Below are 124,365 nucleotides of genomic sequence, written 5' to 3' on the forward strand. Positions count from 1 at the left end.
CTCCAAGCCCACTTGGACAAGCTGCTACCTGCTGCCACTTAAAACCAAATGGTAGTGATGAAGATGGAGAAGGCGCTGGTGGTACAAAAGGCATAAGTAAACACCTGCTCTCCATCAGACTGAGCAACAGAAGACAGGCTCTCCTAAAACCCCTACCACGCAATCTCCCCCACTGATCTTGTAGCACCAGAACACCGTCACTAGTCTCCAGTTATACCTTTCAGAGTTCCTGTGGTTAAATTAGAGAACAGTACAGGAGTGAGAGCTCCAGCCACCAGCAGCCTGAGGTGATGCAAAGCACCAGATTAAAAGTAGCAGCACCATTCCTCTCCTTGTAGGCCAGGCACCCGGTCCCTGGGGTACCCCTCTTTTGTCTTTTCCCAGCTAAATCAGTGTCCCGGTTCTGGCTGGGAGTTAATTTTCTTCTTAGTAGCCAGTACAGTGCTGTGTTTTGGATTTAATATAAGAATAATGTTGATGGGACAGACACAGACATAGGAAAGTAATTGAACTTACTCTTAAATAAACTCTTGGTCTACAAACCTTGTACACTTTGACCTTTAGCTGACAAGTAAACAATTCTTTTCTGGTGGAAAAATGGCTTGACTCAAGACAGGGGGGATGCTGATATCAATCCCACAAAATTAATTCTCTGAGTGGCGTGGTTGGCAGTAGGAACCTTGAGATTTTTCTGTGGCTTGATAGTGCTGCAGGCTATGCTGTAGTAATTGCATAAACCCCAGAAACAGAAGTCAATGACAGAAATGCAACATCAGTTTTACTTATAGGTAGGCGCTGAGGGCCCTATGTGCCGCTCAGGTCAATACCAGGATGAAGGAATGCTCTGATAGTCTGGCATAGAACACAACAATTTGTTTTTCCTTTCTAATACTGCCGGTATCAACAATTAACCATGACCTGTATCTGATGCAACATCACAGCAACACCTGTCTCCAAACCAAGCTTAGAAAGAAAATTGAGCCCTGCAAAGCTGCAATTTAGCTCTCTATGTCTTGGAACTGTCAGCAGCAGTAAATGCAATCCAGGGTCCCTGAAACACACTTGAGAAAGCGCGGCCAATGTTTGGTTTGATTTTGTCACTGAACTAACTGTAAGGTCCAGAGCACTGAGGTCGATGCAGCAACCATGAATTGTGGATACGTGGTTCTCAGAGTAAGCTCAAGGCCTGAGGCAGGCGATAACATGCTGCATAAAATAGGATTGCACATGGTCATCCCTTGCAACCTGTGTACATTCTTTTTCAGTGGGACTTCTTTTTGCTTCATTTCAGACCAACAACTTTGTTCAGCTGCTGCCATTTCCTCCCTTCCTTTCCTCTTCCCTTCTTACTGGGGACTCCAACAAGAAGTAATAAAAGGAAACAATTTGCAGTGTTATATGTGGGGTCACTGTAGATCATTAAAAAGGGAAGAATGTAAGAAAAATAGGAGACTCCACTGTTCATTCCCTTCTCCCCTTGCTCTCACCAGCAGTATAGACAGGTCTGTTTCATTTCTCTTTTGTTTTTTCCCCCTGTCCAAGGAGCTAGTGCAGCTGTTTGTTGGGAGGGTTTTATTTATTTATTAATTTAAACAAGTGTTAAGACTTTGCTCATTCTGTACGTTGGACCTGAGGACAGAATTCCTTGAGCACCTTAAGCAATTGGACAGCAATGTCATTCACACACACAACTGTGTTGTTTTGGCCCAACCCTTGCAAAGGTGCACATTGTCGAGAATTGCTCAGGGCAGAACCAAGCCATATGATTTTCCAGACTCCAAACCAGATTATAGCCTAATGGTAACTTTCACTGCACATTTAAGACACAAACACAAGTTGTTCTGAAAGGCTGCCTCAGCAGTTAGCTGTTCAAGACAATCTGAGTACACATTGACAATTAGAGGAAGAAAAGGAAGAGGTTTAATTTTTTTTTTAAAATAAACTTTTAATGTGCTATATAGGCATGATCACTATGAGATCTTCTACCTATATGCAATACTACACACTGCAACACACTGCATTTTCACTATACATTAAAAAGTCTGGGAAGAATATTCCTTCACTGGAAAAATATCATACAATCACTTAAATAAACAAGGACAACATTACAGTGCAAACAAAATCCTGGTTTTATTTATTCTGTAATTACTGAATACTTTCTAGAAGTCTTTTTAAAAAATAATCCCACAGAAAAAACCTTCCCACAGACAACCAAAATTTTCTGAGATTATTTCCTTTTGCTGAACCAAGAACCGTGATCTGACCCTTGAAGCTGTAATAATCTATATACACATTTGTATGATGCATATTGCCTGATTTGTAGGAAGCAAGTATTTTCCCAACGCACAATCTGCACACAGCAATAAAGTGGCACCTGTTGGCTTCAGTTGACTTTCAGTCAGGCTCATGACAAGAAAGATTCAGTAAAACAGTGATCCCCATAAACTAAAGACAATGTGCTTAAGAAAGCCTGGCAAGGCCTTGGTTAACGATGCTGTTGGTTTCTACTGGCAATTGCTGCTAGAGAAAGTAGAGGCTTACTTTTCCATTAAAGAAGAAGAAAAACAGGCCATAGAACAGCAACAACAACGCCAGATTCTAAAAAATGTACTTCAACATGCAAAAGAAGAAATATACTATATTTCTGTCCCAAGGGCATGATGGAATTGCTGGAGCTCACATAGGCAGAGAATCAGACAACAGCAGATGCAATCTGATTCCTAATTTCTCTTGAGCTCTGCCACCTTCATGAACTCCTACTCTGGTGAGAGAAGAATATGCTAACTTAAAAATGCCTGTATGCTCTTGCCAAGTGGGTGATGTTCCCAAAAGGGAAGTTTGGCTTCACTTGGAGAGGAATGTTGTCTCTTCATACTCCATTGTGCCACCCTTCTCTCAGAAAACCAGTATAAACCTATTCCAATGCAGCTTCAAATTCTGGGTGAGATAGTTTGACCTTCTATTGTTGCTGCACAGAATAACACTGAGCTCCTCATGTATGTGTGATCCACTTCTGTTTAAATTGTGTTAGATGGCATACAAAGAACAAGACAGGCTTAAAAGGAAGCAAAATGTTCATCACCAATGACATTCTACGGAACATCCTTGAGGTTCTTATCAGATTAGACAATACAATGCAGCACTAGTTTTACAGGCAGTAAGTGGTTATTCCATTACAATTTTCAGATTTGCACTTCTTTCTAAGCATACATGAAATGGAATAGTAGTAGGTAAGAAAGCTGAATTAAATAACACACAATTTCACAGTCCTATTGCAGTCTGTAAAATACATAAACTGCATATAACCAGTTTGCTACTACAACAGCTGATGGGTTAATGCACAGCATTCTAGACATAGGTGAGAGATGGCAAAAAGTGAGGACTAGCAGGCTATTGATTCCCCAGTTCCAGTTTCTGCACAATTATATTTTTTTCACTTAACCCTTCCAATGAGCACAAAGAGCATGTAGAAAATCTCTCTCAAGTGGATGGGCACTGAGTTAGCAGGACTAAGGTACAGAGCAGCTTCTGCAGTGCTTCTGGCTGACAATGACTGAAATACAGCAGAAGGCTTCTGTTTTTGATGAAAATGAACACTGGGCAGAAGGTATATGTCAAATGACCATGTTTTAAGAATGTCTTCATATACCAGAAAAACAAATTCTGCTCTGCTACATGTGGCAGTCTCATTTATACAGCTGGAAAAGCCATCTTATGGAAAGGCAGTGTGACACACACTTGTTAGTTTGCTGCCTCAGTAGGACAATTGTTTGATCCAGATGAATGAGCAAGTGAAGAGTTTGCCTCCTAAAGCTTTATAAAAGCCTTTGACCACCCTCACGCATAAATACTAACCCACATATCAAAATAACTCATTCCAACTACTTAAAACATTATGGTGTAACTGCCCCAAACAGAATTAGCTGCCTGCATCCATGAATGAAACTTGCAAATGAAGACAGTAACCCTTAAGAGATTATTGTACCAAAAAAGGATAAAAATATACATCAAACTACTTTTTAATTATATCCCCTATTCATAAATAATTGACCATGATTTGCTCTCATAAAATTATTTTAAGACTGTGTGCCTAATAGGAGTTCAACATTTGACTACCCCAAGAAACTGCATTAAAAAAACCAAAACACACCAAGCTGAGTGACAGAGCCACAGGGACTTGCCACTAAGCAGCTCCTTCTCAGGTCCGCCAAGAACACCCTAGGGTCCCTCAGAGTCAGGTTACCCTTTCACATGGAAACGTTTCTCAGGGTAGCAAGAGAATTAAAGTTGCTGGTGTTTTACTGCTGAGAAGAACTTGTTGATTCTTCTCAAAACTTGGAGGAGGAACTTTTGTTGAGAAGTACTTTTAATTCACAGAGAAGCTCTGGGAATTAAATCTGTTCTCCTTGCACTAAAGTAAGATTTCTTTCTCTTATGTAGAAGTTCTAGAGGCAAGCTGCAGCATAAGAGTACCATGCACAGTCCCATCCCCAACTCTGCAGAGTGCACACATTCTTAAGACTAAAGGCTGACACTTCCCATCACAGACTCAAGCACTGAATTCCAGCAATGAATTCTGTGCAACCCAGCTTACCTCTCACCTCCCATCCACAGGAAGGGGTGAGACTAGGTTATTAGAGGGTCCGCACAGCCACAGGGTAGAGCAGTGACAGGTGTTCTGCTCCTTTGATAGGCAGCTTTTTTGTGGTGTAGTAGTGGATGACTTCAGGAACACTGTCGAAGGGAGGGCTGTTCTGACCCAGGATGTATTTATCTTTGGTTTTCATCAGTTTCATGTGCATAAAACCTTGACTGCTCCTGTAAGAAAATCAAAGCGTTAGTTAATGCTTGTGCATAGGGAAGACAGAAGCAGCACAGCTTCTCCTTCATAACAGAGAAACGTAGAACAAAATGCAAGCAGATCCTGCGTGGCCAAGATAGTGGCCAGACTGATAGACAGCAACTGCTAACTGCAAACCCTCCTGGACAGTCCAACACAAAGGCAGCCTAAGCTAGTATTTTGTTTTCATCACCTGTGCTGTCTGGACCCAGATGCAAGGCTATCTTACCCTGGAATTGATCCAGAGGTGTGTCAGAGGACAACCCCTTTCCTGTTCCTGCCCTTTCCCCCATGTTTTCCTGTGAACATTTAATTTTCACTGCAAGCAATCATTACTTCTAGACCAAAAGGTATCATTGGGTTTGTCCTGTCAGAGGCCTGAGGCTCTCTTCACAGACACATAGGCAGGCCATAAGCCTCATTCAGGTGAGGCAAGACCTGCCCTGTTCGGTCTCATGGAGACCTCAGAACAGACCACAACCATCCCATCCCAGCAGCAACTTCCCAGAACACGGCTATATGGAGAACCCGGTGGCTTCAGCTGGGAAAACTTCCTCAGATGAGCCAATTCCTAAAATTAATGGCATAAAGACTTCCACCTGCCCCACATGGAGAAAAGGCTGCCATCCTACAGCCTTTCTGCAGGCAGAAACCAGTACATGACGCCCACACCAGAAGCATTCAGTGCCTAGATGACCTTCCAGCCTGCATGTATGCTGCCTTTTTGAAGGAAGGCTCATGATTACACAGGGAGGAGTGGCACGGTAACTGCCCTCTCTGCCCCTGACCAAAAGCAACCCATCCAACATAGTGGCACTCCGACAGGTAGCACCCACGCTGCCATGCAGTGCAGTAGGTGGCAGAGGTGACCTTACCTCTTCCCAGCAGTGACCCTTCAGTGTCTGCTGTCTTTAGCATACCATACAGGTCATTTTAAGAGTGTAAAGTTTAGCCAGGACAAAACAAGAGCACAGGACAGCTCCTACACTCCAAGATGTTAAATAAGGCCTAGAGGATTTTTATCGCTTGCTTGATGTCCCACTCCCAACTATTCTAGCTTCAAACCATTGTTTCTTCCAAGTGTGTCCAGGGGACAAAGACAACAGTGTTAAAATGGGTTGGCCTATGCCAGCAAGGAAACCCAGTTTAAGATGACACAGAAAGCTATAGCAGGAAAACACACCATGCCATGTTAAAAGCAACTTCTCTAAAATCTGCAATTTTCTAGTCAGCAGGTGCAGCATTCCCTCCAGAAGTGCTTGTGGCACAGTCAAGCTCATATCTTTCAGATGTATTCAACAACTGTCTGATGAAGTGATCCTTTCTGGTGAGCAGAAACCACTCCAGACGCTGCAATTATAGCTGTACACGCTTAAAAGCTTGCTTTAAATATCAATTTCTTAGCAGAAAAAAATATCTCTTGAATCATAATTGCTCTCTAAATAATTTCCTTTAAACAAAAGTGGCATCTTTAAATACTTCATTATGAGGACAGATGTACTGCTCCCTTTCTTCAGTTTACTATGTATCTACTTTGCTATAAAATGCCTTGAAAGTGTGCAAATAAATTAATGCAATCACAGATGCATGCTAATTTCAGGGGTACAGTAAGAACTATAGAACAACCTGCCAAATGCACTTTAATGCAGAATGGGCAAGGACACATGCCCTTTTTAAAACAGAAGGAAAATGCTTTTAATGTAAACAAACTGCTACAATCCATGTATTCATGACAGACAGCTTTGCTTCCCTAAGAAGGACCTATGTAGACACTTAGGTTTGGGTAGTACATAGTCATTAATCTTACAGTATATTATGTCTACGGCTATCAGAATTCCACAAACAAACAAAAAACATCATCTCTATATTATGACAGGTCAGTGTTTTGGGAGGCCACACAGTTTGTGAAGGTGAGTAAAAAAGAACGTGACCTAGAAGTTGTGGATAGCAGCCTGATAGAATTTAACCAAGCCAAACAAAAAGCTTCTGCCCTTTGGGTCGGAATAAACGAAAGCAGCAGCGCAAGCTGGGGCATAACTGTCCAGAAAAGGAACTATGGTGGACAGGATACAGAACATGACTCAACAGTCTGCCCATAAAGGCTTACTGCAGTCTGGTTTGCGTAGCAGAAGTGTACCAGCTGCTGGAAGAAAGTGACTACTTCCCCTACAGAGCACCAGTGAGGTTGAAACTGTAACTGGCACCCCATAAAAAAGAGAAGCCAACACTGGAGCAAGTCCAGAGCAGGGGCACTAAACATGGTCTGGGTGTGTGGGAGCACATGATGTTCAAAGACAAGCTGAGGGAACTGTGTCTGGAGAAGAAAAGGTGAAATGGAGGGCGTCAGGTTGCAGTCATTCATTGCCTACATGGGAGAGTAACAGAGAAGTCAGAAGTTTCTCAGAGCCAAAAAGCACAAGCTACAACAAAGCGAGTTCCCACTGGACATAGGTAAAACCTTCTTCATGAGAGCAGTGCAGCCCTGGGACCAGGAGATCTCCATCCTCACAAGTTTTCCAAATTTGCCTGTACAAATCTCTCAGCAACCTGATGAGTGTGTCCTGCTTGGAGCAGGGGGTTGGACTAGATACCTCCAGAGGTCTCTTCCCAGCTAAATCTCACTAGAAGGCTATGTATAACCTTTACCCTTTGTATATTTTCAGAAACCACTAAGTAGAGCTTCTAGTTCAACAACAATTTTGATTTGAAAATTTTGTAAAAATCTACTATTAAGGAAAAAAGACCAAAAAGAATCAAAGAAATCTGCGAAATTTCAAGACTCCTAAGTAAAACTTTCCTGACATTGAAAATGTGAGTTCTATGCAATTATTTCACAAGAAAGCACAATAAAATCCACATCCATTTCTAGCTAGGTAAAAAACACTATTAAGGGGAAGATCTGCAAAGGGTACAAGTTTTGACACCTGAGAGGTTCAAGAAAGTGAGAAGACAATCCAATGTGATGGCAGACAATACAAGATGGAGGCTGCATGGCAGATTTCTCACCTCCCTCTGTTTGGATTTAGCCTTTGCCAACCAGCTAGCAGGGATGACATCACCTTGCAACCATCTATAGAAAAATCTTGCAGTTAATGGGGACAGGATTGTAGAGAAGCTATTGTCCTGCAGGGAGATCCGTCCTAGTCTGGCACAAACACTGAGAATCCAGCTGTCCTAACTGGGCAGGTGAGCAACTACAGACTCCTGGAAACAGGGAACATGGTACTTTTCTGTGCATTTATGAATTTTAGAATCATAAAGTCTTCCTTTTTAATTTTCTTTTTATTTATTTTATTGCTGCCATCTCCAAGTTGCCAGCTCAGAGCTAGGAAAGCAAAATCTGATTGCATGGAGAAAGGACGAAAACACTAGCATAATGGGCTTGCCAGATAAATATGGTGGAGACCATCCCCATCAATAAGCTAAGGCCATGGCCAACTGAGAGGCAGCTCCTTTGGGGTAAGTATCCTGTTCTATTCTATACTATTCACCGCTTTAGCTCCTTTTGGACCAGTGTTCTGGCTTGGCAGTCAGAGCTTCAGACCATTTACTTACAAACAATGGATTATTTCTGCTGCTGGCTTTTTCCTGCATTGCAAAACAGCTGAAGTATGGCATGAACTAATAGTTCTGTGGTCATGTTGTTTCATGAAAGCACTGTCTCTGGCTCATAGCAATGCTGCGCAAGGCAGCTCCAGCAGACCTTCTTATCAGAAGAATCTTGTCAATTTCTCTTCCTTTGATGACAGGTGTTTGAAAAGCAAGTTGCAACCACAGAGAGCTGCCCAGCAGGTAGTACAACTCATTAATGTATGCAAACTTTAATGCAGTTCACACCAATACTGGATATCACTCTTTACCATAACAAAAATAATTTTTTGATCAAGAAGACTATGAAATACTACTAAGAAAATTGACCCTATAACAAAATCACCCACTCCTAAAACGTAAGATATTTAACAATATATCACATAATTTTGCAGCTGCTGGTGCATACTGCTGGCAGCTAGCATGCACCTCTTAACACCTCTCATTTTTCCTGGCAATCGCTCAGTGAATTTTTCATTAAGAATATAGGGTAACACTTATACTAAATCAATTCCTTTCATGATAGCTGACTCAAAGACACTTGCACACAAAACTGATATGATTGGAGGCAGAAGGGTCACTTTCATCTTTCATAAACAGTAGCATGCAATCCAAATAGTTTGCATTTTGAGGACCAAACTTCCATTTCTGTTTCCTGACATTTCTTTCTTATTTCACAGCAATGGGGTGTCACCTCACATCCCTTCTCTTTTGGCAATTTGCATTACAATTTTAAAGGGCCATGGTCCTGCAATGTTATATTATTAACAAAGCAAACTGACTTGTGGGGTAGAAGGATTAAGCTCAATGTATGAAGGACTTCTCCTTGCATTCACTGCATCATCATTTTATCATCACAGCCCTCTGTGCCATTTGGCTTATTTAGCCATTGAAAGCTGACTGTCTACGATTAACAAACTTGGAGATTTTATTTGCACATAGCTTTTCTATTAAAAACAACTACTAACCAGGATCTTTGTGGAACATCCCAAGTGATTCAACTGTCAACATGAAAACCTGTGAGGGTTATCTTAATTGAGTTACCAATAATCTTCAGTCACCTTCATTCTCAGTTATTTCCTCTGATTATTCAGTGACTTCTCTAACAGCCCCCAGTTAAGCACTAGCTCCCATTTTCTCTTCAAGGCAGTATATTGGAAAACTGGAAGGAAATAAATGGCCATCTAACGTAGCATTTTGACTATTGAAAAGCAGTTATTTCCCACATCCTACTCTTTCATGTCCCGCCTCCTCTGTACCTTCTCCCCTTCAGCAAATGTGGTGTTTCTTCAGCTTTTAGAGATACAGCAGGTCACAACCTAGAGCTCCTTTTTGCAGGTCTTCCCTTCAGTAGTGTTTTGTGGCTGGTTTGAAATGGAGGTAGATTTTATTGTGGTTTCTTGTGAAATAATTCCACAAAATTCACATTCCAGTCTATTTCTTCCTGTGCATTTCTATGGAGTTTTTTGGTTGTCCTAAAAAAAACCCTGAATTACTTTCATTAAGTAAAACCCAGTCTGAAAGGAAAGTCCCCAGAAATGGATTTCAGAGGTCATTTTGTGTAAATTCTGGGAAAGAGTGGAGGTGGCAACTGGAAGCTGTGTGAAATCACCCTTGAAGCTTTGCAATGTCAAGCATGCAAATTTTCTATTCATAAAGAACTGAGAGGAGAGAATGTTCAGTTAATGAACTGATTTTACTGATTGCCAGTTTTTGCAGCCCATAGTTGTCACCATGTTGTTAATGATGGTCTGAGTTCTAATTTCTATCCCAACTACTTTTCTGGATGTCCAGAACTCTACGAATTGTGGATGAAAGCAAAGGTTACGTTTTCAAATACTTTCCTCCTTCCCTCCCTTCCTGCCTCCTTTTAGTTTCAAAAAAATATATTGTGAATCTGTTATCTGCCTTCCTTGTTCCAAGTAAACCAACAGAGCTGACACTAGTTGCAGCTAGAAATATCACACCAGACATTTCTCAACTGCTAGAATGAAGAACAAATTAAGTTGCAAGAAATCACCTCAGCACCTTGAAACCATACTTCCAGGTATATAGGATTTGAAACTGTTCACATCTACACTAAGGATCCTTCTGTGCTGCCTTTCCTTCCCCATTTGTTCTTGAAGTCTGTCTTAGTTTCCCCTCTTCTGGTATGCCTGAACTCATAGAGAATCAGTGCCTACCGGTTGTGGGCAAAGGCAGAATGCATTTACACTTATTTAACAGCAGTATTGCTGCTAGACCAATGTCTAGGATTACAGGGACACTGTTCAGAAAGGAACCTGGAAGTCGTACTCCTCCCTCTTCCTCCCTTCCTCTCCTCCAAACCCTTTTGATCTAATGTGCAGAGATTACTGCAGTTTCAGGTAGCAATGAGGAAAAAGCCTCGTGGTTGAACCGGCTGTAAATCAGTTTCTGCTTAGTTAAGCACTGTTTGAGTCTACCTGAACAAGTACAAGCAGAACACATGCCTCATTGAAAGAGCTGAGAAATCGGTATTCCAACAGCAATAACTGTGAGAACCTGCCAGGCCCAAGGTTTTCAAAGAGCAGAACCTAAATGGCAATCCCAAATTCATATATGTGAGCACTAATGAAAGCCATTGAAGAGATGAGACAAACACATTTTGCAAAAGAACAGGCTAGGACCTGACCTAAGTCATATGATATAGTTACTATGTGAATCTGAATGTCACTGTGGTTTCTCAAATACAGCTATAATTATTTCCCAAATTTTTGTTCAACTGAGGGAGAATAGTCAAAAAACGGTGCCACTACAGACAACATTCACTCCTTCCTTTCCTACTGCAACCATTCCCATGAGTTTCAGAGTATTCCTAGTTGCTAAATCCTGCATGAAATTACTTTGGAACTCTCAAGGACAGCTGTTTACACAGGATCAATACTTATATCTACTTGATAGTCACACCTTCTTTAAAATGTTTTGCAACACAAGCGTAAAACCAAGTGACTTTGAATTACAGCTTTCCCACACATTTTCCTTCAGTTTTCAAAACCCAATGAGGATGGGAAAGCAATTGTGTGGACAGCTCACCAGACTGTGCTTATTTTGATCTTATGCCTGGAGTGTGATACAGAAATGTTCAAGAAATATTAATTAGATATTAAATTTAATATTTTTTTTCAGAAGATGTTAATAGCTTTGTAACGTAACTCATGTTCCCAATTAGAAAAATTGGCCAAGCCTTTTGAACAGTTTTTTCTGAACGAAGTGCTGTTTTATCAGAACACATTTTCTGCATTCATTCCAATAAAATGTCACTTGGACAAGGAAAAAAAGTAATAACTTTGCAGCAACATCAGAGAAAAAATGTTCTAGCAATGCAGTAAACACTGTTGTGTTGTTTTGTTTTTCCATTCTGAATTGCCTTTCCATTTCCAAGTTTTATTTTATATTATATGCTGTCACTCTGAGCAAAACCTATAATGTTTCATGCCAACATACAGCAACAAAGAAATAAATTAAAATATCTTTTGAAGAAGAAAAATTATCTCCCCTGCCAGATGAGCGATTACTTTGAAAAATCCTTTACTGGAGATATTCAGGGGCTGAGCTGTCCACTGCTTCTCCTGTCTCAGCTCTGTGTTTTCAAGCACAGGATACAGAACACTGTCGTTCTACACCTAACAGCCACTATATCCATGGTACAGTACACAGTGTCTCTTCCCCTGCTAGTAAGGGCTAGCAGTGTCCATCTGCCACAGTGTCCAACACACGAATCCATCGAGCCCAGGCTCTATTCTCTATAACCCGTTCCCATGTGCTGATTTGAACACAGTAGGGGTATTTAGCTTGTTGGAATTCTGTAGAAGTGACAGAATCTTTGCTGTCTGCTAACAGCCAGGCCCTTATCATTACTGTTTAGGCCAGCAGCAGACTAGTAATACATCCGTAAATACTTTTATTCAACTGCTGATTTAGAGACCTATCAAAAATCCTGCTACCTCTTTATAACTACATTGGAAGCAAGGGGTTTTTTTTTATATATATAACAAGTTACTTTTGAAAAACATACTGCATGTTTTAAATCAGCTAAAAAGTACAAAGTTCAGCATGACCCAAAGCCCCAAACTACCCAAAGTCTATGTTCTCAACTCTGGAAAACAGGACCACTTCTACAGATCAATCCTGCGTTTTCACCATGAGAAAAAACTTTGCTTGCAGGCCCCTTTGCTATTCCGGGAAAACCTCATGCCAGTTTATGAGTCCACAGGATCAGGTTGTCAGTGGACATCAGCCTCTCTGAATGTGGTTCTGTTCTCCCTTCATGGCAATGATTGTGCAGAAATTATCTGACAGAGCAGAAAGCAAAGCCCATTACTGTGCTTACTCACAGTTTGCCCATTTAGCTGACTTGTGAAATAGTCCTGATCTAAAATTAAGAATAGCCACATTTCTCAAAACTAGAATGTGAGTCAGGAAATGAAATGGTGCAGGCATGGTGCACACTGCTGCAAGAAGCCTTGGGAAGGGGAAATCCTGACTGAAATAATTAGCTATTAGAGCCCAACCAGTGGCTGGTCCTCACTGAGCATGACTGAAATGTAATACCCTATACTGAGATGTTGTTCTGTCGTTCATTAGGAAGGCACCTCTACGAGCTTCATTGATACACAGTGTTGGAGTCTACCTGGCTCCAGTCGTTGCGTAATACCTAAACCACACTTATAAGTGAGAGATGGCTCTCTTCTTCACTTTGCACGTCTACTTCCACCGCTTTCACTGGCCTGCTTGCTAGTAAGTAACAGACCTAATATAAGGAGCTTGCAACTAGGTAGTTGCAAGTATGCAAAACCTAGTTGCAACAATGGCAGCCAGAGACTAAGTGCCCTGGTCACAACACAGTTGCCAGGAGTATGGTTGTCTGTTTTTTACCCAGTCTTATGCAATTAAAACTAGATTTAAGGAAAGAGTGGGAGGGTATGAGTAAGTCAAATACCTGCAGCCCTGAAGGAATACAATGTAGGTCTGCTGAAGGAAGTATGAAAGAATGCAGTGCTGTCCCTCAGGCCTTTGGGATCATTTTGTTCTGGGAAGGTAGACCACATTCCTTCCCTCTTCTGCTATGAAGAATTTAACCAATGCCAACAAAGAAGCCCAGCTCTCTGGATCAAAATCCATAGAAAAATGCTTTTTGCCTCAAACATTTGTCATCAACAATAACAATTCCTTTTTTCTAACTGACATGAGCAACACACGAATCTGTACACCATAAAGACCTTTGATGCCCCCAGAGGTAGTCAATTCACATGCAATTAATTTTCCATGGGTAAGCTATGGTATCTCAAAATAACAGACACTGACATGAGCAACTTAAACTACCCTGATGAATATTTTATCTACAGATGCATTTTTATTTGGTAATGAAGCAATTTTGATGCTTATTTCATACATTTGGAACAGTCATCTTTGGAATTTAAATCAGACAACTCATGGAAATTTCCCACGTGAGTTAAGCCTGTCTGGCCCTTTATAAAGTCCACAGAACACAGAAAGCTTTCTGCTACTGGAAAAGATGATCTTCAGAGATGTCTCCACTGTGCAATATTCAGTTATATTAAATTAAATTGAGTAAGTGCTACTATCCTTTAACTTTTCAAATACAGGTAATATTGGTGTAGATTCTCATTGCCAGACATTTCTGTGTTTTGGAAATCTAAAGTTAGCTTTTTGTTACTAGAGGAAAAAAAACATAAACCCAAAAACCAGAGTAAGAGCTTTTTTTAAAAAAAAAAACCAAGCAACCAAACAAACAAAAAACCCCCAAGTTTGCTACAGGAAGCTAAAGAACAGACTTTCAATCACTGTCAACCTCAATACAGAATCAGGATGTCATTCTTCCTTTTCCTTGGACTCAGAAACTTGTGATATTTAACTGAAGAAAATGCTGGTGAAGGTTCCTGAAAAGCACAAACACACCTGAAAGACAATGCTGCATATGAATGCCTGGAGGATGCACGCAACATTTTGACAGGAATAGATGCTGCAATTTTTGTCCAAATGATATCAAATGATTAATAAAATTGAATGTATTGTTAGTAGTTTGACTTTAAAACAATTAGAACAAATGAGGAGTTAAAGGTTAACTCAAGTTACAAGCAATTTTTAATGCCCTGCTAGATGCTTCATTAAACACCAGCAAGTTCTTTGCTTAAAAAAGGAAAGTACCACCACAAGATGAATGAGCTGAGTGGAAGTTTACCACAAGAAGCACTAACTAGGGGAAAGGTAGTTCTGGCAGTTGACTCATTGACCACTGACTCAAGAAATACCCTAGACCCAAAAAGAAGTTGAGACTGAGCATGCAAACTAATTAACATGAGAAGTGAGCGAATTATTTGACAAATAGGAAACTGAGCACTAAGTAATGAAGGAATTATATAACGTGTAAGCAATGAAGACTGATGTCTTTGCTTGCTGAACTGTATAAATAGTGTAAAGTTTCGACAATTGGAGAGCTAGGCATTTGTGGGTGATCACCTAGCTCCCTGCTTTGTGCAAACTAGAATAAAGGAATAGAAATACCTCAGCTCGATGTGTGAATTGGCGCTGCACACCAGGTAACGAACCCGCCTATGGGATGACACAAGAATGATCTTAGAGACACAGAGCTACACAATGACCAGAGCTTACCTCACCCCACAAAGGAATTCCACATCCCACTGACCTGCAAATCAGCTCTTTCTCTTTTCTATGACTAAGTAGAATCTTTTTGGCTAAACAACAACAATAATAAAGAAAACACAGGGTCATCTATCAAACAATGCAAACACAGATGACAAGTAACTCCTTAGATTTCAGTATTGACCAGTTAGATATCAGAACCCTAGCTTTAATGAACAAAAATGGAAAAAGGTGGTGCTTCTACACATTAAAAGAAGTGTCTTTTGCTCTTGTAGCACTTGGGTAGGCTTGAAACTGCGTTTTAGAAAAGTCCGTTTCAGCTGTTTAATTTTGTCCAGTTGTAGCCAGCATTCTGTCAGTCCCTTGATAACCTATTTCTACAAGGCAACTTCTTTTTAAAACTAAATTAAATATCTCTCTTTTTACTCCTTTATGTGATTGATTCATGCAGTTACACAGCAAACACCGTTTTATTATTTATCCCAACGTGCCAACGATTTTTGCACATTTTACAGCAGGAGAGCTAGTTGTACAATGCCAGAAACTCAGTACTGGAGTTCACTGCCTTTTTCCAGTCTACCCTCATATATATAAACATACAAATAATTCACTCTCATGGCAGTTTGCTCTCAATACAGATTAAAGAATTTGCCAGCAGATGACAAATTACTGTCATGTGCTCCACAAAACAAGAGGGCATAGCGAATTCATTCCTGTGTATGTGTGTGGATTTGTGCAAATTTAACTGTTCCACAGTATTTTCCCCTAGATGTTCCTTCTCCCTCACAGATATGGCAACATGTGTGCCCCTTTATTTCGTGTAGTCACTGATGCGAGTATATAGACATTCTGTTTGCCTCTTACCTATCCCTATCACAGGCTGAGATATATCTGCTGACTATCCCATTTGCTATAAAAGCCAGCTGAAGACCATCTTTTCAAATTTTGTAGATCATGGATTTAAAAGATCATATTGGTTCTATCCCTGTTGCTCATCCACTGCCTGATCCCAGGGAGTTCATCACATCTCTGCCCTCATCCTCCTGCTCATACAACATATCTGTGCCACGTCTGGCTTCTGGAGCTTTCTTGTGCCTGCCTACATACTAGATAGTAAACTTGCAAAAGTATCAGTCCAAGGATACAACAGAAACAGCATGCTTCATGAGTTATTGGGGGAGGGTGAAAGAGCAGATCCAACCCCTGAAAAAACCCACCAGACTAGGGGTTTGCACTCACAAATTTTCCCACCAGTGAGTTTAGCATGTCCCCTGCTCACAGATTGCTGTGAAAAGCCCATATACTGCACAAAACACTGCAAAAGCAACACAGCTGCTGTTATTAAACACAGCTTCTCAGGCCTGCCACATCTGTACCAGCTAAACCCATGTAAAAAAGGAAAAAACCTACAGCCAGGATGCTTAGTCTAGTGGGAGGATACAGGCTACAGCCACCTGAGTGCTTTTCAAAAAAAATAATCTGTTTAATGCAGAACACATTAACAAATGAAAGGTGACTGCAGCATTTCAATAAGGCTTCTGCAGCCAGTCATGATTTTCAATCGATGCATCTAAATAGTGAAACAATCTCTGCTCAAATTTATTACTCTTAACAGCAAGACATCATGGTTGATTAGATAACCAAGAACAAATTCTATAATCACTTTAGGACTGTAGTTCAGTAGACTGTCAGAGCACCAGACTGGATGGCTTGTCACAGTAACCTCATAGCTTCATCTTCATCAGCACTCTCCCACGTTAGAAGTACAATCACAGCAGAGATTGACACCCATTGTTTCAGGTTACTGCCTGAATTACCATTTCAACATAGCTGAATTGAGAAACAGGCCTTAGGGGGGCACCCAGAAGCATCTCTAAAGTTCCTGAAGAAAATAGCTAATGAAGCTGGACTCTGGGAGATGCAAATCCAATGTATATCCTAGTTGTCCTGTTGTAACCAGTTTGGCTGGTGAACATTTGCCTTACACCAACAGATTTCACTTGGTTTACTGTGCTCAGCTCTCTTCTCTCATACATCTGAGTGCTTCCAGCCTCTCATGTGGAGGGTCCTAGTTTAAGACAATCCACCTGCTTTTACAAGTTTGACAACATTCTTTTTTGGTGGAGCTGGTTTACACATAACCAATTTATTAAATAAGGCCTTAAGGTCTCGTTCAGTCTGCCATGAGACCACATAGCTGATAAAGGACTTCATTCTCTACCCGGGCAATTCCCCTATCTAATGAGCAGGGGTAACGTTATTAGGAACAACATAGGAAGAAAAGCAGAAAATCATAAGGAGATTTCAGAGGTGGGGAAGCTGAGAGATGTTATGGTTGAAATCCAGTAAATACTTCTGTTTCAGTTGTTCTTAGGAAGCCTCTGTTCTCTCTCTTGCTTCTGGCAAGGAATGCAGCCAAGGATGTGCTCTTGTGAATCACAGATGACTTAGCGTTTGAACAGACACATCAACTCCACAACACACAACAGTAGCAGTGGCACCAAACCCCAGCCCCCTCCATTTTGTTCCAACAAGCCCAAAGAAAGAGCTATGTGCTTTAATGGAAATCAAACAGAAGACAAGTTTGACCCACGCAAAGGGTTTTAGAACAACCTTGCTACATAAGTCTTTCACAGCCCATGGGGAACCGATTGCCTCTGTTTTCCATTGCACTAGCAGATCTCCTGGTACTGACTGAAAACACCAAGCATGCAGATGCAAGGGAAAGACAGGCTTCAAGTAGAGAGGGACCTAGAAATACCTAAGGATAGTAGCCCTTCAGTTCTGTGAGACAATAAAAGCCCCTGCTGCTCTGGTGCCTCTCCAGACTACTTAAGATCTGCGGTGTGGCACATAGTTGTTTCTAGCTGGGTAGTGTGGAGAGCCAAGGATAGGCATGCGTGGGTCTGATATCATTTAAAATGGATTAGGCTGCACAGCACTATCTAGAGACCTTTAGTATTCCATGGGATAACAGGCAGCCTTGAGGCATTAATGAGATCATTCTAGCATGTCAATTCACAAGGTCAGAGCTCAGTCACAGCCTGCTTGTGTTAAGTCATGCTATATGGTTGTTGAATCAATGCACTGAAGAGGTGGGATTAAATGATGAGATGAAGGCATAAAGGAAGTGTCCGAATATACAAAGCCTGCTGGGGTGACTGAGAGGGTAGCCATGGCTACCTTTACTGGCTAAGTACCTGTTATGCCTGTGGACTTAGCAGCAAGGCAAACTCAGATTCACTGATCCATTTGGGGTGACAGAGCTATAGCTAGCAATATAGGTCCCAGTCCTTCCTGCAAAACATACCAACATGGGGCCGGCAATCAGGACACCCCTTAATTTCCAACATAAGGAAAATGCACTGACAAGAAGAGAGAATAAACAGTAAGGTGTGGAAAGTAACATGTTAACCAGCAAGCAGCTTATGCAGGGGAAAAAAACCCTCAAGTTACTATAATTGTACTGGAAGTATGGACAGTCACACAGTTTTTGGGAAACGAGCAGCATACGTCTAGTCAAAAGGCTTCTGAGAAGCAGATATCAAACACCTGGCAGCCACTCAAACAGGACACAAGGACTAGAACAGAACCATGACATGTGGGGCTTGAGACTGTTGTCTATTATCACCAGCTTCAATCTGCATAGCAATGGATTTGGTGAAATCACGACAAGAAACAGTTAAAACTATAGTCAGCTTCAAAGCCAGTAGTTGCCTATTAGCATGTGTCCGCACTCCCTAACAAGAGGGTCACAGAGTGCTTCCTGAGATGTCATTACATGGAAACACAGGCCATAGAGTGTGTGCTAAGCAGAGACGCTGTACAGATAATATCAGAGCAGGACATATGACAAGGACCTAGGGCAAGTTTCAGAAGAAGCAAGAAGCAGAGTCCAACCAGCATGGATATTCAGGAATTAGTTGCAGAGAAGGGCTGCTCATTTTTTCCACTGTAGCATCTATCAACTCCAGAGCTAAGATTCAAGAACTGTATCCTAATGCAGTTATTGTAGGTTAATGAAACAACTGACTAGGTTGCAAGTTTGTAACAATTACATGTGGCTGGTCAGACTTAATTTTGTGCTACAACTTTACTAACAAGCATCCCCGATAAGTACCATGTGTCTTAGTAGTGTGCGACCAGATACTCCACTGCCAGTGCTTTTTATTTTACACATCATAAATGCACCAGTAAAATAAAACAGAAATTTGATGGTGAAAGGTTCTGTTCTGAACATTATTTGACTATGCACATTCAACAACCTTCAAAAACCTTAATCTTTTGTAGGTATCTGACACCTTACAGAAGGCCTCACGTACCCCCAAACCTGCCTGTTAAAGGAAAAGTGGGCAAAGCCTGTTTTTATACCATCCTACAATGTCAGTCCTGATGGATTGGTACAGTAACATGTCAGGCTCTGTGCAGCAGATGTAGGACAAGCGCACTATTACAAAGAGTCTCTTCCTCAGTGTCATCAAAAACACTGCAATGAGGCACCTATATACAAGTCCAACCATGCTCTTACTAGCAGCCCAATGCCTGCAGCTCTTTGATGATTTTTTTAGAAGTGAAGTCTAGTTGCATACCCTTCTCACATCCTAGGTATCATAATGAAAATTAACTGCCTGCCAGTGACACCAGTAAGTCTACAACTGAATGTTTCAGGGACATTTTTCTGTAAACAGAAGTAATTTTACTTTCGCAGTGGGATCACCACCATGATCTATGCTGTATACATCCTCACTAAGATACGAGGAGAGGATGGCTGGTTGCTGTTGTGTCAATGGTTAATGCTGCCAACTACCCCAAGCACACCTTGTTTGAGCACTTCTATACAAACTATAAATCTTTTCTGGTGAAAATGGGAGGTGAAACAGTGTGTCTTATATAAATGTCACTCAAAGATGAAGCACTGGGTAGAGTACAAAGCTGCCTGTAGACTTAGCTTATTCACTGAAGTCAAACTATGAAAGAACACAGAGGCTTGAAATCTCTCAGGGGAAAACATAGGACTGCTTAAATTAGAACACATTGAGACACAAAGTACTTCGGGAACAGAATAAAAAATTATAGAATAGTTTGGGTTGGAAGGGATCTTTAAAGATCATCTAGTGAAACCCCTCTGCAATGAGCAGATATCGACGAGATCAGGTTTCTCAGAGTCCCATCCACTTTGTTATTGAACATTTCTAGGGATGGAGCATCTACCATAACTCTGGGTAACCTGTTCCCATGCTTCACCACCCTCATAAAAAAATGTCTTCCTTATATCTAATCTGAATCTCCCCCCTTCTAGTTTAAAACCATTACCCCTTGTCCTATTGGCAACAAGCCCCATTAAAAAGTCTGCCCCCACCGTACTTATAAACGCCCTTATTTAAAGTACTGAAAGGCCATAATAAGGTCCCCCTGGAGCCCTCTCTTCTCCAGGCTGAACAACTCCAACTCTCTCAGCCTCTCCTCACAGTAAAGGTGTTCCACCCCTCTGCTCATTTTTGTGGCCCTTCGTCTGGATCCACACCAAGTCCATGTCTTTCCTGTACTGAGAATTTCAGAGCTGGACGCAATACTCCAGGTGAATTCTCATGAGAGCAGAGCAGAGGGGCAGAATCACCTCCCTTGACCTGCTTGCCACGCTTCTTACGCAGCTCAGGATATGGTTGGCTTTCTGGGCTACGAGTGCACATTGCTGGCTCCTGTCCAGCTTTTCATCCGCCATTTCTTCTCCACAGAGCTGCTCCCTATCCTTTTATCCCCCAGCCTGTATTGATACTGGGAGTTGCCTTGACGCAGGTGCAGGACCTTGCACTTGGCCTTGTTGAACCTCAGGAGGTTCATATGGGTCCACTTCCTGAACTTGTCCACATCCCTCAAAGGCATTCCAACCCTCAGGCATGTCAACTGCACTACTCAGCTTGGTGTCATCTGCAAACCTTGCCGAGCGTGCACTCGATCCCATGGTCTACAGCACTGATGAAGATGTGAAATAGTACTGGTCCCAAAATAAACCCCTAAGAGACACCACTCATCACAGATCTTGATCTGGACAATGAGCTGTTGACCACTGCTCTCTGAAGGCAACCAGCCAGCCAATTCCTTATCCACCAAACAGTCCATCTATCAAATTCATGTCTCACCAGTTTAGAAGGAAGGCTGTTATGGGGGACCACATCAAAGACCTTACAGAAGTCCAGATAGATTACATCAGTATCTCCTCTTATCCACTTACGTCATTCCGTTGAAGAAGGCCACCAGATTGGTCAGGTAAGACTTGCTCTTGGTGAAGCCATGCTGGCTGTCTTGAATTACCTCCCTGTCCTAAGTGTGCCGAGCATAGTTTCTAGGAAGATCTGTTCCATGGCCTTCCCAAGCACAGAGGTAAGGCTGATAGGTTGGTAGTTCTCAGGGTCCTCTTATCTATTCTTTTTAAAAATGGGTGCAATGTTTCCCTTTTTCCAGTTACAGAGACTTTGCCTGACTGCCATGACTTTTCAAATACTATGGGCAGTGGCTCTGCAACTACATCAGCCAATTCCCTCAGGACTCTAAGATGCACCTCATCAGTCCCATAGATGTACGTAAGTTCAGGTTCCTCAGGTGGTCATGAACCTGACCTTCTCTTACAGTGGGAGCAATTTTGCTCCCCTAGCCACTGCCTTGAGGTCCATTCACTCCAGAGGTATAGAAAGAAAGTTGCCAGCGAAGACGGAGCCAAAAAATATTACTGAGAGTATCTCAGCTTTCTTTTTGTCCATTGTTAACAGTTTGCCAATTGTATTCATTGAAGAGTATGCTTTTTTTTGACCTTCCTTTTCTGGTTGGCATACCTATACAAGCTATTATTATTATTATTTGCATCCTTTGCCAAGTTCAGCTCCAGTGGCACCTTGGCCTTCCTGACTCCATCCCTACACAACCAGGCAGTTTCTCTATACTGTTCCCAGGATACTTGCCCCTGCTTCCACTGCCTTTGTATTTCCTTCTTGCCCTTTAGTTTGACCAGTAGGTCTTGACTCAGCCATGCCAGCCTCTTGCCTTCTTTTCCTAATTTCTTACACCTGGGGATTGAGAGCTCTTGTGTGCTATGTGGAAAGTATCCGTAAATATCTGTCAGCACCATTGCGCTCCCTTGTCCCTAAGGGCAGTTTCACAGGGGGTTATACTGACTAAGTCATTGAACAGCTGGAATTTTGCTTTCCTGGTTCAGGGTCCTGACTTTACTCTTTGCCTGACCCATATCCCCCAGGACTGCAGGCTCCACCAATGCACAACCTTTGTAGCCCAGGCTGCCTCCAAACTTGATGTCTGATTAGCTCACTTGCATTGGTGACCATCAGGTCCAGTGTCACATCCCCTCTAGTAGAGCTGTCTATTACCTGGCTTAAGAAGTTATCCTCAATGCACTCCAGGAGTCTCCTAGACTGCCTACAGCTCACCGTGCTACTTTTCCACATGATGTTGGGGTGGTTAAAGTCCCCCAGCAGGATGAGAGCCTGCATGCATGATGTCTCCTGCAGCTGGAGTATGAAGGCTTTGTCAATAGGCTCCCTTTGACTGGGTGGCCTATTGTAAATACCAACCACAAGGTTCCTTTTGTTGCCTCCATTTCTAATTCCTACCCATAAGCTTTCAGACTGCTCATGGCTGTTCTTCAAACAGGTCTTCACAATCTATCTATTTCTTGATCCAGAGGGCAACCCTTTTATCCCTCCTTCCTTCCTGTCCCTTCTGAACAGCCTGTAGCTATTGATAGCCACATGCCAGTCATGGGATTCATCCCACCGAGTTTCAGTAATGGCAACTAGGTCATAGCTTTTCAGTAGCACAGTGGCTTCCAATTCCTCCTGTTAGTTGCCCATGTTGCATGCATTGGTGCAGAGACACTTCAGCTGAGCTGGCAGCCATGTCACCTTCCTAAAGGGAATACACTTTAATTCCTTTGAGGTATTTCACCAGTGTTCCCCTACCGGCTCCTGTTACCTCAGGAAACCCTGGTTCATCTCCATAAGACTTCAAGTGTGCTCCAGGGTACCCAGCATGTCTCGGAGCAACAGGGTGAGGGCCCTCACTAGCACCCCATCCCTCTAACCTTCGCATGTCATCTTACAGACTGTCACAGGCAAGCTTTATATTATCCCCCTCCCCCTTCAAGTCTAGTTTAAAGCTCCATCAATAAGTGCCACTAGCTCATGAGCAAAAACCCTCTTCCCCCTTTGAGAAATGTGAATCCCACACAATGCCAGTAGGTCGAGTGCTGGTAGACCATCCCATCGTCAAAAACACCGATATCGTGGTGGTGATGTATTAATACTCTGGCTCTGTCTGTTTCTTCCAATGTCGCTGCCCGCAACTGGAAGGATAGAGGAAAAATACCTGTGCTACAGATTCACTTAACCATCCATTCCAAGGCCTTGAAGTCTCTTTTGATTGCCCTTGGACTACACATTGCAGGTTCATTGTCACCCACATGGAAAAGCAATCATGGGTAATAGTCCAAGGGTCATACCAGGCTAGGAAGCTTCCTAGTGATGTCCTTAAGCTGGCCCCACAGAGGCAGAAGACTTCACTAAGAGGCAGGTCTGCCTGGCACATTGGACTCTCTGTTCCCCTCAGAAGCAAGTCACCTACAACTATAACCCATCTTCTCTTCCTCATTGAGGTGGTCATGACATGGGTGGACGTAGGCCTTTCTGACCTGGACAACATTTCTTGTGTAGATGGACCATCATTTATATCACCCATTGACTGACCTTCCACATACAGAGCTTCATACCTGTTGTACAGAGGCACTTGGGAAGGCAAGGTAGGCAAGGAGGGGGCTGGCCTGCCACCCTGGGTGTGGGCTTGCCTCCATCCAGTCCTTTCCTTTTAGCTACTGCCTTTCGCCTGGCAAGGGGAGATACAAGATCCCCTCCCTTGATCTTGTTTTTTTTTCCGGTGGTTGTTTCTGCATCAGGAAGGGCAGACTGTGGTTCCACCAGCCTATCTCTTTCTCAGACTCCCAATGCTCTTTAACCTTTCTACTTCCTCACATCATTCTGCCACCAGGCTGAACAGATTGTCTACTTGGTGATATCTCACACTGCTGTTCTCACTGCTACCATCCATTACTAGTGAAAGGCTCTGGCATGCCTTGCACTCACATTTCAACAAAAGATGAAGGAAGCAGGAAAATTCTGCAAGTCAAATAGTAACAGGGATGTAAGATTGCATGGTAATGAAATGAATGGATTTCTGGCTGACCTTAAGGTAAACTGGTACAAAATAACCTCATCACAGGCTGATGTGACGCCTCTAGGCAAGGGAATCAGCACACAAAATAGTATCCCATGTTTGGTACTTTGAAGGGCTAGCTTCTCACAGCTAAAAGTAGTCATAAACCAGGTTGTGAGGAAATCTTCTGTCCAAAGATTATGAGTGAAACCTGAGAACTGTCCAAGAACTTAACTTCTTGAGCTTAAGGAACAAGATCTCCACAATTACCAAAACTCTTCAAAATCTTTGATTGGAAAACCATCTTACTTAAGGAAAGGATTAGAAAACAACAGTGAATTATAAATTCAATGTCCTAAATAGGGGGAGAAGGGGAAAGAGAGCCTTATGGCAGTGAGCAAAAATCAGATGTGAACAGCAACATCAAACATAACTTTGTCAGTAGTTTGCAGATGGTAATGGTCAGTGAGATGGCACATAAACAGAAGCAGGTTTATAGCAAAGGAAGTGTGGTTAAATGACATGACTCTTTACTCAGCTAAATATTTTTGAGAGAAAACAGTGATTGCATTTGCAGGATGTCAGGAGACCTGCTGGAAAAAGAGGAAACTGATCACCAGCTAATAGACAGGACATGAATTCTAACTACAGTACCATGGGCTTAAGAGGATTACGTGAGCTTTGAAGGGGCCATAGGAGAACTGTCATCACCACAGGGAGGTGGTATACAGAATTAGACTGCGTCAAGAGGCTAGAGTCAGCACTAATTTTGATAAATGTATGGCAGAAGAACTGAAGAGTAGTGGAAGAATGTTAGGCTCCAAAACCCAGAGATTGATGGAGGTCAGTCATTTAGTTATCTTAACATAGAAGATGTCATGGGGAGACTTAAAATAAGTACCACCAAGAAATCTGGTTTAGAAAACTTTGGAATACAACATACAAAGACACTACAGCATTCAAAAGGACATTAAGGGCCTGCATCCAGACGTCCAAAATTGCAAAATAAACATTTAATTGTTACCTTCTCCTCTTGAAATTGTGCTCTGGTTGAATAACAAAAATCACTGTGCTGATGCAAGAACTAAGTGAAATATTTAAAAAAAAAAAAGTCTTATTCCAAAACTTGCAAGAATTTTACAGAAAATTTAAGCCTACACATCTCTGAAGTATGTGCTATTAATGCTTCAGTGTTTGAAAATAGAGGATTACTGTATCAGAGAATACACAGATCAAATGGCAGAAGGGACAACAGGAGCTGAACAGCATTTCTAAAGTGGGTGTGTTCCAGCTCACGGCGGACAGAACTCTGTATTATACAGAGATCCCAACGATGGCAGCAAAGGAATCAAGATCTAAAAAACAGGCCTGCAAAATATTTTTCTTAAGCCCAAGAAGAGAATCTTAAAACTAGGTTAACAGATGCACTTCTTGTCAGCCCAAGGTGGGGATATAAAACCAGTCTGAAATTTACTCTTTAGACCATCAGGCTAAACCAGGGTAGAGTAGATGTGGTCCTTCATTTCTAATGAACTAACAGATGTAAAAAGGGTCAGGTTTGGTGCTGTCTGTGAAAGCGTTACCTTGTCATAATCAAATATCACCATCATCCCAGAAGTAAAAGTGTCTCCAGAACAGGCTTATGAAGAAACCATGTAAAAGCCAGACTGGCAGGGGTACCGCTAGTAAAAAAGGCAGGTGGGCCTGGGTCCCAGACCTACTTGGAAGGGTAGGTTCCACATCAGACCCTATCTTGTAGGGAGGAGAAAAAGAAACAATTCTTTCTGCACTTGTACAGCCTATACCAAGGTCAAGAGGCTTCTTCTTTTTCTGCACGGAAAACCTGGAAACTCCTCCTGGAAATACAAGTGAGCTTATGTCCCTAGCTGTGGGGACTGAGGGTTAGACTAAGTGATCTTTAAAGGTCCCTTCCAACCCAAACCGTTCTATGATGCTGTTCTATGGTATGTTGAAGTCAACATCTGTAACATAACCTGATCAGCCTAAGGTAGGTGAGGCAAGTGCAAAGCAGCACTAAGACTGGAACAATGCCCATTTCTTAATTCTGTAGATATTTTATTCTTGACTCTAGGCTTTTTACTTTCAAGAATTGGGGCAATACTGTTGTAGGTTAAACGTGGAAGAATGGCGAGGAGATAGGCAATGGACATCAGTACAGCTATAACCCAGATTCCTTGTAACGAAGCCTTCTGTGCTTTGTTAAGGCAATAGGGGTCATTATTCTACATCACAATAGATTGTTACTTATGTCATCCTTGGTTAAGTCTTCCCAAACGTGTTATGTATCAAGCAGTCTCCCACAGCCAGCCATGCTCTTTTCATGTAATCACTTGCAAGGATGATTAGGTAATTATAACGTTTAATGTTCATGTGCAAACTCATGTAAATGCTTCAAAAACTCCCACCCATTATTCTGTTCTAACTGTTTGTCTGTGGTGCCAAGGACCTCCCTGCTTGCTGCTTACCTCACTCAGGAAACTACTGGGGAATCCCCACTGGGACAATGAGGTAATAAACACTTCTGGCCATCTTCATGCATATTTTATTTGTGTATCTCACCCTGCATGAGTCTGGACTGACGTCACTGGCAGAGGCCAGCCTGGTGGTGCCACTGCCTGGACCAAACATCTGTGTGGCTCTACTACAGTAAACACATGTTATGAAGCAAAAGGAGTAAGATCCACAATACAGTTACTTACTCAACCTGAGGCAGAAGCATTTCAAATCAGAACCAGAAAAAAAATAAAACCAAGTTTGTTTAGTTAAATAGGCACCAAATGAAGACAAAAAATCTCTCAACATCCCCCAACTGCAAGGTCCTAATTCAGTGACTGTCACTATACACCATGCAGACCGACAGTCTCAAACTCTCTGGGTGCCCTCCTGAGCTGAACCAGTGCAGCAATAGACTGGAACATTTTCTCTTCTTGCACCAGAGAAGTTATGGCTTATAAGTTACATTATTGTGTTTTACTGACAAATACTTACTTCAGTGAAAGAGAATAGTCATGCTTGCTTGTTTGACTATTTCTTACAAGGTAGCTACACTCTTTACATAAACGTAACAGGTTTTCTGCATCTGTCCGACTGATTGCTCCATGATACCATCTAGGAAAAAGCAGAAAGATTAATACACACATATATGGCAACTCATACTCCTTTCACTACTTCACTTCTTTAAGGTATGAATAATGATTAATATCACATAGATATCTTGAAGATTGAACATATTACAGATAAAAAGCACAGTGCTTGCATTATCTGAAGTTAACTTTACAGTTTGTGGAGGCCTGTAGTTTCTGTCAGCTGAAGGAAAAAACTTAGATCAAGAGAGCATGCAACATGATTAGTGTACATATTTATGAAAGAAATTCCCACTCAGAACAACACTTTATAATCTCTACCTTTCAAGCAGTAGATATACAATATACACATTTACTGTTTCATTCCTGTGATATATCAGTATTTCGACTGATACACAAAAGAACAAAAAAAAAAATAACATATGAAGAATATGAACAGTTAATAGTGGAAATTATTTCCTAAAATAAATATTTGGAAAAAGAGAAAAGTGATAAAGTGTGAAATCTCTAACAAAGACACTTGTTCTAAACACAGCTGTGACAACTCAGAACACTTTTAAGTAAATCTCTGGTGATCTCTGAAGTGGGTGTGACCAGCGAAGAAAGGAAATGGAGAGAGGAGAGGTAGGTCCTTCACTAAACTGAGGACTGAAAACAAAGAACCTTCTCAGCGCATGCTGCTCTATATCTGCACTTTCCCCAAGTTTCCTGAGCAATGTAATATGCTTGGCCCTGCACTGGATCAACTGCATCTCTGAGGAAGATTTCTCCCTTCCTGAAATTGCCAGATGCACTCTGAAGCATGATGAGACAAAACCCACTCCTGCCTAAGCAGGATCACACATACATCAGAAGTGCTCTCTGTATGGACCACAACTGTCTGACCAGGAATGGTCACTGGCCTTGTGCAAAAAAGTTTTGTTCTATTTGTTCTGATTTTATTTCTCTACTGAACTTACTCTAAGGGAGATGTTCCAACTAAAAGGTAAGCGAATAAAGACCAGACAGATCTCTTTGACAGATGTCATGCTCTTAACTACCTCGTGCTGATGTCAACTCCACCGTCAAATCAGATGAATGTGCTAAACAAAAGCTGGTGTTCAATTTAAAAGTTCATTATATGCCTGGTTATAATCAAAGTCTGCATTAGAGAAAGCTAAAAAGAGGGTTATACTATTATAGATTATAGACAGATAGAAAGGGAGGCACTGACAGCTCCATCATTTCACAAATAAAATTGAGGCACAGATGTGAATGTTTTCAGGCAGTGTTCTACCTATCTCCCATTAGAAATTTACAGCTAAAGGATATTTCTCAACATGGAATTAAAGACTAGCTTGTCTTCTAAGTGTAAAGGAAGAATATTAACACTAGGTATAAATCAGAAAACTGATTTGGAAGAGTCTAGAAATTACTCAGCTTGATTTTTTTTCTTTTCTCCCCAAAGAGTCAAATAAAACAAACAAAAAAAGAGCAACCTATGTAAACCCAAGGAGATCCCTCTAAATATCAGAATCTAGGGTAATTTTTTCATATGTTACTCAGATCTGGTGTTCCCCAGTTGGCAGAGAGGTTCACGGGAAAAGAACGTTGGGCTGGTTTCAGGAAGAAAAACCTGCTTTTAAGAGTTGGAAGAAAACCAGCAAAGCATGAAGACAACCACTGATGGGAGAACATCTGATTCAGAAGTGATGCCTGAGAGCTGTTTTGGCTACAGTTGCGAGTTAACATCAGTATCCAGAAGTGTAATTGCTAGAGAATCATATACTCATGTAAATGGGACACTCAGATTGCTCCTGTTCCAGCTAATTAGAGAGATAAGCTTAGTGCTATAATCAGCGTAAAGTTCCCAACTAATTTGTTGTTTCAACTACATTGGGTCTGTGTGCCCTGGCTGTGTCTATTTTTTAAATGTCAGCATATAGGTATTTGTGCAGAAAGGTTGAATATTCAAATGTCAATGATATGATCACAAAATAGCAAAATGACAACTTGTGAAAGACACCAATGAAAAAATATGGGACTTGAAATCCTGAAGACATGCATACCTTCTAAGATACCCTGGAAAACACAGGCACACCATGAAAATCTCAAGGCAAAATTTAAATATAGCCATACATGTTGACCTTTATCAGGATTGAAAGCACCCTGATTGAGGTTTATGGAAAATTCTTCCTGATTTCCCTTACTTTCTCAAAGGTCAGGTTTCAGCCACTAAGTGACCACAGCTCTGCTGAAGACACGACAGTTGCATCAATTATACAGCACGTATAACCAGTTATTACAGCTCATATATAATGCATAACACTACTCTGTTCTTGAATTGGTCAGAGGGAAACAAGAAGTCACCAGATCTTGTATACAAAGCTCGCAGGAATTCACATTCATTAAGACAACAGAAAAAGAACATGCTTTCTTCTTTTTGCTGTTACTGAGGAAATGGAACAAATTAATTCAATTCCCCGTGGTCCACAAGTTATTGAGTTCAGACTCTTTAATCACAAACAACTTACAGTATTTTCTTGATGTATTACCACACCTTGGTATTTCTGTCTGTTTGGGAAACTTCCTAACTTACCTATCCATTCGTCAACTTGCATACTTCCTTTCCTCTAGATCTTGTACTCCTTTTTACAAAAACAGATTCCATTTTAGTAGAGAAAGTTGGAATGGTTTGCCATGTGCTGTGGAGAGGTCCTATGCTACTAAAACTTGAAGAGTTTGCACGATTATAAATAATCTAAGATACAAGAAATCTAAACTCTTCTGTTTTCTGACACATTATTGTTAACTGTGCATTCATTTCAGGTTTGATCCTGCATAATAAAGAACTAAAAAAAAATTAATGTGATTAACACCTGAATAATTAAAAGAAGCAAAACTAGCTCTGCAGTTTTCAGTTATTTCAAGTTCAGTTATACATAACTGCAGTTATACTAAGAAAGCTACACAACATATTTTAATCAATATTTATATTAGAAATGTTTATATTAGAAATGTTTATATTAGAAATGTTTATATTAGAAATGTTTATATTAGAAATGTTTATATTAGAAATGTTTATATTAGAAATGTTTATATTAGAAATGTTTATATTAGAAATGTTTATATTAGAAATGTTTATATTAGAAATGTTTATATTAGAAATGTTTATATTAGAAATGTTTATATTAGAAATGTTTATAAGTATTTAATATATTTAATCAGAAGTTAATTAACAGATGCTTAGCTTTCTGTAGTACTTTAAATGTATTTTTGGATGGAATGGTGGGCAGGAACTACCCAAATCTAAGGACCAAATTTTATAGTCAAATTTATAGCCTTTTAGTCATGTAGCTAACAGTATCAATGAGTGATTTCACAATAGTAGTTGCTACTTCATCTGTTGAATATAAGTATACAACCCATCAATGAGCAGAGCTTTAAAAGTTAAGGCTTATTAGATGAAATGTGACACCACACATGATATTTTTCTCTGTTTCAAGATTAAGTTTCCAAATACTGCACATAAAAATAGAATGTCAAAGGAGAAGGAATTTCTGGAAACACCTTCTCTCAGACACAGTTGAAAGAGGGGATTCTCTCCTATTGAGTATCTGAAGTGCAAAAGAATTACTAATCCTCTTGGTACTGCTACCATTCAGGAAGAAAGTATTCTTACAAAGAGCACACTCTCATCTGTGCTAAATTATGCTGTCCCTCCCCTGTGAAAATAAATTCTGCATCTAACTTTGAATGACAGTGTCTGGAATGGGACTGCCTTCAGGGATTCAAGACAAAGCCTCTCATTTTACTGTGTGAATCAAATCCATTGGCTTCTCAGTACTCTCAAGTATCAGTATAACCTGTGTAAATTGCTCCACAACAAGATTTTTCGTTGTGTAACAAGTGATTCTGGCCCCTTCTCTGAGGGAAGATTGGAAGGGACCTTAAAAATCATCTGTTTCCAACCCCCTGCCATGGGCAGGAACAGCTTCCACTAGACCAGGTTGCTCAAAGCCACACGCAGCCTGGCCTCCAACACTCCCAGGGATGGGGCACCCACAACTTCACCAGGCAACCTGTGTCTCAACACCCTCACAGTAAATAATTTCTCCCTAATATCTAATCTAAATCTACCCTCTTTCAGTGTAAAGCCATTACCCTTTGTCCTATTGTTATATGCCCTTGTAAAAGTCCCTCTCCAGCTTTCTTGTGGACCCCCTTTAGGTACTGGGGGTACTGCTACAAGGTCTCCCTGGAGCCTTCCCTTCTCCAGGCTGAACAACTCCTGTCTTCACAGGAGAGGTGCTGCAGCCCTCTGATCACCTCTGTGGCCCTCCTCTGGACTTGCTCCAATGGGTCCGTGTCCTTCTCATGTTGGGGCCTCCAGAGCTGAACGCAGTACTCCAGGTGGGGTCTTAGGAGAGCCGAGTAGAGGGGACAGAACCACCTCCTTCAACCTGCTGGTCATACTTGGTTTTATATAGCCCAGGATATGGCTGGCTTCTGGGCTGCAAGCATTTGCTGTCGCACTATGCTGAGCTTTTCTCCACCAGCGCCCCCGAGCCTTTCTTCTCAGAGCTGCTTTCAATCCATTCTCCACCCCGCCTGTACTGATACCGGGGGTTACCCTGATACAGGTGCAGGACCTTGCACTTGGCCTTGTTGAAGAACTTTGTGGGGTTTGCATGGGCTCGCCTCTCAAGCCTATCAACATCCCTTTGGATGGCAACCCTTCCCAATAGCATGCTGATAACACCACTCAGCTTGGTGTTGTCAGCAAACTTGCTGAAGGTGCATTCAGTCCCAGTGACCATGTCACCAACAAAGGTTTTACACACAAGCACAAGTCCCAATACTGACCCCTGCAGTACAGCACTCATCACTCATGTTCACTTGAACATCAAGCTATTGACTGCAACTCTTTGAGTGCAACTATTCAGCCCATTCCTCATCCATCAAGTAGTCCATCTATCAAAACCATGTCTCCCCAATTTAGAGAAAAGGATGTTGTGCCAGCCAGTGTTGTTCAGCACAGTGTCAAACACTTTCCACAAGTCCAGGTAGGTGACAACTGTTCCTCTTCCCTTATCCACCAACACTAACCCTGCTGTAGAAGGCTAGCACATCTGTTAGGCACTATTTACCCACTGTGAAGCCATGTTGGCTGTCACCAATCACCTCCTTATTTTCCATGTGCCTTAGCATAGTTTCCAGGAGAATCTGCTCCCTGACCTTGCTGAGCACAGAGGTGAGATGGACTGGCCTGTAATTTCCCAGGTCTTCCTGTCTTCTCTTTTTAAACATGAGAGTTATGTTTCCACTTTTTCACTGGACTGTCATGACTTCTCAAATATGATGGATAGTGGCTTAGCCACTTCATCAGCTAATTCCCTCAGAACCCACAGATGCATTCCATCAGGTCCCATGGACTTGTGCACCCTTCAGGTTCCTTAGATGGTCTCAAATCCAATCTTCTCCTGCACTAGGCAGTTCTTAATTCTCCTAGTCTCAGTCCTTGCTTTCTGTGGCTTGGGCGGTGTGGCTGAAGCAATTGCCAGTGAAAACTGAGACAAAAATGCTGTTGAGTACCTCAGCCTTCTTCATGTCCCAGGTAGCCAGGTCTCCTGTTTCCTTCCAGAGAGGGCCCAGCATTCTCCCTAGTCTTCCGTTTATCACCAATGTACCTACAGAAGCTTTTCTTGTTGCCATTGACATCCCTGGCCATATTTTATTCTATCAGGATTTTATCCTTCCTAACCTTATCCCTGGCTACTCAGATAATTTCTTTGTATTCCTCCCAGGCTGCCTGTGCTTTCTTCTGCCCCCATAGGCTTCCTTTTTGTGTTTCATTTTGTCACGGAGCTCCTCGTACTTCCATGCAGGCCTGCTGGTGTTTTTGCTTGACTTCCTCTATGCTGGGATGCATCACTCCTGAGCTTGGAGGAGGTGACCCTTGAATATTAACCAGTTTTCTTGGGCCCCTCTTCCCTCCAGGACTTCATCCCATAGTACTCTACCAAGCATATCCCTGAAGAAGCCAAAGTCTACTCTCCTGAAATCCAGGATATGAGCTTGGTATGCACCCTCCTCGCTGCCTTAAGGATCCTGAACTCCATTATTTCATGGTCACTGCAGCCAAGACTGCCCTTGAGCTTCATGTTTCCCAGCAGCACCTCCTTCTTGGTGAGAACAAGGTCCAGCATGGCACCTCTCCTCATTGGCTCCTCTAATCACTTGGAGAAGGAAGTTATAAACAACACATTCCAAGATCTTCCTGGATTGCTTATGTCCTGCTGTGTTGTCCCTCCAATAGATAGCCAGGTGGTTGAAGTCCCCCATAAGTGCCAGGGCTTGTGAATGTGAGGCTGCACTTATCTCTCTGTAAAAAGCCTCATCTGCTTGGCCTTCCTGGTCAGGTGGCCTGTAGCAAACCCCCACTATAATGTCACTTGTCCCTGCCCTGCTTTTAATCTTGACCCATAAGCTCTCCTCATCCAACCCCAGGTGGAGCTCCATGCACTCCAGATGGGCATGGACACAGAGGGTGACACCTGTCCTTGTCTCCCCTACCTCAGCTTCCTAAACGGCTTGTATGCTCCCATTCCAGTCATAAGAGTCATCCCACCATGTCTCCATGCTGCCAATAAGATTGTAGCCCTACAGGCATGCACATCTCTCAACTCTTCTTGTTTAACCCCCACTACATGCATCTTACATACAGGCATTTAAGTTTATGCACGCACACCCACACCCACACCCACCTCCGAAGCTGACTTACTGGCTGGGGCAGCTGGAATTCCTTTGTGTTGCTCTTCAGGTACCTTCAATCCTTCTCAAAGCTCTCAGAATTTCCTGCTGGCACCAGCCTCAAGCTGGTAGGAGAGGGATGGACTGAGACTCCCCTCTACTGGCAACTTCAGTTTAAAGGCCTCTTCACCAGCTTGGCAAGCCTATGACTGAAGATGCTCTTCCCCTTCTCCAGCAGACAGGCCTCATCACCCTCCAGCAGATCAGCTTTCTCAAAGCGAGTCCCACTGTCTAAGTAGCCAAACCCTTGGCTGTAGCACCAGTCCTGTAACCATTTGTTCATTCACCAGACCTGACTGGATCTTTTAAACCCCTTTCCTTTGACCAAGAAGACTGATGAAATTACTCCCTGTGCTCCTGAGTCCTCATCACTGCTCCCAGGGCTCTGTCAGCCTCATACAAGTCTGGTACCCCTCAGCTGCTCCTGGTGGGATCACTGATGCCCACGTGAAACAGCAGCAGTGGGTAATAGTGGACTGGATGAGGCTTGGCAGCCTCTGTGACACCCCTGACGCGCCCCTGCTCAGCAGCACAGCTCTGGAGAGTGCGTTGGGTCAGCAGGTGGGCGTCTCCGCACCTCAGAGGAGAGTTGCCCATTGCTGTCACCCATCACCTGCCCATGGCTGTGCTGGCTGTCACACGTGGAGCAGCCCGGGCCACCCGGCTCGGCTCCAGCGACTGCTGATGCAGCAGGTCTTTCCTCTTCAGCCTGCGGAGCGGTGAAGCGGTTCTGCCAGTGCACCTCGGGTTGCGGGGAAGCCCCTTCCTCCCGCCGGCATGCCGCGGCATTGCTGGCCCCCTCCCTCCCGCGCCTGCCGGTGGGCAAGTTTTCGGCGGTCTGGCCGCGGGCGGGGGGCCCGCTGCAAGCTGTGCTTGGCACCGGCCATCGCACTCCTCCTCGGCTCCCGGAGTTACGAGTCCTCTCCCCTTCCCACAGGCGATCCCCGCCCGGGCACGCCGCTCGCAGGCCGGCCCGGCCCTGCCCTGCGCCGGGGAAAGGCCCGGGCACGTCCCGCTGGCCGAGGCTGCGCCGCCACCTCCCCCGCGCCGCTCCCTCTGGGCGGAGGCAGCGGCCGCCGCCGGGCTGCGCGGCGCAGACCCCCAGCCGCCGCCTCCGCTCCCGGCCGGCGCCCCCCGCCGGGCCCGGTTGCCCCCGAGGGCCGTCGCCGGCCCCGCCCGCCGCCCCCAGCCGCCGCCGTGCGAGCTGCCGGCCGCGCTCCCCGGCTCAAGGAACCGCCGTGCGCTGCGCTCCCCGCTCCGCTGCGGAACGCGCCTGCGCTGCAGCTGAAGGCCGGGGCGACGGGTAAGCACCCAGACGGGAATGCTGAGGAGGGGGAGTTGGACTGCAGGGTCTGGGGCACTTGCTCCTGTAAGTGGGAAGGGAAAGAACTAGAGAGCCATTACTGTGCTTACTTACATCTGCTTTTCCAGTTGAACAGTTGGATCTATTCTCTCTCCCAGGATCCCGCAAAACTCTGGGCTGCCATGTTTGCTGGGTTTAAAGCCTCCTCCAGGTGCTCTTAACTGCCTGCGCTGGTCATTTGAGGGAGGAGATGCTTGGCGTTTCTCACTTCCATTAAACTGGGCTGCAAGATACACAGTAATTACCTCTCCAAGCAAGCTTAAAAAGAAACGAATTAGCTTTAGCACTTAAGAGAGGTTTCATGCTTCCCAGGGGCACCCGCTAGCATCAAGTAGTAGTAATTTATTTATTAAGATGTAGTGATTTATCTGCAAAGTTATATGTATCACATAAAGGTGTTTCTAACTACGCAAAATATGGTCCCTAAAACTTTTGCTTTTGCAGTAATAGATTACACAGTCTTCTAAACCTTAGCAAAATAAGCACTAGTTATTGTAACATTTGATACTTTCCTCCCCAAGAGATGATACTGAAACAAGTAACAGTAACAGAGATGGGCTTTCAGTCACATGCCGTAATTTCAGTAACAAACAAGTGAGGAACATCAAGAATCCAGCTTGCCTCAGTTTATGTGTAATCATCCTAACAGTAATCTGGGTGCAAATCCAGACAGCTAACACACATCTATCCACATCAGAAACAGAGGCAAGCAGCAGTGAATTCAAAGTGTATCCACTTACACAATGCTGGCATAGAGCTTTTGTCTTGAAACATTAGGGGTAGAAAACGAGGAAAAGGGAAAATGGCATTTGTTACTTTCTCACATTAACTACGTTATTCTAAGACAAGCAATACAACTTATTTTGCAAAGCTGTAATTTCTTAAAGCACTGCAACATCTGTAGCAAAGCATCCTCATTCTACACCTACTACACTTACAGATTCTACATATCTATAATCTGAAAAAATTAAAGGACACAATATTGCCAGAAACAGTGAAAGGAGCTACCCACACAATATTTCTGACTCTCACTGCCTTCTTTGATGGTTTGCTTCTTCATCAAAAACTAACGCTCACAGCTGCAGATGGATTACTGTTTTAAAATCATCTAGGGGGATACCGGGCAGAAAAAACTTCACTATGTCAGGAGGTAAACATCACAATGCGCACAAACACAGAGCACAATCAGCTCCTCTGTGAGTTTCAACAGCAGTATCAGAGAAAAATGCCACAAGGACAGTCAAAGGGACTCCCTACAACAGCACGTTGTAGATCTCATGCATTTAAACCCCCACTTCTAACACACAGACACTTAGGCACGTTGCTGTTAATATTGTTTTGAGGCAATGCTAAACAACAGAGAGACCTGTAATGTTTAAAAAGGTAATGCATACAGAACAGAGATGTGTTGGGTGTGGAAAATGTTTTGCAGTGTTGTTGGGTTGTTTTTTTTTTGGAGGGGAGGGTTATTTTTATATGCTTTCTTCATGGGGCTTAGGACACTTCCAAATTCCCCCTCTACTCAAGGAAAGGAGAAACAAATTATTGTAAAACTGGGCAAACGTATTCAATCATATTCTGAAATATGTATGGCAGAAATATGCTGGTTATTTCTTAAAATGGAAACTTAGATTTAACCTCATTAATATTCAGGATATTATATATAATTATATTGTATTTCAGGATAATAAAAGCTGATTAGCATAACAAGGAGAAACATTGCATGTGTGTACTTGCCAGTGACATATATGAACAGCACTTATTTCAACTGTAAGAAAAACACCTGGATGTAATTTTGATAAACAAATTTTTACTTTAAAAGAGAAAAAAATGTAAGTATCTATAATGAAAAACAAGAAAGAATTTGAAAAACAGAGGATGTTAGTTAAACATTACAAATATTTAACAGGACATGGCCTTGGGAGAAGGAATAGACACCATAAATAAATCAAGCTAGGAAGTAACAAGATAAGCTCAAGGAGAACCAAACGGTTAATGAGACCAAACAGCAAATTACTTGAACTATATGTGAACTCTCATAACTAGCATACTAAAAGTTCCACCCTCAAGCAAAGAAAGCCCCCTACTAACAAAGCCTCCTCCCCACAGAACATGTGAGGTGAAAAAAAAAAAAAGAATGCTTTACCTTTAAATGGAGACAGGGCTTGATAGAACCAATGACAATTGAGTGTGACTGAACATAAGTGTAAACAATTGTACACACTGTATAAAATGTTCTACCATGTGTTAAGAGGCGTGCTTGGTTTGTGGATTTGCCACCCAGCATCCATATCTGCGCAGATGTGCAATAAATAAATATTTTGACTCTGTGTGTGGATCAGCTTTTGCACACTGGGTCAAGAATGCAGATTTGAGATAAGAATTTGGGAACTCTGAAAACTGGCAACCTTAACATCTGTTTCTGACCAAGTAACATCTGTCAGACACCAAAAATTCAGTTCACAAAACATATGAAACTCTGTTGTGATTGTAAACAGCAGTAGCTTCACAATACGATGGTTAGAAGTAGGATCTGTTGTCCAAAAATAGCACAAAATTAAATTTCAGATGCTTTTGAATGTTGCCTTGGCCTGAAAAGCTCTGAATTGTCTCTGGACTCCTGCCTTCTTTTTTGTTTGTTTGTTTGGGTTTTTTTTGTTTTTTGTTAAATTGGCAGGCAGAAGCAGCCTGAAAGGGATATCCAGATAGATTGAACTGGTAAGTGTGATATCCAGTCAGGCACCAACCCACACATGCAATGTTGTTCCCAGGACTGAGTTTTGATTGCTGTAAGTCATATCTTAACTAAAGCTGTAGTATATATAGTGAAGGTTCAGAAGCAATATTTCATGCAGCTGGGAGCATAAAGTTTTTTATTACTATGTGTTTGCATAGCCATTACAGTTATGGATGCGATGATGCATACCTGACCCTTCCTCACTCTGTGTAACCTCTCTTCCTCTGCCCTGTAGCTGGTGCTATACCCAGCTTTAATTCCCCCAGGGTCCTATGCACCAGCTTTCTGTGCAACACCAGCTGCAGTCACAGACGTGACCAGGTTTGGCATCCTCCTTCAAGTACACATCCTCCTTCAAGAAGTCTATGACCTGTGCTGAGAACCACTTCCTCTTCAGAACAGAGGCCCCCTTATTTTGTAAAGCAATACTAAGATCTCTACATGCATTTGCTTTACCCAAAGGTTTGCTATCCACACATGACAGCCTGGAAAGGCTTGATTTCTCACACACTCACATGGGAGCTAGTGTCAGCCTGACATTCCCGAATGGGCTCTCCAGTGTTGCTATCTCCTTTTCCAGCCAGACTTAGGTATCAGAAACCTACTTTGTTCCCGTTACTTTGCCAATCTCAGCCCTTCTGGACAAGCCAGTTTGCCCAGCTCCAGCAGCAGGCCTAACAAGACCTGCTTGGTTCCCATAAAAGCCATCAAAAATACATTTCAGCCTCCAATGAAACAAAACCAATTTTGTTTGTGAAAGAACTCAAGATGCAGACAGTCAAAATGGTGCACTCCAGCTCTGCTAGACAAGTCCCTGAGGAAGGCTAGGCACAGCTTGCTCCACAATGTCAGCATGACAGCAACCCCAGCCCTATGCTTAGGAGCCACAGTGCAGACACATTCCCCTCAACCTGAGTAGACTTCATAGCTTGTGCACAATTTCAGTCTGGCACATCACAGTTTCCAGGTTGGAGATAAACAGGGTTTATCCATGCTTTAGCAATGAATCTTAAAATCATGGCAGAGGAAAAAAACGTTTTCTCAAAAGATTTGCACAAGTAATTAACTTCATTATAATTCTAGTGTTGCTTGCCATTTTGGTTTGTTTACTAGGTCTAGCACCTGACAAATAAAAAATATTTGCTGCATAAGTCTCTTTGTGTCTGCAGATCACAAATGTTTGTTGTTCCCTTCAGATGAACTTCTCAAAATAGGAACATTTTAGCAGAGGGTCTTTTCAGGTTCACCACAACTCCAAGTAGTTGGGGGATGGTAGTTGTGGGTCTGTAAAGTGGGACTTGCCCATTGCTAGAATTTCTAATACCACTTAGACCAACATTGTGCTCTTAAGAGAAATCCACTTCAGCTAAGAACTAAAAATAAAGCTCACCTGGTCTAGCTACATTAGCTAGATACATTATGGAACCACAGTATACACTAAGTCAGAAAAACGCACACCTCAGCAGAAGGTTAATACTTCTCCACTGCAAACTTCCCACTGTTTCAAACTTAGAAGTTGGACCTCCTTCCTTATTTTAAACACTTAAAATTCCTGGGAGTTAGGTTAAGTATAGACACATCAGATGAGACAGCAGCTTGAATCTATGCTTGCAGCCAAACCTTACATACTAGTTTGTAACAAATAACCAGGTACCTCAGACGTACTAAGTTACAATGAATGACAGATGCAATCACAAAATCTAATTTACCTCAAGAAAATATTTGCTCTCTTAGCATTTAAAAGAGAACTCTGCATGCTGAACCCATAAGGAATTCAAACATATCATAATACTTCTTATTTACACTTGGTTTTAGTCTATTACTTTTGTAAAGCAATATTTTAATTTAGTGTGCTGTCATAAGTATTAACTGTATAATGCTTAGAATAATATTTACACATAGGCAAATCATAAAATGTCATATTGGATGGATTGTGCTTTATTAATTTACAGTTACATATAGACAAACAAAACTACAGATGAAGAAAAAAATTAGATAAAACTAAGATTACGGTTTTTTAAATAATCACTCAAAAAACCCTATAGCTATTTCAGAGTTTACCTGACAAAGAGCAAAAAAGTGGGAATGAAGATGATTACAGAGCTCCAAGTCTTGAGCTCAATAATGAGTTGTGCAAAAAAAGGTATGCAGTAGAAATGCAGCAAGGTAGCTTGCATATGCAGCTTTCTTCTCTGGATTCAATGAATTACAAATCAGCCATTTCATATCATATGCACGATACATGAAGAATAAGATCTAAGTTTTCCATATGCACTCATATGACTCCTAAGACAATAACTTCTAAGACTAATAATCCCATTTCTGTGGCTGCTGTATTATTAGTTCAGAAATCTGTAAAGTGTTACCTCACTGAACACAGACTGGTACTGGTCCCACAGCTTGTATCTCAGTGTTGCTGAACAATGAAGTTTCTGGTTTAGGTATTTTGCATACTTTGAAAGAAAAACTACTTCCAGGTAGCACATAATCACTAACCTTGTGTGGGAAGCTCACAATAACTCTGATATTACTCTTAGCTTTTGGAAAATTATCAAAACTACTATGTAAGGAAATACTCAACTCAGATTCCCTATGTTGCACTAAGCCACAGAAATAAGCTGCAGAGAGATTAAAAGCCCTAAAGTATTCCACCTTTGAAGATCTAAGTGTCACCTGCTCAAGTATTTGTTTCTGCCTGCTCTTTTACGCAGTCCAAGGGCTTTACTTACCCTCTCACCTTCAAACAAAATATTCTTTGCTCAAAAGTAGCTCTAATCCCAAGCTGCCCAAGAACACAAGCAAAGAATGGCTAAACACACCTCTGGCCAAGCAAACACTGGGCAGGTTAGCAAAAAAATAACTGGAAGTCTTTCAGCTAACACAGTCAGCAAGAATTAACTGTTTAGCTTCCTTGCAGGAGCTCTTCAACAGCAACCTGTAATCATTGTAGCCCAGACATTCCCATGGCATGTGGCCTAGCCCAGAGGGCTATAAGGATGGGGATGAGTGAGGAAGCACATCAACCTCCCTTGAGGGCAAAAATGCACCCACAGCTAATAGGAGAGAGTCTTGGGTGATAGAGAGCAGGTGTTTGAAGGTGAGAGAAGTCCCAAAGAGATATAAGAAGGTAACAGAGTGGCAGCTGGCGTCAGGTAGAAGGATGAATGAGAAAATCTAGACATAGAAGCAGTTCTGTAGGACAAAAGGAGGGGAAAAAGTAGACTACATAAGAAGGACAGATGGGCAAGAAACAGACATGGTGGCAGGGGTGAAACAGTGGAAACCCCTCCAGAATGGAGAATAGAGAAACTCCCTGGAAAGAACGCAGAAGGCAGCCTAAGACCCGCTGCGTTCTGCTCTGCGGAGCCCCTGCATGTGCTGCGGGTAGCTTGTGGATCCTTTCGGGTAGCCAATACCCTACTACAACAGATTTGCTGTGGACCACACTGCTGTGTAGTAAGCCTCACCGGTCACAAGATGGAGGCTGCACATAGGCTGTAGGGAAAGGTAACACTACTGCCACCACAGGGACACATTAAAAGATATGAAATACGTACTGAATTGGGGCAGACATCAATGCCATAGCACAAAGCCAAAGCAGAATGTTTTACACATGTGCCAGACTGATATTCAGCACCTGCAAAACAGCCATTGTGGCACTGGAAAACTAGTGATGTCTCCATTAATTAGCCTATCTTGACATGCAATAGATATCCCAAACCATAGCCAGGATCTCACAGCCAGGCAATCTCCCAGCGCAAGCCTTCCAAACATTTTAATTGGTCCAGCAAAAGGGATGAGTCAGCTTAGGCAAGCCTGAATCAAAGCCTGTTTCCATGAGGCAGAGCTCAGCAACAGAACTGTTTATCCTGCTAGAAACCACACAAGCAGGTTAGACTTTTGTGTTGGAGTTCATGCTCTTTAGGGAAATAAACTATTTTACCTGCACAACATCCAGCAGAACTGGATCCTGGTTTAGATCCAGCCTCAAAAGAACTATCAGCATATGCTTAATGGAAAAGTGACTAAGCCTGGAAGTCTGCAAGATTGTTAACAGCTCACATGCCAGAGCAAATCATAATCATAGGAAGTAGAAATCAGTTTTCTCTAACCTCCTCTTCTGTTCCATAAGAGCCCAACAAGAGGAAAGGGGATGCTGAGCAAGAAGGGTTTTTTTAAGCAGCTATTTCAGGTTTATCCTTGTGTCTTTTGCTTCCACTCACATTTCACAGGATGGATACTGCAGACATCAGCTTGACTTGGAAACAAACTCAAATCAACTACAACCTGAAGATATAAGAATGAGTGAAGCACAGAGGTGATATCACTCTCACAACACATTGCCACTGCTCTCACTGTGCTAGAAAATAAACACATTTAGTTTGCCCATGTCCACCACCTACCTATTAGGTGATCAGGTCAGAAACACCCAAGAAGGGTATTGTCACAACAAACTCTGTTTACAGAACAGTAGCCCTGCATAGCTGTGGAGAGAAGTCACTTCTTATTTCTGTAATGTGGCAATATCATGGCACACAGAATTGCAAAATCAGAATAATTCAGGTGGAAATGGTCGGTGGGAGGTGTCTAGTCCAACTGGCTCAAGGCAGGGACTGCTATGTGATCAGATCAGATTGCTCAGAACTTTATCCAGTCATCCCTTTACACAGGATGAAAAAAAAATAATCTAAAGATGGATGTCATAGCACCATCAAAAGTAGCTGGCTGCAACAAGGCTTTTACCATCCCATGCCAGGTTAACTTCAATACGTAGTTCCCACACCTTGCCCCAGCACAGCCACCAATCCCCCACAAGTTTTCAAAAGTTCATCTACTGTCCATGCTGTTTCTTCAGCCTCTTCAGGCCAGTCCACCCTGCTTCTTGCCTCTGCTGCGTCCCTTCCATGTCTCTCCTACATCTCGGGCACTCTCTTTCCTCCCTCTGCTTCTTCCAGGTCTCTCTTCATTTCAAGCTCCTCTTCATACGGTCCTTAAAGCTATTTAACTATTCATCAGGAACCAGATACAGCTGTACACTATCCATGTCAGCCAACACACCGCCCCTAAAGCAAGCCTACAGCTGTATATTATCAATGTTAATTAACCCACCTTCATTCCTCTACAATTCTTCTACAGATGGACACTGCAAGAGCCCCCGGACAGTTGGTTCCAATGCATAACTATCCTTGCAGAGGAAAAAGGTTTTCCCCAGACTAAGACAGAACCACTCCTGATATAACTTATATCTCATCTTCCCATCACATACCTGCTCATTTGTGAAGAACCTGGCTCTACCATCTTGAAGATCTCATAGGCAACGGAAACTTGCTATTACATTACTCTAAAGCTTTCTAGCTTTCTCTTCTCCAGGCTAAGCAAGCCAAGTTCTCTCAGTTGTCTCCTCATCAGTCATTCCTGCAGTTTCCTGTCATTTTGATGACACTCTGCTGACTTCAGTGTTTATCAACATCCTTCTTGCATCAGAATACTGGACACAGCATTACACATGTTGTCCAACATATGTAAAGTAAAGAGGAACAGTCACACTGCTTGATCTACTGGCTATGCTCCTATTCACACAGGCAAGGATGTTGCTAGCCTTCATCAGTGCTGGGCAACGCTGCTAGCCACATTTAGTCCATTTTCCCCTTAAGCCCCTTCCATCAAAGCTGTAACCCAGTAAGCCAACCAGTCCTTGGTCCATATCATTGCATGGGGTTTGATCTTGTCCTGGTTGGATTCTGTCAGCTTCTTGTGAGCCCATTTCTCCAGCCTGTTCAGGTGTCTCTGAATGGCAGCTCTGCACTGCCCACCAGCTCCCTCACCCATCTGCCCCCTGCCACTTGATATCATTCCAGACTTCACAAGGTGCATTTCCTCTCCTCCTTCTCTGCTTTACTGATAAGGATGCTGAACAGCAAGGGTTCAAGAACAAATCCCCTGAGAAATCACACACAGTTCCCCCTTCAGAATCACAGCCTGACTGAATGAAGCCCTGCTCAGCCATTTCCACAAAGCAACAGAAAGGAATAAAAAGAGTGGTATAACCAACACCAAGCACAGACATTCAGAGACAGAAAAAAGTTTGTGTCGAATCTCCCTGACTGACAGGTTCTGATGTGGGAGAACTTCAGCAGTTCAAAAGGATTAATCCAAGAACAAGTTCTACATATCCATAGAAATGTGTTCAATTATAATGCAAATACTCCACTCATTACCGAGTAGAAGCAGGTTACTTTATGCATGTTACATAGATACTTTTTTTCCTTCACCTGTAAGAATTGCCCCACAATTTAAGGACCTTGCAATGCAACACCCTTATCATAAAGCCACTCAACACAGCCTACATCTCATACATTAAAACGGGGGTAGAGGCAAGGAGTGGGAAGAAGATAAGTTTTGCTAACATGAACTCAGTGCTGAGATGGGTGACAACAGGTCAGCTGAAGCACCAAAAAAATTCCCCATTTCTGCAGGAGGTAAAGTTTTGAGACTACCCACATTTGCTTTTCAGAGATTTATCAACCCCACACATACCCCAAAGAGCTGAAATACTTGAGTTCTCCTAAAGGCAAGTACATATACTATGCTGTGAGAGAGACTTTCCTGATTGGGATCTAGGAATCGTACCTGCTAGAGCTGGGATGGTGACTTTGTTCCACTCCCATGGCTGATCATACTCATCTGCAGGCCTGTCATCATCCTGTGGCAATTTGCTTTCTCGTAAATGGTGACTCACCACGCTTTCAGAATCAGATTCCACAGCACTGCCTTCTGGTTCGTAGGGTATGTCATAGAGCTGCATGTTTTTCTGATGGGACTTCACGCCTTCCTGCTTCGCAAACTCTGTTGGCAAGAAAGAAAATTGCTTCAGTATCACTACTAACCATGCCTTATCCTTATAGTCAATAGTTTTAGAGCAGTCAGCTTCCAACCATTCCTTAATAGACACATAATTATGCGGATGGCAAGCTTGTACAAGACTTCTAAATTCTACCTCTACATTTGGTAATTGACTAGAAGCAAAAGTTTGCTCCAGCTGACAACCACAGTGCAACCTCATGTCTCCACCAACATTCCCCATCTTGTGCTGAGCCAGACTACAGGAAACACACAATCCCTGTCAGCCTGTATAAAGCACACTTACAAGTAACCGCACATAAATCCCCAAGAATGCTGAAACTTTTGCATGCAGTTAACTCTTAAAGAGGAGCTCATTCAGAAGTGCAATCTGAAGATACAAAGATCACAAAAAATATATATCCTACAGTATAATTACATATGCTGATAAAAAAATTATCTGGAGTTACCTCTACAGAATATCAGTAGAAAATGAGCTACAACTACAGAAAGAACACCAAATAAAAGCATTGGCAACTAAAGTTTAGCTCACATTCTACTGAGGAAAATTTTCTTTAACTTAACACTGAACTTACCAAACAGTAACTATGTTGAAGCTTCACAGAAAGAAACAGTGTACTGCTCTCCTGAATACAGCAAACCAAAACCTAGGCTTTGTTAGAAGAAAGACAGCTAGCAAATCAAGAGCAAGCTGCCTTCACCCTTGGCGCCAGTGAGGCACCCTCCCAGTAGGTGGGTCCTACTGTGTCCAGTCTGCATGCTCTCTGCCAAGGAATGTGCAAGGAGTGAGCTAGTTCGTAAAATCAGAAAGGAGACAGTGCAGAGCTACCAAGATAGCAGGCTCCTTGGGCCTATGGTTTTAGTTAGTCTGATGAGGGAAAGACCAAGGGGGGTGTAATAGCAGCTCCCAGCTGCCTGAAGAGGGGTCAGAGTGAAACGCTTCTTGGGCAGTGTCAGAAGGTGCAATAAAGAGAAAGACATAAGAGGTAGCTTGAGACATCCAAGTGCGACACTGGGGGAAAATTCTTTCCATGATGTGTAGTGCAGCCCTACAACAGGTCACCAGATAGGTTGTGGGAGGTGGCTCCGTTCTTCAGAGTTTGAAGAGCCTTGGCTGATAAAGCCAGGGTCGCTCCATTTACTGATACCAAAGTGGATGGAGTGGGTGATAGATCAGATAGCTGCCATTCAGGAGAACCTGGAGATGCTGGAAAATTGCAAACTAACTGGCTGGAAAGCAACTCAGCAGAGAAGGACTCTGGGGTCCTGATCAACAGCAAGTTGAACACGAGTCAGCATTGCACCCTCATGGTAAAGAGGGCCAATACTAACCTGGACTGCATTAGGAGGAGTATTGAAAGCAGGTCAAGGGAGGTGGTTCTTCCCCTGTGCTCAGCACTGGTGAGGCCACATCTGGACTGCTAGGTCCATGTCTTACCTCCCCAGCACAAGACACACATAGACGTACTGGAGCAAGTCCAGCAAAGGGGCATGAAGCTGATAACGGGACTGGAGCATTTTTCAGATGAGAAGAAGCTGAGAGAGCTGGGACTGGTCAACCTGGAGAAGATAAGTATCAGGGGGAACCTTATTCCAGCATATAAATACCTGATGGAAGAGACTGAAGATGGAGCCAGACTTTTCTTGGTAGTGCCCAGTGACAGGACAAGAGGCAATAGGCACAAATCAAAACACATGAAATTCTATCTGAACACAAGAAAACACATTTTTACTGTGATAATGGTCAAACATTGAAACAGCTTGCCCAGAAAGGCTGTGAAGTCTCCATCTGCAGAGATACTCAAGACCTGACTGGACACAGTCATGGACAAACTGTTCTAGTTCACCCTGCTTGCTTGAACAGGGTTTTTTATTACATGATATCAAGAGGTCTTTGCTAACCTCAGCCATTCAGTGATTATCTTGACCATCACAAGGACAAAATTTCATTAACTGTAGCAAACTGAGAAGTTACTTAAAATAAACAAAAAACCCCAACCAAAAAATCTCGGGGATAAGGGAGAGAACTTCTTAACCTACAAATGAAGTAAAGATTTAGAGCAGTTCCCTCCATCATTAGATGAATTGATTAATCACTTTTCTTATATCAGCAAGAACATTATACTGAAGTAATTGCTCAAAACTATTTCAAAAGTACTATGAAATGTCTACAGTGTGACTGTGTCCTTATTGTTTGGAAAAAAAATTGTGTTTATATACTACAAATACCATAAACTTGAAGAAACATACACCAAAACCAACGATGTAAATACAAACAAGGTAGGTCACAATAATTCTTAGTTATGAATGATAATCACTTTACTACTTTTCTATACAAGCAAAACCTAGAAAAGGATATCTTAAAGGGCAGCTTATTTGAAAAAAGTGTTTAAACCTTTCCAATCAAAACACAGACTCCGTCAGCTACCTTTTGAAAAGGATTTTGCTTAAGGAAAGATGCTGTATTGAGAAAAACTTGTATTAGAAAGACTACACAGCTGGTAGTCTTTCTCCTGGATCAAAAAGATAAACAGCTTATTCCTCCTAAAGTCAGAAATATGGTCTGTCTTTCAGTACTGTAAAGCCAGCCATTACTATACCAGGAAGCGTGCATTTCTGATGAACAGAAGCCATGATTTTACCAAATCAAAGACTTAAAAAAACCCTACAAAAACCCAACCAAAAAACTAACAAAAAAAAAAGCCCAACCAAAACAACCCACCACCCAGAAAAAAAGCACAAAACCACAAGCCCAAAATACACATACCAAATCAAACAATTCCTTTTAAGTGCCAAACACGGCTACACCGCTGGCTTCTGGTGTGCCATTATATTTCTATACAGGTATCCATGATAATTTTTCTTTTTTTTTTTTTTTACTTACTGTACCAGAGCATCAGACCACACTGAAAAGATTACCTGTAAATAGAAGGTGGCATGCTACAGATATATGGTTCATGCTCACGGATGACAACTAGAAAAATTACAAATATTTGATCCTAAAGCAGAACAGTTTCTCTAGGAAAAACTAAAACCAAGGGAGAGTGCAGAAATGAAAGAAGGAGAATATATATACGTGCATACATAAAAATATATGCATGTATACACATACACGCATGCTTATGTGCAGCCTCTTTTATAAAGATTCCTACAAATTTGCTTGGGAGTCCATCTTTTAATTAATATATTGGAAGAGTATTCATAAAGAAAAGTAATTTTAGTAAAAGTTAAATGAGAAGCAGTTCCTTTCAGTAACAGACAGCAAAGCTGAATCTGTAACACAATAAGTATTAGCATTATACACACTGATAGCTCAGTGCAGACTTGATATTTAAGAATTAAGTAGTTGAAGACAATAGAACATTTGTGATTAAGCATTTGTCATGGCTCTCACGCAATCTCTAATAATGACAGCTTTAAGTGCCAAAATAGTTACTGGAATGACCAGGAAGTCCAAAACTGTGCTAATTTCACTTTTTTTGTCTGTTTTTTTTCAGGAACACTAATTTTGTCCTTTGAACTTTTAGTGCTGATAAAGAAAATTACATTTTTATAGAATTACGCTCTTTGAGATAATTGGCTACTAGAAGAAGAAACAACTGAAGTTTTGAAAGAACTTATTTCACTAGCAGGCTGGAAGACCCCCACAAATGATTCTTATCCTTGCAAGTTAGCAGTTATCACAGAATTAGGCTCCAGGAGTCTGGACTCCTGTGTAAATTAATCTGATCAGCAAAGTACAGAAACTGAAACATCTGGGAACACAAGATGATGAGATTATAAGACTGAACTTGATTGTTCAGTGAACAATTCTGACAAACAGTCACATATGGAACAAAGCTCCACTGCACAAGTAGATAAGCTCATGGTAACCTTTCCAGCAGCCACACTAGACCTCTTCATAGTCTTAAATTCAAGAGTATTACTCATAGATGCACCATTTTCCTGAGGTGAGTTTGGAAAGAATTAGGGGAAATATCAAACAAACAGAACAGCTACAAAGCCAACAAAAGGAAACTTTGAGGACAGTACTACTTGTTTACAGAACGCAATAGGTAGGCTTGTACATTTTTCTTTCCTAGAGGATGCAACAGACAACAAAACAACCAGTTTCTTCTACAATGTACAGATGCCAATAGATATTTTCTTCACTTCATACTAAAGCATACAGTAACAAGAGGTCAAACAACGTAGTTGCACTCTTTAAATAGAAGTTATGATAACATAAAAAACACTCTGTTCTCCCAAATCAAGCACAATTGTAAGTATCACCAGGCAGTAATAAACTCAACATGATTTTACAGCCCCTTTGCAACATTTCTTTGGATGAAATGTGATAAAAACAAAATGTAGGAGTCCTGCAACAGTTGCGTAAAGAATGTGAGATGCAGAAAGACTCCATGAAGTAAAGCATTTGTAAGAAAGCTTTTGTTTTCCTGTGTGGTGAAAAACAGTGAGCTTGAACTAAAGACTCTGTTGGGCTGGCTGGGAAGTAAAGCCAGCTTCCTGTATCATAGTAGCAACATATCTTGCTTGCCTACATCTAATACGCAGAAAGATTCTTAGCCTGCAAGAGACAAAGCATGAAGTTATATAAATCCCCCAATTTTTTTTCCAGCCTCTACTGTTCTACTGGCAAAGCTTCTAAATATTTTACATGCAAAGACTTCACAGCATCAGTGGCAACACAGGCATATAAGCTTCCTTACTGTCATACTGACAGTAAACAGTAATTTATGCATGCCCCACTGAAAAACAGAGATATTTACAAAGTAATTAGGTACAGACACATTAACTTACAGACTAATCAACTGCAGTACAATAAAGCTGGTTTTGACTTATGAGTAAGTCACATTCCAAGGTGTACTGACCCACACATTCCAGGTGTTACTCTGATAAAACAGACCCATCTCCACTCCAGCTACAGATTTCAGGCCTGGTGGAGGATTTCCTGCCATCTCAGGTGCCTTCTCCACCACCAAAGCCCTATCCTGGTGAGCTAAATCTAACTATGAAGGTAACATGCTGAAAACAGTATTGTATTGCCACGTAAAGCCAGCTTTTGAAAAGCTAGCATTGAAACTGACTTTCAAGCAAAGTACAAGGGCTATCAAAACCCTTTGTACCTGACAAGCCTAAAAGCAGAACTCGGGACAGATGACAGAATTCTACTGCTGGGACTTTATGCAGAACATTTAGTTGCATCCATCTGCATTCAACAGTACAGAGCTCAACGCAGATTTTAAACTGGTCATACTGGCAGATAAAGCTTCACCCTGTTTCCTAAAGCATGGGACAAAACACTTGGCAATACTCTTAACCTCAACAAATGGCTGCTAATAGAAGCCCTTGAATGAAAGTACGATGGTTTTTCAAGGTCATTTGTGCATGCACTTAACTTTGTTCAGATACATAGCTACTCGAAGGAAGTCCAGCAGATTGTTCCTTCGTTTATTTAACACACCAACATGTAAACACTGTGTTGGAAAGGAGTTGTACAGAGCATACCTGTCAGCTTTAAGAATTTCTGCCTCCCCATATCTGGATTCAGAGCACAGGCCTCCTCCAGATGGTTGCTTCACTTATGCCCTCTTCTCAGGAGTCAGCATTTAAACAGCTTCAGTCCTAGTGACCTGGATTTAGTTTCCTGCTAACCACATAAAAAACGCAACTTCCTGTCAACTACATGACATACAAGACAATAACCAACCTGGAGTGAATACCACTATGATATTATTCTTACCTAGTATGTTCACATCACTGATGCCTACTAGATAATTCCAGCTGCCTAGATCTTAGCAGTCTTAAATCGAAGCACCTTTATCTGGAAATCGCAGGTCTTTGTGATGTTGAGTTTAAGGCACACAAATTAAACTTTCAAACATCCAGATCTTTTGGATGATAACTAAAGCAAGCAAGAAAACAACAATCCTGTGCTAGAGTCCACTGGTTGCATCTTGTTCTGTATAACCAAAATGCCCCACAGGGAGAGTGGGTGTTTCATCAGTTAGGGAACAGGCTAACCTGTCTTCAACTAGGATAGTCAGAGCAGAGTTATGAGAAGCACAATTTTTGAAATGTGGATTTAAACATTTTATATTCAAGAGCCTCAGAATGGCAGTCCACAAAGTGTTTGGAGGACCTGCTGCAGCACATTGGCTTTCTATAGATAAGCCCACATAACTAGAAGAGCACCATACAGAGAGAGAGAGAAAGAGAAGAAAAAAAAATAAAAAAGATACCTGAGAACATAATCCAAGAACAAGCTTGTTTGTGGACAACAGTCACTTGTATTCCTTGTATTTTGACCTGTCACTGAAAACTTGAAGTTATCAGTGGGAGTAGAAAGAAACTTGGAAAGCCTCCAGCTCACATTGAGAGGTACTGGTGAATACCTGGTGCATCTCCCCAGACATTATCCTGCCAGCCTGGTCATCTATAGCAGATGAAGGACACATCAGAGCCAGGTCTGAACACAGAAAGCCAAGTCTCACCTGGAGTTCTTTCACTTTATCAAAGAACAGGTCTTGCTGAATGGGCCCAAACCTCTACTCTCCACATGCTCTGCTCTTGAGGTTTCCAATGGAAAGTCACTGAACCAGCATGTAACTGCATTAAAGGGCAGTGAGCTGTTTGCACCAGGTGTACAGGTAAGCTGCGCATCAACCAATAACTTGCCAGTTTGCCAATGGTACAAGACAGGTGCTAAAGCAGAGATCACAGGAACATTTGCTCCCACTGAATCCATTTCCTCCCCCTCTCCATAAACAGGTCAGAAATACTTAGCCAGCTGCTTACTTATTCCAAGTGTCCAACCCATGTTTCTTTTCACACTCATCTTGGCTAGATAATCTGAAAACATTTAAGAACTCATGCTGTAGAATTCTCATTGCACTAGTGCGAAGTCTATTCATCACAGAAGCGAAGTTTTACCTCTGCTCAAATTTTGCCTCAGGCCATCAGAAGTCAAACTGCTTCCTGCTCTGCTTCCAGGTCTAGCTGAATACCTCTAACTGCTGGGACACAAGAGAACACCAGTAACATTCGAATAGCAGGGGAGGCTGTTTTACTTTGAGACTGCAGCAACTGCTTCCCAATGCTCATGATTCCAGATTTTGCTGCAGGAAAAGTTGGACATGGGAAGATCTCTCCTAATTTTTCTTTCTGAACAGAAGCCAAGTGGCTCAGAAGTGAGACAGTTTCCAGGAACGAACAACAGACATTTGCTCCGTTGCCTTGTTGTGAGAGCTTGGCATAACCTATTGACGTGAAAAGCAATGTCTTGAAACAGACTGCATCATGACAGAAATCCTACTGAAATCCAAGTATGACTCACTACCCCAGAAAGAAGCATTCAAAGTGATTTTACATTCCAACAGTCCTGATACAGAAAGCCTATTAAGCCAGACAGAACAAGGGCATGGGGGGAGAAGGCCCTTTACAATAAGTATCAGCAACAAAAAACTTTAACACAGAAGGTATGTACTGAAATGAAACAAACAAGCAAACATACCCTGCCCAAGACAACAGGAAATACATGTTTTCCTTCAGGGGTGGGGAGGGGCAGGGAAGAGGAGCAGTGAGTGGTGGTGGAGTCAAGGGGGGTTGATAAAGAAAAACTAAAATAGAACTCATGGGAAAAAACCTAAATGCTGGTGGATTGGAAGAATAGTAGTATTGCTTCCAAAGGACATGAAAACTGTCCTTGGAGATGTATTTCTTTTATGGCAGATAAATATATATAACAAATAAATAATAATAATAAAAAAAATATTCTTCAGTTCCCTGAAGGCAGAAGTTTATTTTACAAAGCCTTCCTCTTCCACACCTAACTTTCTGTTAAATAAGCAGTGACTGAACATTATAAATGCCATCTTAAAATTCATAATGTCTACAGACTTTACTCCTTGAATGGTGCTTTGATGCTGCTTAGCTACTTACTCCTTACACACTTCTCAGAAAGATACAGGATTAGGAATGTTCTTTTTAGGGGAGGGGGAAAAGTATGAAAAACACCTCCACAAGATTCTGTGAATTTACTGCTGCTTGGCCAATAGCTGACTCCAGATGTTGCTACAGCCAGCTGCATCATAATACTATACCTATGGTTTGCTTGTAGATTTTCTTGACCTTTCTGATCAGAAACACTGACCTTTGGGATTCAAGGATCATTGTTCCATGGACTAAATGGAACAATACAAGTAGCAACAATGCAAAACAGAGATTTTGGCTCATTCAAAATCTGTGATTCTCATTCCATACTCTGAAGCTTCTGAGCTGTGTAGAAGAGGATTCATTCCTTGTGGTAAGTGGGAATAGAAGCCCTCTTGAAAACAGAGTGCAGCGCAAGTAATTTCATGTACACCTGTTATCACAATGGTTCTCACAACCCCACGACACAGTGTCCCAAAAAATTTTTTCTATGATTAGCATGAACAGAATCTATTCTCTTTGAAAGACATTTTACCACTGAAGTGGTGGCTGTTTTAAACAAGCTAACACTCTCTAGTGTCAGGAAAAAAGAAGCTTGCAGCAAACATGACTGCTATTTCCTGGAGTTAGATCCGTTTTGCCACTCATGGTTGCTACTGATGTTCACAATGCCCTTGCCAGCTCTTTTCAGGCACACAATCTCACCCTTTCATGGGAATCACCTGAGAAGGGAAAGGAGTAGAAGAAGAATCCATTCATAATGTAAATGCCATCCAACACGTACACAGAAACAAGACCTTTTCTTGAATCTCGTCTGTTTGTGTCTCTGCTTCTTGAAAGTTTAGTCAAAAGCACTGAATGAGATGAGTACCTATCAAAAAGATTTTTAGTGAGTAGAGGTATTTATCTATATTTCATTTAAGATTATATTGGAATGGATATCTAGATGTGAGGAAAAGTGTGTTTATTAAAACCAAGACAAAATATGTAACTATTTCACTGATAGCTGGAGGTTTAAGTTCAATGAAAACTACTTAGAAAGGAGTTATGTCCTCTGCATATAATTAACTTTGAACATTGTCTTATTTGGGATGGGGGAGGGGGCAGAGAAGAAGAGGAAGTGGATAGAGGCCTCCCTCCAGACTTAATTGTCCTGTGATACATAGCGGGGAAGAAGTTGCCTACAGGAATAACATACACGGTAGACTGAGGCAGTAGACTCATATAGCCAGAAGAGCTGCCATATCTGATTTAACAAAGCCACATGAGATGTCCTCTTAGCCTGATGAGATAGGCTTGTATCCCTTTTAGCCACCTGATAGCATTCCCCATAGAGTACAAGGCAGGGAGAAGGACTGTTGCTTAAAAGCTCCTAGGATAGATTTCTTCAATAGTCATGATGGCTACATGGTGAAAAGCAACACTGAAATGTAGACTGTATACGTGTTTCTAGAGAAACATCTAGCCTGTGAATGATTGTGTCACTATGATTAAAAAACAAAATAAAACTGAGAGCTCAAAACATAGCCTGAAGCTTCCTTGATGACTAATATCCATTATTTTATCTTTGTTAGTAATTTTTCAGGAAAACACCATAAAAACAAAGAAAGTCAAAGTTTTGGAAGTAGTATCTGCATTATCTACAAGAGAACTTTCCTTCCGACCAGGATTCCAGCAAGAGCAGACGCTATCAGCAATCTGTTTCCTCTTTTGGCAGGACTTAAAAGCCACACAACATCTGCATATCAAACCACCTGTTTTTTTCCTGTTCACTGCAAGGAGCAGCCACAGGGATTATTTACCACAAAGATCATTTGCAATTTTGCAAATAGCAAGTTGCAGCCATAGTGATTATTTGCAATTTTTCTCACTTTGACTTACTTTCCCAAGAAAAGTGTCCTGGTTGCAATCTTTCTGTTCTGTTACTCAAGTTGAGCTAGTGGTACAATCTAGGAACTCTCATCAGTACCTAAAGCACCTAATGAAGAAGAACCACCATCTGTTGGACATGAAAGCCTTCAGATACAACTCCAAATATTAGAATGGGAGATACAGTAAGCTCAAATTGAGCACAGTCCTGCACATGCACTTGCTATATGCAAGGATTATTAATGTAGACATTAAAGATGGTCTACTTTTGCTGTTCAGCTCTGGAGACAAAATGGTTTAATTTAGAATTCCGCCTCCACATGAGTAGACCAAGAAAGCTGCTCAGTTGTCATCACATCCAGCCACAGATTTTTGTTTTTCACAATCCAAGGCCTCGCATGCAGAAAAAGACAGCTAACTTGCTAGCACATAAAAAGTGACAGGGTTATGGACATTCAAATCACCAGGAAAATGAAAATCATCCCCTTTGCCCTATAATGCCTTTACTTGAGTTAGCTCAGCATGTGATCAACAGAAGGAACAACCCATCATTTGTAAGACTTCAAATGCTCTATACTGAGCTGACCATCTGATAATATTCACTACCTTGCACTTATCTGCAGATTTATCTTTAGTTATACTACTCAGGCAAGCCCTGACTAGATGCCAATTCTTAGCTGAAAGCTCACTTACAGAATGATAGATGCTAGTGATGCAGTATTGTTCTTTTCCCCTTGGACAACACTTCTGTATAATAGTACAGAATGTGAAACTGTATTTGAATACATGCAGCTATTGATAAAATGCTCTACAGTCTACAGTCTTTAGCTATGCTACAGTCTATCATGTCACCACCAGCAAGTAAATCTGGTTAGCATTCAGCAGAGCATCATTAAGAACAGACCTTACTGTTAACGACAGCAAACCACAGTCATGCAAACACCATAAATCAGTTCTCTTCTTCCCTTCTTGCAACAGAAGCATCAAAAATCATGAAGAATAACATCTGGTATTTTCCAATTAGGTCAAGTCAGAAAACTTTGTATTATAAAAATCCATTTAGCCAAGACTGATGTGTACAACTGAGTCAACACTTTCTGGTAATTTTTCCAGTTACACTTTTATTTTCCAATATGCATCTCTAAACTAACCAATGTGCATAGAAACATTTTCAATGCACAAAACCACACTCAAAGAACAATTGTTGAAAGCAGCATTTTTTTCTGGTTATTTTGTTCTTTGTTTTTAAAGAAAGATACAGAAAAGATTTTTACAAAAAGTGATCAGGAGAGGCTATTGATAAGCTCCATATTCTACCACGATGCCAATTTTTCTCAGTGACAGTGCATCTCAGCCAAAGGAAAGGGCAATAATAACCGTTCCTCAGCTTAACATACAAAAGGAATAGTATATCTGAAAGATAACACTTTTTTTTCCTTTATCTCTCTCTTTCCTTTCTATTTCAGTCGAGACAGTAGCACAGACACCTTCTAGCCCACCTCAGGTTGCCTTACAGCCATAACAGCTGCTGCAAGACTTGCTTAGGAAAAGCTCAAGAGAGCTCAGCTATGCCATCACTCTTTTCCGCTTTGCGGCCCACCCCAGAGAAGTGCAACTGTTTGACAGACCATAAGACCTACAACAGCACAAAAGCTATAAAACCCACTGCTTCTTTACATAGCTTTTTGAATTACCCACTCCACAGAAAACGAATACAGAACTCAAAGCAAGCCCAGAGTTCCTCCAGGCAAGTCTCATTTCCCTCCAGTTTGCCTGGTTTGTTGCTAATTGCTAGTCTGACCTACAACAGCATCAATTTTGCATGCCTACATCCTGCTTCATAAAACCAACCTGTATGCAAACTTTCTCACTCCAAGCCACCAACACATGAAACTGAACAAGGCAGAACCAAGGGCAAGCTCAGATGAAGATTTAGTATTTCCATCCTTTTTGCACATATTGATGTTGCTCAAGAAATTCAGTCACAGTAGCATGACATGGTCCAGCAGCAAGCAGAAACACACTACAGGTTTCCTAGATCTTGGGTAGGGATGCCAGAAAGAAATGCATACATCAGCACATGAAGACACACCAAAACCAGATGAGGCTTACCTGACCCCATCCAGAAAGCCCAGGCTGTTCCCGCAGGCAATAGCCTCTCATTATTTCAAAAAACAGAATGGTAATGGACAGCTGAGTTTGCATAGGTATTTGAGCTCCTCCAAAAGAACACTTTCAAGCAGAGTTCTTCATAGCCAGAAACCAGAGAAGCTGTATATTGTTGCCAGCCTACACAAAATGCACATAGCACGAAAGAAGTGTTTCTGACCACTTCCCACTGAAATTTTGAGCTAATTTTATGACACTGCTGTAAAGCCACATTTAAATGTTGGTAAACTGATGTGGCCGGTGATCAGTCTCTGTGGCAAGCAGACACAGAACTGGCTGAATCTTCAACTCTCATTTACTTCTACGGGTAAGAAAAGCCTCCTCTGGTTTGGGTTACAAAACCAAAAGCATGCAGGAGAAACTATAGCTACCACATTACAGCTGATGTCAGAAACAGCTCTATTTATTTAAGGATTCACTCATGTTTTATCACTAGAGACTTTCAGATTTCGGATGCAAAACCAGCAGGCAAAAGTTTTACCCATTTACCAGCAAGCTAAGCACAACAAAGATGACAAAATATCACATCTGAAAGGGTATCTTGTTCCTTCCAAGAAGTATCATGTTTACATCATCACATGTTAACTAATACTTCCTGTACCATTGTCTTTGAGCTTACTTTTCTGTACAGTATAGAGAAAAAAACCAAAGTGATTGCAACAAGAGAGAATATAATATAAAGAAATGATTGAGAAAGTAATTCTGGGAAAAAAAATCTTCACTAGTTAAAAAAAAGAAAAAAAGGAAAAAAAGGATGCCTAGCAGAACCTTTGACCTGAGCAGAGCTAGCTGCAGAAAGGGTACAAATTCCTTCTGACTCCATAGCACATGATATAATGTCCATTATTATTTTTTTTTTTAATAAGGGTAGAAATATGTATTCCTAGGGTTGTAATCCTAATACTAACTTCATTATTAAAATGTTGATGTTATATGTTTTCACACAGGCTTCAAAAACTTCCTTTGGCTAAAATCCTCTTTGCAAAAGAACAACAGGAAAAAGAAGAGGTAAACAAAGCATAACTTTGAAGAAAAGGCATATGAATGCAATTGGGGCTTTTGTCTCACTTTTTGTCCCAAGTGCTGCCAGTCTCATTTTTCCTTTTAGCATCACTGTTCCAGCTCCAATTAAAAACCCCCTGTAAATCTCCTCAGCAACAGTCCACACCTCTCCTGAGCTGCTGACTCTTCACGTAAGAAATTCTCTCAATTCTGCTTTTGAGCAATGTTGCAGAAGAACAATAGAACTGTGAAGTTTGCGAAGATAGAGAGCTGAACTGAAAAGTCAGCAAGATGTACCACTGATGTCCCCCCACCCAATAAAGTAACACTCCTCACAGTCACAGCCAACAGTAAGCTTAGAGCTCTCCCTTCCTTTTCCATGCAGACTGCAGTGGCATCAGTCACCTCCACTTCCATCCCACTTCCAGCTGGAAAGCACCCAGAATTCCTGCTAACAGTGTCCAGGCATGCACATACAGACCCAGTCTATCCTGCATGCCCATCTGTACAGCCTCTGCTCCTTCATCCTAAGAAAGGATAGTGAACAGCTCTCAGGAATCACACTTTGCTGCAAAAACATGCTTTCAGCATGCATATCCCCCATTCAGTGTTACCTCCAGAAAGCTGGGATAGTTATGGGTGAGGCACTGCTCAAGCTATGTTTCAACAAGTTGCTTCTTTATGCCTCACAACCACATTTGGTCTTTCCAGTGATAATATTTAAAAAGATCCATACTGGGAACACACTGACATGGTGGCAAAGCTGGAAATGGCCTGAGATCAAACAAACATGGTTTCCTACAAGCTAGCCTGGGGTATCCTGATTCTCACAGCCATTCCTCACTTTCACAGAACAGCAACAGATTAGCTGCAGGATCACAGGATAAGTTCAGTTAAACAAGATCTCAGGAAGTCATCTTGTTCACTCTCCTCCTCAAAGCAGGGTCAGCTATGAGGTCAGACGAGGTTAGTCAGGTTCTGATTCCTCAGTCAAAAAAAATTTCAAAGATGGAGACTACACAATCTGACTGGGCAACCTCCACCATTTGACTGTCCTCACAGGAATTTTTTTTCATTACATTCAGTTGGAGCCTCCCATTTCAGTTCATGTTTACTGCCTCTCACCTTTTCCAGGCAAGGAAAGGACAGATGTAACAGTCAAGAAATCAGAAGGAATCACAGTCTAGAGAACTCTGCTTTCACGAGGAAATGCAAAACAATTCCATTTTCAGTTTACTTCATCCAGTTTAAGGGTTTACACAACTCACACAAAACTGTACAGGACAGGGAGAAGCTTCCTTCACTGCTATAGGCCCCCATGCACGCACAGGCATCTTCTGCATAAAGAATCCTTTGCAGCAAGCTGACATTCATCTTTTCTATTCCACTGGATGGCCAACACAATAAGACATCTTCAAATACCTGGTACTAGGGAATAGGGTTGGGGGGAGGGAGACTAAAATGACCTTGAATAGAGCAGCAGCAAGTTGCTTAATCCAGCAAGATATGAAATAAAAAACCAAGAACCTCTTTCATCTTTGTAGTCTGAAGATTTCCAGTGAATTCAGGCTTCACTGAATTCTTCTTGTTCTAGAGCCACAGTTTTTGTATTTCTCAAGAGACAACTGCTACAGTTCTAAAATGACAGATCCTCTTGGACCACACAGACCTCAGTGCTCCTCAAACTGCTACCAGTAGTATCCCTGTCTTGCAGGACTGGTAGTTCACATTCAATATTAAAAGGATTACTGTTCTTAAGAAAAGAAGTCCAAAAACTTGAAACTTGCCTGGGGCTGAGGGGGATGGGGTAGAAGGAAGAACTGTAGTAAGTGGCAGGATAAACAGACACAGAACTGAAGCAACATGTTGAGAAACTTAAATACAATCTTCTAAGCCAAAGGTGATACTGCATTCAAACTGCATACAGGACCAAGGAATAAGCACCATCGGACATGACAGATGTTGCTTGTATTAGGAAAGCATATAGGCTTTGCCTAAGTAACCCTCTTGATCAAAGTGGTTTGAAACTATTGCTTCTTTATCAACATGACACAGGGAGTCTTCCAAACTGTAAAGAAAATTTTAATAGTGCTTTGAGCTCAATGGTTTCTTTCCCGATCATCCAAGCACACACTCCTTCACTTTGCTTTTTGTGGAAGAAAATAGCCAGATTCATCTGATGCTGAGCAAGTAAATCACATGAATGAAGTTAAGTTCCTTCTACATGCACACTTAGTCAGTCTATTATGATGCTGACCTACCTTTCCAAAGTTCTGAACATCTTGTTCCCCTTATTTTGGGCATAAGTTGTGTCTTAATGAGAAAAAATTTCAAGAAACTGAAAACCCCCTCAATTTATATTCAAGCTTGTGTTTGAAGATTCACCATTCAGTTAATTTCCACACTACGTCAAACTATACAAGAAAGATGAGGGTGTTGAAAGGGGGGTGGAGGGGAGAAGATAGTTTCCTCTTGGTTTAAAATCATTCTGGACAGTATGTTTGTATACTGAAACTAAGGGAAAAAATCTGTGCATGCAACTGATGCATTGAGTGGCAAGACACGGGGTCTTTTTCTTTCTAACTCCTATTCCAGAACAAGATCGGGGGATAGTTACTTTTTCAGGAAAAGGCTAATTTTACAATTATCCAGCTGTACAGTACAGAGTAGAGAAGAAGAGTTAGGTCTTTTATTTTCATGTATTTGTAAGCTGGCATGCACCATCCAGAGCAGCAAGCACCACCACAGTATTAAACATTAAAGAGAATGCCTTAAATTACTTTAGGGGAGGAGACAGATTTAAATGTAGACAAATGCTACTTATTTTATGCACAGTTGGTTTTCCATCCCCAGTTACACATCTATATATAGCAACCACAGCACACCCAGTCCCTCCCAACATGAGAAATAAGACTCTATACATTCTGGCTTTATCTCCTCACACTCACTGATGGAGTGCTCCATGAAGACAGAAAGAGGAGTACTGATCATCAAGGCAACTGGACAAGGATCCAAAGTGATACAGTTTTGCAGCACATGTAAGATCCATTGCTTTGCTCAGAAAGAAGGTAAGGACTTGTGTTAAAGCAGATCCAGCACTATTTCAAACACGCCTCAATCCATGCACATCAGACCTAATGCAAAAGAAGTTGTCCTCTTCTATAACTGTCCTTAGACCACTTCTTTCCTTTAAATCATTGCTAATTGAAATCCAAATTTCTAATGAAGAAACAACTTGAAACAGATACTGTAGCCCAGGAGGTTTCTAACTAACATTACATCTAGCATATTTTAAAGGAGCGCAGCTGTTCAGAACATACCTTCATACTTCTACTGGGCTGCACAGAACTCTGTATTACAATCAGGCTTGCAGCAGGTGAGGGCCAAGCTCTATAAACACACACAGTAACAGTAGCACTGTGCTCCACATGATGGGTATGCCAAGGACACATCAGACATCACCTTCTTATTGAACTCTAGGAAAAGCTCCCCAAGATTTCCAGTGCAGCCCCCTTTAGAAAACTCCCAACACATAAATAAAACCATCTTGTTACCAGTCACAAGCTTACTTCTCTGTGCTATTGAATTTCTTCAGATCTCACCTAGTGGCTTTTCCACATTGCAAATGATGAGAGCACAGACCCATCAAATTTCAAGAGTGAAGAGGTACCTTGCACTTTTCCCTATTTTTTTTTAAGAAAAAGAAACCCCACCCTTAAAATTTGTTCTGCTAGAATGACCAGCATGTAGTCTTATTCTCACTATATGGCAACAGAAAAATGAACATAAGAGTTTTTGTTCTCAGTACCAGAGAAGCTGGATTGATGATCGATATTTTCATTTTCAGCTGATTAGAAAATGAGTAGCTAGTGTTAGATCCTCAAATGGAATCTAGAATTGGAGCACACAAAAATGTAGGAACAAGAGAACAAGCTTAAGACTTTTGAAAACTATGCCAGCTTAGTGGGCACACGGTTTCTTCCCTGTTGGCTACAGCTGTTTGCCATGTTCAAATACAACCAGATAACAAGTTTTAAACAAAGCCACTACAGTGTTTAAAGATCACAGACTGCCTTTCTAGGCTCAGTGAACTTCACTAGGCCAGAAACATTCTTCCTAAAAATCCCATGTTATATGTGATAATCTATGTGGCCTAATATTTATCAAAGTAATTTTATCATTACTCATTTTACACTATTTGCAGTGGTAAACTCGGCGCCAACAAGCAACATGCCAGAGGCCCTGGTAAGGATTTTACAAGAACTGACTCACTACCAATGTGCTGTAGTGACTATTCAGATTAAGTTACATGTCTGAACAAAAAAAGGCCTCTCCAGTTACAAGGGAAACTGACACTCAAGACCTTTTCAAGTAGGTGCAGGTTCATGGGAATGCTGTTTTCCCCGCACTCCCAGCGTTTCTGTGATAGCTTGCAGCAAGACAGAGCTACTGCTCCCAGCATGTCCATGGGGAGCTCCAGCTAAGGCAGGTGCACTGCTTTTGCTAGGCCGCCTATCATACATTGGTGATCCCATTGTGATTCAAGCACAGACTCTTACTGCAGTCCCTAGAAAGAAGCAGAAATGCCTTCATACACTGAAGGCATTTGAAAGTATTTGCTCTTCTCACACTGCCTGAATTTAGAGAGAAGGCTCAGCTTTCCGCATCCACGGGGAGGGAGGTAAAGCACAAAACCCCTAGGTGTAAGGCAATTAAACTTGCTCACTGCTGTTCTACTTCACTGCCAGGATGATGTATATAGAGACAGGATGATAAATACATGAAAAAAGAAGAAAGGAAGGAGAATGTTAATGTTGTAAGCCTGTGAACAAAGCTATGAATTTTTCTTTGGAATTCTCTCTATTATCGCCCTTATTTAACCTCAAAAAAGCTCCTGTTGGCAGAATCCTTGCATTTGTTAAGGCCCCTCTGAATGAAGGTTCAGCTCTGCCACAACAAGCACTTCCCTTAGTTTATGTTCACCTTTACTGATAGTGCAGTTGTGCCATCACCCAGGTTGATGAACGCATTTAACAACACAGGCAAGACAACAGGTATCTCTATGCCATGATCCAAATTCTCTATAGCATCCCCAGAAATAATTTCCAGCTCCTTAGGTCCAGCACACAGAAACTTCTGTACCAGTCACCCACGCCTGGAGCATGCACATGAGCTCATCTGTTCGGCCTGCCCCACACAGAGTAGGCTTGTATGGGGAAGGACATGTTCTTTTCAGATTTAACTACATCCAGGAGACTTGAATTCAGCTTTCCATTTATGGCCAGAAACCCTCTAGTAATTTACTTGGATATTGCAGCCCTCAAGTAGTACTGGCAGCACGCTGCCATGTTGATTTGGGACTGACTGCATGTACACTGAGCATTTCCCTTGATACTGTGGGTCAGCACATCCCACCTATAAAAGCTAACATGGCCAGTTTCCAGGACAACTGTGTGACTAGTCTCCTGTGAGAAATGGATCAATAACACAACTGAATTCCTGCTTCCTCAAACACCTGCCTTTGACTGTCTGGAAGGAGACGTTTTTAATACCCTGGGCAGCCTCTAAAGTTATGCCGAATGGAAGAGAGATACGGTGTGTATTTTATCAATAGTGCTATGACAGCTTTCTGAAATCTGATCACAACACAGCATTTGCTCCATGAGGAATACCACAGCACGTTACATCTCAGGGAAAGTAACTGTTTTCAGAAATGTTACCCATTCGAGGTCTACAGAATTCTGAAATACAAGAAGAAGGGCTTCCCCCTGTCTACCGTATCCTTGAGACAGATGCATGACACAGAGGCCAGAACCCCATGCAGGGGCTGATGTCCCTGGCACAGCGTTAAGTGATACCTAAAAAAGCAAAGGAAAAACATGGTGTACATTCAAACTTCCAGGCAGGACACAGACCTGAGGCACTTCTAGGCCTCAAGGAACTTTGAGAACTCTAAGACTTTGATGTACTGTATGCTTACCTCTACTTTCAAACCATAGTCCTAACTCAAGGGCCTAGCCTGCCCCAACTGTCCTTCACTACTCATTCTAGAGCACAGAAAATACAACTCCTGATCTGGAAAAGGCTGAATTGTTTTTGCCAACACATATCCCACAAAGTAGCATGCCCTTCAGATAATGCTTTTTACTTCCCCTCTCACCACCCCCATTTTTGATAATGTGGTTCCAAACCAGTTTGAAATTTGACCTGACCTTAATTTTACTGTGTTCAAGTAAGCTGATTTTTATATTATAGCGTATATCATGCTAGGTAACAAGTACTCCAAAAATTATGAGTTGGAAGTAAGGGGCTCTTTTCAAAGCCAAGCAGCAAGTTAAGAAAGGCAACAGATGCAGTCTGTTATTTCATTCTTGTAGCCAGTATTCTTTATCATACCTTAAAAGGATACAGTTCTTTGTGCAACAACTTGGCTGGCGGCCTCTGAGTGATGATCCAAAAATTGGATCCTCCTCCAAAGCTGAGTTTTAGATACACATCCAGCACGCATATGGCTGTGGTATAGACTGCCTTGATTTGGCATTTGATTGTAAATGTTTCATGCAGTGCGAGAACTTGACTTAACTCCTTCTGAAAGGCAGATATACCTGGAAGAGCTGTGTCAACACACACAGTTGTCAGGAGAAAATAGAAAGGCTCTATCCCTTCCAGGTCACAGGGTATGGCTGGGACGGGGCCTTACAACATTGAGAGGATTTTAAAAGGAAAAAAAAATAAAATCACATTTTTCCCTGGCATAGCCATATCCATGTACTGAGGGCACATTTCCTCCTCTCAGGTAAGGGATTACCACAGAAAACAAACAAAACCCTCTCCAGTATTTGGCATCCAGTGCAGGCTGCTAGGAGTAAGTACTCAGGGAGTACCTAACTTCCCTTTCTCTAGCATTCCCTGAGAAGAATGGATGACAGAACAGCGTGGATGTTAGAGGCACCACCACTGTGGCCTGACAGTATCTCAACCATTCACTTCCGTTTAAATGCAGCATCTCCAGCCACTGCTCCTTTGGGAAACTCCCTCAAGCATGAAGTACCTCCTACACCTGATCCAAGCAATGATGCTTGGTTACAGGCTTGGTAAGGCAGCACAAGTCTGTTCCTGTGACAGGCCGCATGTTACTCAGCAGCTAGGGACTGACACATGGGGAAAAATAAGAATTGGAAGCTTGAATAAGAAAGTAGTGGAAACACCATATTTACAACACATTTGGATATACAATCTAGCCCTTGCAAGGGAGCAATGCGATTTATACTGCTGTTCCAAGAAAGAACAGAGTCCTTTCAGCTCCTAGACAGCCCAGATGTAACTAAGCTCATGGAGTTGCAGCTTTCCAAGAACCCCAGCCACAATGTTATCTTGCATTGTTTCTTCTTTACTCCTCTCTTTGCCTCCAGTCCTTCCTCATTTATTTCTTGCTAGTATATAGTTATCCAGGCAGTATCAGCCATGACAATATCTTCTTAGTCGATTACTTCTTTCTCTCTTGTCCACATGCTTCTCAGGACCCTTAGAAATCAGCACCTTCTTAGCCATCTCTACTTGTTTTCATGCATGCCTGCAAGCACAACAGCAGCCAGGCCAGGATCTCACTCCATGCGTAGTCCAGGATACAGTGTATCAGATACTAAGATCACAGAGAAATTCCTTCTTACACCAAACATACACTAGGACATCCAATCCCCAAACAAGTTGGGGATGAGGCAAATATGCAACACTGTTCCTGTGGCTGTGAGTTACAGCCAGCCAAGCTGTGAGTTACAGCACACCAGAAACTGTATTCCCAGGGATTTTCTCTGAACCTCTGCCATGGATTTCCTGAACCCAGGAGAGACACTTATGAATATGAGCACAGGTCAGCAGATATGTTTGGCTGTCAGGGGATAACAATTTATAAACATGCATTTCTTCTCAACATGCTCTACCCTAGCCTCAGCTGAAGCCTTTCCTCAAAAAGCCTTTCCAAACATTGGCATAAATGTTGTTTTCCTTCACTCAACATAACCACAAATCTGGGAAGACAGTATTTTTTGGAGACACTATCAGCAGGAGAAACTTCCAAGCCTGATTAAACCCAATTCTAACTACAGACAGCATGGAATCAGATAGACTAGTCAATAATTTATTGAAATCATCAGCTTCAAGGTTTTTTGTTTGGTTGTTTTTTTAATTAAACATCAGCTGAGAACCAACTGCATCACAACTGTGAGCCCACAGAGCTTTCAGGGAGGATTAGTAAGTTTTGGATGAATGTATTAGTTATTTTAAGTATCATAAATTTCTATTCAGGTGTATGCTTACCTTCTCAAATTATATTATATGGACATTTGCTTTTGCCTCATCTTCTACTATGTCAAGGAGCATGCAGCAAGCACAGAAAGTTTAGACTCCTATTTCAAACTAACCCTTCCACTTTCCACCTGGTTTCCACAGTTGATCAAGAGTTAGGGTAAACAAGGAGTAAATAATAAAAAGCTGTTTGTTTTCTGTCTCTCCTGAAGTGCATTCTGCTGGACTATGCAGATTCCCCCTCTCTCTGATTAACCTGTGCTAAATACAGTCAGGAGAACTTCACCAGATTAGTTAGACTAAACAGATAGCCATATAACATTCTTTTTGACACAGTCTCCCATAACATCCTCATACATAAACTCAGGAACTGTGGACTAGATGAGCAGAGAGTGAGGTGGGCTGAGAACTGACTGAATAGCAGAGCTCAGAGGGTTGTGATCGACAATGTAGAATCTAGTTGGAGGCCTGTAGCTGGTGGTATTCCTCAGGGGTCAGTACTCGGTCCAGTCTTGTTCAACTTACTCATCAATGAACTGGATGAAGGGACAGAGTGTACCCTCAACAAGTTTGCTGATGATACAAAACTAGAAGGAGTGGCTGATGTGCCAGAAGTCTGCACTGCCATTCAGTGAGACCTGGACAGGCCAGGGCGGAACCTAATGAAGTTCAATAAAGGCAAGTGTAAGGTCCTGCACCTAAAGAGGAAAAACCCCATGCACCAGCACAGGCTGGGGCTGACCTGGAAGGCAGCTCTGCAGAGAAGGACCTGCGAGTCCTGGTGGACAGCAAGTTGCCCATGGGCCAGTGGTGTGCCCTTGTGGTCAGGAAGGCCAATGGGATCCTGGAGTGCATTACAGTGTGGGCAGCAGGTCAACGGAGGTTATTCTCCCCCTCTACTCTGCCCTGGTGAGGCCACATCTGGAGTGCTGTGTCCAGTTCTGGGCTCCCCAGTTCAAGAGAGACAGGGAACTACTGGGGAGGGTCCAGCAGAGGGCTGTGAAGATGATGAAGGGACTGAAGCATCTCCCTAATGAGAAAAGGGTGAGAGAGCTGGGCCTGTTTAGCCTGGAGAAGAGAAGATCAAGAGGGGATCTTATCAATATCTACATATATCTTAAGGGTGATTGTCAAGAGGATGGGGCCAGGCTCTTTTCAGTGGTGCCCAGCGACAGGACAAGGGGCAACAGGCACAAAATGCAACACAGAAAGTTCCTTCTAAATACGAGCATTAACTTCTTTACCTCAAGGGTGACAGAGCATTGGAACAAGCTTCCCAGAGGGGTTGTAAAGTCTCCTTCTCTGGAGACATTCAAAACCTGTGTGGACTTGACTCTGTGCAACCTGTTCTTGGTGAACCTGCGTTAGGTGGGTGTTGGACTAGATGATCTCTAGAGGTCTCTTCTAACCCTGACCATTCTGTGATTCTGTTCATCAAACAGCACAGCTAAAACAAACAAACAAAGCAGTAAACTTTTTGAGGCCAACAAATCTGAAGTCTAAAAGTCTTCTAAATAGTATTAGGTACATAATAGAAATATGTCACTTGGGTGACATAAACTGAATCTTTAAAAACTCTCCCAAAAGATGCCTTTGGATTTTCATCTGCCAATTAAAATGCAAAAGCCACATTTGTGCAATAAAAAACTCAAACATAAAACCACATGCTTGAACATAGTGGAATATAATCTGACCTCACTGAAGGTTATGGGAAGACCTTCTCAGTTTCTACCGGCATCAGGATAAGATGACTGGAAACCAAATATCCCCATCTCAAAACAATAAATATCTTCAGGGAGTCATCAAACATATTCTATTGGCTCAATCAAATGCATAGTCAGAAAAATTGCTATATCGTTACACCCAATTAAACCTCATTTCCAAAAGTGCCTTTAGCATCTTTGAAAGCTCCTTATATTTGCTTTACGTCTGCTCTGTATGTTGTTATAACAGCTTATCAGCTGCACCAAACACCAGTTTGTCAAAAGGGTGTCTTGCAGTTGCAAGGGTACACAAATTCACTGTCTCTTACTTTAGCTAAGCCATCCCATATTGAACACTAAATGATCTCATTTATTATGGCTAATCTGGAAAAGGACATAGAATAAGCTACTGTTCTAAACACAGAAAGAAATCAAAGCACTGTTAACTTAATAGTTAAAATTAGAAACTCTCATCACTGATGTATAAAGAGTAAGAACATACTGGGACTAATTTGTTTTTCTGAGAAATTACTCAACTAGAAGGAATAGATTTACACCAATGAGAAATAAAAGCTTCCAGCCCCCCCTACAAGATACTGAAAACTTCCAAACAATGTAGTCTACATGTCATTTCCTGTGTCTCTCTTCAGAAATGCTATTTAAGAAAAGAAAAATAGGAACACTTGCATGAAAAAAGGATCTTTGCATCCAACAGCCTCATCTTCCCCCACTGATTAATCTTTCCTGAGGGCCCAAAACAGGAGCTGCCAATAGAAAAGGAAAGCATACAATCAGCTTAACTGGGCACAAGAGTGACTTTTACCTCATAATGAGAAAAAGAGGACCTGCTGTACAAATCCAAGAAATACACAACTGATCTGCACAAAGATGTGTGTTGACTGAGTCAAACCATCATGAATTAAAAACATATGGCCCCATGCCCCAGGAAGGTTTACAGACTGCACAGCCAACAAGTAGTAAATGAAAGCAGATAATATGATGAAACGACATGGACAATACGGTCGCATAGTGTCAGGACAAGGGTTTCAAACAGTCTAAACTCCTACAACAATGCCACTGTTAACCACCTCCCTGCATGACAGAAAATGACAGACACTACCAAGAATAGCAGTTAAAGGCTCATGGACATCCTGAAGTATCTCATTTTGACCATTGGTACAAAAACCGTAAGAAATGAGGAAGGAAGAAAGGAAGGAAGGAAGCTACACAAAGATGTAGCTTTGCAGCCCTTCTCCAACAGAGGGAAGACCAAGAAGTCTGAATCTGATTGAGGTAAAAAGGCCATAAGTAAATTGATCAACTGTTGTTCAGTGAACTAACACGATGTCATGCTTTGGCCATCCATTCTACTTACGCAGACGACAGCCTTGACATTGCCAAGCTGAGCAATACACACTCCAACACCCACTGCTCACATTTTCACCCACATGACCATACAATCTATATTCAATAGCGAGGTCCAGAGCAGCATTTTTAGATATCAAGGCATGTGCAGGCACATGAAAATTCTCCACAGCATTTACTGTTGACTACCTAAGCATCTTCAGAAACATGGTTTTGCATGCGAAAGGACATTTTTCTTTCATAGCTGCTGTAATATCCATGTGAACTGCTATGCAATGAAAGCTCACATGTGTACCTGTCTTTTCTTACCGGTCATTATTCTCTGAGCTTCATATGGTTCCATATAGCCAGTGTTCTCCCCTTTTCCCATTCTGTTCAATTCACTTTTGGCATCAAATGGATCTGAGTAGTCATCAGCTATTAATACCTGAAAGACAGGAAAGTAACTGTTACTAGAATTTCTAGTCTGATGTGCAAACCAGAAGGTAGTAACAACTTATCAGCTAAAAAAAAAACCAAAACAGTTTCACACAGCTGCATCCTATGCCATCTTCACAGTGCAGTTTGAGTTCAGAGGACAAATACACAATTGCCACAAACCAGTTAGTAAATGTTGCTGAAACAGAAGCGTGCTCCTGTTCATACCAGAAACCTCAAAAAGGCAGACTCTAAGTGAAAAGATTTCTGACTAGCACAAGATACACGATAATTGGGATGGACAAATTAGAAAGATCCAATCAGTCAGCACATGCAATCCATTGCAGTTCTTATCAGAGAAGTTTGCTAACATTCAGCAAAAAAAAGCACACTTTCACTTACACTTACTTCAGTGCCTCTGCTTTTTAGGTGTATCAGCCACAACTGAAAGTATTATATTTTTTTCAAAGAAATACTCAAAGGCTACTCTTCACTGCATCAATAAGCAGCTTTGCAATTTTAGTTCCGAGTTGAAAAGAAACAAGAAACAAAACAAGTTTCTTGTTTAAACTTAGTTCCTTGACCCATTTGTGCCATTCTTTCTCTTGAAGAGAGATTATATTTGCCCTGTATTTTGTGAACCAAGACAAAAGGCAGCAAAAAGAAATTATCTGTCAGAAGAGCAAGTTTCCTTCATCCATCATGAGATCAGAAATACCTGAAAGTTATAAAACGTCTCTTCTTACCCTACGTTACCACATTTCCTGGATCCTGGCAAAATCATTCTATGCTGTGTAAACCCTGTTGCTTATATAGGCTTTTTAATCAGCTCATTAAAATAACAGGAATAATTTCTCCCTGTTATTGAAGGAGTAGAGTTAAGCCTGGTTTCTAGAAGCTGACAAGGGGACCAGGGCAAAGGAAAAAGTCCTCACAGGATAATTACTGCAGAGCACAGATGTGATGTAGGACAGGCAAAAGAACCTGAAGTAGAGAAAGAAGAGGTAGGCACCAGCAGCAGAATCTCCACAGGAAAATAAAATAAATCAGGGGGGAAAGGACCGCAGGAGATCACCCTGTCCGACCCCTCACTCAAAGCAGGGCAAGCCTAAAGGGTTCTGCCCTGAAGGCCTATTCCTTTAAGGGAGATTTTTCAATCAAGACTCTGTCCCGCCAGTTATTTACATTTTTAAGACCAGCACCAGTACGACTGACAGCAGACTGCTATTCCAACAGCTTCAATCTTTTCAACAAAGAGCCAGGAGTATGTTGTCAGCTATTAGACTGCATCTGCACCTGCTTCTGTCTCCTGCTTCTGTCACCTGTATTCTGTCTCCAGAATACCCCACCAGACAGAGCAAAAAACAGGACACACAAGGATGAGCGGCATTCTTCAGGGGTCCATACTGGGACTTGTGCTGTTCAATGTCTTTGTCAATGACATGGACAGTGGGATTGAGTGCACCTTCAGCAAGTCTGCTGACAACACCAAGCTGAGTGGTGCAGTTGACACACTGGAGGGAAGGGACATCATCCAGAGGGATGTTGATAGGCTTGAGAGGCGAGCCCATGCAAACCCCACAAAGTTCTTCAACAAGGCCAAGTGCAAGGTCCTGCACCTGTATCAGGGTAACCCCCGGTATCAGTACAGGCGGGGTGGAGAATGGATTGAAAGCAGCCCTGAGAAGAAAGGCTCGGGGGCGCTGGTGGAGAAAAGCTCAGCATGGTGCGACAGCAAATGCTTGCAGCCCAGAAGCCAGCCATATCCTGGGCTATATAAAACCAAGTATGACCAGCAGGTTGAAGGAGGTGGTTCTGTCCCCTCTACTCGGCTCTCCTAAGACCCCACCTGGAGTACTGCGTTCAGCTCTGGAGGCCCCAACATGAGAAGGACACGGACCCATTGGAGCAAGTCCAGAGGAGGGCCACAGAGGTGATCAGAGGGCTGCAGCACCTCTCCTGTGAAGACAGGAGTTGTTCAGCCTGGAGAAGGGAAGGCTCCAGGGAGACCTTGTAGCAGTACCCCCAGTACCTAAAGGGGGTCCACAAGAAAGCTGGAGAGGGACTTTTACAAGGGCATATAACAATAGGACAAAGGGTAATGGCTTTACACTGAAAGAGGGTAGATTTAGATTAGATATTAGGGAGAAATTATTTACTGTGAGGGTGTTGAGACACAGGTTGCCCGGTGAAGTTGTGGGTGCCCCATCCCTGGGAGTGTTGGAGGCCAGGCTGCGTGTGGCTTTGAGCAACCTGGTCTAGTGGAACCTGTTCCTGCCCATGGCAGGGGGTTGGAAACAGATGATCTTTAAGGTCCTTTAAATTCAAACCATTCTATGATTCTTTCATTTCCAGATTAAACACCTGCACAAATGCCACAGAGTAACACTGTATTAGAAAAAGGCAGAGATCTTTAAGATTAGTATAAAACATCCAACACACTTCAGAGTCGCTGCTCAGGCCCTGCAACACTACCACACTGAATTTTATACAGATTTGTATTTTGCTTACCAAAAAAACCCCAAAACAAAACAAACTAGTTAACCAGAAAGCCACCACCACATTCCTTGGCGTAAGCTTGCAACAGTCATAAGCACATCCCTAAGAAAGGACATCTTAGAAGATATATTTGTTATCACCGAAAACACAGACGTGTCAGAGCAAGATTTAGCCGTCTTATAGTCACAGGTTAACAGGTGGGATACCAAAGTATCTGAGATTGATGTTTCAATTATAAATTTATCATATACATTTATCATGTTTTCCTCCACTCAAAGTTTGAAGCAATCAAAATTTTCTGTTTGACCGGAAACCACCAGAAGGACATGAATAATAAGAGGGAGGAAAAAACAATTTTTTCTCTCACTTAGTATCTGAAATTACTGCCATATTATTGCAAAAAACAGTTAATCCAATGGAAAAGCAGTCCCCTCACTCATGACATATGCACAAGCAGCAAGGCAAGTGACAGCAGCTGCACCCACTTAAAATGCACCCACTTATTCAGCAGTAATTTCTCCTAGTCAAAAGGACAAGTTTATCTCCAGAAGTGCTATAGTTGACATGCCATCCATTTAGCCTTCTGATGAAATCCTGTCTAAAGCTGCTGGATGGTAGTATGGGCTCTGTGCTGCTCTCCTATTACAAACGTTGACAAATAATATGTGCCAATTCGTAGTGTAACCATACTAAACCATAAAACAGCAGTAACAGTTATTAGATATTTCTTCTTTATTTGCAAAAAATACACTATGAGGAAATTTATACATACAAAAAGCTGTTACATGACAAAAATTAATACTGGTTAGCTTTAATCATAATAGTAACATATTCAAGACCTTACTGTACTGAACATGAACAGAAAGACTAAAGCAACTAACTTGTTATTCAGAGGTCTAACAAAGCAAAAGCTGCTTGCTAACATGGAAATTAAAAAAAAAATAATCTAAAATGGCCAAAACCCACATTAATTCATTACTGTATTATTACTATTATTACATTTTGCTATCTGTAAATCTGTAACAGGTCATACTGAGGCTGGAAACACATCCACTACAGTACTCCCTGAAGGGAAAATCTCCCCTAGCTTGGACAGTGGGTGTAAATTCCTCCCCTTCAGACAAGTAATAGTGTCACAAGTACTATGAGACTCTATACAGCTTGCCATAACTATGTTTTTAATCAGGTCACCTATCAAATTTGTCAGATTGGACAAACCTGCTCCCCCAAATAACCACCCCCAAAAAACCCCAGCCAAAACAAACGAACAAAACCCAAACAAAGGCCCCCCAACGAATCCCAACCCTACTTTTCAGCACTCAGGAGGCAGAAAGAGAAGTCTAATTCAACTTCCTGTATTTCCTTATTAAAAGAAGCTTTACAGCTCCCCATGTGACTGTTACTGTTTCCGTATATATTAAAATTTATTGATTGTCAGCCTAGCTATAGGGGCTGGCCAGTGCCAACATTTTATTTCTTCTATACTTGCTAACAGCTGTAAGTTCCTCACTTCTAGGAAGTCTCAAGGTTTTCTACTTCTTTCAAAAATAAGCCTTCAAAAAGAAGCCTTCATTCAAAAAGGCTTGAAAAACCTCAAATGAGTATGCCTGTTAGTTCTATTACAGCATACCTACTGTAAATGTCTAAACTTCTTTTCACAATCCCAGTATAGAAGATTATTTTTCCTGTTCTTGGAGATCTCAGCCAGAAAAAGCATTTCTACTCTGCAACTCTTTGTGTTATCTCCCCAGAAATTACTTTTACATTAGCAAGGTCATCTTCCAAGCCTATATGCAGTAGGTGAGACAAAATACAGAAAGTCTTTTGATGAATTACAAGGTTTTGAGTACAGGAGTTTTCTAGTCATGGTACTCATATAATAAACAAAAGATTTGCTTCATGCCAGATGGTATGAATACATTGTCCTCATACCCCCTCATGCCATTGTCCCAAAGCATAAGCTTGCCAATGTTACACACAAGTTCTGCTCACAAGCCTATGAGTATCCCAGATACATCCCTTGCATGTGCAGTGGGGCTCTTTAGATCATGATCTTAATCACCTCCATGACACGTGGGAAAGATCTGATGTAAGAGTACCATGCTGTCACCTCTCCCCCATGGGCATGCAGGAATAGGCCTTCTGCGTGGTAATCAAAGCGCCTCCGTGTTTAGCAGGGCTCTTTGGTGCCAGACAGGCATGTCTGTGTTGTGGTTTTTTCTCCCAGCAACCACCTTTCAGACACTGTCCAGCAAACTGGTCTCTCTCAACCCTTTGTCTTCTGTGGCCCAGAGGCCAAGGCGAGCACAGAAGATGCTAGGTTAGGGCCTGCATGCAGTGCCCCTCCCACATCTTGGGTTAAGTACACTTCCCAAGACAAATGGCTAAACTTGTTCAACTGGCCGCCAAATTGGTCTTTCATGTTAGTGACTGACAAACAGAGGACAGGAAAGAGAAGGGAATGGATGCCATCCATTGTCTACCAGTGCATCCCCCCCTGAAGTCTCAATTCACCAGGCAACACTGTATCTAATGCTCTACCAGCCATGTCTGCCTTAGACACAATCAGAGGAGTGGCAACGTGCTGAAGTTGTGCAGCTGCAGGCTAGAAAGGGCATTTACACACAGGGTCTGACCTTCGGAGCAGGACAGAGTTACTTTGCCTCTCCTTTCTGCCAAATCCAGCCACCCTTCACTTTGTTCTTCCTGTCAAAATGAATCATAGCTATCAGGGAATCCCCAGAAGGCCTCAGACAGCCATTCAGATTCCAAAGTCAAGTCTCAATTGCCTGCATTTGTCAGAGCTATCGTTAAAGACCTGTGGCTTATCTCTTAACAGAATGCAAGATTATCAGAGTGGACTGTGAGCTCCTACAAATACCGAATCCCCTTCTACACAAGCCAATCCTATGGCACCCGATAGGCATATGATACTATTTTCTCTCATGTAGATCAAATAATAGTATCTTGAGGCATAAGTAACTTAAGTAAAAGAAACTCCAAAACATAAATAGAAGTGTACTGATCAAATGTAAGCGAAATTTCTATTTGAGGTTCCAGAATCAGAGAGATCAAGAAGGATTTAGGGAACACTCACAGTTCTCCCTAGCAGGTTGTCTGCTGAAGTTTAAAAGCAAAAGAAAAGGAGTATGGCTCAGTTACCAGCCAGGTTGACAAATTCAAAACCATAGCTCTAGCTAAAATGTCAGTTAGCAGATACAATATCAAAAAACAACGATCACTCCCCTCCAAAAATTAAATACAAGCTGAGATTCTGGTTTACTCTTCTAATACACATTAACTAGTGTGCAAGCTTCACTATTGATGCATAGTCTTTGTCCTTCTGCAGTCTTAGAAATGTAGTAATATATGTAGGTCTTAAATGATATTAAATACAAGTTTAAATGTATTTGCATATGCAAAAACATGTTTTGCATATGCAGCCATATGAAGAAAACAAAGAATATACCTAAATGCATAATTTTGCAGATATCACTGACTAAAAAACACATTTTAAAGAGAGCAAACAAGAAAGAAATAATGAGAACTTACAACACTGAAATAAACTGAGTCTTTAGGGATAACCCTTCTTTGAAATGAAAGGAAATACAAAAGATCCATCCTTGAAACAGCAACTTCAGCACAGAACCATTTGTTATCTGACTGATTTAGTGGCTATTGTGAGTAAGGACACACTATTCTGGAAGAATATAAGAGGAACTATAACTAATATGAAGCAAAAAAACCAAAAGGCCTCTCCTGCTAGCCAAACCTTTGGGAGACTTATTATGCAAGACTTCTTTAGGGGGAGATTTGTTATTAACTATTATATATTATAAATATATTAATAATACATACTTAAGTTAGAAAAAAACAAGCAGACTGTATATTCCTCTGTTGGCTTTTGGGCCCAGCGATTAAGTCCATGATAAGAACATGTGACTGTCAGCAGAGACACAGAAGACTAGCACTTAGAAACTGAATTTGTGTCAGAGAACACCAAGGTGAACAGATTAACACAATATAGTGAAAATTCCTTATGCTTTCTGAGAATTTATAGTCACAAAATACCAGTCACTAGCTACAGTAGAAGTCACTCTATAACAAGTGTTTTTTGTTTTGTTTTGATTTTTTACAACTTTTGACAAATGCCAAATTCCTCTCCTTGTCCATGAGTGATTTCCAGGTGTCACAACACAAACATGCCCTAGGCAGATATTTCATTAAAAATAGTATTTTCATTTAATGCTCGAACACTAAGCATCAGACAGGTCTATGATTATGAAGCCTGGACAAAGCTCAGCCTGCATTCAGAAGGACTGCGGAGTTGGTCTGAATTTGTGTTCTAAATGAATAAAGATTTGCACTTATGCTTTCTTCTATGAAGCACTGAATCAAAAAACTTCTTGGGTAATCATCCCCACAACCTCAGTACTACTTTTTTTTCAAAATTGAGTTCACAGCCTTGGAAAACCTGCAAATACAGTGATCTGTACATGTCTTAATTCCCAAGAGGATCAGCAGAGGGATCAGGAAGAGTAAAAGAAGGATTTTTAATATCCTGCTAATGAGCCATAATTTACGTCATGATTCTAGAGGACTAACTCTATAGGTGGAGCTGTGTATAAAGCCTTCTACTCCTAAATCTGAGTGTTGGAAAGACCTGCATCAGCTCTGCCCCTGGGAGAAATCATAGTCCTCATTCATAGCTTTGATTTCCAGAGAGGAACGCATTCCTTGTCTAAAAATGTAACTGAAGCACAAACTGGGAAAGGGAGCTCCTAAATTTCTGACACAGATGTGGACTGGTAGCAGTGTTGGGGCAAAATAATAAAAAAGCCAGTATTTTATAACAGGGTTTCAAGAGCCACTCCCCCATACACAAGGCTTGGTTTTCAGAGAAGGTAAATTGCTCTTTGCAGTTTCTACCAGTCCACACACCCACAGTGATAGACCCCACTGCTAACAAGCCCATATATAAACAATTCTTCTTGGCTCTCCATTTCTCTCCTCTATGTCCTTGATACCATGCAGTAATTGCAGTTCCCAGCTATTCCAGGTGTGTTCCTCCTTCACATAGGGCAATGCAGGTCACCCAGACAGTGCTGCTGAAAGTTTAAAAACAGAGCTCAACCTGCTTTCCTCTCAGTAAGGAAAGGGCCCTTCCCTGACCCATCCACTCAACTATTTTAAATTTGAAAGTACACCTTCCAGCACCTGCCAATACATCCAAGATTTATGGAAGGAAGGACAGAGCAGTTAATAGGTATTTTTTCCTTCAGAAAACCAGGTTAAAAAAAAAAAAAAGTCCAACAAAAAAATGTTTGTATCCTATGCACTGCCATTAGCAGATTATGTTTTGTAAAACCATTTTTTCACTTCATGCACAATGCAAAACTACTTCAAAACCACACCTTATGTCTGTTTCCTTGTCAATGGACTGTTTTACATTACCATTTACAGAAACAATGACATATCCAGGAAGATCTCCACCACAGTCCCTTTCCTATCTATCATCAGATTTCACCATATGCTGTTCCAACTGCCAGATGTCTTTCATATTACTTTCTCCACCACAGTGCCTAGCATACTGTTAGTCAAAGATACGATCACATTAACATCAGGCAGCAAAGGAATGAAAAGTCAAACCATACTCCTTGCCACAGAGCAGCACTCTGCAGGAATGTCTGAAAATCAGATGCTATAACCAGCCACTGGTAGGCAAGGATATACACAAAAGTGCTCAGAGACACAAGTATCTCTTCCATACCAAACAGTGTCCGTGAGCTTGGGGAGCAAAGAAGCTTATAAAAAAAATACAGAATAGGCATTTCTTCAGTAATCCAAATGAATATAACGGCAAACTGGCTACCGCAAGATAAGATTGCAAACCATAAGTTTACTAGTGAACTTGATGGTTAAAAATAAAAACACAGATTCACCTTTTCCCTTTCTAGGTCCATTCTCTTCATTAATCAGGTTAAAAGCCATTTACAGAAGTTCCAATTTATGTTCTTACTGTGCCTAATATCTCACTTAGAGTTAAAATACCCTTTAAATCACAATAAACTGCATAACTTTATTCTGTCTATAGAGTGTATCACTTCCGTATATACATTACATTAGCACAGTCCTAATGCTAATAGTTTGCTTGCAAGTTTACTTTAAGTTGGGTGTGTAAAAAACTCTGTAATACAGACTTCTTTCCTCATCTGAACAGTTTTGAAGGAAAGGATGCAGACATAATCTGTACTATAATGCAGTAGTAAGGAAGCTGGATTTATGGTGGCCCATAGTGGTGTTGAAAAATAATTGTTTAATGTTGTTTTAGTTATGTTTAGTGTCTCAGTACTTCTGTATTCACATATAAACTTGAGTAATCCAGCTCTTGCGCACACCCATGTGAAAATTCAGCAGACAATCTACATAAGAAAGCACAATTCATTCCTTCTTGCTGATCCACATCGATATTCAGCCCTGCTTTAGTATCCTCAGAATATCACTCTCTCCCATGGACTCACCCAGCCACACCCAACTGTATACACATGCACTTGATCTGAACAAAGCCCTATTCATTTCTTCATGCTTTTTCAGATGGTATGCTTGTATGCTTGAGAGACTATTGTCAGACTAACACCACATGCACTTAACTGCACAGGTTCATCTGCAGAACTAGGAAAAGCACTCCAGATTGTCTGAGCTGTGTCTTAGATCCTGCACTACTGTCCTTGCCGAAATTCTCAACACTAACCCAAGTCTGTCGGCAATGCTCAGGCTCCAGGGCAGTTTTTGAGCAACAGAATAACATTAAGACTTAGATTCTGTGAGGTCACTGAAGGCAATTAAACCACTCTTTTACTCAAAGCACGTGTGATATGAAAGCTAGACCAGGTGGTTCAGTGTCTGGCCCACACAAGTTTTGAAAGTCTCCAAAGAATGAAGGCCCACAACCTCTTTCTCAGCAACATAACTTTTAAAGTATATTTTATATTTTTATCATATTTTTAATATGTTTGTATATATTGTTATATAAATGTATATATTACGTATGTATATACGATACGTATATATACATACATATAACGTAAATTTCAGAATTTCATAAATAATTTCAATATATGTAACAAGAAAACCTAAATTTACTTAAATAAAACTGGTAGACTAAAGCTTCGGTTTGAGATCAGACAGATGTGTAGACCAGAGGATGTGATTAAGTGGGCATTTGGATTCCATTCACAGATATTACAGTTCCCATAAAGATGGAACACATCCAAGTGCTGCACTAATAGACTGCTCTGGACTCAGCTCAATAATTTACAAAAATCCTCCTACAGGCAATACGTGGTATCCACCATGCAGTTTTCACTTGTATTTGAAGTCAGCACCTGCAAGGCAATACATCTGCTGTTGGTATTTTGACTCTTTTCACCTGCCTTCTTTTGCCACCCATGCAAACTCCAACACTGCATTCATTTTTAGGTCGATTTTTTTTCTTTCACTATCCAATTGAGCTTTATCTAACATTTAGCCATATGCAGGTTGTTACTACCTTTTCAGTTAAAACAATAAACCTCGGCCTTGTCTCCTCCATTCATTAGCTTTATCAGACTGAAGGCTTTAATTAGTATTGCTGGCTGAACATAAAAACACAGTGACAAAAGAAAGTGTAATCATAGGGACATATCTCACTACTGCTTTATTTGTTCCTCTAATACTTCTGGTAAGCTAATCTGTTTACAGATGCAAATTTCACTTTTACAAGGAATGCTCCATGGTCTTCATATGCGAAATAGCAATCTACCGATATTGCAAGAGCATGAATTGCATCTACAGCATGCAGCTTATGCAGCTTTTTCTTCTGTCTCCATGAAGTTGTCAGCGACTGGAATCAGGTCAAACTCATCACTACTGAATAAGTAAAGACATGTAAAAGCAATGGAATACTTCCAATTTCTCCCACATCTGGCTTTTTTGAGTACAGATATCCTCCTATGCATATATGAGGATATATCCTTATAGCAATCAACAGAAAAATTAAGTGGTGAACTTAAGCAAAAGAAGTAACAGGTAAATCAACTAAGAAATGCACAAAGCAAGCTTTTAATGGGCATGCTAATGCTAGGACCTGGAAGACTACTGCATGCAATGACATCCTTCCACAGGCATCCCTGCAGCCCATCTGATTATCAAAGATTAAGCACCAACCTGCTGAATGGCAGTAGGGCCACATGGCTCCTCTTTCTGCACCAGAAAGCTGAAGAGAGGAGAGAAAGAGGTGCACCCTTCCGCCAGTTCAGAGACGCCCAGCTGTGTAGCCCTTGCTAATAGATTTTAACTATATACAGATACTTATAATGTTGCATAGAGCCTAAGCACTTTTATGCAAGACCTTAGAAGTTCAAACAGCATTTCCAGTCTATTGCAATGTCAGAAAGGTACTTGTTTCTTACATAATGGGGGGGGAAAGCTTGCAAGGCAAACAGCTTTAATCTTCGTGCTTAGCTAGCAGCCAGATTTCTGTACCACACGCTTCTGTGGTGGATCCCATGGAAACAAGGAGGATATTTTTTTCCTTATATAAGTGCAGAATTCACACATAGATATTGTTTTCAGTCTTTTGTAAATCAAGTCAGCAACTACACTGCCCTGAACAATTTCCTGCCTGATTGCCACTGCCACACAAAATTTACATGCTTTTGCACTGGATCAGCTCTGCATATATAGAACTGAGCTACCTTCTACAGCATCAGATTATGTCCTGTCCTGTGGAAATGGATCTAGCAACTTGCAGTGTCTTTGGCATTCAACATCCAGAACTGCTGCCACAGTTCTGCCTCCACGGCACAAAGGGAGTTCAAAATGCTGCTTATTATGAAATTATCATATTATAAAGGACAAGTATGCTACAATCCCAGCTTCTAAATCCTAAAAACTTTCTGCAATGGAGTATATGCTGCAGCTGATCTTGGAATAGCATTCCAGGTTCTTCAGCTTCAGGGCCAGGCAGAGAACTGTTTAGGTTCAAAAAACTGTAATAGGTGAGAAAATGTACAACGTATCTTTTCACACAGCCATTTTCCCCTCAGCTATTACTGCTTTCATGGATTTACACATATTACACAATGCCAGATAGAAGTCACTCAGAAAGACTTCAACTCATTCTTTCAGATCCCCAGTTCACCAAGTGGTTTGTCAGTTGTGTTGATGTTAAGCCAAATCTCACATTTATTCTCACACAAGTACAGTAGCTGCCAGGTTGCTCTGGCATACAGCCACATGTTGTTCCAGTTTGCCTACACTCATTCACCACAGGAGAGCTAAGAAGTTAACATCTCCCAGGCCAGCATTAAAAATGGAAGCCAGTAATTTCTTATGTTGTTCTGGCTTGCCTACACTCATTCGTTTGCCACAGGAGAGCTAAGCAGTTAACATCCCACAGGCAAGCACTAAAGGTGGAAGCCAGTAACCTCTTATCCTCCATACTAGAGGTACTGAGGTGCTTCTGCCATGAATTAAAACATAGCCAACTCTCCCTTGTTTGAAGATAAGTATCACTGTTAAAGCCCTAAAACCTGCCTGATTGTACTACTTAAATAAAAAAAAAACCACCCACCAATTTGAATTCAAAGACATCTGACAATGATGACTCTCTCTATTGTAGAGGTTAGTCACCTCACTATTGAGGGTACATGGCAATTTGGGTTTGTCTGCTTCAGCTTTAGGTGGTACTTCTACCTTCAGACATCAAAGCTTCCTGAAACCGAGGTACATTACATCTTGTGGTTACTTTTACAATCTATGCCTGGAATCTTGCAGAATACAATCATGCCTGCCATTGCTTTTAATCTCCATCTCCTTTACTCTCTGCATCAGCTAGTCTGCCATTTTTTTTTTCCCTGAGAATTTTGACTAATCAGTCTGTTGTTATTCATATTTCACCACTTGTCCTTTAAAAGTAACCACACGAAACAAACACCTTCTTTTCCATTCTAGTAAGTCTTTCAAGCTTAACACGCAACTGACCTCTTCAGCCAACTCTTTACTGATGACCGGTCACAAAGGTTATAAAATTGCTCATTGAATTTGTGGAAAACCATACTTCTCAGTTAACACAAAGGAAAACAGCAGTCTATCTTGGTATATGAAAAAGAAAAAACCCACAGGTGCTGGAATGGAACACAAGCATTTAGCCAACACTATTGGATCATTAAACACTAAGGTTTTTGGACAATGACAGACCTATATGGCAAACTAAATCTTTTTTCATTCCTGAGGTACTTGCTAGCTTAAGCTATGCTACTCACAGATTCTGTCCGCCCCCCGACCCCAATGTTTTTAGCATTACGATCAACAATTCTGAATGTCAGATCTCTCGTTTTTTTGATACCATCCCCTCTACTATATCCTTCTTACAGAAGTTTATTTCCACTTGTTTATTTGCCACTAAACTAGACACACAGAGTTAACCAAATTCCTCATTTTTTCTCCTCAGTGAATAATGACAGGAGAGGAGAAGTTCCCTGCCTGCCCACTACGACCACTGCTTACCATGTTCACCTGTCAGGCTTTACCTTTCAGGGCTGTGAAATAAGAGATAATTTGCATTTCTGAGAAGAAATAACACAATTGAACAAAAGACAAGCTATGTAGCTCCTCAAAATCAAACTCTGTTGTAGGTGAGGGCAGGCACACTTACCTTTTGAGGTGCAGAGATAACTTTATGTTGCAGACATGTTAAGATTTCCTGATTGTCACATATAGCACTCGCTCAAAACCAGAAAGAATGTGACTATGACATAGTGTTCTGTACCTTCTAAAAAAAAGTTGTAGGCTGCTCATTCAAAACAATTTTAGAACCTGCAACAAGGCCTTGGGAACAGCACACAGATTTATAACAACACAAGGTAGCAGGTTACCTAGCAACAGATTTCGTTTCTACTTAAAAAATGGCTTCAGTAAATTGAAAATTGAAAGATAATGTAAAAAAAAAACACCAAACCATGCCCAATTAAAAAAAAAAAAGCCCACAACAAAAAAAAGGAAAAGAATAGCAGCTGCATTTGGAAGCGTTTTGCCCCAAGCAATTACTTTCTCTGAAGTGTGAAGGTGCGGAAAGTATTTGCCTAAGAGCAGATACATGGTATCAACACAATCAATTGAAAGAACACTGAATATACTGTAACATAGTGAGATTCTAATCAATCACTTCCACAAAAGAAGTTGTTTCCAGTCAGGAACGACACCTAAAATGACAGACACTGTAATAAATTCTAGACTTTTAATCTTGTATCATCACCATCACAAGCTGATTTATTTGGAATTCCACCTAGACAGGATATAATTTATCAAGTTGTCATGGAAATGTGTCACTGCTTAATGCAATCATGTTACATATTTAAACATGTACATACACATCATTTAAACTGATAACATTCAGTACATACTAAGAATTCCTGTGATGTGACTTTACACTGAAGTTATAAATGCCAATATACAAAGTGGAAAAATACTAATTTCCAATATATGAAAAACCTAAACTATACTCACAGGACCAACAGAGGCAGGTGGATACGTGCTGTGCTTACAAAATAATTAATGCTGCTTCTCTCTGCAAAGCTTCCCAGCTGTAACCCAAGTTGCTGACCCCAGCACTTTCCAGTGCTGTGTCTACACTATTTTGTTAATATCTGCGTAGAATGACCAGTTAGAGAGAGGCAAACATTTGCAACTGAGCCAGTAGCTACAGAGTTTGCTTCAAGTACCTGCCAGCTGAAAACACAGTTATGGAAGTTGTGATGCCGTTCTAACACAGGACTTCGAACTACTTCACCTTTGACACTGAACTAGGTGGCAAAAAAAAGTTATTACTGAATGCATGACAAATTGTCTCCTTTGGGATGGCATTAGGTTTGTTGTGGGTTTTTTTGTGTGTGTGGTTTTTTTTGTTTGTTTGGTTGGGTTTTGTTTTTAATTTTATATACATGAGTGCTCCAGACCACATGCAATGGGGCTGAGGCTGCAACTTTGGGTTGCAAGCACCGGGCTTCTCAAGCGACTCTAGGGTTCCCCAAGGACCCCCTCAAAGACCCTCATTCTGTTCTGCAGCAGGATGCCAGCCCAAAAGCCTTGACACCAGTCATGATGTTGTCAGTGCACCATGCCCCAGAGCAGAGCTAGGCACGCCTGCAAACCTACCCCGTCACCCAACAGGAGGTGAGTTTGAAAGCCCAGAGGACAGGGCACCACCACTTCATGTGCCAGCCTTGCATATGCCCTGCTTGCCCTGAGATATAAAAAAGGGTCAGGCCACCCAGTGAAGAAGAGTGGAGAGCAGCGGTGACTCCAGATGCATTCCAAGAGGAGCTAGTCCCCTCACCAAAACCCCTTCCAGGGGCTGACATTGCCCCTGCCCTACCACCTAGTCTATGGGGGCGGGAGAACAACACTTACTTTATCTTTCACAGCAGTGGGGACAGAGGTTGCCAGCTGCTCAGAGCCCTTGTTGAGCTTCTTGCCATCGCTGCCACCGACGCCCTCAACCTTGATGAGCCGGTGCTTGGGCGAGACGTACTTCACGTCGGGCGGCGTGGCCGGGCGGCGCTCGCTGTGGCTGCGGAAGAGGTGCGGGGAGCCGGCCGCGCAGGGGGCGGGGGGCGCGGCGCGGCACGACGCCGAGGAGAAAGCCTTGGGGGCCGCCTCGCCCAGCTCCTCGGGCACGGCGTAGTCCGGGCGGCACATGGCACGCAGCCTGCACAGGGACGAGCCGGGCCCGCTGTAGGGGTCCTCGAAGTCCCGGTCTTTCTGGGCGCGGTAGGCGCGGAGCAGGTCGCTGGCCTCGTCGCGCAGGCGTCGCCGCGGGAAGCTGGGCGAGGTGTGGTGGCGAAGGTGGAGGTGAGGCGGCCCGTCAGGGCGGGGCGCGCCGCCAGCACCGTTGCGTTTCTCTCGGTAGTCGGGCCGCGGCGGCTGCGGGGGACTCTTGGTCTTGTTGTTGCCGAGGCTGAAGTACTTGTTCAGCCATTTGGCCATCGTCTCTCCCGGCCGCGGCCCCTCAGCGCCGAGCGCTGCCCACGGCGCCCCGCAGCTCAGCCGCGCCGGCCGCCGCCGCCCACATGGAGAAGCAGGGCGGCGGGGCGGGCTGGCACCCCCGCGCACACGCCGCCCCTCCGCAGCCCGCGACTGGAGGGGCCTCGCTCGGGCTCCCGACCTGCCAGCGGGACGGGACGGGACGGATCCCGGCCCGAGACCGGCGCTCGCCGTAGCTCCGCGCCCTCCCCCGCGGCTCCGGCGCTCTCGCGAGCGCAGCGGCAGCTCCCCCGCGCTGGCGGCGCGGCGCGGCCTGACCTCAGCACGTACCGGGGAGGCGGGGGATGCGCTGCACCAGGCCTGGCCGCCGGGGCCCGCCCACCGCCCGCGCCCGGCGCAGGCAGCGGCGGCGGGGCCGGGCCAGGTGCCGGTGGGCGGTGGCTGCGCGGCGCGCCCCGCCCTGGCCGGAACCGGGGGCGGGGAGCCCGGGCCGGGGCTCGCTGCTGTCTCTCGGTAATCCCCGGGAGGGGCAACCACCTCCGGGGAGCGGGAGAGTGTCGGTACGGCCTCTTCTTCCTCGCCCGGCGGTAGAAGGGACGCGGCGGGCCGTGCCAGGCCCTGCCGGGCCGCCGCTGCAGCCGGGGGGGACCCGCCGCGGCCTCTGCGCCCGTGAAGGAGCGGGAGCGCGGGGCTGCCGCCGTGAGGGGGCCCAGGCGCGGTGCCTTGCCTGGCCGGCCCGAGGCTCGGGAGACTCTCTCTGCCCTCCGGCCGGGCCGCCTGCAGCCCCGGGGGGCCGGTACCTGTGTGTCCCCCTTCCCCTCAGCAGGGTAGGGGGTCTGAGACTGCGCCCGGTGGCCCCTGTCAAAGGGCACCAAGCCCAGGGGCTCACTAGGGCTGATGCTAAGCAAGCAGGATATTGTGTATTTTGTTGTCAGGTCCTTTCCCAGGTGTGTTCCTGGGTAAGGGCTACAGTGAATCAAATACAGAGATGATGCCTGTGTGAGTCACGCTGCTCAACCCGCATACTGGCAGAAGGATTTGTCATCTTCTGGGCTGCCATGGTTGTGACGAGTTAGTATTTCTCATTTTATCTCTCTTCATCTGCCCAAAGGTAAACAACAACTATAGTAGGTTTTCCCAAGTTTTTTCTGTCCGTCTTTGATAGTCTCACCTGACTCTTCAGTCCTCATCCCAGTGCTGATTTGGTCTGGCCTTAGATAAGGCTGGAGGCACTGAATGGATGCAGAGGCCCTGAATGGATGAGGAGGCATTGAATGGATGCTGAAGTAGGCATAGGAACATCTTTAGGCCCACCTGTGGCCCCTGCCACAGGAAAGACATTAAGCAGCCAAGGTGGTAGCTTGGCCTATGGTGCTTCATTTGTGCATCCTGATCTGGGATAGGAGAGCTGTGTTGCGGTTTTGTTCTGTTCTGCATTCCACTGCACATGTGGAATTCAGCCTCAACTGAAGAATGGAGAAGGTCTCACAATTACATCTTCGGGTGTCTTCCACCAATTAGAATTCAGACGCATCGATACAAGCAATTAAAAGTTGGTTTTTTCTTTTCCTTTCAGGATATTTTTCTTTATCCCTTCAATTCAAACCATTCCAACTTTATAGATCTGGTAAACTGTGTCATAAGTTGGAATGGTTGAATTGAAGGGATATTTGAATGGATTCAAACCATTCCAACTTGTGACACAGTTTTCCAGATCTATACTTTCACGTAAAGCACCAGCTTCCTCTTGCTTTATCAAGCCCATAAATGCAGAGAGATGAGCAAGGTGGGGACCTGCAGCTCAGGAGTTCTGTTCTTTTCATACAGGTCAAAGCTCTGTAAAAAAACACCCCAGTTTCATCAGGAGTCGTGGACATGTTCTTAACATGAACAGCAGAGGTCCTAACATGCTTTCTGCACAGAAGGGTAGCCTGAAATTAGAATTCAGATATAAGCCTCTTCTGAAGATGGGCAAGGCAGTGTTGTGCAGTGTTTAGAGAGCGGTGTGAAGATGTCAGGAGCTAGTCACATTTTGGTCTGCTGCTTTTAATAATTTGAGAGTTGGACTCTTCTTATCTTCTCTTTTTATATTCAGAAGAGGAGAGGGCTGAGAAGAGGAAACCTTTTATTTACTTCTCATTACAAATCACCTGTGTAGTGCTCTGTTGCGCTTTGGCAAACACCTACATAGTGCCCAACATCAGTCATGCCTGTAGTATATTTTACACACCCACCCACAGTCATGAAATCTGAGGGCAGAATAGAGTTATCTTCACAAATCAGTTTACTTCATGAGTTAAAGACAGGCTGGATTTTCACATAAAGTTTTTATCTGGTTTATGGACCATTTTAACCTTGCTCTTGGCTGCACATTCTCTATAAGAAGCTTCATTCCTTCATTTGAATGCAAATGAATATTCCTCAATTTTGCAAGGAATGCCTTGCAAAAATTTGCAAGGAATGCAAACTGCTTGGGTTTGGTCATTATCATGCGGCTTGCTCAAGGTAAGCGTGTCTGGCCTGTATGCTTTAGTGACCTCCTGAGAACTGAGCTCCTCCACTATGAACACAGGGTTCAATTGCAATTCCTTCCTGGCAGGACTTCCTGCAGCATTGCCATCAACTTCTGTGGAAAGGAGCATTGCACGTTCTCTTCACTGGCTGAGGCAACTGGAAGTATTTCTGTTTTTACATCCTTGGTGCTGTTCTCCTATCTCTGCTTGGCATATTCATCCTGTCCAACTTCAGATTTTTCAGAGCAACTTCTCAGCCTGAGCTTGGAAAGTGTCCTGTTTCTTGACTGCCCGTACCAGGGTCTTTCAGCGGGTTGCAAGACTCCCAGAAGTTGCTGTTTCTAGGACTGGCATGTTCTAGGCCCTTTATACAAGGGTGAGTTTTTGCCCTGAAGCAAGATGACTTTCAATTTCTTTAAAACTGAAAGGATCTCATTACCCAGAAATCTAGCAGTGGCTTAATTCCTGTTCTGCCAGTGTTTCCACCGAGAACTTGGCTCCAGCATGGAGGCGTGGGAGGTGCTGGAAGGCCCCAGGAGTATGCCAAATTCAGACAATACTGTCCCACTCTCCCTTGTGGCTTAAAGTGGAGCTACATTTTCTCCACTGTGTTGACAGGCAGCTTGGAGTGACAGGTGATCAAAATGAAGCCAATGTAGGGCAGCTTCTCTAATAATTCAGAGATTCTTTTAATTTACCTACCATAATATCTCAGCAAAGTGGGAGGATAGGAAAGATGGGGATAGTAGATAACCCCAGGAAAAGCCAAACCTGAATAATACCTGTGAATGAAATAGAAGAATCAGCAGGACAGGAATAGCAGAGAAGTAAGATTACTGTTTCTATTGCCTGTGAGGCATGCCAATCTCAGAGTCTGTTTTTGTCTGCAGGGACCACAGCACTCTTGGATGTGCACAGGCCTGTTTCCAAACACATTCTGCTCTTGCAGGGTATATCTGCACCTGCAGTGCTCCTAGTCCCTGCTCTGAGTTGTTTTCACATGGCTTTTTTGAGGAACATGGCTTCATCTTTTCAGAGCTTTGAGTGGAGTTATGAGTTCTGGTTGGTTGGTTTCTGGCATATTTTTTTGCCAGACATAGGGATGGAGGGGTAGCAGTGAAAGAGAACTTTCTTAAAACTTCTTTGTGAAATAATGAACCTGGAAATTTTATGATCTGAACATCTGCTTCTGCTTGGCTCTGCATCTCTTGAAGTAGATGTGCCAGGAGAGGCTTTGCAATTTGTTCCAACTTAGAGAATGAGTAACAAAGAGATTGTTATCTCCACTGAGACCGCATGAAGAACTGGCATTTGATACATGTGTATTATGTACACAAGTCGTTCATTGTGCTGACTCAGTATGCACACTCCTAATCACATCAATTAAATAATGAAGTTAAGTAGCAACCACTCTAGAATTTACAAGACATTTGTTTCCTCTCATGCTTCTGGTTTCCATGTGTAGTAAGTGTCGCAGTACATGCAGTATATTTCAAATCAAGATATAGAAGAAAAAGTAGCAAGTAACATACAAAGCAAAGAACTTTCTGGATTAATATAACACTCAAGCAGTGCTGCCATATCTAAATTTACAGTTATCCTACAAGAAAACAAATCCAACATTTTTAGTATTGATCAGCTGTTCACATGGAAATATCCACAAGAAAAAGCTGGAAAGGAAGAAAATCCTGGTTATTATGGCTTTGGGCTAGGCAAAAAATGACAAGCATTCAGCACATTAAAAACTGCCTTCATGAAACAGAGAAATGTTCTCTTTCTTGATATGCTTCTTTCTTGGTGACTTATGCTGAATAATTCAGAAAGGGTGTGTAGCATCAGTAATGCATTTGGATTCATCATATTCGTGCATATTGCATCATATTCAGGTAATGATTACAGATCAGTTTATTGCCCACAGGTTATCAAATTTCTAAGTGTTTTTTCCTTGTTGTGTATGTGTATGACTAAATGCAGGATTGCTAGGAAGATCTGATTTTTCTACTTTCCCAAATGACATCTTCCAGCAACAAGTTCATTCCTGAGTAAGGAGAAGTGCTCATACTCTAATAATTTTTTAGTTATTTAAGTCCAACCAATTTGTCCCATATTTTCATGCTGCAGGAAAAGAGAAACAGATAATACTCCTCTTTGATTTTACCTTTGTGATGATCTCTTTCCCTCCAAAAAACAGTATCATTCACATTCAGTCATTTTTAGTTTTCCTGTATTACATGTCCTATTCAAAATCAGATTTGGAAGGGTTTTGTCATTAGTTGATGCACTGTAGCATTTGCAGCTTCACAGAGCCAGATGAAATTAGAATATAGGCTTTTTGTAAGCATCCCACTCGTCATTTGCTTGCACCTTTAGATGCCTCTCTTTCTGGAAATCTCTGACTCAGGTAACCAATATGGGCTGCACCATAGGGCAGTCTGAAATCAGAATTGTGTTCTTCAATCCCAGCTACCCATTCTGATAATGATGTGACTGCAGCAGCACAGGGTTCTTCATGGGTTTCAAAATCTTGCTGGAACCTCAATTCATCCTGAACTCAGCTGGGTAAGGGTGAGCTTTGTCACTTTAATGCAAGCACTTTTCCTTGCTTTGTGCTGTAATCTGCAATGATTTCATAATTTCTGACTACTTCTCTGCTCTGAGTTCCATTGCAACACACAGACACCTGGAAGTAATGGGACCTTCTGCACAGTGATGAAAAGTTGGGCACTGGTACAGGGGCCCGGAGAAGAAATGGAATCTCCATTGTTAGATACTCAGACCTCAAATGGAGAGGGCCCTGAACATGCAGGTTTATACTGGCTTAGCTTTGAGCAGGACAGCGGTTCAGAGATTTCTAGAGGTTCTGTTCAAGTTAAATTGTTCTGTGCTTCTATGAAGCTGCTCTCTTATCCATCTTCTTCTTAGTTCTTGTGCTCCTGTGCTGCATAAGGCAGGACATGGCCTGTCCCAAAGTCTGCACTGGCACAACAGGATGATTTTCCAGGTGGATATGCCTGATGGCTACCCTACCGAAATGTCACTATTCATCCTAAACTGAAAGCTGTTGTACTACTTGTAGCCTGCCACTACAGGGACAAACATATTCTTTCGGGGATCCTCAGCAGAATGATGATGACACTAAATTGTAGTTATAATTAAAGCTTTTATTTTAACATACTTTTATGATCAGTACAGTATAGAATTTTATGATCACAATAGCACATTATTTTTGTGATTGGACTCAGTGTAGCACAATTTTATAGGTAGCATAGCATGAATTTTGTAATAAGCATGCCTTAACTTACGTTTTCTGGTCACCTGGACTTTCTGCAGATCAGGACAAATCTTAATACTTGGCTTGCATTATCAGTTTAACAGTTGTAATATTAGACTCAATCATTAAAGGAAGCAGACGACAGTGGAGGTGTCCCTACCCACTGGGGGATCATGGGTTTTTCCATCCAGCAGGAGTTCCAGTCCAAGTCCCACTTAGGTCTTATAACTGCTTGATTTTATAGACCATACTTTGTGTGCTGCTGTGCTTCATATTTTTGTGATGTGGTCATCACAACCTGTTTGGCTGGGTGCCTGCACCTTCAGGGCCATAACAAGGGAAGAATGTTGCCTGGTGCCCAGGACATGTGACAGAGACAGAGAATAGCTGTTTTTCTTATATAATGGTGTTAGTTATGCTAACCATATTACCAGGTGTCAGGAGCAGAGGGTACCAGTGGCACTACTTGATAGTCTTCCCATTGTGTGTTGCTTTGCAGTTGACTGTGTCAGTACTTCTCACTCTACCTAGCTTTCCTGGATCCTCTGGGAAAGGAGATCCTCTTAAGATACCCTCAAACTCTTCCCTATCTGTAGGTAACCTACATTTAAGTTGTCAGCATGTTTAGCCAGCTCAGTGTTCAGACTCTCTTCCAAGTAATTATAAGTTAACAAACCACAGCAGTTCTAGCGTGGATCCCACAGGCTTGCTGCTGTTAGCATCTTTCAAAGGTGAGAGTTGGTCATTTATGCTTTCTCCTAGTTTTCCATCTCTTAACCAGTTTTTACTACGTCACAGGACTTTAACTGCTGTTCTTTTGTTACTTCACTCCCTTGATAGTCTTCTGTGAGAAACAGTACCAGCAGCCTTTTGAAAGCCTAACTAAATCCTATCTTCAATTTATTAATTATTTGTCACTTTAATTTTTCTTGAGAATTTTAACAGTGTCTAGGCAGAGCTTCACTTTCCAAACTTGCTTTTTACATTGATCCATTGATCTGTACATGTGTGCATTGAGTGATGCATTTCAGGATTTAAAGATACTTAGTTGTTCCCGATCATACTGTTTTAAAAAGAGACTTAACAAAATTATTTTATTTCCAGTCTTGGGGTAAGGCTCTGAAGACTTCTTTCTGCAACATATTCAGCATCTCAGAAAAAGCACCAACTACACCGAACAGTAAAGTTCACCAGCTCCTGGTGTCCCTTTCTCCTTATAGGCTTATGAGCTCAGGGGAAAATTTTTAAGTGGTCTAGGAACCTTAAGATCTTCCAGCGTTTTCTAAAATGAGCTAGGTTGGGAGCACATTCCAAAGTTTAAACATATATTTCTGAACATATTTTTGATTTGTCTTTTTTTTTTTTTTACTTATTATTTCTTGATAGAACTTGCATAAAACAGATTTCATGATTGCATGGCAAAAGAAGATTAACTTCAAAATTGAAATTCAAAACATTGAGGAACATGTCACCCAGCATAAAAAATTAACACCTGAAAGGTGTTTTTTCTAAGTATGGATTAGGAAAGAGAAGTGAACAATATGAAAGTTCTCATGTGAACTACATATCTGGATTTTGGAGAAGTGATAAGAGTAGGGGATGGTTAGCATCAGAGGGGAAAAAATACTTGCTAAAAAAATAGTCTCTCCACTTATATTAGACGATAAAGCAGAACTGGAGCCTTCAGTAGAATAATATAAAACAAGATATATGGAACTTGGAGTTAAGAACAGTATCTCATTGTATGAAACTGCACAAGCTGAGACAAACAACATGGGTCACAACAGGTTTTGTGTTTGCCATGCAAGTACAAAAAAGTGCAACCAGTGTTTGTTGTGCTGTATCATTATCAAAGGCTTCCTTCAGCAGAGCAGGGACCAGCACAGCAACAGAAATCAAATCAAAGTTTGGTACTGTTCTGCACAGGAGTGGGGCAGCAGAAGCAGTGCAAGGCTCTTTTCAGATCTCAGTAACAAAGGCCAAACAAAAAAATGGTGTGATAAAATAGCCATTTTAATAAGATAGCATGAAACCAGGAATATAGATAGTGAGTCAGTCTTATGTCCCTTCAGATGCTTGGAGCTCCTCTTTCATGCAGCATTGGACAGACTCCAGATGGGTTTTTCCATGGCACCCTGTGCACATCTTGTCCGTGGAGAAGTTCCTTCCCCCTCCCATAGCATGGTGCCTTTTATCTTGTGTAAAAAACAAAACCATAGATTCAACAGAGAGTGACATTTTTGATAAAGCACAGGGAAAGATGCAAAAACGGTTCACAGCATTAGGAAATTAATTTCACCCAAGCAGATCTTTGATCATCAGCAACTGCTGACCTCCTCAGATAGGATGATAGAAAGCTGTGCAACAACACAGAGTAACTTTGGGATCAGATGAATTTTAAAACTTGGTTTTAGTTGATTCACTGAAGATTAGTCAGTTGCTTGGTACTGTTTGCTGATTATTAGTGATGTGAAATACAATAAAGGCAGAATAGGCATATTCAGACTGTAATAGGTTGGTCTGTGTTTTTTACCAAAACTCTCAATCCTTCATGTGCTGGCCATGCTACCTCTACCTGAATATTGACTGTATCAAGCCTTAGGACATCAGGAATCATGGTCAATCAGTGGAGATACCATTACATCACAGGGAGGATTAGAATGGAAATAACAAATTAGGAAGACATTGGCTATTCTGTTCATGAAATGTCTGGATGGAAAATTCCCATTTAGAAAATGGGTGTTTTCTAATTTGACTTGGAATTATGTCTTCTAAAAGTCCATTGGGCTGTGAAGAAAACAGAAAGTTCTCAGTAAAGCAGCTTTCGTACCATCTGCAAGACTACATGGCTGTCTTGTGCATCCTGAGGGCAGTGGTACTGTTGCATTGCTTTAGGTCCATTGTTCAGGAAGCATCATTTAAAAATCATTAAAGTGAAATTCCAGAGCCTTCTGAAAACAAAAAAAGGAATTAAGAAAATGTTTTTCCCCATGTTCTGATCTTATTCCTAATTTTTGTCGGCTAAATAAATTTGTTAATGAGGAAACACCTCTTGTTTAAAGGGTTCCACATTACATTGTTAGACTTGTGGAAGTGGCAGTTCGGAAACTCACAGCTTCCAGATTTACTGATAAGATTTAAAATAAAACCCCCCACTCCTTTTAACCCTTGTTCACATCAGTCTTATGACTACTACTACTAACTACTTTTCTGATATGATAATGAAGAAGAAATAGTAGTTTACAGGAATCAGTCTCTGTACTCTCCAAGAAAAATATCAGAATAATTCCTCTTCATAACTTGTTAATGGATGATTTATCACTGGTCAGAGATTGGAAGTGAACATTTATTCAAAATGAGCTTCTCAGCAATGAATTACAACAGAAACATATGAAGTTCTGCACAGTAAGAAACATTTAATCTGCCTTGATCATTTGCAAGGAATTGAGATGGAGCTCAAATCCAGAGATTCCAGGAAATTAACACATCTACCCATAAGCATGTATGTTCCTCTAAATGGCTGAAGAAGATATGGTAGCACAGTAAGTTCAGCCTCAGCAGCTGGGCAAGTGATCATATACAGATGCTTCTGAAATACGTAGAGTGGCAGCTACTGGGACAAGAGATATAAGAAATTTCATAATCTTGTTTTCAGAGCTGGTCTGTAGAGGATGGGGCTTTGCTCCCTCTGTGAAAGAAGAAATGAAGCTGATATTGAATATCGGCTCACAACCTACAATCCATCCAGCTGGTGCAGTAATAGAGCCTGATTTCTATGGATACACAAAGCATGATTCTGTAATTAAAAGCTGAATTATAACACCTGCATGTAAACTGTTGAATTAAGTTTCTGTATGCAACTTTTATTTTAACATTTCCCAAATCTACAATGCAAACTGAGTACTCTATTATGTCATTGGCTATGTTTTAACATTGACCTTCTTCAAGCAGAAGAATGAATGACTTTCAGAGGTCCTGTCCTACCTCATTTTCCTGAAGTTTTGGTTACCACAGAAAGAGGAACTACAGTTTCTTCAGTTTGAGTTTTTAGATTAGCCATGTATCTACCTTTATATCTCTGTTGGAAGATGGGCCTGCAGATTCTGCTGTGGATTTCCTGCTTGTTGTGGATCTAAGGAAGAAGATACTGTTCCAGCTAATCCAGATCAAGTGTTGCTTCATGCCTGTGAGAGTCAGCAACAGCCATTTGCAATGCATATATCTGGCCCAGTGCACTTCTGTGCAGTAAGCAGCTCTTCTAGCACTTCTACAATTCCTGACTTCCCCAATTCACAGCTCTTCCATCATGTGCTGAATGTCCAGCAGGAACACAAACCATATTTGTAGGTCCTGATTGTACTGTGTTGAAAAAAAGGACCTTGCTGTTCAACACCAACATTTTCCCACACTGAGATTTAGTAGGGTATTTTTTGATTTCAGCTTGTACAGAAGAGGAGAATGATCTGTAACCAAACAGTACCAAAGTGTTTCACAATAATTAAGCTCCTACAAGGTAAACATGCATGCAGCCATTGCAAAGGCCTGAAATTCTGCCTCTAAAGAAGGAAATGGTTCAGTGACTTGCACATTGGCATATGCTGCAGGGCAACCAAGGCAGCTCTGATTCTTTAATAAATGACTCCTATGCCTTGAGTCACTGTCCTCCTATCAGACATTTCATTCCATTGGACTCAATGCAAGGTTAATTGCTGCCTTATACCTAGTGTCTGCTGGCTTTCACATGTCCAAACTTGGCCATGTTACATAACAGGAGATTCTGCAATGGCCTTGCATCCAGACAGAGATTTGCATTTTAACATGCTTGGAAACCATAAAAGGAGCTTTAAACAGAATCAGATTGTTCAAATGTAGTCAAACGGCAGAATTCTCAGTTAAGGTAATGTAACTCATCCAAATAATATAATTAAAATGCCAAAGGTCATTTTATGCACAGTTATTACAGTCTTTGCACTGTCCTCTTGAAGCCCTCAGAGTTCAGCAAGTTTTTAAAGAATATTTGTAGTCTGACCATGGAGAGACTAGTGGCCACTAACTAATCACTGCAGACTTCATAACAACCTGTAGTGCTCACTGCACATGCACTCATCTTGGGCAAAGAAACCTTTTTTTTTTTTTTTTTTTTTAGAAAAAATGTTGGTGATTCTTTATTATCTCCCTTTAAAATATTCACTGAAAATTCAAATGGAGGATGTCTAGGTATGTCAGCTGCTGACTGTGGTCACTTTTAATAGGCAATGCTGAAGTGCAGTGGCTTTTTAAATATAAAAGATCTTTTTGAAAATGTTTTATACTTTTTCCCTGAACAAAGGCAAATGATACTTTGAAAGAATTCAGATGATTTTCTTCTTCAACGAGTCAACATGAAGGGTAGAATTACAGAATTATAGAATAGTTCGGGTTGCAACGGACCTTGAAAGGTGATCTAGTTCAACCCCTCATGCAATGAGAAGGAACATCTTCAACTAGATCAAGTTGCTCAGAGCTCCATCCAACCTGACCATTTCTGAAACAGACAAAAGCAAAACCACAGTATTTGCAAAAATTTACTAGGGTTGATATTTCATTAAATAGGCCAATCATTTAGAAAATACTATGTAATGGAACAGTAAGTAATACGTATTATGTGATTTATTATGTTACAGTTTTGGCAAAATTCCAGCTGTCAGTGCTAACAGGCATTTGTGCTACCTATGAGACATAAGGCTCTATGGAGAGAAATCAGTAGGAGATGGGAATCTACATGCACACTGCAGCTCTTAAGCAGCAAATACTTAACCTGTTCTTGCTTTCTCAAATAACCAGCATGCAAACCCAATATGCTCAGCTCTCCTACCCTTTGCTTTTAAAGGGGGCAAATCTGGATATGCATTTCCTATGGAAGTTGGCAGACCTAATGTATTTTATCAGCTGGCACTCTTTCCTGTATAGTAATGCTCAGCTGAGCTTTTGAAACCTATGTGCAGTCCACCCCTGGCCTTTGTGTCACCATGTTACCAAAGATCTTAAAAGGTGTAGCTTGTCTTTGAGACTGGGAAAGACAGAAGATAATGTTCAGAGCCAAGGCTGATGCTGCTGTGAAAATTGTTGCCCATTTAAGAGCTCCAGAAGTACGTTGTTCAAGATCTGGGAACATAGTGACTCTTGATAGTGAAAGTGCTTCCACATGCACATGCATGTTCTCTTTTTATACTTTGGCCTCTGCTGACTCTTCTCCCTACTTTGCAACCTGTGATTAAGACTGATTTAGTGCTGTGAACAGGGGCAAGGTGCTTTTCAGTTATTGAGGAATCAGTTTTCCATGTGTGTGGCAATTATCCACCACCAGTAAGAACACAGCAGTTTCTGACACAGAGGAAATGTGGCAGTTCTGGATAAGTAATAGCTTGGAGACCTACCCACTTTGCATTAGTATCACATACATCCACCAGTATTAAGTCAAAAAAAGGCCTGTCCTAGCCCATGAAGGAAGTGAAAGATTTCTTAGTCACAGTGAAGAAAAGCACCACCTGAGGCAGTCACTGGGAAAAGAGAATGTCTCTTGTCCATTCTGATCTTCTCCAGGATTCAAATGCTGCAGAAATCCCAGAAAGCAGGTTGTCTTGGCTGTCACTTTTCATTGCTGGTTGTCAGAATTTGGTTTCATGTTAAGCAAGAACTATTTTCCTTTTCTGTCAGTGACAGACAGATCCTGACAAAGTGACTCAAGTTTACTACTAGTGAAGCAGATAAGGATGTAATGTGAATGGGACCAGAGGATTGTGGTAAGTCACATCAGCTAAGGGCCTGGCTTTGACTTATGCTTTGGCTACCTGAGGAATTTTGAACTCAATTAGTTTCTAGGTAGGTCTTTTACAGAATATACCTTTACACAGCCTGGCATACCTGACCAGCAGATTTCAAGTGCAGATATTCAAGTGCGTATATTGAAGTGCTTAATCCAGGTTTGCCATTTGGTACTGTCTTTAAAGAAAATAAAATTGTAAATATATGCATAAAATATCATTCCTAACCCTACAATGAATTCTATTTCAGGTTCCTCCATTTCTCTAACCAGAAAGGGTGTCCTGGCTGCATGCCATTCACTCAAACCAGAGTTCATCACTGGTAAGAGAAGCTGCAGCAGGCCAAGATGTAGGAGGTGGGAGAAAACAGGAACAAGTGGACAAGGTGGTAGATCTGCTGTACTCTAGCATCAGGGTCGAACAGCATGGCTAAAGGGAAGGCATGGTCTGCATCCACACTGCATCTTTCTGATCCTTAACAAGACTTCTACTTACAGGCCACTGGAAAGCTGACTGACTACATGACCAGTAGCATAGCAGTAGTGACTGGGCTTGTGAATCTGCTATGCTGTCTGCCACAAAGGAGATTTTGACAGAATTATAGGGTGGGGCTCGATTCTGGACCCCCTGGAGGTTACTGGCACAGACTTCACTACAGTGACTCCTGGAAAAAGCATCTTATGTGTGAGTCTGCAATGGCTGAATACAGCTTTGAGGGACAACTCATGCCACCAAAATGAACAGGGAAGAATAGATATATTTATGTTTTAAGACCACAATAACATTTCATTATTGGGGGTACTAGAACTTAATATCCTTTGGATTCTTGGTCCTGAATCCAGATAGTTATTATCTGAGAGTTACGGGGGTCTGTTTCATAAACTTGTTTGACTTAAAGCATTCAATAGTGATTATGTCTTTAATTGGCATTAATTTTCCACTGATGGTAATGGAGCCTGAATATTTATGTTTTCATTGGATGCAAAAACCAAAGAAAATTTTGTCTTATTGTAAGCTCATGTATTCATTTGCTGCTCTTCCAAACTGATGTGTGGTATCAAGGGAGGAATGATCCTTACATAGTTAAAAACCTACAACAGCATACATGTTGCTGCAATCAAAATACTTTAATTGCTTTCTTTCTAGTAATAAAAGAATGGTGGAAAACCAGAATTTTCCTTTCACAGGAGGCACTGCAATTTCCTAGTTGCATTATTGTGTGAATCACAGTGAAAAGCCAAAACAGTCCAGAAATATCAGAGCTATAGAGCAGGTTATTTGTTTTGCAGTACACACAAATAAATAGTGAATTAAGTAAGTAGATTCCACCTCAGGTTGTTGGTATAAAAATTCCTGGGTTTTAAATGTGATAATAGTAATTGGAAGAAAAATACAGATACTGCAAAATCCACTCTAAAGCCATATGGATAGTCAGTAACTTCCGTTTAAATGCCCTCAGAGACCATGGTGTAACCTGGATTACACTCACATCTGACCCTACTGCATATTTGGAAGCCCTATGCCACCCTTTCCCCAAACATAGAATACGAAATATTCAAGACTTCAAGAAAATTTCTAGAGTTATGGCAAGCCCTGAATAGTACGTCTAAAAGTTTGGGCTATCTGTAAAGTGTCTATGAATATAATTTTCATACAAGGTAATCACCAGCTTCTAATTCTTTAGCTTATTTAAATCTCAGTTGTGATTATTTGGTGCCTAATTTGCTTTGCCCATTTCCTTCACATTGGTACATACTCTTCTGTGGGTTTGGACAGAATAAAACTGTCATAAACCAGTGAAATTAGTATCATTCTACAGTTCTTGATCCTATTAGAAATACAGCTTTTGCTAAGCCGTTGGTGATCCTATTTTCATTTAAACGAAGACATTTGACCCAGACTGCTCCATGTTTGTCCAAAGACATTGTTCATATTAATACATGAATTTTGCTGACAGGAAGAGAACTATCAGTAGGTTCTGCTAGCACAGTTGTATTTCAGGGTGAGATTGACTAACAAATCTGCCACATCTCAGACAAATGTGGAAATGCATTCTTCTAGGCATGAAATTTCTACTGAAATACTTTTGGACTTGATCTTAACCAAGGCTTGGAATTGCTGAACACTTGGCGATAACTTGTGCTGGCTATGCAGGGAAATTTCACTTTCATCTGCAGTAGGCAAGACTTTTGACCTGAGAGACAAGGTCCTGCAAGTTTTATTTTGACAAGGTCCTCCAGGTTTCATTCCATCTCTCAGAGGCACAGCACAGAGCTGGAGATTACTGGATTTTGGAAAAAGAGGAATGAGGTCTATGCTCCTACCCCGAACAAGCATTTGTGACAGGGAGCTACTGTGCCGTGTCAGCTCACAGGTCACACAGATACCCAGGCAGAGTCCTACAGCAACTGTGAGGAGGCATGAAAGGACCATAGTTCCCCAGCTTGAGCGTAGACATCTCCTCAGCCTTCATTTTTCCACAGCTGTTGCTTTTGGTCTGTAATCACAGTGGGGTCAACAGAGTTGGAGATTTAGTGAGGAATTCAGTGGAATACTTTGAACCTTAACTCAGCCTTTCTTGTCTGTCTCCTGGCAGCTGTGTCCCAGGGAAGGTAGAGACCATTTCTGTCACTGGTCTTCTGAAGGGGAATGGAAATCTCCATGTTTGACAGTCTACCTAGTAGTTATGTCAAGCCTGTCCATCGTTTCTCCAAAAGTGAAAATGTCTGGTAGTAGCACGTTTCTCAGGAACATGTGTCCACTGGGTCCATTACTGGACAATGTAAAGACAAAAGGTAATGTTGACATTTATAAATACCGTAGACTTGAATTCCACCCTTAGTGATACGGACAGAGCTGTGAGAACTGTACCGCCAATCTGTTGGAGGATTTTCAGGCTGGTTGGAGCATCAATACAAGTAAGTTTCTGATGGCTCAAGCATAAAGGTACTTCCTTAAGCAGAGCTAATGTAATATCCAGGTCATTGCCATTATCATAAATGTAAGGGATAACTCATTTTCCTCAAAGGAAATTGAAAGTGTTCAGTGTGCTGGCACACATTCACCATCTTGTCATTGCAATTTTTGCATGACAGGCTACCCTTAACAGAAACTTGGACATCTAAGGAATAGACAACTTGCTAGATGGAATGCATCTGCATGGAGGGCAGAGTTTTTGTAGGTCTGCAGTCTGCTCCCTCTATCTGAGTACTTTGCAGAATGTCTTGGCACTTACACTTTGGATAGACATCAAAGCTAAATGCCACACCTTAGTCCCACTTTGGTCCAGAGCTCATAGCATGATTTTAATCTTTCCTTAGGGACTATGACAGGTGATCCCCATGGTCTAGCATCTAGGTTATTTACTGCATTTAAACTAGTACCAGAATCTAGCATCTAGATTATTTTAGAGACACAAATAACTGCTCCACCTTAGAGGTGCACAGGCTAGCAGGAGAATTCAGACTAACTGAAATAATTAACTTTTTCTTTTTTCTTTTATTTTTTTTCTCCAGCTACCCACAGAGTGGGTTGTAGCAGTGCCTAAATTAGGCATTTGGCGTTTACAAAACTGCTAAAGACCTCAGTTCTGGTGGAGCTGTGCGTGCTGGAAAAGACCAGGGTAGAAGAAACAAGACTCAATCTGAGGATAAAAGCATTAAAAGCCTTTGATGTTTGTTGTAAAAATAGTCACTACCATTTAGGTAGAGCACTTTCACATCCTGTAGAGTATCCACAGGTCAGAGAAAGGAACAAATTCACCTCACTTCCTTGAGGTTTTCCCTTGCATACTGTCATTCATGAAGAGCAAATTTCACTTTTAAACTAGAAGTTATCTCGGTGGGAAATTGCTTCAAATGAGCTCATGAGTACTTTTCCCCTTAGCTATTGACTACTTCATATTGCAGACACTCTGTACACGCTACTGCCACACTCTCTAATCCAAAATGCAATCTCCCCTATTTACTCTTTGTCTTTTGTTCTGTCAGTCAACAAACAGGCTCTGCAAGCTGGTTGCATACACTTGAACTTCAGCACCACAAGGGCAGCCTCTTTCTTTGTGTACCCAGATAAAGGTGTGAAATGGACTTAGGATGAACGGGTACACATACCTAAGGCCTTCCTGCTTTTGGTGGGTTTCTTTTCATCTCCTTTCAGCCCCTGCTAGAGATCAATGAGTTTCAACCTTAATCAAAAATAAATTGAATATCTTGATTGATGTTAGTTTCTTGCAATTTGGATTTTTAAGGGAACTCACCTTTGTAATACGCCAGGCATTTGGCTACAAACAGTAAAGACAGAAGATAATGTGGTTCAAGCAAAGTGTTTGTTGCAACTTTTGAAATTAATTATGCTTTCCAGGCTATGAAGAGGAAGGGAATTCTGTGAATGAATTCTGTGAATTCATAGCATGAAAAAGGCAGATTTCTATCAAGAATTCTTCATCTTTCCTTTTTTTTCTGCCAGTACTTGTCTAGCTGTGTTGTGAGCAAAGATTTCTGCAGCTCACAAAATCTGAGATTTTTTTTTTTTTCCTGTTTTGCCAAAAGACATGACCAGGCAACTAGATACTTGTTCTTTTCTTTAAATCATCAGGTTGTTTATTTTTATGAATTTCTCAGCTAGGATGTTAGTTTGGCAAAGAGGTGATCAACATCCAAATGTCTGGAGCAAAGGTTCTTTTTTACCTTGGTATGGATGGCCTTTGGCTCCAGTGATTGCTTGGTAGAACAGGGAGTTCTCATTGCTTCCAGATGAAAAGCTCAGCTGTTATGAGTCACCTTGTCACACATCTGGGAGTAAGCCATTTGTTTTTTAATGGGCTTTGTGCTTTTCTTTGAAATCCACTGTGGTGAGTCAGGCAGGCAAGCTTGGGAGTGTCTCAGGATTCAGAAGAGTCCAGCAGAACCCTTTTGACCCTCCTTTTTCCTTAATCTGGACAAGTTCCTGCATGGCAAATCAAAGATTTTGTTCATATCCTTAAGTATTCAGTTTCTTTCCAAGAGCAGGTATTTCCTGTGGCTACAGACATTAGACTCCCAGCTGATACTATGTGTGTGTGTGTACATATACATACACATATATATATGTATGTATGTGTAAATATATATGTATATGTATACACAGACATACATATATAAAAATACATACACACTCTTCTATACATCACCTTCATTAAAGCTACACCAATTACTTTTGCTCAAAACTGGGCAGGTAACATACTACTGTTGAGTGTTGATTATGTGCAAATGTAGCTGTAACACTGATTTTCACTAATCAAGGATAATCCTTCAGGCCTCAGCTATTTAGGACCACAGATATGGTCCTGGCCTCTCTCTTATTCACAGAAACCTCCCAAGGAAAACTCTAGATCAAAGCAACAGAATGAGGAAAGACATTACCAAGGCATTTTTACCATGATCACTAAGTCCTCTCTTGGCTATCGATCATGAATGACAGGTGCTAATCAAAAAAATCTAGGCTACTCCAGCCCAAGGGACCATGGGCCAATTTATTTGCATTGATTTTGGATTCACACTGCATTTTTCCTTTTTAACCATGTGGTTTTTCTCCTGTACCATCAGAGGCAGTCATTAGCTTTCACCATCATCCTCATGCACTACAAAGATTTGCACTAGATAGCGACAGCTCCTGTGAGGATCTGTACCAACAATGTGGAATAGAAAACAAATACCCTGGAGAAAGCCCATCTGTCACCCACACTGGGGACTGCAGAAATTGTGAAATCGTTCTTTAGTGCATTGTGTGGAATCACAGGAACATGCAGAACAGTTTCTCCCCCACAGGAAATCTCTTAATGGATTAAGCTGTCACATTTTTTTGATTGCATGGGGTTGGGTGAATAAAGCTGCCAGGTCTGAGCATTCTCATTTCTCAAACTTTGCTAGTCCTATGAGTCATGTTGCACCAAAGATTCAAAGAAATGGAACTAGATCCAGGTAAACAGAGGACAAATACTCTGCTGCTGCCATTGCCTCCATATGGGAGTGGAAAGTAATCAGGAATTTAATGGGTGTATTCTCCAATGACTTCAGAGGATACCATTCCTCTTCCTTCTCCCATGCTTTTCACTGTCCCCACTTTGGTGTTTTCCAGTGAAAGCTGTCATCAGTCCAAGTTTCCTCTCCTCTCCTCCAACAGAGTTCTCCTACACAATGCAACAGGAATAGGAATTTCTGTTTTTAACTCCATTGTGACAAAGAATTATGTTGTGTCTCAGTATTAGAAAAATACAAAAGACAGTGAGAAGACTGCTGCTGGATTGAACCAGAAGTCTCTGGAGCTTAGAGACTGAGCCACTGCTGAATTGCCAAGGCCATTTTTGAGTCCTGAAACTCCCTGTCTGTTTGAGCTGGTTTGGAATTTTGAGATGGGGAAGACAGCATCTGTCCTGGAATAAGCCTCTCACCACACAGCAAAGTGGCTGCTCAGCATGAGAAACAGTATTAACTGTGCATGATCTGCATGTCAAGGCCCAACCTGAGAGAACCCTCCTGTCATTCAAGAAAGTCTGTTGTTGGGTTTCTCTCCATCTCTCATCCAGGGGTGTTCTGGATTGGCCACTTCATTCCTCAAGCATTTTCATTATTACCCTGTTTAAAGATGATTAATTTTCACAGAGGGAACTGCTAGGACAGTACAGCATTGACAAAATAGTCTGAGGTCTGCACAGCATTTCAGGTTCCTTGAGCACTCTACCTAACATAAGACAACGCAACAGCAAAGAAAGCATATTTTCCCAGCCAGCTCCAGGGAATAAATAACTTGCCTGACAATCTTCTCAAGCATCTTACTCAGGAAACTTAACTCCATGATTAATAAGTTTAATGGATGTGGCATACCATCTTGATAAAACACGTGCCCGGTGCCTCGTATGTCAAACATCTTCCAGCGAGAAGGTTTCAGAGTGTAAAGTGAAAACAGGTTGTGATTTTGAAAGGGAAAGGGCTCACCCCATGTTTGTTTAGAGAGGATTTGATCCATTAAGCCAGTCTGGACCCATAAGAAAAAGCTTACATAAGACCATAATTACCTGAGATCAGAAGGTCTAAATACAGACTTTGCTAGGGCAAAACCTAATTTGGCTGAGAAATTTGCAACTAGCTATGTTTAAAGACTTCACATGCTGCAAAACATAGCTACCCCGGTGCTATTTCCAGCTAGAAATGTGGCCTTAGTTCTGCTGTACTGAAAGTCAAACATTACATCTTTCACAAAGAGAAAACTCTTTACTCTTTGTATCAAAGTGCAGAAATACCCAAAGTATCGCTCATAGGTATAAGTGGCCGGACCAATGCAGACGGATGCATATATGTCCTGGCACAGGTGCCTCAGCATAGTTTCTAAACCCCAAACACTCAAATAAGTTCTGATATCATTGTAATCCTTATAAAACACAAGCAAAAGTTTAGTACCAAAGTTGTCAGTAGGTGTAAACTAGGGCACATCTTATTTCAGAGTGATACTGAGTGTCCCAGGCATTGTGAAACCATAAGGTTAACTACACAGGCTGTCTTACAGTCCCTTTGTAAGATTTCTGGGGAACACAGAGCATCTTCTCTAGAAATCAGTTTTGCTGTAACTCAGTTTACCTGCAGTGCCTACAGAGCAAAGCCAAGATCAGGTCCATGTCTAAGCCCTGTCCCTGTCCCCAGGGCTATTTTGCATTTCTTCAGATCCCAGGCAGAGCCAAAGCCAAACTAGTAACAGTGGGAAGGACTGTGTGCGTCTCAGTTATGAGTAAGAACCTGAGCTAAGATAATAAGGGTGGAGTAAATGCCTGTAGCACAAATGCCATCTGTTCCCACCTCTGCATAACGCTCCCTGTGCAGCTCTGAGCACTTTGCTTCTCTCTTCACAGTTTTCCCTCTGTAAAATGGGATTATTATTTGTTTCCCTAGAATGCTGCAAGGACACATTTGTTAAGGTGTGGAAGGTATTTGCTTGCTGCAGTGACAGGAAATGTACATAATCAAGTGCTGCTGCCATTAGTGTTTCATTGTGTGTTCAAGAATATGTATTTACGTCATTAGCTCAGTGAAAGTAAACATTATGAAATGTGTACTGGCAATGTTTCTGAGAAGTGATTTGGGTTACTAATGGAGTAGAATTAACAAATGCCACTGCAACTGTATCTATGTGTCATGTTATCATAAGAAACTGGCAGTTCTGGCACATCCCTTCTGCTTTTCACAGTAAAGGAGGCATGTGAAAGGTTTCAATACTTGTTATTTTGTAATCACAAGATTGCACCCAAATAACCGAATCCATGTCCTGGTGAAAAGCTTGTGGAGGGGACTGAGTTTAAGGATTAGGAGCAAAATTACAAAAGAATCTGAATAGAAGCTGCAGATAGGTTTCATTTTTTAAAGTTACTGTGAAATGTGTTTTCATCAACTACAAAGAGGCATGCATGGATTTATTCACATAGTTGTTTGTTTGTTTTCTTTTTTTTGTTTAATTCATATTTAGGGTTTTTTGTACATTGATTCATACAGCTTGTCCAGATCACCAGTACCAAAAGGACAACAATATTCAAGGACTTAATTACACTTCATAAAGCCTATCTTTGTAGGTACAACCAAAAGCAAAATCACAGATTTACATTCCTTTCACTCCAATTACAAATTACTCCATGGAAGATTTCAATACAAGCAGTTCAGCAACCCATCTCGTCCAGACTACAAAGCCAACGAGCAACACAGACTCCATGGCTAACAAAAAATGGACTGCCAAAATTGTGATGGCACTTGTGATTTCACTCAAAATTTCACTCATCCTGGGTTGGTAAAAAGAAACAAACTGCCCTCATTATACCAGATACGGGACTGACAGAAAAGGAAGCTTCCTAGGAATTTTTTCTTAGTAGTGTCTTTCCTGCCAGTTGCACCAGAGAAGGGAGTCTTTTGAAGTTGGGAAGTTTTGGTTCTACCTTCAGGTGCCAGTAGTCTTTCCACTGGAAAAGAAAAGCACTGAGACAGAATACTAGCAGAAAATAGCTCATCTTGATACTTGAGAAACTTGCTTAGCTATATTAAAAAAAATCAGACAAGGTAAAGACAGCAATAGCAGTAGTACTTGCATTTCAGTAAAATATGTAACATTTTCTTAATGATCGAAGTGGTTTTGATTAAAATAATATTTTCAAATGGAAGACTTATTCTAGGCTTTATCATGCTATGATCAAAATTTCAAACCTAAAAGGACTTTTCCCAAATGAACCTGTCTTGGAAAGGGGCTTTTTTTAGCCAAAGATGTGAAACTCTCTCAAATAAAAGCAAATTAATTAATAAGTCTAGATAATTTAGCTCAGGTATAGGGCTGAGCTTGTCTCTGGTTCTCTTGCTATGATCTAAGCAAAGCTTCAAAATATCTGTGAGATAGAGCAACACTCAACTTATCAACTTTTATTTATGTGCACAATGGGCCTGTTTTGGAGACCCAGAAATTACTTTCCATATCACAAAGAGAGCTGATCTCTGTAACTGTCCTAAAGACTAGAGCAGAAAGTGAATATGTACATGAAAGTTGAAGAGGTAGAAAGATGAGTGGAGTTGAGTAGGCTATTTTAATTGCAGGAGCATGTAACCTGTTGGAACTACCTTCCTATAGCTCTGCTAACACCTTCCTCCTTGATGCTTTTGCTAAGACTGGTTTCTTTTTCTTTGCTTTCTTTTTAGAGACTGTTTCAAATGAGCATTACTTCAGAGAGAAGCTCATTGTGTTATATGGGGGTTCTCAGGCTAGCAGCTCACAGTCTGGGGCCTTCTGGCCCTTTAATCTTGTAATCTGTGTTTTACTGGTGGCTATGAGGGTATTTTAGATACTCTAAAATTCTCACCTTTTGCTTGTCTCTTTCGCAGTACTTATTGTAAATAAGTATTCCCAGTACTTATTTTCTCCAAAAAAAGAATGCATCATTTCCCCATACTTCAGAACCAAATGGCAGGTCAGGAGGAAGATGTCCTATCATGTGGGGTCCTACAGGACTGAATCAGGGATAGCGTAGGACTCCATGTACTGTACTGTGTAATAGGCAATGGGTGTTGAGGAGCTCTGTTTTGTACAATTCAACATCCTAACCTGTTGCTCTTGCTGCTGTGGGAGAGGAGGACTGGGGATCCTGACAGCCTGTAGTATTTCTGCAGGTCATACTGCTAGACCTGAGAATCTGCGGTGGTCTGGGGTACTGATCATGTAGCCAAGGGGTTTGCCATAGAGCTTGCAATTTTTCTCTGTCCTGAGCCTCTGAAAAGAGGTTGGATCTGGCACCAGATAGATTTCCTAACCTTGAAGTACATGCAGCACTCTGATTAGGAGGTCTGTGGATAATACCTGTGACATTTAAAATGTATCCTCTTCAATCTCTGGTGCTCAGTTTTGCACTCTTTGGGAGAGCTGCAGTTAGAAGGGGCCAAGAAACAGGACTAACTCTGTCTAACAGAGGATTCAGTGCAAGGCATAAAATGCGTGAGGCAAAACTGCACTTCAAAGTGAAGTGGAGTTCCAACACAGGTGCGCTCACCAGTGTGATCCCTGGTCTTGGGTAGATGTGGGCATCCACAGTAAAGGCAGGGACTGAACCCTTCTCTGGCATTTATGAATGCTTGCAGTGGGTATAACCAGCAGAGTTTGAGCAGCAGGGGCTGCAGCAATGGCCCCTCTGGGAGGAGGCCAGCGCTGCTCTGTGCTGATCAGAGCCTGTTCCAGCAGGCTCCACAATCTACAAAACAGATGCACCGTGCACCAAAACTGAGCCAGAGGAGTTTATGGCACATCTGCAGCACTTACTTAAGAAAGGGTGGTAAACACTGAGAAAACAATGCTAGATCTAGCAAGAGGGACACATGGGAGGTGACAGAAGGGACACACTAGAGCAGAAATGATGCTGAGGAATGGGGCAAGACACAAGAGGCAATGCCAGGGCAGGAGGGACAACTGAAGGGAGGCAGGAACCAGATGGATGCCAGGGCAGGAAGGACAGCAGAGCAGGAGAAACCCTGAAGGGCAACCAGCTGCCTGAGCAGGGCAGCACCAGAACTAACTGCCCTGAGCAGAACTGGAGCCAAACTGGCTGACCCGAGCTAGGCAGGAGACACCTGAGCAGGACAGAGGGAGGTGAAGGAGGAGGTATAACTGTGGCCAGTGAAGAAGACCACTCTGGTCCAATTGAGTAGGAGTTGCAGTGCTGACCCCAGCACTCTATGCCACTTGTTGCCACACTGAGGGGACTGAGTGCAGTGTGTGGCAAGGGGATCAGGGATACCAGGAAGTGGGGAGAAGTGTCTGGAGGGGAGCTAAGGTGTGTTTCTCTATGAGTGTGATTGTTTGGTTTTATTTTTTCAATATCAGAATCAGTAATAAAAAGTTTATTAGTTGGCAAAAAATGATATTGATTAAAATGTTCTGGCTCTGACTCCTAGCTGGTTTTTTAGCCCACAACAGAGCTAACTTGTTTATGGACATCCCCGCATCCCTCAAATCCTTCCACTGAGGGAATATGTTAGGGATTCTTCCTTCCTTCCTTCCTCCCTCCCTCACTCCCTTCCTTCCTTCCTTTCTTTCTTACTTTCTTCCTTCCTTTCTGCCATCCTTCCTTCCTTTCTCCTTTTTTTCCCCTTGCTTCCTCCTTTCCTCGTTCTTGCTTCCTGTGAAAACATGAATTTCGCCCCAAAGAGATGAAATTTTCATTCAACATGATCAGCCACTCTGATGCTCCAATGAAATAATTCTCTTTATTCAGACTCCTTGCTTGATTAAGACCTCACCTAGCATTAACAGACTATCAGACTCTCTCCGTACTGCTTTAGTAATTACGCAAACCTGTGTTTTGAAGGACATTTGATTCCTGGAAAGGTGAAGATCTGCATTGTTCAAAGTCAGTTCCCTCCAACATGAACTGGCACTACAAAGGGATTATTCTTAAACCACAAAACCTAGAAGTGTACTATTTACTATACCAACTGTCTGGAATCCTTCCCATCTGTTATTCTGCCTGTGGGCACGGTTTCTGCTTCATGTCTCAAGAGTATGTGAAGTGACCCAGAATGTGTTCAGGAAATTCTGCATGCCTTACAGGGCTAGCAGGAATTCCTTCCATGACCTTGTAGTCAGATATTTCATGTCCTGAAGTGTGTGCTGGATTGCACTAACGTTTGCTTTCATGTGTACTGCTCTAGTGAACTGCCACTAAATTAGCTGACCCTGCCCTAAACCTTCCCCCAGACTTCTTGGTCTAAAGAACTGCGCTAAACTCACATATCCAGAGCAAGTCCTAGTATCCCTGCAGGCCAGCAGGGGTACCTCTTTCCTTTCTTCTTCTGATTGTTCCTGCAAAAGTGGTCTCTCATCTTACTTTCTTTGGCAGGACTCCAAAGACAACACAAAGCTAGGAGACACAGTCCCCTGTAGGAAAGCAATCTCTGTGAGCTTCAGGCAGCCACTGACATCACCCTGCTGCCAGTTTCAGGATAGGCATAGTTTCAGCAGTGAGGACTGGGTCAAGGAATAGAAAGTGAGACCATCAACTGACTTTTCCCAGCCCAGTGCCACTGAGTGTGTCTCCTCACACACATTCCTATATTTATTTCCGTGATGTAGGACAGGAGCAAAGCTGCATCCCAACAAACTGAACACGATGCCAGGGACTTGTAGACTGGAATGCTTGAGCAATGATGTGGCCTGATGCTGTGCCCAGCTGGGGAAGAGAAAGACTTTATGCCAAAGCTGTCCCTATGCTTCCTCCACATGCCTTCATATTCAACTGTTTAGACAAGTAAGAGTCAATTCCTTGATTAGAGAGACGTTCAGGGCTGGGGTGGAGGATTGGGTTGACCTTTTTCAGAACTGCACTCAAGAGCTGCAGAGAAAGCCAGGATGGAGAGAGTAGGCATATGAGAGAAGTGCTGTGTGTACCAGGGTGGGCAGGCAAGCACAGACTGGGGAAAGTGGGGACAGACAGGAAGACCAGCCCTGGCAGGTCCTGCTACTTCCCTAGAAGACATCAACAGATTCCCTGTGCCCTTCAAAAGCCCACTTTCTGTAGCAGCCCTTCAGGAATTACAAACAAGACCAGGTTATCACAAGTCATAACATGAAATAGAACTAGCACAGGCTGAGTCTAAAGACTGAGGGGGCAAAAAGAGTCTTTTACAGGTACCCTTATGTCCTTCTAGCTTTATATTTCACTATTAAGGTGTTATTCTGATCCATAAGTGTACAAGAAAAAGGAAGGAGAAATTATTTTTAATACTGAGATTCAGGATTTAGAGAGAGAAATCATACTTTTTATTAAATTAAGCAATCACCCAAGTTCTATGCTATTATAGCTGTTGCTAATTGCTAAGGATCAGACTGTCGAATCTGTTTTATATGGGTAAATAAGAGGTATTACATATAGCATTAGGTGTAGATTAATGTTGGAATAAAGCCTATCTTTTTGTCTATGCCACATTTTCAAGAAAACTGGGAGAAAAATGCTGATTATACGCACGCATATGAATGAATATCTATTTTGGAAAATCTAACTCATTGACAGATGATTTGCAGAACTTTCTGGGGAGCAGTAATATACCAGCAGATCTTACTACATACATGCAACTGTCATTGTTTTCATCTTTAAAACATACAGTATAACTTGTTTTAGTTCCCTTAACTATCATAACTTTAAACATGAGCAATTACTGAAATCTGTTGGCTAATCACACTCTCTAAAAGATAATCATAGTTCTGCAGAGATATAATCCCAATAGAAAACCACAACAGTGCCTATCATTAGGAGATAAGAAATAACATTGTTTGAAGGCCAGAATGATGATGAGAAATGTCATTGTTAATGTGTATGATGGGTAGAAAAAGTTCATCATAATCATCCCAAATTCTACCACTCCCTGGTGTGCTCCAGGATGATACTAGATAGAACAGGCTGTAGGTGGGAACAATAATTTCTTTGAACAAAATGTCAAAAAATTGCTGAAGGGAAAAGTAATTGAGTAGAGTTTGCTTCCTCTTTCTTTCCTTTTCTGTGTGGTATTGAAGTCTGAGCTTTCACATACTTGAAGTCAGACAACAGGCAACCACTGAAAAGAACGAAGATAATGTGAGAGGTTTCCCAGCAATTAACTTTTGTCATTTGTTGAAAGAGTTATGTGAAATGAAAATCCACTAGAACAAGAACTAGTATTTTAAAGTTTATTATAACAGTTTCTAGGCAAAAATAAAGTGTTCAAACAATTCCTAAATAATTCTGCAACTTAATGTCAAAGTTGAAGTTAACATGGTAATAGCACTTCTTTTTATTGCAGGATACTTAACATTCTCCTCCAGTTGTATGTATACATAAGGACATATATATCTCTATGTGCACATTCGTATGTGTACAAATATGTACACAGACACGTATTTACACAGGTGAAAACTTGGAAGTAGTTATTCATCTCCCGCAGTGCTGATGTTGGGCAGTTGAAGGTGAAATTAAAAGCAATTGTGGAGGAGAGAGGCCAGAAAGCCCTAAATGTATCGATACCAACTAAGACATTAAAAATCTTGTCATGGACAACATCAACCTACACCATAAAAATTCTCATATTTATGTATGTATGTACATATGCATATCTATAGATGTCTGCATAAAAGACTCTAAAATGCAATCAGTATTATATCTGATATTTTTATTACTATTATTTCCATAGTAAATGCATTTGGAAGTGTAGCATTTTTGAACTTCCAGCATGGAGTCACTTGTGGCTGAGAAGCTTACCACTGTGATAAGCCTTTGACTTACACTTGTTCTCCTTTCAGCTGCCCCGACTTTCTTTACCCTGTCGAAATAAAAGAGTGAAACTGCAGGTACTGATTACCACTTTGTCCCTGCAAATGTAAATCACAGAACCATTCAACTGAAATATGGTAATTCTATTTTTATCAAGGTATAGTTATTTTTATGTTTGGACCATTTAGAATTTGGACATAGTCTTCTAGGTTTACAGAGCTTAAACTGAAATAGTACCTAACAATTTTATAATCTGATCACTTGCATATCAAATACCCCAAAATTTCGCCCAATTTTCCTTGTACTGAATTCAGAAAAGAAAAAAAAAAAAAAAAAAGACTTCTAATTCATGAAGAAACTGATCACTCTAAGTGAATTATTAAATTCAGTCTTGGTTCATGCGTTTATTTCACATTTACAAAACATATATATATACTGTATAAACTAACAACGTACTACTATGTTCAGTTCAGTGACTTATACCAGCTGAATATGTGGCTATCAATATTGAATTTTGTGTTAAAATATAACTAAATAAGTAATAATTTAAGCAGAGCTCACTGCAATCAACACAATTCCTTTGTCCATTTATTCAGGTTTTTCAGTCCCCTTCACACAGTACAGCACTGCTTGGAAATATGCAAGATATTTTAATGTTCCTAAGAAGACAGAAAAGGATGTAACTCCAAATATCCATTTTGGAATTTACTGGGAGCTGTTTTGATAACTGCTAATTGCAGAAAGTACATTCTTCTGACCTTTTTATTCCAAGCTGCTGGCAGTAATTGCACGGATGTAAAAATTACTGAATTAAATTATAGAATTTGCTATGGAACACTTCACTCTTGGTGAAGAATTATAAAATCATAGAATATCTCATCTTGGAAGGGTTCCATAAGAATCATTAAGTCCAACTTCCTGCTCCTCACAGGACTACCTAAAATTAAATGATATGACTAACAGCATTGGCCAGACACTCCTTGAACTCTAACAGGCTTGGTGTTGTGACCACTTCACTGGGGAGCCTGTTCCAGTGATTGACCACCCTCTCAGTGAAGAACCTTTTCCTAATGTCCAGTCTGAACTTACCACGGTGCAGCTTCATTCCATTTACTCCTATTCTATTACCGGTCACCAGAAACAGGAGGTCAGCACCTACCCATCCATTACCATCTTGGTCGCCCTCCTCTGGACACATTCTAGTAGTGTGATGTCCTTATACTGAGGCACATAAAACTACACACAGTACTCGAGATGAGGCCACACCAGTGCGGCACAGAGTGGTACAGTCACCTCAGTCAGCCAGCCAGCTGTGCTGTGCTTGATGCACCCCAGGACACAGATGGCCCTTTTGGCTGCCGGGCGCACGGTTGACTCATATTCAACTTACCACCAATGCTAACCCCCAGATCTCTTTCCACAGGGCTGCTCTTCAGCTTTTTGTCACCCAGTTTGTACACATAAATATCACATACCATATGATACCATGGTCAACAATAAGAGCTGGGGGAAGAAGAAGGGATGAGAAACATTCATAGTTATGGTGTTTGTCTTCCCAAGTAACGGTTACACATGATGAAGCTCTGCTTTCCTGTTCCTGGCTGAACATCTGCCTGCTGATGGGAAGCAGTGAATGAATTCTTTTTTTTTTTTTGGTTTGTTTGTGTGCGTGGCTTTTGCTTTACCTGTTAAACTGTCTTTCTCTCAACCCACAAGTTTTCTCACTTGTACCCTTCTAATTCTCTTCCCCATCGCACTGGGGAGCAAGTGTCAGCAAGCAGCTGGTGGCATGGGTCTTAGCTGCTGGCTAAGATTAAACCACAACATTGTGACATTTGAAGTCTGATGGAAAAATAACTTTAGGTTCAGTAAATACTATGCTTTGAAATCTGGATTGCCTTTAATGACTGATAAAGCCTGAACTAGGCATTTCATAATTTCATCCAAGGTTTCAGTAGGTTTTTTGGCTTCCTGCATTGACCAGATTCTTATTCAGTCTGGAAACCCTCATCATGCTGAGTAGATTTTTCATGGTCAAGCCTATCAGACAAGATATGATCTCTTTGGCATGTTACATGAGAACTTTCTTTAGAAGTAAAAAACTCTGCATATTGTAACCTTTCTGTTTTTCTACTCATGTGGTCTCTAGCAAAAAAGTCCACCATGGCAGCAGACACCACTGCAGAAACCATTAAAGCCTAATTTCCAGAATTGCTATGTGGTGGGTTGTCCCCAGACAGTAGCTAAACTGCCACGCAGTAACTCACTCACCACCCCCCAGCAGATGGGACTATGGGGGAAGAGAGTAGGAAAGGCAAAAAGGAGAAAAAAACCTCATGAGTCAAGATAAGGACAGTTTAATAAGTTAATATGTTTAATAAGTTTAATAAAAGTTAATAAGTGAAGGAAGAAAACCTCCAAATCTGAAGTGATGCAAAAGCAACCACTTACCACCTCCCACCAGCAGACTAATGCTCTGCCAGTCTCACAGAAAAAGCTGCCTTGGAAAAACTACCCCCCAGTTTTATTGCTAAGCATGATATCATATGGAATATCTCTCATCACTTGGGGTCAACTGTACTGGCTCTGTCCCCTTCCAACCTCTTGCCCACCCCTGGCCTACTCTCTGGGCAGAGTGAGAAAAAGAGAAGGCCTCCATGCTGTGCAAGCCCTGTTTGTCAATAACTAAAACATCAGGGTGTTATGAATACTGTTTTGGTCACAAATCTAAAACACAGTACCACACACCACTATGAAGAAAATTAATTCCATCCCAGCCAGATGCGTGTTTGTTTTCCTTGACACACCTGCATCTCTCCACGCTTGTAATGTCTTTTCTGACCACCAGAGCACTATGTGAAGTGTCACTTGCACATCTTAGGGACTGATCATTGCCTTTATGTTTCCAATGGATATTTGGAACAGTCCAGAATGTGTGGAAAAAACTACTGAAGGTCCTTCTTGAACCAGCACACAATGTGAAATCTATCAGCTGAATGCTGCTTGAAAGAGGAAACTGCTCCTTGAGACTTAGAATTAACTTACTTCTTTTATTATCATTATATGTTTGTGTCTTTCCTTGCTTTCTTTATGACAATTACCTCTTTTTACCTCCAGATTCCCCAAATGAAGTTTGTTTGACAGTTTGGAGCTGTTCTTTGATTGTCTAGAAGCGTTGGTTTGGAATCTTTGCCTTCTTTGTTCAGGCTAACACTAAGAGAGTATGAAAGTTTCTCATTCCTGTGTCTGGCAGGTTGTAGATCTCCTCTTTACACAGAAGCTGTGTATCCAGCCAGCTGCCTTCGACATCATCTCAGAAGTAGAGTCTTTCACCAGAGGCAAGAATTTCTTTGGCTGGTTGAGCTGCTGTGTCACCCTGCAAGATCAGATGTTCCTTCCTCTCTCAGCTGTCTATGCTCCTCGACCAGCAGACATACTTCACCTGTGTTCCTATAGCAGCAAAGCAGCGAATTTGTACTGGCAAAGCCTTAACACTTACCCACTTAGTTTCTCTTCTGTGATGAATGTGTCCTTGCAGAAAGAGCAATGTCTTTATTTTCCACATAGGCAACATTTTCAAGATCTAATAATTATTTGAGTAGTTATCATTTATTCTATATTTTATTAATTATGAATAATCAATACAGATTATTATGCGATTATAAACATGATGTTTGTATTTATAAAATAATTGTTGAATAATTTATAAAACTAGAACTATCTTTATTTTAATCACATTATTTATTTTTTGAAATTAACACTTAACACTAGTTATTGATTTTACCAATAAATCAATAAGACCAAGCCAGTACATATTAATTAATTATATAATTATTATATTTTTGAAGTATTCATTAATAATGTTTTATATAGACAATATTCCCCATACAAACATATAAGCACATTTCCATAAGCTAAAAGGTAATTCCATTTGATATTAAAAAAGTAGTATCTGGCAGAAATGTCAAGCTATTCTAAATTTTTTTTGCTTTTAGACAGTGTGTTTCCAAAGGGGCAGCAGAGATCACACAGCAGAGAATCTTCTTACATGCAGAAACATCATAAATAAGCTCATAAATCATCAGCTCATTAGTGATGTCTCTATAGAATGCCCAACGCCTCCAGCGCTGATGTTTCTCCTCCTCTTTCTTAACCCATTTCTCCTTTTACCGCCTTTCATTTTTCCCTCTGTGTGCCCTGAACACCTCCATTACTTCACCCTGCAGGGCACGAATTGTGTAGGTTTAATGCTGTGGCCCTGACGGAGCCGCGGGCTGTGGCGAGCCTGGCGGAGGGCCCAGAGTCTGGGAGACTTCGCCTGGGTGACACGTGTCAGCCCAGGCCCTTGCCTTTCATCCTTTGGCTGTGTCATGGTGCAGTCACCTGCGGATGTCACGCGGAGTGCTTGGTGTTTCTTTACATTACCCATTCTCCCTCTCCTCTCTGCCCCACCAGCAAAAGACACTGCCTTCCTTCTCCAAGAAGCAGACAAGTGGCTACTGACGCATTTTTGACTGCTAGGGTAACAGGGCACCGCCACTTCTGGCTAGGCCCACCACAGGGTGCCCTCTGCACCCCAGGAGCCTTAGAACAATAAAAGCTGGAATGCCAAATGAGCTACAGCCCTGATTAAAACTGAGTTCGGCTAATAGAAAGTGTGTGTGGAAATGTGCCAGCCTGCCCCTAGACACACGCACACTGCCATTTTGTCCCAGGACACTGCACCTGCTTGCTGACTGATCCGGCTGGGTCTTTGCTCACGCTCTGTCACACACATGCCAGCCCAGGTGCCACCACTGACACACCAGCTCCCTGACCCATGGCCCCGCTCCAGGTGCTGAAGGCTCAGACCTCATACAGACACGTGCACACTGGGCAGAGCTCCTTACCCAGAAAAATAGTCTGAAATGGAGTTTAACGAGAAGACAGGGCAGCCTGCACTGGTCAGGCACAGGACATGGCCAGACAAGCATACTGACCAGCATCTTGTTTATGTGCATCCAGTTCATTTTAATGGTTCATCCCACTATTTTTCTGTATTTGTTCCTCCCCAAACCACCTTTATCCTTCCACATCCCATGGTAAGTCTTGTGCAATCCTGAAACGCTTTCAGCCTGCATCCTATCATGTGTCCCATTCTAGGCAACACCACCTCTTCTCTTACCCCAAGTCCAAAAGATGAACCAGAGTGGCTTCTACTGATGATGGGTCTCGCTCCCAGCCCACGGGCATAATTGCCCTCCTTTGACACCCCTGGGAGGTGCCAGGTTGGGGGTTTCTTCTCCTGACAGGGTTACTGGGGTTCCCTCACGTGCCATTGTGCCTCTGTGCTCTTCCCTGTGTGTGGACACGAGCCTTTTATGGGCTCATTGCTCTGCTGTGATGGCACTTGGAGGAGCTGTGTCACGATGCTAGTCACACTCTGCCACCTGCCACTGTTCCTCTGTGTATGTGGCGATGATCTTCTTATCACCAAAACTAGCAATTATTATCCAGAAATTACATAGAATGATTGCTTGTTCACTGTTCTCCAGCTATGTCATTTATACTGCTTTTTCCTCAATGGTTTTGTTCAGGGCCATGAACATGATTAACTGTTTTGAGTATGTGTCATATAAGGAGAGGCTGAGCGAGCTGGAACTGTTCAGCCTAGAGAAAAGAAGGCTCGAGGGGATCTCATTAATATGTATAAATATCTAATGGGAGAGAAGGTGTGTGTGTGTGTTAAAAGCAGAGCTAGACTCTTCCAGTCACACTGAGTACAAGAGGCAACAGACACAAATTTTAAGACAGCAGAGTCTGCCTGTTTTTTGTATTTTTTGCCTCAGGTAAAAACTGACAAGTGTGTCCCATATGTCTTCTTTCCACTCATCAGTGGTTAGGGCTTCCTTAGAATCACGCAGCAAGTTTCTGAATTCTCAGGAATCAAAGTCTTTAAAAACAGACACCTAAAATAAATGAATTTCACTGTTTTATACTGAGAATGCCTTGGGATGACATCCCAACAAAAAAATACTTCTTTTCAGTGTAAATGCAAACCATTTTGACTACTCTATACTTCCAAGTAATATGGTAACTCTGTTTTTTTATCTGTCAGTTACCCACTTCTGACCTGTATTTCCCGTCTACAGACTTTAAGCAAGGAGAAAGCGTGGTAGGTATTTGTTTGACTGTAATTATCTTCTAGGGAAGTTTTCCTCAAAAAAAAAGTCTTCCTTTTTTTCCCTATAGAAAAAGGGTGGATAAACCCCAGTGAACAATTTGTGTCTGTTTACCTCTGTAGACAGACATAGTAGCAACTCTCTACAGGGCTTGGACAGCAGGGTAACTTTTGATAAGAAGTATAATTTAGGGAAAGAAACTACTTCAGTAATACTTCTTGTACGTAAGAGCAGCTGACCACTATAGCAAAGTAGGTCATTGCCCTAAGGTCACACCTTTTTTCCAGACCTTGCTACCCATTTGTGAAGAGCACGATTCAACATTGCAAACTTTATTCTTCACTTGGAATGGCCCTTTGAACATAAAGGTCCAGAAGTTCACAACTCTTTACATACTCAGAACGATATGCAAGTATTAAAAATACAGGCCCTGCTCAAGACAAACTTCTCTCTTTAGGTCTGCATAAGTACATGCTTAGGTACAAAGCCAGGGCTTTTCTCATCTACAGTTAAAAAGTAATACTACTGGACACTTTTTAATCTTTGGATGCATGGGATGGTCCTAAATCATGTTTGTGTGTCAAGAAAGAAAAGCTTAGATTACTGCATTATATAAAGGTGCAGCTAAAACCTGGGGTTTATCGTTACAGAAAATGCAGGTGAAAAGGGATTTGGGTTTTGTGTGTATGAGCAGTATCTATTTCATGTTAATTGTACTGAAGTCTTATCCATGTTGATATGAATGGCAGGCTGCAAGCTTACTTCTCATAAAGTCAAGTAATTATCTTTAGCAGCAAATGTATTTTCTTTAAGAGCTTTTGCCAACTTACATGATTTTACATTATGCTGAACTGAGATCAAGGTTGATACTTTTAATTTAAGAAGGTGAAATGTGTGCATTTCCCATTAGACTATTTAGGACTTATTTAGGATTCTTCACATATTTCTTTCACATGTTCTGTCCTGAAATACATTTGATTGTTTCTAAAATGATTCTGTGTTTTTTGTAAAGGTCGTCAAACCACAACAAAGGATGAGTATGTCATCCTGTTGGGTATGTGAATATTATTACATTATTTAATGTAATTTAGCATCAGACTTAGTCACTTCATAAGACTGCAATTTTCTGTCAAGTGCAATTATATTTCACAGTATGTCTGCTGATTATGCAGAAATAGAAATAGTTAATTAGAAAATGACAAAAAGAATTAATCAGCACCAACACCTAAAGTAAAAATGATAACATCCAGCAGCAACTAGATAAGTCAACAGATTAATTTGCAAATGTATCCACCAAGATTAATAGGAAGTGAGGAAGTAAGTGCCAATAAAGAACAGAGATCATATAACCACTCATTCAGAGTTTACATATTGAATTGTGCAAGGTAGATGGGCAATTTTTTACTTGTTTCTTTAACACTTTTTAAATTGGTGATGTAGAAGACAGCCCCCTGTAATTTAATTTTTTTCTTAATGTAAATTGTGTCTCAGCTGGCTATATTAAAATTCTAAACTGTAAAAATTAAAAGACAGTATTAAAACACAGATGACTCTTCTTACAATCTGCATAAGAGATCCATAGAACAGCAAATTCCAAACAATTCTTCAGAAGACAAAGGCCTGATCTTGCAAGCATATGCACTTATACACATATGCACTTGCTACCATTATGCTGCTCTGTGTGTGAAGTTAATCATACAGAAATGTCTGCAGGATTTAGGTGTAAAACTCTGTTCCTGCAGATCTTCATGTCAGACTCCGATGCAAAAAATATTTCACTCACAGGAAAAGGTCTATAAATTTGAGGATAGATGTCCCTATTGAAAGGGGCAAAGAAAAACTATCTGAAACACACCGAAGAGTTCCTTTAGCTTACTAAATGAATGTCAAATTCCTAACAGTTTGAGAAGATTCATTTCAACATACATAAATTCAGATGTCTTCAAGCATCTAGAGGTTCAACACAAGCGTGATTCAGCTGCTCTACAGTAACTTATACACCCACAGAAGACTGGCACATGCGATTCAGGAACTCCACAGGATATCTACGCAGACATCCTCACAGAACTGGCCTAGGGCACAGGACCTCATTCTTCTGCATCTCCAACTGGAGAGTAAGTAAAATATTCTACAGAATTTCAACTGATACTAGACTTGCCTTTCCAGAAGTGATTCAGGATTTGGTGTCTGAGCTGCTGTTAACAGTCTGCAGCCGTTAAAAGTCAGCAAATGTACTGACTGAATGTCCACTGAAAGCAATAATAATTGAAGTTGAATAGCTACTGGGCAAATAGACACCTATATGCATATACATACATTTAGGTGACGCTTAGTGCTGAATTATGGCCCAATACATAGTTCAGTACCAAAAGGCTAATGCTCAACAGCACATCAGCTATGCCTTCCATTCAAGATTCTCAGGGTCATTTTACACACACTGGTATTATCATTATACCTTTTGCAGGTGAGTGAAGGCATTCAAACAAAGTCAGAAGTTGAACCAAAAGCTGAAGACAAATCTCTTGGGTTCTGATCCACTATATTTATCACTAAGCAATGCTTACTCTAATCATGTCTCAAGGTATCTAGGAGCTATGAAAAAGTTCAAATCACTCTCTTACTCATATAGCAGAGTATCATCTTATATACTGCATCATGAAGTACAGCATGCAGACAGGGGTAGTGGTTTTTTTTAAAAAAATAATTATGTAAGTTTATGTAGATTAAGACTACTATCCACAGACAGTATAAAGCTACCGTTCAACTTCTATGTGAATATTAGAAGATTAGCAAGACCAGAATGTTTAAAAACCACTATGAAATATTTCAGTGCAATTACATGTATTTCTCTATCTCATCCCTAGGTACATAATTACAAAACCATCCACATGGCTTACACCATTATGACTGTTTCAACAGGGAAAGTGGGATTTATTTTGACTAATTTCAGCCATTTAAATATTTAGCATTTGTTTATCTAAGCTTTTTATATACTTAATTAGAGAGGCATCTCCAGAGACAGTTTTGCTTCATTATAATGTTGGTATCTCAAATAGATAAGATTTAGTGTCTACACAAAGAATGTAGACAACAAGCTTAAGTTGATACTTAGCTTACAGACTATCAGTCCTCTCCATATAACAGACAAGTTCCAGGAAATTTCTGTTTTGCTTGTTTTGCTTTGTGGTAGAGAGACACTTCTTTTTTTTTTTCTTTTAAAATGAGTTATCATCCAAATCCAGGTTATCTTACAAACAGGAAAGAAGCAACATGGTGGGGGGCGGGGAGGGGGGGGGAGGGAAGGGGAGAAGGGAAGTATTAATCAACTTCCAGTCCTACCTGTATAATATAAGAAGACACAGAATTGGGCATCACATTAGCTGTCTTCTTCATCTACAGGTTCTCCTTCATTTTTTTTTTAAGTTTGTCATTTGACAGAAAAACTGTAGAATATGTCTCTCTGACGTCTTTTTATAGTAAAGCAATTCTAATACAGTGTGCTGGTTTTCGCTGGATAGAGTTAATTTTCTTCAGAGTAAGAAGAAAATATGGGTGATTATCTGCTGCATTTGCAGAGGAAACATTTATCAATTGCTTTCACCATTCAACCTATACAGCCTTGTAGGAAGTAAACAGAATTAAATAAAAGGCAACAGTTTCAACTTAATTTCTGTAACAGCAGGAAACTGAAATAACATAGAGTGATTCTTATCATAGCAAGAAATAAATCAGATTTACAAAAATTCTGTTTAACAAGTCACTTTTTTTGGCTGTCAGGGTAAAGACATATGCTTTTAGTTGGAATTATGTTGCCTAAAGTAAAAGGAAAAGAAGAATATACTAAATTGTGAGAAATAATGTGAAGATACAGTTCCACTATTCTACATTACTGCTGAAAAATATTAATATTCAAATCACAGTTTTGAATTACCTTTTTTCTCCATTAGAACTAATCATTCTGGGAATCTATCTTACTTCTTCTCTGGACATGAGCTAGAAGATGTTTAGACATACCAACAAACAAACTGAAAGGATAGAATACCACAATTACTCTCATTAATTTTTTGTCTTTCAGTATTGAGGCATGACTGGATTATAAAAGGAAAGAAGGTGAAGCAACATTTGGATAGTTATCTGATCATTTGGTAAGAGTTTATCCAATTTCTGTGTTAGTCAGGTCTTTATCTAGATAGTATGATGTAAGCTAGTGTCTTCCAAATGTATTGATCAATGTTTCTTACCATAGTATGTGTAACCCTTTTCAATTTACACAGATCTAATCTAAGGAGATCTACTCTTCTGATAACTGTGTTTGTGTGGTGGCTTACCTTTGGAAAACATATGCAGTTCACAAAATAGACATGCATCTGATCAAAAAATCACTGTGTCGCACAAGTTTCCTGGAAGCTGAAAAGGTATGTTTCTATATGTCTCTGTACATATGTCTATATCTATTGCTCCTTTGTTCCTTATTTATTAACCTTTGGCAATGGGCTACCATTAAAGACCATGTGCTGGGTCAGAAGGTTTTATACCAAATGTAGTTCTTACACTGTTAAATTTTTTTAACATCAAAGAGAATTTCTTATTGGGAAAGCTGCCCAAAATGAATTTGTTTTAATCATTATTAAAGTGGTATACAAAATTCAGTGGTTGCTCCATTGTAGGACAGGATGACCTGTGTTCCTCAGTAAAAAGACAACCTCAAGCAAAATGCAGTCAAAAGAGCAGAACTTACTAAAAACCTAAAACTAGAGCCATAATGGGCTGAATCACTGCTTTACAGAAAACCAAACTGAGCTCACTCCTGAGATCTTCAGAATTTTCACATCATGGAGCATACAGGTGCCTTATGAAGATGCAAGCCTCTTTCCATGTACAGTGCCTTAGATGTTGGGATAAAGAAAGTTCACAACTGACTAATATGGTTACATATTTTAAACACACTCTTTACCTTGCCTACTGTATTTGATAGAAACAGTTTCTCTGGCAGAGGTGCTTGACTAAAGCGGACATAGATCAGGTATTGATTAACATTTCAGTTTTTTAGGTTAAGGTTGTCTGTAAGCCTCTGGAGAAGCACGGATCATGGCTGGAAACCAGTGGGATTGTGTCAGATAACATCACTAGGAGCACCAGATGGCTGGTGAAGAATCTCAACAGTCTCAGAAACTGGCTGCTGAATCCAGGCTGAAAAGTGAGTGGTATGATGTTCAATATATGTAACCTAAATGAGAAAGCTTGTCATTAAGTGTTTCCTTTTTCTGCTGGTGGCCATGATGTCAGCAGAGAGTTTATTCAGAAAGAAAATTTCAGGACAAATAGTCAAATCTGATGAAGCTGGCAAGAGCTAATACACATGTACAAACCCAATGGAAACTTGAGAATTTTTTCTTG

At 41.5% G+C, this 124,365-nt stretch overlaps 1 protein-coding gene and 2 long non-coding RNA genes across 5 annotated transcripts; 2 read left to right on the plus strand and 1 right to left on the minus strand.

Annotated features, from left to right (window-relative positions):
• Positions 1–2,105: 2,105 nt before the first annotated feature.
• On the minus strand, positions 2,106–85,744 carry SHB (SH2 domain containing adaptor protein B). Of its 3 annotated transcripts, none has more exons than XM_080372728.1 (7): positions 84,857–85,741; positions 69,800–69,917; positions 44,916–45,131; positions 35,603–35,771; positions 27,299–27,418; positions 14,975–15,022; positions 2,106–4,818 (listed from the first exon to the last, which is right to left on the minus strand). In XM_080372728.1, exons 1-7 carry the CDS (start codon positions 85,430–85,432, stop codon positions 4,635–4,637), a joined length of 1,431 nt encoding a protein of 476 aa, XP_080228854.1. In that variant the 5' UTR covers positions 85,433–85,741; the 3' UTR covers positions 2,106–4,634. The 3 variants fall into 3 exon arrangements, with proteins under 3 accessions (XP_080228854.1, XP_080228855.1, XP_080228856.1); XM_080372730.1 differs by lacking the exon at positions 2,106–4,818 and adding an exon at positions 14,181–14,368 and having other exon boundaries at positions 84,857–85,744; XM_080372729.1 differs by lacking the exon at positions 14,975–15,022 and having other exon boundaries at positions 84,857–85,730.
• Positions 30,552–44,905, plus strand: LOC308056869. Its single transcript, XR_013925009.1, has 3 exons — positions 30,552–35,488; positions 42,518–42,603; positions 43,422–44,905. It is a non-coding gene; the product is annotated as an uncharacterized lncRNA (long non-coding RNA).
• Positions 45,138–68,099, plus strand: LOC308056870. The gene is made up of 2 exons (XR_013925010.1): positions 45,138–47,426; positions 48,644–68,099. It is a non-coding gene; the product is annotated as an uncharacterized lncRNA (long non-coding RNA).
• Positions 85,745–124,365: the final 38,621 nt, after the last annotated feature.

This window comes from Falco punctatus, assembly GCF_963210335.1.
Source record: "Falco punctatus genome assembly, chromosome: Z".
Lineage (NCBI taxonomy): Eukaryota > Metazoa > Chordata > Aves > Falconiformes > Falconidae > Falco > Falco punctatus.

What these genes read in the sequence shown, in the direction of transcription:
- SHB (XM_080372728.1), bottom strand. Translation starts at nt 85,432, where the DNA reads ATGGCCAAATGGCTGAACAAGTACTTCAGCCTCGGCAACAACAAGACC. An exon ending in CCACTGCTGTGAAAGATAAA is followed by an intron (nt 69,918 to 84,856) that starts GTAAGTGTTGTT and finishes CCTGTCTTTCAG; the next exon opens with GTATTAATAGCTGATGACTA. An exon ending in AGCTCAGAGAATAATGACCG is followed by an intron (nt 45,132 to 69,799) that starts GTAAGAAAAGAC and finishes TCTTGCCAACAG; the next exon opens with AGTTTGCGAAGCAGGAAGGC.